Source organism: Argiope bruennichi, chromosome 6, assembly GCF_947563725.1.
Source record: "Argiope bruennichi chromosome 6, qqArgBrue1.1, whole genome shotgun sequence".
Classification (NCBI taxonomy): domain Eukaryota; kingdom Metazoa; phylum Arthropoda; class Arachnida; order Araneae; family Araneidae; genus Argiope; species Argiope bruennichi.
The window spans coordinates 58,966,243-59,110,421 of record NC_079156.1 but is presented as its reverse complement, the minus strand read 5'-3'; the positions used below and the strand labels follow the sequence as shown (position 1 = coordinate 59,110,421).

The 144,179-nt window shown below is 29.5% G+C and overlaps 3 protein-coding genes and 1 non-coding gene across 4 annotated transcripts; 1 reads left to right on the top strand and 3 right to left on the bottom strand.

The window, feature by feature from the left end:
- Positions 1-30,692: 30,692 nt before the first annotated feature.
- Positions 30,693-31,988, bottom strand: LOC129971750 (beclin-1-like protein). Its single transcript, XM_056085726.1, has one exon. It carries the CDS (start codon positions 31,986-31,988, stop codon positions 30,693-30,695), a length of 1,296 nt encoding a protein of 431 aa, XP_055941701.1.
- Positions 31,989-46,982: 14,994 nt separating this feature from the next.
- On the bottom strand, positions 46,983-66,527 carry LOC129971307 (cytochrome P450 2J5-like). The gene is made up of 8 exons (XM_056084936.1): positions 65,871-66,527; positions 60,879-61,000; positions 58,880-58,986; positions 57,622-57,926; positions 54,087-54,208; positions 52,678-52,933; positions 50,637-50,827; positions 46,983-49,196 (listed from the first exon to the last, which is right to left on the bottom strand). Exons 1-8 carry the CDS (start codon positions 66,119-66,121, stop codon positions 49,015-49,017), a joined length of 1,536 nt encoding a protein of 511 aa, XP_055940911.1. The 5' UTR covers positions 66,122-66,527; the 3' UTR covers positions 46,983-49,014.
- A 4,300-nt stretch (positions 66,528-70,827) lies between these two features.
- LOC129971749 (uncharacterized) lies at positions 70,828-112,420 on the bottom strand. The gene is made up of 16 exons (XM_056085725.1): positions 112,088-112,420; positions 101,462-101,583; positions 100,028-100,134; positions 96,398-96,702; positions 94,361-94,482; positions 92,840-93,095; positions 90,425-90,615; positions 87,135-87,310; positions 84,747-85,027; positions 82,262-82,383; positions 79,707-79,813; positions 78,545-78,849; positions 76,967-77,088; positions 75,435-75,690; positions 74,566-74,756; positions 70,828-71,156 (listed from the first exon to the last, which is right to left on the bottom strand). The coding sequence occupies exons 1-16, from the start codon at positions 112,336-112,338 to the stop codon at positions 70,975-70,977; spliced, it is 3,096 nt and encodes a 1,031-aa protein (XP_055941700.1). The 5' UTR covers positions 112,339-112,420; the 3' UTR covers positions 70,828-70,974.
- Positions 106,539-106,610, top strand: Trnaw-cca (transfer RNA tryptophan (anticodon CCA)). The gene has a single exon. It is a non-coding gene; the product is annotated as a tRNA-Trp (tRNA).
- Positions 112,421-144,179: the final 31,759 nt, after the last annotated feature.

Below are 144,179 nucleotides of genomic sequence, written 5' to 3'. Positions count from 1 at the left end.
ATCATAAAAAAGAATGACAAAAGATTATAAATTTAGGAAAAACATCTTTTAAAATCATTAACGTTAAGCTAAGAATATTTTTCTCTCTCTCTTTTCCGTCTTTGATTCATATTTCCTAGTTAGTTAACTTAAAATGCACATTTCCGCCAAGAAAATACTTTTAATTATCAGATTCTAATAGATATCAAGTTCCTTCATTTTAATAAGTTTGCATCTGTTCTGTGTTCTGGGGGAGGGGGGTAACCTCGTAATAGAGGAAGAGAAGCTTCCGGTACGGTAGTTGATTCTCACCACCCCTATGCGTACACGAAAAGGTAGAGATTTGGCTCATCACATCGATGATGGGGCGTACTTCCCTAGGGAAGGGTTGTACCGTGGCCGAGGATGGCCCTTAGGGTTCAACCACAGTTCCCGTCAGCGCTGCTGTTGCGGCTGTCCGGTCATTCAGTTTTTCCGTATGCCTTCGGACTTTTCAGAGTAATAGGTTTGTGATATTATCATTTTGCTTTAAAACCAACCATCTTCTTAGTTTTCATCGAGCTCGTGCTTGCTTATACAGCAATATTCTTTCTCGAATCATAATAACATAACAATAGTAATAATTTAGACATTTAAAATAACAAGTAAAACTAGAGAACTCATCACCCAATCTCAAACATTGGTTCCATTTCTCCAATTTTTATTTCATATAAAATCGGGTCGGAATAATCAATTTGTGATTACATCTGTTCTGCACATTGCGCATATAGACAACTCTAATGAGACAAGTTCTAGGATATCATAGTGTTATTAAAAATGTAACTGTTAGACACTCTCTTCTGGTTTTCACTATATTATAACTTCCCTTTCTTATTCGTCGTTAAAATTAACAGATATCACACAGATTCAATATTCTTAGAATTTCTGGAATGAAAGAAACCACGCTAAAAAATGCTTGAAAGAATTAATAAATCTGTTAATTAATAAAATTTGTTGTTGAAAATAATGCAAAAAAAAATGTTTTAAAGAAATTACCAATATTCAGAAAAAAAATGGCATTGGAATCAATGAAGGAAGTCTTTTATGTGTGTGTGTGTGTGTGTGTGTGTGTGTGTGTGTGTGTGTGTGTGTGTGTGTGTGTGTGTGTGTGTGTGTGTGTGTGTGTGTGTGTGTGTGTGTGTGTGTGTGTGTGTGTGGAATTTCATTTTCTTAAGACTTGAAAACTGTAAATTTAATGGAATCAAGCAATTGTAAATCAGGTAAATTGTAATTTAATTGCGCGGGCAAATTTAAAAGTATCAAACTCCTTAGTAATAGTTTATACTAGAGAATAAAAGTGGAAGTAAAATCCTATTCCGAAGTAAATATGCAAAAAATAACTATTTCCTATCTTAAAATTGACAAAAGCATACAATCAAATAATTTAACAGAGCAATTAAATTAATATGAATTAAAGCATAACAATAAAAACATTGTTAAAAGCTATATAACAAAATAGAAAACAGTTTCTTGAAATTATAGAATATGCTGTATAGATATAAATTTTACATTATTAAAAAAGTGTGGTTTTTTTATTTTAAGATATTGCACATATCTTTTCTTTTCTTTTTTTTTTTTTTTTTTTTTTTCTTTTTTTTGCGAGATAATATTTTCGGAAGATGTAATTGAAGAACCTCAAAATTCGATATTGATTTATATCTTAATCAAAATTTGACAGTGACTTTTCTCTTATTTTGGAAAACATGTGCAGTAAATTTCATCAAGATTGGATTAAAAAAAATTGTAGATTTGTATAAAAGCCATATATAAATCATCTTTATATTAATGGATATAAATTATTAAATAATTAAAGTTCATTAAGGACAAAAATTTATTGTAGGTTTTTTTAACAGTTGTATTTTAACTATCGCAATTATTTTAAATCTTAGTTTTAATCTATATTTTAAAATTGTTTATAAAAATAATATTTTTATAAATTTAAAAATATAACTAAAAAAATGTGATGTCAGCAATTAATTATTCTCTCAGTTTTTATAAATAATAAATCCTACTTTATTGGAACATCTAAATAAAACAAAGAGTTAATGCCTCAGATTTAGAAATATTTGCTTAATGATTCTTTTCATAGTTTAACGCTTAAGAAAAATTATGGGGAACTAATTTTAACGGCTTACTTTCATTACTAAGATAGCAATTAGTTCATTCTGATAACTATTAAGAGTTTTTACTGAAATCCTGCAACTTTCTTTTAATGTCTTGTAACTTGAGAACTTCTAAAAATATTAACTGTAAAAAATGGCAGATCTTATTTTGTTCCAGACATTGTAATTAAGAGGCCATTTGTTCGAATACCTTTGAAATAATACTTCTTTTTTTGAGTGTGTGTTCTTTAAAAGCGTTTATCATTTCGGAACTTGCATTACGTTTTGTTCCATTTCATTAGTTTGTTTTGGCATATTGGTTCTTTCCCAATTAAATAACAAAAAGATATATCTTTTTCTTTCAGAAGCTTGCAATTAATTGAGAATATACGTTGCCCTAAAAAATCGTTTTCCTTTTATCTTTTACTATCTTCTTAAGTTTTGTACTTAAAAAAAAGTTTGTACTTATGATTTCTTAGAAGTATATAATGAATTTGAGCCAATTTACATTTTTTTAAAAAATTGTTTAATACTATGTATATTAGATGTCAAATACTGAGTTATTTCAAAAAAAAATCAAGTTTTTATTTATTTATTGAATGAAAAGTATTGAGGAAATTGTCATTAATATTAGAAAGATAAAGAGAAGCGCTAGCATATTTTATACTATTATCCTTAGATTACAAAAAAAATGACAGAAATTAATTTTATGACTATTGTGAAATTCGCCTGAATCTTCATAATGTATTCTTTATTATATTATGAATCTACATAATATATTCTTTATTATATTATGTGTGACTTTATTATTGAATATATTTTCTCTTTAAATCAGATGTATCACATCCTTTAACCCTCCAAGCGGCAACCCCGGAAAAAGACGGAATCTTTTCTCCCTTCAAAACGGCGGACCCGTCTATAGACGGAAACAAAAACTCCCTTAAATCTGTCACTGCCCGTATTTTTACGGGTTCCAGTTTTTCCCTACCCCCAATCTCAAGCTGTGAGATAATGAGAAGGGAATGTGAGATAAGGAAAAGTGAATCGTTATCAGTGGACGATATGATTGATGTCTTCCTGCTCGCGCCCTTTTAAGCATTTTAAAATCTCGCTTGCGTTCTGAGGCGTTACTATTGAGATTTTGATAATAATTACGTATCCAAAATGAAATTTAAATAACGAGAATAAAATTGAAAGTATGAAAATATATACCTGGAATAAATACATACATAAACGTATTATTATTAATAATTTGAAACATAAGATTTTAAAGCTTTCTAGCATAAGAAAATAGTTAATGTAAAAAATAAATAAAAAATATATAATTAAAATTTGACAAGTTTCTTTTTTATAGCGTGCTTTCATTTAAGGATTTTAGAATTGACATTGCTTATGCAACTTATTTTTGAAAATAAGACACTAAACTTATTTACAGAATTTACTTAACGAACGAAACTTTTTAACTTTTAATGAATTATTTTTTTTAGTGTTCATTAATAAGTGTATTTCAAAACGGGAAGATATATAGAACCAATATATTAAAGTGCGATTTTTCGGAATGATTAGTATTCGTTACATTAAATACTTATTTTTATAACGTAATAAACTATATATGAAAATTGAATATTTGTTTCATTCTTTAAACCTTATAGAATTTCACACTCTTTGACGAATTCGAAAAAAAATGTAAGCATTGTAGAGATATGTTTCATTGTTTTTATATTTTTCCTCTGGTTTTTAATAATATTTTCAAAGTTAATATAAGCGCAGTTTTTAAAGGTTCTATTTTTTGTATCGAAATATTAATCTTGTTTCACTGTACAATCTTATATATACAACGCACGATTCTGTTTACATGAAAGTGGTTTATATTGACATTTTTACTTTTAATGCTGAGTAATTTAATCCACGAATTTTAATCCACTTGAAAGTGAGTGAATGTGTGAGTTAAATGTGAGAATAAATAATTTTAATTTGTTGCCATTATTTTAACTCCTTGATCTAATTTTATCTCATATGTTAGCATTGAAAAAATTTTTAATGCGTACAACTGGCATTTAGACTATTTTCTTCTCCTGTTTGGTCAGTTCGAGTTCACTGGATGTGATTTTTAACAAACAAGACGGGATATGATCTTTGTTTTATTTTATTTTTGATCACGAGAGTAAAAAAAATTCGGAAACTCCCACTTCCATGTAATTTGAAATTCTTTATTCTTAATAACCTTTAGCCTCACATTTTCATTTTTTAAAAACAGAACTAGTTTGAACAAGGGTGTCAGACATGAAGGTCGCTTGCGAATATTTCTATTAAAGTAGCGAATATCTCTAATTATAATGAATATGAATGTTCGTATTGGCGATCTCCAGATCAAACTGTTTGGCTTAGAGCGAACGCACTTCGCCATTAAATAATTAGAAAACTGTTAACGTTCACCTCGAGAGGAAATTTTCAAAATTTTAATTAAAACTTCTGTTAATTAAAAATTATTTAAAATTTTACCATTTATCAGCGATAAAATACGAAATTATTCTAATATAATTTATACAATGTGTCATTTATACATTTGAATGTATCACCAAGAAAAAGCATTCTTTGAGGTAAAATTAAAATCTTGAACTTTTAGTGTCTTATTTATTGAGATGCTAATTATGGAGCATTCTCTTCAGCCACATGGTTTATTTGTATTTCAGTAAAGAAATTTTTACCCCTTTGCTTTTAGCTTAGATCTTTTTAACCTTTTAACTAAATCATCATCAATGGGTAAAAAGCCGGAATGAAATATAAGGATAACAATGAAAACGTTTAGTTTCAATTCAAAAATAAAATATATTTTTAAAATATGCTAAAATATTTTTAATTTAATTAAAAGTGGGGGAAAAAATTTGAATTCACAATTAATGTACAAATTATTTTTCTACCGTGATATTTTCGAATGAACTTTAAAATTTTAATAATTTTTATTAACCCTTTAAAGGGCCTTTTTTTCCTAGTCATGTTGGAGTAAAATGTTTTTAAAATTAAAATTGACCTAAGAAAAGTAATTCATTCAACTTATTAGATCAGTTTAATCTGATTTATTAATTAATTTTTTCCAATTAATAACTAAGAAATAAATCAAGACACTTCATTTTATTTGAGATAAACAATTGAAACCTCTAACCTACAATTGAAACCTTACTGAAAAATTCGTAAGAATTTATGCCAACTTACATAACTTTATTCAAAAATTGTTGAATTTGGTGATGAGCATACTTCCCTTGTCTCTTGAAAGGGTTAATTAAAATTTTAAAGAAATGATTCCCACTGTCCAATGTATGTAGATGCAGATTTTGGTAATTCTATTTCAAATTGTCTGGTCTGAAAAGTACCAATACAACCAGACAAGTAATGACACACACGCACTTGTCCATCTTTATTATTAACTTAGACGAATTTTTGTGCGTGGCGTCTATTAGATCTTCTATATATATATCTTAGTGGAATATGCATCTTAGAAAATAAAAATGTGTAAAATGTTTTTTTTTTCTGAAAATTTTTAAAAATTATGAATTAAAAATAAAATGAGATTTTGAAGTGTATTCCATCATAACTTTCAAAATTATTACAGAATAAGAAGGAATTTTTGGAAATTTTTATTGAATAAGAGATATGAGAAATCATCCGAGTCATTTCAAAAATTAAAAAGAAATATTCAGTATATACATAAAACTTTATTGCTGAATGATTCTATTCCCTGTATTTAGAAATTTAATAAGCCTGATTGGTTTCAACAAAAAAGGTTTTGCATTAATTGAAGTTTATTCACTCCCGTTTTAAATTAAGGAATTACTATCAAGGAGCTGACAGAAAATTAAAAAAAAATCTGCAATACAGAATGGTACAATGAGTCTGCAATAGTATGAATTATATGACTATCAAAATTTGAAATTTCAAGATGTTTTGCTGAAGAAAACATTTAATTAAAAATTTTATATTGGCTAGTAACCTCGACGTAACACATGTGCTGATCACCAAAAGCAATAAATAATGTATAAGTAATAAGTAAAAAAGATCAATGCAACTGTATTTGCAAAGCTTTTAAATTCAGATTTTTCTTTTTAATGATTCGTTTACCCCACGGTTTGTCGTTATCCGATTGCAAAATAGTAAGAGCTTTGATTCTAACCCGAAAAACTTAAAACTGAGATTTTTCAAAAATTGTAATTTATTTTAAAACAGTACTTAATATTCTGTAGGAACTTTATTTGCAGGTATTCAAAAAATTCCAGTTGCAAATGGTTAATTATGAGTCTAAATAATCTGTTTTATTTGAGTCATTTTTCCAGGCCAAATTTGTATCATGAATATTACAAAGAAATATTTTGACAATTATTTTTATTTGTTACAGTCATAAGGCACATCGACCAGTTATTTCAGCATTACTGAATAACTGGCCAATTAAATATTGTACAGTATATTTAATTATAAAATTTTAATCATGCAGATAAATACTGAAAATCGATATATTTGAAAGTGAAACATTGCATGAAATTCCCTAATTACACAATTATTTTTTTTGAATACTGAAGAAACAAAGTTATAACGTAGTGTTACTTATCACAATTAATGTTTTAAACAAGCATTTTAAAATATTAAAATAAATTAACAATGCGCTGAAAGGTTTTTTTTTTTTTTAAATTAAATCACTTGCAGGTAATGTCGAGAAATAATTTCACAGTACTACGGAATAAAATAATTTGCGAAACATATTGCAATGAAAAAAATATTAGACGAGGACTTTCATTTTATAAAAACCAGACTAGTATCAAAATAAACATGATAATAACTTATACCTAGCATAAATTTTATGTATTGTTTTATAAAATAATCGAAAAACCTCTAAAAAAACCAATCACATTTTCGCATTTTCAATCGATGTTATTGTCAATCTCTTCCTAAGCACTGAAAGAAAATTGCTCTTCGAAATCGAAAGACTACGATAAGAAACACCTGCTACTCACAGCATGAAATTTGCTAATCACTTCCCGCCTGCAGCGCTGAACTGACCGCAAAAGGGGAAAGCAATCCTTTTGACCAAACCGCGACAGTTTTAAGGTTGAACCTGTTATTCCGGCGTGCCGCTTTCGGTAAGGATAGCAATCTGAAAGCCGCCGCCAGGAGGGTTAAACTTTTACATTCGAAGATTTCATATGAAGTCTTATAAATAGGTATGATTGATTTATTTCTGCGCAACATTTAAAGTATTGATATTTCGTCTTACAAACGTCTAATGATGATCGGTAGATCAAAATGAACCCGACCTATAAGATTTATTGTCCTTTTTTAAAACTGTGCTTGAATAAAAGAATAAAAAATAACTCTTTGTAATCTAGCACTGCAAGGAGAGTTAAAGACTTATTTCACAAGAGATTCAAGTTAAGAGACATTTACTGTTTCACATTTGAAGAAGTTCAACTGCTATTTGTTATGGCATGAAACAGAAATGAAGTAAGCGTTTAATTTTAACATTATATTGCATGTTGTCATATAGAGTATTTTTACATTACTTAGAATATATTTTTGTTACACCTAATAATTTGGTTAAAAATAAAAGTAATTACTGACATCACAAGTTTTTCAAATTCCTATGTTTATAACCAAGTATATTAAACCTTTTAATGCGGGACCAATTTGAGGAATCGGTTAGGATTTGGGTAGAAGTTCATAAAAAACAAAATAAAATTGTATGCAAAATTTTTAAAAAAAAATTAATGTTTGCAAAATAATGCTGATTGTATTCAATGTTTTTTTAAGATCCCTCGACTACTTAACGATTTATCGTAGATGGTATTTTTCGGAGTTGTTGAGAAGCGATGTATCACCGTTCCGCACTAAAAGGGTTAATTATTATATTTAGTAAAGAGAATTACACAATTAAAGACAAAACGCTTACATTTCCTATAGTAATATTTTAGTATTACGTGCAATTTTGAGAAATTTCAACGAGGAAGAAAAATTAAAATTGAAATATTTACATTATTGTGCGTTATTCTTATTTAAATTTGCAATTTTACTTTCTTATATTTATTTATTTTTCCTACACTAACCTACACTAACATTAATTATAATAAAAATCAAAAGTTTTTAACATTTATTTTATAACACTATTCATGAATATTTGAACATTTAATTACATTTCTTTCATTAAAGACGTAATTTTTTGCAAAAATATCATTTTCAGCTATGGATTTTCTTGTTCCTACTCACGTACAAGATCAAAACATGTCATTTTTATTTGAAATTGTAAACACGGAATAAAAATAAAAATGAAATCGTTTCCATTCTTCCCTTAAACACGAAAACCACACGGAACCTTCAGTTTTCAGACGTCGTGTCGCGTGCTGTCTGAAACCAGTCTGATTAGGTCAATTAAGAGCTTTACATAGCCGGGATCTCCTTTCCGTAAATTGAGTCTAGATCTTCAATTATGCAGACCCGAAAGGTGGATATCGAAGGAGATATCAGTGTATTAATTTCTCATTACCGCTGTCTTTTTAAACTGATGCTCAAAGGTAACCTCATCAGGAAATGCAAGTGTTCTGATTTTACATGAGAATTTTTAAGTGACGAGAATTTTAAACCTAATTTTGAGTTGCAACCTATTGTTAGGGTTAATGGTGTTGGTGTAATTTTAATCAATTACTTAGTTATTAGAAATTATTTCTCCTTTTTAGAAAGGATTCTTTTAAGTCTTAGGTTCAACGCATATATTATTGAATTTACAAAAGGCATTTGCAGATAAAAATATTAATTTTCATTTTGAGGGTATTTTAACATTTTATTTTAATTTTTGGGTTTTTAAACTTAATAGAAGATGTGATATTATTTTAACTCAAATTCTCAATGGACATGCGCGATGTGTACATAATTGTATGTTTTTTCGCAAATTCTAATTCAATTTGAAACAGATGTGGAGATATATTAATTGTACAACACATTTTAAATAGACTTTATAATCTTCAGGAGACATTGGTTGAAATACTTTCACCCACAGTCTAAATTTGTCACTTTTATTGAGAAAAATTCACATTTTAACCTTTTCAAGTACTTAAAGGACATTTGTGTTTTTTATAATTAATCTTTTGTTGCTCTGGTCTTCTTAAATTCTTATCGAAATGACACTGTTTTCTATACATTTTTATTACTGCTGTTACTTAGTTTTAATTATTAGATTTTAATTTCTCACTATCTAATGTGCATTTTTGTTTGTTTATTTGTTTCAAGTGCAACTTATCCTAATCGAATATCTTGCGTCAAAAAATTAAATCGACTTTTTTTTAAGAATAATAAGAATAAGCGGAGAATCTGCTTTTCCATAAAGAAATAATTAAAGTTAACAATAAAGCCTGTATGATTGTGTACACAACCTTTAAATTACTACGTTACATTAGATTATTACTATGATAGAATAATAATATAATATATTTATTACATTATTTCTATATTTTATTATTATGTTTTACTAGCCGCAAACAACGGATCACCCATTATCTATATATTTAAAATAATTTGCAAGATGAAAGAATCATCCTTCCAGTTATAACTAGAATACCAATTTTACCAATTATTATTTTATAATAAATTAATACTTCCAGAGATCATATAAATATCATAAAAAATCAGTGGTTACTTTTTCTCAAAACCAACCATTTCCAAGGAATATTTATAAGTATTGCATCACTTCTACATTCTCTGTGAGAAAAAATGTTTACAGAATTTGCTAGCCACAATTAGTAAATAAATATCTAATATACCGATTTTGCCATTTTTTATTTTATATGAATGCTCACGATTCCTAGATTTGTCATGAAGAGTCGTTTCTCTCTCTCTCTACTTCCATTTTCGAGAGATATTGCAAAATAAAAGGCAGAACCCCCAGTCTCATCAATTGGACCGATATCATCAATTATCTTCCCAAAAATTATGCCACTTTGCAAACATAAATAAACAATTAGAATTCTCGATTACTATTATGCAGTCATAACTTAAAATATTTCTTACTTTTTTTATAATTTTTTTTCCAAAATTCATCAATATAACTTTATTAATGCCATTAAAATGGTGTCTGAAGGCGGTATTAATAAAAATTAGTCATATTATTTAACTTTGATAAACTATATTCTATCATACCAAAAGTACAATAAAATTATGCTTACAAAAATATAAATAAAAATTGTTCAATAGTAATAAAATATTCTGATTGTTTAGTTCCATCTCAAAATGACAAAACCATCAAAACGAATAAAATGTTGAAACTGATATTGGAAAATGCCGAAATCTTTCCAGTTGTTGAGTCTGAGGGCTATATAAAAAAAATGCCGAAATCGTTCCAGTTGTTGAAGCTGAAGACTTTGTCAGTATTTCTAGAAATAGAAAGAAAGAGTTTAGACGGCCTTTAATGTCACGTCGAAGTATTATTAGCATTCATATTAAATGAAACTTTCTGAAATATACCCAGTGATTGGAGATGTGAACTCTATAATGAAATTTCCTCAAAGAGAATATAATATGAAGTGATGTTGCAATTACTGTCAAAATTGGAGAATAAAGAAGGACAGGCGATCTTTGATGGTATATCTGGATACCCTGATATGATAGATATCTTATGGCATATTCAATATATCTAGATATACTGAATACATATATATCTGTAAATTTTCATATGAAACCAAAACTATCGAAATCGGTTTAGTGGTCTTGATTGCGAAACTGTGATTTAAAAAAAAAGAAAAGAAATGGAGATTGTATTATAAAACGGATGTTTTTTTTAATTTATTTATTTTTTTCCTTCAGTTTTTCTTCAGAATGGAAATGGAAGGTGGAGGAAAAAGGGACCTTGATGATTTATCCGGAGGTAATAAGATTTTATATGACACAAAAACTTGCAAAGTGAAACCAGTGCTTGAGGTTGAGCCATTAATTCAATAATTTTACTTATTATTTTAAATGATAAATTATTACTACAATTATATTATGAGGATTTGAGAAATAAAATGGCTTTTTAAGTAAGCACGAGCTCGATAAAATCTGAGAAAATATTAGTTGGTTTAGAGGAAAATGATAATTACCACCACAAACTGACTACTCCAACCCGCTGGAAGGCACAAGAAAAAATCTGAATGACCGGACTATAGCAACACTAGCGGGAACTGTGGTTGAGTCCTAAGGGTCATCACTGGCCACAGCACACCACTGTCACTGGAAGTACATCCCGTCATCTATGGGAGGAGCCAGACCCCCACCTTTTCGTACTCACCAGGATGACGAGAACCAACCACCATGCTGGAAGCTTCTCATTCTCAATTACGAAGTGATCTTTCCCCCCGTGGGGAGCGAAATGATAGTAAATTAAAAAATATTCTTTACTAAAATCTTTTATTAATATGTATTTAAATTTTCTTAGAAGAACATGTTTTGTAAATGTTTCTAATCGCAAAATAAAAAAGAAGGCTTCAAATTTTGTCTTTTATTCTTTTTTCTATGGGAAAGAAAATAAAAAGTTTTTCCACCCCCACAAAAAAAAAAAAAAAAAAAAAAAAAAAAAAAAAAAAACGAAAATCTGAAATGCACTGTTTTTACCCCATTGCCTTCAATCAATACCCAGCGACATCCGGGAAACACACCCAAATCCATTTTCTTATAAATAGATGACACTCCTAAGCAAGCCCCGTCTCAGTTTGTTTTGGTCAGAGACGCCCAAACCGTAGGTCAATATCTGTCACACCTCCTGCCGTGGACATGACAGCAGGCGATGGACACTTTCGAAAGCATCATTTTCTCCCTCATTCCTCTCCTCCCGTCCAAGGGCGATAAAGAGACTGCAGAAATGCACTAAAAAGAATGCAAAAGAAAATGATAATGGAATTCAGAATAGATTTTTTTTGTTTTGTTTCTCTTTTTATGTTTTATAAAAAGAAAACTATATAAAAAAAAACCTAAAAAAAAACAATAGCATGTTCTTGACTTTTACATATACGTTACTTACGTATATAAGTCCCATGTTTTTAAATGAAGATATCTCTCATATAGCACCTGCATTTACAACGTAAATAATACTATTGTTGCATATAATAAGCTAACATTTATGTATCTCAAATAAATAAGTATCTCAATGGAATGTTTTTTTGCAGTCTTATATAACTTCTTCTTATTATTTCAATAAGATTAACTCCCCATTTTAACGAGGAATATTTTTGCACGAACATCTTATTTTCTTTTAATTATTATCAAATGATTAACACGACGTGTGAACAGACACTGCGTGCTCCTCCCATCAGATGTCACACCTAAAATATGAAAGGATGCTAAACTCTTGATAAATATAACAGTTACCTCTTTCGTATACACATCGAATTTTTTGTAAAATCCAGATTTAAACTTACGTATCTCCAGTGCAAAAGGCCATACTTTGACAAGGTTCCTGTTTTGTTGTTCCTTACAATATTGATAATAAATATGGATATTAAATTAATTATAGGTTTCTGCAGTACAAAATGTCATAATTTGGGAAGGTCCCTGATTTATTGTTCCTTACAATATTGATAAAAAAATATGGATATTAAATAAGTTATAGGTTTCTACTGGACTAAAATGCCACTTTGGTAAGATCCCTGATTTGTTGTTCCTTAAAATATTGATAATAAATTTGGATATTTACTTAGTTATAGATTTCTCCACTACAAAATACCATACTTTGGCAAAATACCCGATTTGCTGTTCCTTACAATATTGATAATAAATAGGGATATTAAATTAGTTATAGTTTTCTCCAGTACAAAATGCCATATTTTGGGAAAGTACCTGTTTTGTGATTCCTTACAATATTGATAATAAATTTGGATATTAAATTAGTTACAGTTTTCTCGAGTACAAAATGCCATACTTTGGCAAGGTCCCTGTTTAGTTGTTCCTTACAATATTGATAATAAATAGGAGTATTAAATTAGTTATAGGTTTCTCCAATACAAAATGCCATACTTTGACAAGGTCCCTGTTTTCTTGTTCCATACAATATTGACAATAAATATTTATATTAAATTATTCATAAGTTTCTCCAGTCAAAATGCCATACTTTGGCAAGTTCCCTGTTTTATCGTTTCTTACAATATTGATAATAAATTTGAATATTAAATTAGTTATAGGTTTCTCCAGTACAAAATGCCATACTTTGGCAAGGTCCCTGTTTTGTTGTTCCTTACAATATTGACAATAAATATGGATATTATATTATTCAAAAGTTTCTCCAGTACAAAAGGCCATACATTGGCAAAGTCCCTGTTTTGTTGTTCCCTTCAATATTGATAATAAATATAGATAATAAATTAGTTATATGTTCTGTTAACTTGAAGTAAAAGTTAACTGAAGTTGTAGTTAGTAATCGAAGAAAAACGCAAACGTCCGTTCTTCCACTTTAAGTAGTATATTATGTTTATTCATTTTCTTAAATTTACGATATCTAATAGTTTTTTCCTTATTCTATATTTAAAACTCGGGATATATGAAAAATATTTCCCGGAAACGTGAACCCTTTGCAAACTATCTGTTCAACCAATCTAAAAGAAATTTCAGATATTTTTATTTGACAGTTGGTACTCAGAATTATGATGATCAAAAATAAATATCTATTATTGTAATATAAATGATAGAGCTTTTACAATGAAAAATTTTGAAACTTTCGAATGGCAACACTATTCGTATATCAAGTAAGCTTTTTATGTCCGTTCTGATACTACTACTACACTGCTCTGCTGTAAAACTACTTATTTAAGAAATCTATAGGAAATACTAGCCGCCTTTGGCGACCAGCCGGTTCGCCAATCTTAATGTTCGTTTAAATTTTAATAATTAAATAGGTTTAACCGGAGTTTAACCCCCTTCTTCGCCAAGTTGCGATAACGCACCAAAGCTGGCAATCTTTATTATGCACTATAATTGAACATCTGCTTCTTTGCTTTTGAACATTTCGCAAGGCCGTTGTTTGCGATTTTTAAAAATTTCGCCAAGCAGGGGATAAAACTCCGGTCGTACCATTAAACATTTTACGCAATTCCAACTTTAATAGATTCTTCAGCAAAATATTTTAAAACTTCAAATTTTGATAGTCATATAATTCACTCATAATATTATAAAGGCCTTCAGTTATAGCGTGATATATATCTCTCTAATTTTCTGTTACCCCTCGTAGAAATTATGCTTTAAATTACAGTGTAAATGATTAATCTGCAATTAATATAATATTTTTTACTGAAACAAAGCATTTTTTTTAATAATATGATTACTGATAATAGAGTCACTGAGCGTTTAAACTTTATGGTCACTAAAGAATATCTTTCTTAATTTATGTAATATCTCAAGAATTTGTCAACAAAAATGTCTCAGATTCATCATGAACAGATCGATTCATTAACAATGTTTAATTTTAAATGCATCAAACACTAAGAAAATAAAATGAATCGTTTAAAATAATCGGTCGAAAACAGGTTTAAAAAAATCTACTTAAAAAACGATGTACTTAAAACTATAAGCATATACAAAAAATATATAACTAACATAAATACATTTTACTTACAAAAGCATGCAACTAACCTAAAAATAATTTAAATCGTCCGTTGGTTGTCATGCCAACAATCAGAACAATGCGCATGCGTGGATTTTCTTCGCCAGTTACGTCAACGCAAATGCGTAAATTTTTCTACGCCAGTTGGGGTAACGCTATGCAGATTAGACATTTTTAATTTCCTTTATTCTGTGTTATTTTAATTCAAAAGTACTTCAGAATGAATGTGAAACATGGATTAATTAACAATGTTTAATTTTAAATGCATAAAACATTAAGAAAATAAACAGAATCGTTTGAAATAATCCGTCGAAAAATGTTAACCCTAGCCTAATTACTGTTGGGAGAAAAAAACAACTGATGCCTTACTTATTTGGCGATGGGGAAAATGGAAGATTTTTTTGGCGGAAAAGTTGGCGTTGGGAAAAATGGAAGATTTTTTTGGCGGGAAAGTTAGTTTTTAATTAATAATGGACTACCCCTAACATTTAGGGGGATGAAAAATAGATGTTGGCCGATTCTCATAGATACCGGATAAGCACAAAAAATTTCATCAAAATCGGTCAAGCCGTTTCGGAGGAGTATGGCAACGAAAACTGTGACACGAGAATTTTATATATTAGATTTATGTTTTACTTAATATATTTCCTTTGTTAAGAGAATCATTTATCATATATTTCGCATCCTATCATCGTAAATAACTGTCAGACATTTCAAGAAAAATTCCTGCCCAAGAATTTCTAACTGACAAGGCAAAGGACCAGAAATGATAAATCGCTTTTGTATTTGTCCATAGCGTGTCTACAAGATTGGGATAAAGTAGAAATGTCATTTTCCTTTGTTTCTATTGGATTGTTGATTGACTTATAATCTTAATGTGTCAACATAGTTTGTAAGACGTCCACATGAATGTAAATATTAATAATTTTTCTTTTATCTTTTTTAAGAAAGAGCAAGATTTTATCAAAATCATTCGGATTTTTTATTTTTATATGTTACATTTTACTTCTCTGTAAAGCTAGATTCTTATTACTTCACTCATATTTGTATAACATGAATAAAGTAAGTGGTAGGTTTTATAAATATTTATTTATTTATTTTGCACATTTTTATTTAATTCGATTTGTTTGTAAAGGTAGAATTTCATAATTGATATTTTTTCAATCAGTGTTTGATGTGTAAAAGCTTTGATATTTTGTTCAGTTGCGTATTTTGGATGACAATGCTCGATTCTAATATTTTTAAAATTTAATTATCAGTTAAAACTTTAATTCAATTTTAATTCTGTACACACAGCACCAGTTTGAAATGAATTTGTGAAAAATGGATTTCACGATACCGTAATATTTATAATAATAAATTATATTTAAAATAATAAAAAGTTTGAAATTATTAAAATAAAATAAATCTATTACTTAATACGCTGATAAATGCATATTTAAAAATTGTTTTCATTTTATAGTATCGATCATTTCTCGTTATACTGATAAAACTCGAGAGCGCTACATTTCCAGCTTTGAAATAGTTAAACTTTTTATGAATATTAAAATTAAACATGAATATTCTTTCGTAAATCTATTAAAAATTGAATTTTATGATAAATTTATTGCTTTGAATAGGCATGGTGACCAGGAAGTTGCTATATACTTGATTAGCATAAATAATTTATCAATATTTTGTATAACAATTTTTGTAATAACAATAAAAAATGAGTAGCAATAAAAATTGTGTAAAGTGGTGACAAGAATAACAACAGCCACAAAATTAAGCAAAATAGGGTTTTTTAATTAATATAATTTTTTTTTCATTTTTTCCCATTGCTTCTATTTTTAATATATTGTCATGGAAAAATCTATCTGATGGTTAAATGATGAAAAGACCAGCAGGTTCAGTAACAAATAGCAACGTTTTATTTTACACGAAATACAGACGAAGTGCACATTAAACAGTATTTTCAGAAATAAGCAACATACAAGCAGCATATAGTTATTAAATAACTGCAACAACATAAAGTGATCAGAAAGAACTCGCTAGAAATCAATATTTCAAAGGGAGACTTCGCTGGACTACTTATTTCTGTTGACTCCACTAATTTTCTTCTCTGTACGGGTCCATATGTTCATATACACCATAATGTTATTCAAAATGTGCCTATCATATAGCTTTCATGGAATTATAAATTATCTTTCTTATTCTTCGAATAAACTACCCAGATCTTGAGCATGGTCTTTCTTCTTTAGTTGTCCGTGCACACCGTACAGCGTTGGTGGGAGCTATAGTTGAATCCCGAGAGCCATCACCGACCGCAGTACAACCTTTCCGTCAGGAGGCACTTGCTGTCATCGGTACGGACCAGCCAAGTCAGCATCTTTATTAAGCCCATGAGGATAGGATTCGCATATTTATATCTGAGATGTTCCCCATAGAGATTTATATTCGATTAATTTTTTTTATATCTACACTATAAATTTAACATTTGCTTGTCGCAGTATAACCAAATATGACCTTTGCGCCAGTAAATAATACAAACGAACAAGACAAACATGATTTCTTTTGAGGATAGATAATACTATATAGACAAAAATTTAAAATAATGAATCGTTTTCTGATTACCACAGCTGTCTGATAAAAACATGATTTTTTTTTTTTTCTTTTAACCAATAATTAAGAAATGTGGTGTAAAATCTTGTTACTCTAATTAAAATACCGACAACCTGAAATGTTCTACATATTCCGTGAGCACCACACCACATATTTTTCTTCCCAATTATAATCTATATAAAAAGATTGTTACAATTAGACAAGTTAATGGATATAATCAATCATTCCTATCCCTTAGTAATACCAATATTTTGACATATATCGTCATTTTATCCAACATTATCGTGCCATAGCCGCTAAAAGTAGCTAAACTACCTTCTGTAGATACAGATTTTCAAGAAATATTTTACCTTTTTTTATTTCAATTGCTAAACCCGATTTGATGTTAAAGAAAAGAACACATATTTGAGCTATAAAGAATTATTCTTCGTTTTTGTCATACTATCGTCATATGTTCCAACATATTGTTCTCCAAAAAAGCCATTACAGACCATCAGTTTGTCTTTTTTCATTTCACGCAGATTCTTATGAAAAGACAACATTCTTTTTCGCCGGCGTCCTGGCATAGGGGTAGCGCGTCTTCCCCATGATCTGGGCGTCCCGGGTTTGAGTCCCGGTTTGGGCATGGTTGTTCTTCTGTTGTTCTATCTGTGAGATGTGTGAATGTGCCCTCCTGTAAAAAGGGGTTGTGCAAGTGAATGAGTGATGCGTGAGTGGCAAAGTCGTACTCTTGGCCCTAGTTGGCGCTGCTATAAAAAATAAGAGACGTTCCCCCTCAGGCTTAAATCGCTGTCTTCGTAACAGCGGGCTTATCAGTGGCAAGTGCCGTAAGAAACAAACAAACATTCTTTTTCAATCTCTTAATGTTATAAGGAATTTTATTTTATTGCCTGAAATGTTATCCTTAAGTATTTTTTATTAGTTCCAGCAATAAAAATACCGAACATTTTCAAATGCAATCGAAATACCATTTGTTAAATGATAATTTTCCGAAGGAATTCCAAAAGAACTAAAAACTTTTTTATTGTTCAGGAATTAAGAATGTGCCTTTGACTTCTTCGAGAAACAATGCAGAATCAAATTAAATCATCAGAAATCCACCCGGAAAATTCCGAAAGCGGAAATACCCCATTGTTTTCTTTAAATGAATGTTGTTTTATGAAGCAAACTATTTTATTACAGTCCAGAGTCTGAGTCTTGTTTGTCATTTATCAAGTTTATGGGGAATTGGAAGAAATGAACTTTACTGAAGTTCTCAATCTACAGTTAGGATTTTCACAGTTAGGAATGAAATAACTGCTAGCATTTATAATTCCTTAAAGGCATCAATTTGGATGTACTGAAAGGGGAATATTCTGAGGTATTTGCAGGTTAAAAAGTGAATTTCAATCTCTCTTGTGAGATGGTAATTAATTAAGTTTAACATTTCTCAGACATTACGTAGCGATTTCTTAGTTTTATATTTTAAAACAGAATGACGATTCTGACTGTGTTATTGGTATTTGAAATTTTTATTTAACAATTTTTTAATCAGATAAAATATTTTCCAATAATCCTTTTGGCCTCCATGTGTAATTCTACGGCAGTGCAGAAAAAATACCAACATTCAGGGAAATTTTCTCTTCTTTTACTCAGAAGTTAAAGCATTAGTGTGAGTTGATTAATATCATGTTCAAAATATCAAAAATTGTTGTGAATATTTACGGTTTACAACGTGTGATTTATGAACTATAAATGATCACAAAAAGAATGAATATGATCCATGATCTTAAAATCGCAAAAGAGATTGAAATAAAATTTTAAACAGAATTTGAAACAAGGAGAGCGATTCCTTCATTGCTCATCAGAGAAGGACATTAAAAGAGACTGCAAAATGAATTATACTATTTTGTACTAATAGTATCGAAAAATTAACTGACATCTGACTTAAACTTTTTATTGCTTTTTATTCTTCGCAATTTTAAGGAAATAATCTAGTTTTTATCTGTTATCAATATTGTTAGATTGTTTATCCAAGCCATGGGGAGCTCTATATAGCTTGTCGAATAGGATAGCAGAAAGCAGGAAAAATATTAAGCGAGAAAGTATTCTGTTGTTTTAGAAAGGAATGTAAGGAAACAGAGTTTGAATTCTGTGAGGAAAAATATAATTAGTGCAAATTAGAAGTTATTGTGAAGCTGAAACTCAAGTGATTAAGAAATTAATTTTATGGATGATAATAATGATTGTGTATGTACACGTGCGCATGTGTGTGTGTGTGTATGTAATACAAAACAAAAGTATTATTTCTCATTTGCGTTCATTTTTGACTGATGTCCTACAAATGAAAAAATACTACTTTTCTAAACTCAATTAAAATTGATATTGCTGAGGAAATCGGTCGATGTGTGTATGATGCCTGATATTCTACGGCTTTAATAATGAATGACGACGCTTTATACCACAAGGAAATACAAAAAGCACTTAGCAAAATACAACCAAAACAAACACAAATATAGCACTATCAGAAATCAGCAAAACACACTTCAAGCAGTTATGAAAAGTGTAAATCGCCCTTATACTACTCTGAGTGCAACTAAAAACCTCTCTCTGATTTTTCAGAATTCCGAATAGAGAATTCAATTCTGTTCTCTGTTTTTTGCTTTTATAGCCTCCATGACAGGGTATGACTTTTTTAGAAGGATACTTAGACCTCAGCTCATAATAAAGATATTTTCCCTAATTCTTATATTTCCAAGACCCTTATTTTTGTTAGCAAAGTCAACACTTGGTCAAAATTCGATGTTATTAATCTATCATATTTTCAGGTTCCATTAAAAATTTCATTTTACCTTACAATGTGACTATACCTTTAGAAAAAAAAAAGAATGATATGCCGTCTGTTACAGTTTGAAGCGATATAATTTCATTTATTTGAATAATTTTCAGAAGAAAAAAAATGTGGAAAAATTCTTCTGCATTATACAATGAGTAAAGATAGTAGAACAACTGGCTTTGATTAATGTGTTCAAGTAGCAACATTAACACAGTCTGTAAGGATGCATTATATAAATACTTTACTATTAATTACTAATCATAAACAAATTTCGTTTCTAAGGAAAATTTGAATAACTACAATCATCTATCGTTACACGATCGTAGTATAAAAAATATATTAATTGCTCGCTTAACTTCTAATAATTTTTTTCATTCTGCGCGACATTATTTATTGGAAATTAACTGGGCATTTAAATTCGATTTATTGAAAATTTCAAGTGAAAAAAAGTTATGGCCAAGAATGAATGCAGGAAAGAAACTAAAAATGTCAATAGAAGCATGCTCTTAATATTTGATCATTTTAAAGAACACTATATAATTAATAAATATTCAGCAAATAATTTTAAAAATAAATTTATTAAAATATTTTAAAATTTTAATAAAAAAAGTAAATGTCGACTTACAAGTAAATGTCAAGTGCATACAGCATCAGTTATGCACTTGAAATCTCAATAAAAACAGTACAAATCATATCTGACAAGTTAAAAATATTTTTTTGATAATTATTAAATTTATTATTATAATATTTATAATAATTATATTTATAATAATTATTATATTTATTTCATATTTATTATTTAATAAAAACATTGCACCGAAGTCCAGGATGTAATTAGAAACTTAGAAATATTCTTTTGCAATCACTTAGAAGGCAAGTTGTCGGATCTATTTTAAGTAACAAAAAAAAAAAAAAAAATGACAATTCACAAATCACAATAAACAATTCAAAAATAAAAACAATTTGATGCAGTTTTTATACAATTAAATAAAATCCTTTTTTACATAGGATACTTTAGTATTATATTAATTCCAATTTTAAAGGACCAGAAAAAAGTTCTAATTAATTAGATTCATCAAATTCACTTGTAGAGTAAATTTGATCTGCCATAATTTGACGAAAGTTTTTTTTTTCTCCCTCTCTTTCTTTTGCTTGTTCTGTAAATGGATGAGTTCCATCTAACATCTAGCGAAATAAGAATATTTTGGAGGTTAACCCAAAAGTACATCGGACGAGAAGTAATTTCTGAGGTACAGCTTCTTAGCATTTTCGATCAATTATTCCGGAAACGGGCGCCATCTGTTGTTGAAAAATCAAACTTCAAAAAAGAATTTCATTTGTGCTGCCATCTGGACACAATTTATGTAAAACACCAATGAATTATAAATTATATAGTCAATAATCCTAAAAATTAGCAAATGCTACAATAATGATATAAAGTAATAAAATAAATGTTTAAGCATAATGCTTTTTTTTAAATAAATCACTAATTTGCATATGAATCCATATTATTGCACTTTTTTTAATAGGGTTGGGAATAGATGTGTAGATTTCTTAAATTTGGTCTCTTCGTTGAATTGATAAACTTATGTAGGAAATAAAAAAGTTACATATGCTTTTCTATGAATAATGAAAATAAGATTCAAACTTGTAGTACATTCCATGTGAAAATTACAATTCTTTGCCTTGTTTTTTTCATTCCAAATTTGTATTTTCTTTCCTCTTTTGCTCCTTTCTGCTCTTTCTTTTCCCTTCATGATTACAAAAATCCATAACGAATAAAAAAAAAACATTTATTAAATTTAACAGACAACATTTCTTTTTTAAAAAATAAAGTCGTCTCCTGCCTGAAATAGTCAGTACAAAATGTAAGCATTTGATTTTTCCCCTTTTAATATTTTTTTTTCTTTTGTCTATCATGCAAATTTTTCAGAAGCAAACAGAAAAAAAAATTGCCGCATCCCTGGAATTTAAGTTAAATATAACTTTTATAAAAATGCAGTGCAGTTTTCTAAAAAAAAAATCTGTATTTAAAAAAAAAAAATCTGGGGCATTTATCTAAAAAAATGCTCAGATATTTGCACGTTGTAAATGAGCCAATAACTTTTCATCGTATATTCAACAAACACAAGTCTCTAAATAAGTAAGGTTGTTGGTTTTAACAAACAGATTTCTCTTTCAAAATGCCCAATTAGGTTAAACAATGAAAACAATTTTTTTCTAGTTTCCGTCCTATCCCCCAACTAATTCATTATGTCGATATTATATTTCTCTATCTTTAAATTTATTCCCCCATTTTTTGGATCAAAGACAGACTAACATTAAACGCTCATAATAAAAAAATGATTAGTAGAACTGACAGTAGATGGCACCACGAATGGGTCTGTCATTCAAATAGTATTGATTATAAAAGATGAGTCGAAGTATAAATATACAATAATAAAGAATATAACATTTTTAGATTAAAACTAAAAGTTTTACTGTATCTATCTATCGTGAGAATATATATTTTGATTTTTTTTTCTTTTGCATGTTTAACAATAAAATTTGATGCGAAACTACAGTTGTGGTAATAAGATAATATATCGCAGTTTCAATGATTTACATCATTACATTAAAGAATTGTTACATTTCCGTTCATTCAGAAGTAAATACCAATAGACAGTAAACAATATGACAGATTTTGTTCAAAATTTGAAAAGTATTTATGCTTTAGATGCTAAATATGTGTACTAAATTATATGCGCCTAGCTCATTGCATTTTGTAGTTGTAGAGTCTGATTATAATCAAACAGCCAGACAGACAGATTTCTTTTGTGAATGGAATTCTTTTACAATTTGGTAGAATTCTACAAATTTTAGTCATCTAGCTCAAAATGTTTTTCAAAGCTGACTGATAGACAGACATAATGTCAAAAATATGTTTTTCGTTCTAAAGGAGTTTTAAAACTTGGAAATTTTTCTAAATCTCGAATTCGTTTATATATATATATATATATATATATATATATATATATATATATATATATATATATATATATATATTTAAATGCATTTTGAGAAAAAATGCATTTTTTTTTAATTCACAAGTAAGTTTAATTTTTGTGTAATTTTATACTGGATTTTGGCTTTATTTTAAAAATATTTTCATGAAAATTTTTCAACTATATTTTCTATTCTTGTAAATGGAATTCAGGCCATCTTTTTAATTTTTTTTCTTATATGAGAAAAATGAAAAGAAAAAGTTATAGTAGTCGAAAACATTTGATTTCGATAAATATCTATGTTTCAGGCTTTCTTCAGTTCGAAAAACATATTTTTAAGAATTATATCTGTTTATCAATTAACACGAGATAATCTCGCTTTTAAACTGGATGGATAAATATTAATATGTGGTCTTTGCATCAAATTTATAGACTTCTTTTAAATTTTCAATGAAATCCATGCACAAAAACTTTGCCAGTCGGGTGGAAAATGGAAACGATAACTACAAACCATAAAGAGCTAGAAAAATGAAATTTGTAACAGTTTCAGATTTGATTCAAAATTGAATTTTGAATCAAATTCTTCAATAATTTGAACATCTAGCGACCTATACATTTTCATGATGACGCAATCACGATAGTCCAAAAATGCAACAGTTTAGGTGTGTAATGTTAATACCGCATTTTGTTGCTAAAATTTTGAATCTGCGTAAAATTTTGTTGTCGATCGGTCGACATAAAAAAGTCCAAAATGCGCATCGCATTCTCTACTATACCACAATAACCGAAAGCACTAGCAGAGTAAAGGATATAAAATTCATTAGAATAATTTATGTCTAAAAAAATTATATTAAATATTTGAAGCTCAGGTGAATGTCTAGAGGTGTTTTTTTTTTTTTTTTTAATTTTTGGTTGTTGTTACTTATGGCACTTTTACAAGCCCGCTGACGAACTGTCAGCTATTTAAGCCGAATGTCCAATAACTTCTGAGGGTCACGACCCCTGAGCACCCGAGGGCAGAAATCTGACTTGTAGCTCATGTGAAGATTTAACAAACATTCACTTGCACAATCTCCTTTTAAAGGGGAGGAGGGGCTCTTGCACACATCGCACAGATAGAACGCAAGGAAGAAAACAACCACGCCAGGACGTCCTGGATCTGGGCGTCCAGGATTCGAACCTGGGACTCCCAGATCATAGGGAAAACGCGCTACCCTTAGGCTAGGCCACCGGCTGATTGTCGGTAAATATATGCATTTACAAGTCAAACTCAAACTAATAAAATAGACTGAGATCAATTACCGTATTACTAATAAAATATACTAAATAAACTTTGAGAAAGAAAACTATTAAGTTTTATTTTCTTGTATATCATGTATTCAAAAAGAAAACATTGAAATCATTAAAAAAAAATTCAATTTCTCGATTTTGATGAATTTCTTCTTTTCAGACCTCTACCTGTGAGTAAACCGAATATCTAAAAATACTGTGAATCAAACAGATGAAAAATTATATTAGAGACAAAATTTGTAGACAATACTGACCGAAATTAAATAAATTCACATCAACATTGTCCCTGTCCAAATGATAAGTATAAAATTCGAAGATTTAGATAATTAAAATATCACGTAGAGTTGTAACATCTAAAATGTAAAGTAGCATCGAATTTTGAGTTCAAGAATTAAAGAGCTAATCGTACATACAAATGCATGTACTCAAAATTTATGTTCTTAAAATCTGGTAATTCACTTTTTTACAAAATGGTAATCTTTTAGTTTAAAACACTTCTTTTTTTTTTTATTGTTATTGAATTTTTTACTAGCATTTTGAGACTGACCATGGTAGATAATCAAGGTCACATTTAATGATATTGTATAAAATATTTTTCTCTGAGAGATTTTTTTCCCTACTTTAGCTAGCCATATAGGCAATTAATGCTCAATTTTGAGTACGGTCAGAAACGATGCAATACTCACATATACGTCGAAAAAAAGCAGAACGAAAAAGCATCAAATAGGGCGAAAATCAAGGTCAAAGAATAAAGAAGAACTCAGGAAATGCGCTCATCCTCCCTTACTATCACCCCTTAACTAGTAAAATCTCATCCTTTAACGGGGTAGAATTAACTTAAATTTATTTAACGATATACGATAAGTATAAAACTCGAAGATTTAGATAATTAAAATATCACGTAGAGTTGTAACATTTAAAATGTAAAGTAGCATCGAATTTTGAGTTCAAGAATCAAGGGGCTAATTGTACATACAAATGCAAATCAAACTTGTTACTCAAAACTGCATCAATTTAGATCATCAAATCAACTGCATCAATTTAGAATTTGTTAAGTGATATTTTTATTGAATTTATAGTTCTATGCCATATTTTGGTTTCAATAGTTCGAAAAGACATCCAAAATGTATATTCTATTTTTCTAAAGGCACTACGAATCTCAAAACTATAAATTATAGGATTCAGAAAATAAATTTCTGAACAATCAAGGCTCTCTTGGCCTTAATCAAGATACACAGCGACTTATAGTATTGTAAGAATTGATACACGGTAACTGATAGCATTAAAAAGGAAAAGAATATTGAATTTTAAGTGGCTATAAAACTTATTTTATGCTGTAATATTTGTCAAAATTATCTCTGAAAAACGCTAAAATTTCACTTAATTTTAAAAATGATTAAACTTGTAATTATTTTTTTTTCAAAAATCATTTTCAGGTTACATTTTAAAGTACGTATGTGAAAAATTTGATTGTTGTGAGTGAAACGATTTGGCATGTAGAGCGCAAACACACACATTTATCTTTATTAGTAGTAGAATTTTTTTAATTTTTGATCTATTTTCTTTATAAAATTGTTCGGCGTTTGTTTCTGCGTCTCTTTTTTTGAAAAGTTACATTGATTTCTATATTTACACAATTAACATTTTAATGATATGTTACACCTCCAAAGGGTATTTTCGATCATCTTAAATCTGGTTGATTCGTATTACAACAAACTTTATAAATTAAAAACTAATTCACGTTTTTGTTTAAATTTGGTATAATTATTTTTTACTATAACCCATAATTGTTGATCATTAAAACAATTAATTTGATTAGTTAAAAAAATTTTAATTGTTTAAATATTTCATTTGATATTTAAGATTTTTATTTATCAGTCGAACCTCTGTTATTCAAATATGATGGAAATACATTTTTTTTTTAAGTTCAGTAAATCTATAATATATTTTTTAAGTCATCTGAAAGATTATCAAAATCATGCTGATCTCTTTAAACGTCTTTTTAATTTTATAAAAAAAAAATTCTTGCAACTTTTAAATACTTTTGACATTGAACTTATATATATGCTATTTCATAACTCTTTCTTCAGTCTACTTTATACAAAAATTCAAGAAGATAAGTATATTATATCATTTTGAAGAATATTTATCGCAGTCATATCATATATCATACTTTAAAGTTCCCTCAGCATACTGATGCGCTTTGAAAAGTTTGAAGTCTTTTAATTGAAACTAACTATACAATTCAGTCTTTGTGTATTTTCAAAAACGCTCTTCATTTCTAATTGCTACTAAATATTAATCTAAATTTCTACATGCATGTTAATCTCACAGCTATTTGTATAATTTGTTTGAACATAATGAACAACATACATTTATGGTATGCATAAAGCAAAATTGAGAAACATTGATATCCAGGGTAGTTATAACTAAAGTGACCCTATTCAGATGCCTCTAGAACCCGTTCTCCTTTCGGATTCTGATGAAACTTCGTGTATACGTTATGTAAACCATGAGGAAAAAATTTCTGCAATAATATATATATATATATATATATATATATATATATATATATATATATATATATATATATATATATATATATATATTGTGAATCCTAAAAAAATCTGTTAGAATTATTAAACTTTATTCAGTTACAGAATATGCTAAACGTGTGCTCCATTGACATCGATTATGAGTTGAAAGTACATAATAGCGTGTTCAATGGTATCGCGCTGAAACTCTTCGAGGGATTTCAGCAACATGGCGTGTATTGCCGTTTAGGTAAATTCCTAATTCCTCCTCCATAAACACGGTCTTTTAGGAAATCCCACAACCAGAAATCACAGTGATTTAAGTCGGGTGAACGAAGAGGCTAGGCATCCGAAAGAGCTCTGAAAATACGAATTCTCCGTATATGATTCTTGCCAAAGTTAGCACGAAACAGTTCTTTGACTTGGCATTCAATGTGGGTGTATAAGCCCCATATCCATGTAAAAATGAAGTTACTTTAATTCACTTCAGCAATAACAAAAACTTTAAGATTAAATGAACACTTGACAACTTATAGAGTAAGATTAAATAGGCAATCCATATGGACTTCCTTTACAATTCTTTGGAAACATTATCAAATTAAGCGACTAAACTATTTATAAAATTTTATCAAAAAATAAGGAAAATACGCGTTTGTCTTTTAGTTATTCTACAGGCCAGGACATAAACGTAGACCTATAAAATTTGGTGCAAATATACTTCAGAGGATTAAAAAGCACACTCGGGGCCACTTTTTAAAATTTAATTATAATTATAATCAATTAAAAACGAATCAAAATTTTGTATTTTTTCTTTCCTGTAATTAATTCCGAAAATATTTTCCGAAAAAATTTTTTCACAAAAATGATTCAGGCATCACATTATATATATATATATATATATATATATATATATATATATATATATATATATATTTATAAGGATGACACTCTTTTTGTTCGGGAATTTTATTTATTTGTATAATTTTCAATCAGACATTTTGTTACTACCCTGGTATCCAAATCTCTTCGACAAATATTTGAGGGCATGATATTTTTAAAATCAGAGTAATTTTTTTCAGTAAAAAAGAAAACTAAATTTGAAATCCTCAAAACTTAGAAAACAGTAATATCAGATATTTACGCATTAATAAGTACTATAATACTATGAAATTTGACATCTTCTTATGGTTCATGTACATAAAAAGCAGAACAAGTGCAAGGCTTTTATGTCTATAACAATATGAAGTATCATATTTCTAAATTCATAAGGGAACTTCTATATCTGAGCCATATATATGTTATATAAATATATTAACATATATAACATTTTTGACATAAATATTTCCTATATATATATATATATATATATATATATATATATATATGTCAAAATCTCTTTGGTTTAATTAAATGAAGAGCTTAAAGAAAAATTGAAATTAGGCAATTAATTTGCTAGACGATTGGGTGAAGTTTTATAAAAACGTTGTAAATTTCATTTGATGTATTCATATCAATTATCTAATTTCATTACATAGCATTCCTCCACTAAAATGAAGAATTTACAACACACTGAATTGATTTTTATTATACGAGCATCGGAGATTTATTTTCATAACTTATTTACATATATATATATATATATATACGTAAAATTTTTTAAAGTAAATTATTAAAGGTAGTTATTTAAAAGTGTCATCAATCAGATATATAAATTAGAAACAAGGTATCTGTAAGTGCTTGTTAAATTTTTCAAGCTATTTAAATTGAAATTCTTTTTCATAATCAAATATTATCAGTCGATTAATTTAATATAATGCATTTTATTCAGAAATATTTTGATTAACTTTGATATCAAAATAAACAAAATAAAATAAAATCTAAGAAAATCTTTTTAAGCAAACTTCATAATTAATACGGCATTTTAAGTTCAAGTGTAAACTCGATATTTACGATCATTCCACACCACGTCAATGGAGAACTGGCATTCCAAAAATCTAAGAAAATCTTTTTAAGCAAACTTCATAATTAATACGGCATTTTAAGTTCAAGCGTAAACTCGATATTTACGATCATTCCACACCACGTCAATGGAGAACTGGCATTCCAAAAATCTAAGAAAATCTTTTTAAGCAAACTTCATAATTAATACGGCATTTTAAGTTCAAGCGTAAACTCGATATTTACGATCATTCCACACCACGTCAATGGAGAACTGGCATTCCAAAAATCTAAGAAAATCTTTTTAAGCAAACTTCATAATTAATACGGCATTTTAAGTTCAAGCGTAAACTCGATATTTACGATCATTCCACACCACGTCAATGGAGAACTGGCATTCCAAAAATCTAAGAAAATCTTTTTAAGCAAACTTCATAATTAATACGGCATTTTAAGTTCAAGCGTAAACTCGATATTTACGATCATTCCACACCACGTCAATGGAGAACTGGCATTCCAAAAATCTAAGAAAATCTTTTTAAGCAAACTTCATAATTAATACGGCATTTTAAGTTCAAGCGTAAACTCGATATTTACGATCATTCCACACCACGTCAATGGAGAACTGGCATTCCAAAAATCTAAGAAAATCTTTTTAAGCAAACTTCATAATTAATACGGCATTTTAAGTTCAAGCGTAAACTCGATATTTACGATCATTCCACACCACGTCAATGGAGAACTGGCATTCCAAAAATCTATCGCCATTGGAAAAATAACTAGTAACCATTGGTATGACATAGACTAGAAGACTTGCAAATCCACTTGGTCTTAATATCTCTCCCAATGCATTTTTATTCATCTATTTGGAATCTACACTTAAAGAAATTATTTCATTGAGTAGGCAGAAGGAGACAGTGATTTCTTGTGCATGGAAGGAGCCAGGGTGTTTTACAGTGCATTCTAACAAGACGTTCATTTTGGAGATTTGCATGAAATTGGCGTGTAGTGATTGTCATTGATGAAAAAAGAAAATAGCGTGTTTTGTTCGTCTATGGCTAAAACATAGAATGGATTGATCGTGGATGACAAAAATATGCAAAAGAGTGATCGCGAATGCCAAAAATATGGAATGGAGTAATCGTGAATGAAGAAAACATTGAATAGAATGATCATGAATGACAAAAATATGGAATAGAGTGATCGTGAGTGACAAAAATATGGAATGGATTGATCATGAATTAAGGAAAATTGAAATGGCGTGAATTCATCGTGAACGAAGAAAATATGGAATGCAATGATTGTGAATGACAAAATCATAAAATAGAATGATCATAAATGACAAAAATATGGAATAGAGTGATCGTGAATGACAAAAGCATAAAATAGAATGATCATAAATGACAAAAATATGGAATAGAGTGATCGTGAATGACAAAAAATATGAGATGGAATGGTTGTGAATGGCGATAAATTGGAATAGCTTCAAGTGAATGACAAGAACATGGAATGATCAAAAACATAGAATGGAGTGGTCATGAATACCAAAAATATGGAACTGAATGATCATGAATGACAAAAAAAAAAAGGGAATGGTGCAAAAAAATGGCAAAAATATGGAAGTGAGTGATCGTGAATGACATAAAAAAAAGGATTGGAGTAATTGTGAACGACGATAAATTGCCTGAAGTGATCGTGAATGAAGTAAACGTGGAATGGAATGATCGTGGATAATCAGTTTTTATGTACAACTTAGATTTGTAATGTTGTGACATTTTTAAATGAGGAATAATCTCTTGTATTCAAAATCCATTATTTTGCAACTGTTTTAGTTGTCCATGCAAGAGCCCATCTTAAATTTGTGAGCAGAAATTTCAGAGCGGTTGTCCAGTTTTCGTCAGTATTTAAGAAACTCTTGATACTGTAGGCCGTTTCGGCACGCCCGTCAAGGATTTTGCCTCTTTGGATTGTGTATGGCAGACGAAACGATTCACTCTCTTCAATTGTTTCTTTGAATTTTTGAAGGAAAGTTAAGAACTCTGCCATGGCTTGATCAAATTCCAACTGTTTTGTTTGATCATTTTCATCTTCAGAATAAAACAATGGCAACAATTTTGTTCTATTATCTTGTGTTAACTTTACAAAGGAGCGATTCGACATCGGGATTAACTCAAGGTTTTCAATAGTGAATTTTACTAATTTTGATAATGAGTGTAGCAATAGAACAGTTTGGCCCCATGCAGCACTGATTTCAGACCATTCTACAGGTATTTCGGGCAATCGTCCCAGTCTGTGTCCATTAATTATGCCTATATTGCCATCACACAAAATCTGAAAGCTGAATCTTAGAGCATCTATTTTGTCCAGTTTGTCAAATCTGTATTTCACGTAAGTGATCTGTTTTTCTAGGTGAAGTATATCGTCTTGATATAAATTATAATGTCTTTCGAATATATTTTCTTTTATACACATTTCATTTGCCTCCATTTCAAGAATGTCACAATTCTTTTCTAAATCTTTTACCTGTTCTTTAATTCCATTTTTCTCGAACTCCAATCTAGCTAACTCTTCCTCTAGACTTGTACTTAATTCTTCATATTTTGACAACTCTGCTCTTAACCCATCCACGTCCTCTTCCTGCTGTTCCATTTCAAGTCGGTGTAGAAGTTTCCGATATTCCTCAATCTCATCTTCCTCATCTTTCAATTCTTGATCCATATGATCAAGAATATTGTCTGTGCAGTCCGCGCATATAGGATGGTCTACCTGTGGAGATGATGACATCAAGTCCAAGAGTTCAATATTTAATCTTCCGATGTCATTGTTTCTTGTCAAAAGCGGTCTTATTATATCTCGTCTGGCCATATAATCATCAATATGACCGTAATTGATTCCATTCATTAAATTTCCTGTCAACATCTGGAAATTATCAATGAAAACTATATCGTCGATTTCTTCTGCATTTTGGCAAGAATGAACGCTTTGTTTATTTAAGTCTTTGGGTATTCCAAGAGGCACACTGCATCTTTGACAAACATGGTTAACTGTTAAAATTTGATCTTTAGAAAGGTATTCTTCGAATTCAGATATCACAGAATTGGTAGCCATTTATCTAGAGCTAGAATATAAAAAAAAAATATTTATTTATTTATTATTGACAAACAGTTGCATTTGAAATCAGTAATCTCTTAAAATAATTGAGTATTTGTTAATGTTTAATATTTTATTATCTCCGCTATGAGGACATTGGGTTACATTAGGCTTTTTATTTAAGTAATAAAGGCCGATCTTTACTGAGATCTCAAAATCTAATTATATTTGCTAATCAAAGTAATTGCCTGTTCTCTTAAGAAATTTTATCCGCAAATAACTTTGCGACCGGCAAAAGCATTATAAGCATCAAATTAGTTTTTTGATGGCAAAGGAAGAGGATGAAGGAATGCCAGCTCAGATGTCGTCCTCGTCATCTGATCGCGGTTCAAAACTACGAGGTCGGTCCCAAAATACCCCTAGTGTTACTTTAAAATGGGACGATAACATAACTAAACTAAACTAAACTAAACGGGTTGGCAAAAGATCAATAACAAAACATTCGGTCGAGTCATCAGAGTTACAGCAAGTTTCGAAATATTTTTCGCTGAAATTATGCCCTTTGGCTATCATAAATTTTCGCAGAGATTTGAATTCACAGAAGTTGATTTGTTTTTCTAAACGGTCGTGACTTCAAATAAGTTGATGTAAAATCGACATATAAAATTGTCGGTTGCTGCAAATCATAGAATAATCGAAGTGAAATAATATTAGTTTAAGAAAATAGTTGTTCAAGCACCCATGGGAATAGGAGGAATTTTAGCTTTCTCCATTTGTACTCACAACATGTCTATACGCTTCGGATACTGATGTTAAAATATAAAGAAAATTTAGTACTATGCTTGCTATGAAATACTCTAAGCGGTTCTAAATAATCTGAAATATCAGTATTTCAAAGATATTTAGAAAAAATTCTTTAAAATTTCGGACATTGCAAGGCAGAGAAGATAAAAGTTTTTCCGAGTGATATATTGTTACAGGATTTATAAGATTTGAGATTGTACTGATCGATTCTTAATTTATATATATATATATATACTCAAGGGGGGAGTGGAAATGGTGAGGATCGAAATTTTCATTTTGCTATAACTTCCTTAATACTGAAAATAGAAAAATAAATTAAATTAGCCAAATTAGCACCTCATTAAGACGAACAACTTTTATATGTAAAGTTTTTCGATAACTCCAATATCTTAGAAGTTAGGGCTAAAAAGTTATTTTCTTTTTATTATTTAAATTGATATAAATGGTTTTGTGGAGTACTATGTACACTGAAGTTATTGAGGAAAAATATTCAATATTTTTTATTATTTAATTAAAAATCTTTTTAAATTTTTGAAAAATTCTTGTTTTAGAATGAACTTACAACTTAAGTTGTAATTATATGCCAAATGAAATAATATGCCTTGTGGAGTGTTTTTAATATATTTTCAATCATTCATGTCGCATGATGTAATTTACACATAGTATGTCTATCTATTTGCTTTATCAAGTTAAAATTCTTTGAATGTAATTGCATCTCTAGTCTGGTTGAATTGCGCTTTGCCATGGAAAAAATGCATAACAGCAATTTTATTAATTTTAATTAATAGGTCAGTTATCCAAAATAGGTCTCTAAATTTTTACCTGAATATTATAGGAATTGAAGACGAAACACTGTGTGTGTGCGCGTGCGTGCGCGCGCTTCAAAAATCTATTTATCTGAAGAAAAGAACTTAACTTGGAAAGTTAATAGATACTGAAAAACCCTACATAATAATCCATAGATTATTATGATAACTTTATTATGTCAGGAGAAAACTTTAAAAAAGTACAAATTTGAGAACATAATTTTTTTTAATTTCATCAAAATTTTTGGAATTTTACTTTACTTATTGCTTCACAGAAGGGAAGTACTGTTAACAATTTCAGATATCTTATCTTTATATTATCTTTTGATAAATTCGACTTTGTTTAATAAAAATAGGGTCGTCGAAAAATACCTATAAATATATTTTTATCAGTCTGGATTTGTGGGTCGAAAAATAATCCTATTTTGAAAGTGTTGTTCAACAATTCCAAATGATATTGTAATGAACGAATTTTTTTTAATAAAAATGTGAGGAAAATGAAATCTGAAAAGGAAAAAAAAAAAAGTATTTCATAATGGCTGCCTGTTGGAAAAAGTAAAAAATAGTTAAGTCTTTGCGAACATTGCCACCTTTGAAAAATGAATTCAGATTTAATCATTCAAAGAAGAATTCCCCCCCCCCCTCAGTAATCTAATTCTGATTAATAGAAGGCATTTATGGTCAGTTTTCGACTTTTTTTTTTTTTTTTTTTTTTTTTGCAGAACAATTAAATCTTTCAAAATCTAACCAGATATTTTCTTAACCTAAAATTCTACAAGTTATTCTCTATCATATAAAACGTACCCAAACGAAATTTAAAAAAAAAAATTTTGATAAATAATTAACATTTTCTTCAGAATACACATTTTTTTAAAATTTACTTCTGATCTAATTAACCTATCATAATGTTAGAACTTAACCTATTTTATAAATTAATAACTTTTTATTTGAATGCAAAAACGCGGTGTCTCAATCCCTTACGTGTATTCGAACTACATATATTCGATAGCATATTCGAATATAAGTGGACTGTTTTGGATAGCTAACCCAACAATTTAAATCAATAAAATTGATGTTATGTATTTTTCCTATATTTCGTTAGTTTGCATGAAAATTTGGCAGCGCTCCTTGGAGCCGTAATCCAAATGTTCAGCACCTTTCTTGAGACATCAAACTAAATACAAAATTCAAAGAAACTTTTTTTGTTATGTGAATGTATTATGTATTTCTCTTAATGCAACAAAAATGTATTCATGTTGCTTTTTTTTTAAATTTAAAGTTTATCTTTCTGCACAAAATTTTGTTTTATTTCTTAGAAGAAAGTATCGAAATCATCATTTCAATTTAAAAATTTCTTTTAATGAGTAAATATTTATTTTATTAAATATGAAACATATTCATATATATTATGACTCTTTTAAAATGTTGCTGTTGCTTATGTACTTATCATAGACAAGCCCGCTGACGAAGTCAGAGATTTAAGCAGAGTTTGTGCAGTTGCTTCTGATGGTAAAAGCCCCTGAGTACCCGAGGGCAGAAGTCTGACTTCTTGCTCAAATGGAGATGGCACTCACAAAATCGCTTGCACAGCTACTTTTTAGAAGGGAGGGGAGGGGAGCTTTTTCACACATCGCACAGATAGAACACAGGGGAAAGAGCAACCATACCCTAACCCGGGACGTCCAAATCACGGGGATGACGCGCTACCCCTAGGCCAGGACACCGGCTTTTTCAATGTATTGGTCATTTAAAAAATGCCTAGCCTTTCTTATTATAATTTATTATTATCTTAATCGATATATTATCTAATGTTAAATTTGATTAAACGTATTCCAAAAAAGTAACAATGAAAGCATATTTTAAAAATATAAATAAACATTATTATTTTTTATTTCCGAATCTCCTGCGTTTTGAACCATTTTAGTCAGCACAAGAGTTATACGTCATAAAAAAAAAGGAGTGTTTTTCACGAGTTCTATGTTAGATCTTTTTCCCATATTGATTTTTATTTTGACTCTTTTTTTTAATTGAAAATATGAATTTATTTTTTTTAATTAGGAAGGTTAAATGTCTCAAGAAAATTTCATCGTAAAAAATGAAACATCCCCATCCTCCTCTATTCTTATTCTTATAATGGCGGGGAGGGGGGGGATTAACGGAAACAAAAGCACAAGAGTTTCCCATGTCTAAAAAGTACTAAATGGTTAAATATATATTCATGTTAATATTGCAAAATACATACACCAAGTATTGTTGCAGTCCTTATTTCGATACAAATTGTTACTTATGTAGATGTTGAGAATCATGCAAAGAATGTTAGGGATTAAAAAAACTTCATTTGTTTTTGTTTTTTATTTGTTTATTTAAGGCATGGCAATGAGTTGCATGTTTTTGCTGAAATGCGAGAATATTTCATTTAATTTAATCAAGCCCACTCCAACAACAAGTTGTGTAAGCCCACTCCAACAACAAGTTGCGTAAGCCCACTCCAACAACAAGTTGCGTAAGCCCACTCCAACAACAAGTTGCGTAAGCCCACTCCAACAACAAGTAATTTTCAATTGTTGTTTATAAATTGTATTTGAAAGTATGCTGAAATATGCAACCACTAAATGAATCATTATTTACATGAAGTACAGTAATATAATTAAAACAATTTATACTATCAAAACTTACGAAGCTGTATGTGATGACAGACATTATATTTACCTTCCTGATTCAATTAAATTGTTCACCCACTTGACACATAATTTTATTTAACCTTCTAATTGGATGAAACATCTTCGTTATTTCATTTATTGTTTTGCTTTTTTAAATTTATTTAAGAGCTTAAAGACATTACTTAAGAGCAGATGCAAATCATTTTGCCATTTAGACTATTGTTTGCAAACGTATTCTAAAACCCACCGCGCTTTAGCGCATGCGTTAGGATGGGTTTAATTCAACAAAATAGAGGTGAGAGGAAGGATTAAAGGTGGAGATGTTTACATTTAACAATAAATTGAATTCCCGAAATACGCAATTCCTTCTGCGTCTCACCCCTTATTGAGAGAGAATAGTCGAAAAGTGGTGGTCTCAGGATACTGAAACGAACAGTAACTGCAATTATAGATTAAAACACAAACGATTTTAAAATTTCATGCACGAGAAGCATCTTTTTGAAGGGAAAGAGATAAAATGTATTTACTTGTATATGCAAATCTTAGTTACTTTCTAAAGTAATAATTAAAGGATAACAAGAGGATTTTTAACAGTATAATTATTACTAAATATAATGTTCTATATCCAAATTAGCATAAAATCTCGTATGCGTAAGATGTTTTCAAATATATGATAAACTTATTTATATACTTTTACTGTTCATTCACGGATTCGAAAGCCCTCCGGGTTTAGCGCATTCATCAGGATGTGTTTATTTAGTAAAAATAGGGTGAGAAGGAAGTATGAAAGGAGATGTTTACAATTAAAAATAAGGTGAATTCCGACAATACGCAGTCTTAGGAGGCGTAAAAATGTCAGAAAATCACAATTAAATGTGAATCACAATTCAATACTCCAGGGCAATTTTTATTTACTGTGAGAGATCTAAACATTAAATTACGATGAATAAAGAAAAAAATTCTGTTCTTAACATTTGGTAATTCACTTTTTTACAAAATGGCAATTTTTTTTAGGTTAAAACACTTTTTTTTTTAATTGTTATTGAATTTTTTACTAACATTTTGAGACTGACAATGGTAGGTAATCATGGTCACATTTAATAATATTATATAAAATATTTTTCATCTCTGAGAGATTTTTTTTCCCACTTTAACTAGCCATATGGGCAATTAATGCTCAATTTTGAGTACGATCAAAAACGATACGATACTCACATATACGTCGACAAAAAGCAGAACGAAAAAGTAACAAATTGGACGAAAATCAAGGTCAAAGAATAAATAACTCAGGAAATGGGCTCATCCTCCCTTACTATCACCCCTTAAGTGTAGAATCTCATCTCTTAACAGGGTAGAATTAACTTAAATTTGTTTCTAAAAAAATATAGCACTCAGGTGCAGTTTCTTATTTTGAGATCTCATTTGGAATCGGAAAGTATAATTTAGCCCTTTCTAAACCGTCAGGAACCATCTTACTATCAAATTCGTGAATTTATAAGGACATGAATTCTGATTAAATCAATTATTTATTAAAAATTATCAAAAATCAGAAAACACTTTCAGAACTTTCATCAAACGATGTAGTTCCAAAAAGCAAATTACTATTATTTTTTTATTACTGTTTTGAGATAATAATGTGACATCTAGAACTAAACAAGAAAGTTGACTTAAAATTTAACCAAATTTTTTGAAGAAACAAAATCCTTGATTTTTCCATTTCTTATCTCAAACCATAAAGAAGAATATATCAAATTAATTTTAAGTAGGTGACTACATAAAAGTCGATTTTTTGCGAAATTATGGAAAAAATTTTATTTAATATTCTTAATATTCGAACAGGCTTCGAATATTAAGAATGTTAATAATTAAGAATAATAAGAATAAATAAAACAATACGTATTTTATTTCCAAGATTTTTTTTTTTTTTTTTTTTTTTTTTTTTTTTTGAAATACGCTGATTTTTATATTTGTATTTCCATATCTTTAATACTATTTTGTATTTTCAGATATGATTTTTTTTTAATTCTTATCTTTAGTTGCCTTTTCTTACGAAAAACCTCATAAATCTATCTATGTATATATATATATATATATATATATATATATATATATATATATATATATAGTTTAAATTTGGTATAGTAATTTCTCAAAATGTTTTATAATTCCTGAACTAAGGAATAAATAAACAATTCATTTAGAAATATTTTAGTGTTGTTTTAATGCTTCACAATGTGAAAAAATAGAAAATGTCATATTATTTATTATTCGAAACCCAGTATTTAAAGAATGGATAGAAACACGGCTTATTTTTTATGAGCAATAACTAGACAATACATTTTTTTAAGCTGTCTGCAAATTTTTCCAAAATTTGAAAAAGAAAACCCTCTAAACTAGAATATGTTTGATTTATACATCTTTTTTTATTTTAAAAAAGGCCCTTTTTTCTAATTTAAAAAAAATAAATAAAACCTTTGTTACTTAACTAATATATTTTGGCTTCAAAGATGTTTTTAAATTTTTTTATGCAAAAAATTTCGAAATTAATTATTTTAGAACATTTTGCAAAAATTTAATCCCGAATTTAGTAACATAATCTTAAAATAGAAATTAATTTTATCTAATAAGCTAAATGCAAGCGTTTTTAACTCTCCAAAATTCCAAAAATATTTTAATAAACAATTACCAAAATTAAAAAAAAAGATAGGCATTGAAAAAGAACTAAAGAATCACTTCTTATTCGCAGATTGTAGTGATTAGGGTCAATGGGTATGGATGACAGACGCGGATGTGAGGCCAATTATTGCGCGCAGTCATTCTTTTTGTGCTATTGTCCCATAATAGTCCTACAACGAACAGCTGGAAACTTTAACAACTGACAACTATAAGCCAAACTATAATAACTGACAACTTTAACTGGTTTGATAACTATAAGCCATTGACCGGTCGGAATAGCATGATCTTCCTAACGTATTCATAACCGTCCATGGAGTCGCAATAGTTGACTTCGTGTGAATGCTGCTTTGGGAAAAGCAGTGGTAAATCATTTGCGCGTTTTTGTTACTGCTTACAACTTAATATGCAGTGAGGCTATACTCTAAGTACCATTTACTCTTGCTATGTTAAGTGCCATTTTCCTTTACTAAAGGACTTTGAGGACCAAAAAAAATCGTGCTATGTTCAAATGTCATTTTACTTGTTACATCTACTGCAATCAAGTACTTAACTCTGCTTTTTCGCTTCGTGATCCTAATACTTATTACAGTGAATTCAAAAAATTATTCATTCTCATGTATAGATAGCTACCAGAAACAAAGGAAAAAATAAATGCGGAAGAAACTCGTGGTTTTGATCCATATCTTTTACAAATAACTCTAAAACCCTCACTGAAGAATGTTGAGGGCCAAAAAAGTCATCTTTTGACCAAACGATATTTTCTTTCCTACATCTACTTCATTCTACTACTACTACTTGTTTTGCCGCTTCATCATCCTGATAATATTGCAGTGAATTCGAAAAATTATTCTCATAAATGTAGAGCTACCGAGGAGACCAACCGTCATTTTATTTGCTACATCTACTTCATAGAAGCATTTTCGCTTTCTTTATCGCTTCTTCATTCTATTTCATATAAAAATGAATTCGAAAAATTATTCTCATAAACGAATAGTTACCGAAAAAGTAGAAAGAAAAAAAAAATGCGGAAGAATCACGTGATTTTGACCCACATTTTTTCCAAGAAACAGGTAACTCCATTCAGGGCGACAGGTGCATAGTTTCTAACCCCCCAGCGGAATCCTTACAGTCCTTGAAAGGGAACAAAGGGAAGTGGAGAGGGAGCGTCAAAGGGGAAAGAAATGGGGTCCGAGAAGAAAGAACATCTTGAATTCATACGAAAATAAGTGAAGGTCATTTGCAACTAGTGCTGGGACTCAACTCGGATTTTCAACTTTGTCTAGGGTCGCTAAACTGAGAGAGGACCGCTTATAAGACAATTAAAAAAACTTCATTTTCTAAATGTAAAATAAGTAAGTTTGTAAAAATTACAAATTCTATGAATGATAAATATTGGAATAATATTAACATTTTATTAAGCTTATTTGGTCAGATTTCTATTTGTTTAAATATGTTGATTTAATTTGAATATTTATAACACCGAACCTCTCTTCAATATAAGCGAGAATGTTAAATAATCTGGATTCATAATAGATAAATAAAAAAAACGTGCCTACTTTCATGAAATTAATAAATAAAAGGAAGTTAATCTAAACATTTTTTAAATGCATTGGAATGGAAAGCTAATTGATTATCGTATTAAAAAAGAGCTTCATAATATGCAGGGCCTAATCCTACCCAAATCAATAACTACTCAGACTGTATCTCTTAATATATTTTGAGATATGGTTCAATGTCAACTTTAAACTGCACTAACTAATTCTAGTGTTTACAATTGAAAATTAAACATTAAAAATTCAAATTTTACTACTGCAAGACAAACCTGAATAAATTATATATTTAAAAATTAAATGAAATATTTTAGTTAAGAAAATACTATCCATTTTCTCTACCATTGATATAAGAACAAAAAGGGCAACCTGTATGGCCTTTTATGCTTAGTAAATTAATATTATAACATATCAATCTTTTCACAAAATAAGTATATATGCTTCCATAAAAAATATAAAACATAAAATACTGGGGGAAGGCACTAAATTGCATAACAATGTAGCGGCTTCATCACAAGAAAATTTATTTTTTCCACTTAGAATTAGTTTACATATTGATTTCGTAATTTTTTCTTAATCTTACAATATTACAAAAATAATAATTTGTATAATTTTATCTCATTTCTAAAAATAGAAATTTTAAGCCTATTCTCATTTACTGAAATTTTAAATTTTGCATTTAAAGGTCAAATCACTTTCTACAAACAGATTTGGGTGAATTAAAATGGCAAAGTAGATAACAGCTTTCAAGTAATCTAATCTATTGTTTTCCTTTGGTTTTCAAGGGACGTGTAAAATCTAAATAATAATCAGATGTCCTTTTAAATTTCAGAGCATTATTCATAGAATTGTGTGTGTGTGTGTGTGTGTGTGTGTGTGTGTGTGTGTGTGTGTGTGTGTGTGTGTGTGTGTGTGTGTGTGTGTGTGTGCGTGTGTGTGTGTGTGTGCGCGCGCGCGCGCACGTGCCATTTCAAAACTACTTGCAAAACCTATATTTTTACAATTTCAGTTTTAATTGTCTATCTCATCATTGGTTCATTGACCCATCAGTTATTAGCCTTGCCAAACTTTGAATTTGCTTATATAAAAGGCTCTGAAAAGCTTTGAATTCTTTTCAACTTTATTTAAAATTATTCTCAAATTTTAAATGCCAGTCTTTAATGATGCGTCAAAATGTAGCCAAATCTCCTGAATTTGATCCACAATTAAATGTTTTACTATTTCAATTTGTGTAGTGATGATTACTTAACCACATATTAATGTTCAATATTATTCAAAAATTTGGAGAAGGTGCGAATGAAATCTTAAAATGAAATGATATTTGCTGGTAAGCAATCGCACATTTCTTACATTCTTATAAAGAGACATAATTTTAATACTTTAGTTTGCAGTTGGCTAAGATTCTGACCCATATGGGATAGCGAGATATAAATTTTTCTGCTGCAATAGCTTTACAAACGAAAACTTTTATCCAATTGTTACAAACTTTTATATAATTTCACTTGTTTCATGCGTATAAGGATAGAATTTGGTAATCAACCGTTCATTCATTTCCTCAGTTAATAGCTTTTTGAAATAAATTCTGCACTATTATATTCTTGATAACAATACACTATTTTATTATTTTCCAAACTAATTCATAATCGATCTGCCAATCAATAAAATTTTCTGATTGAATTTCTATTCTAAATAAAATAAAAATTATTCATTTAAAACTTATCAGAAAATATTTATTTAAAATTTTGCAATATTTATGTGTAATAATAAATTACAAATTAAATACTACAACACACACAAAAATCTTCATTTTATATTATAAAAACGAGATTTTATTATATTATATACTTGCCATTTATCTTAATAAGCAGTTCAAAAATAGTGTAAGACATTTAATTCAGATTTAACCAACTAGTACTTCAGTTGTTGCTTTTTATTATTATTAATGTTATTATTTATTTAGCTTGAAGTAATTTCTCTGAAGTATTTTGTTTTCCTATATCCAATCACTAATACTACAAATCGTAATAACAATTTTCAAATAACAAAATAAAGTCGTGATGCTTTTTAATCTCGAAATTGGTCTTTAGAATGAAAAATTAAGAAACCCTGTAATAGATTCCGTTTTTTGTTCCTCATTTTGCCAATACCTTTTAAATGCAATGATACATTCTGTATTTAAGGAATATTGCTTTTACAATGTAGAGAGAGCTTAAACCAAAAGAAAGCAGCATTAGTAGCATATTTCAAATCTAACCTGAAGACATTCCACGAGTTAATAGGAAAGGTCAGGGACAGATGAATAAATATGTAAAGCAGATCCCCATCAACGAAACAGGACGCTTTTAGAGCTTTTGTCCTCCGTATTTTAAAGAAATTTAATTAACAAGAGTTGAGCATTCAAATTTTTTCAAATAAAAAAGCAATTTCCCTATTTCAAATAAAATCAAATTTTGGAATATTATTTTAACAACATTTCAAAATAATTACCTTTTAAAAGTTTATATCATATAGTTTCATAATTCTGACAAGATAATGTTTCCTTACAATCTAAAACGAATTTCCAATCTAATAACATTTAGATTTAGATTTGTTAAAAAAATTTGTATTTTTTATTATTTTGTTCGAAATTGCTTTTTAATTTAAACCTTGAATTCCTTCCATAAATACGATATTGAAACTGCCATTCCTAATTAAAATGGTTTATTATTTCGTCTTATCAAAAGTGTATACTTAAAATTGTTTATATGGTTATTATTGTTTATATAAAATTTTTATCAATTAATAAAAATAAAATGTCTCATTGAAAATGGTTGACAAAGGAAGCCTCCGAGATTTGCATTACCAATGGCCCCCTAAAGGTCTTAATTAAACCTTAGGAAGAAGTAATTTAAATCCTGTGATAATAGTAAGTATAACCAATGACCACAAATGACAGGTTGATAATCGCCCCCTTAAACGGTAGTCAGTGGATATATTGATGATTATATAGTAGTTAAGAAGGGGCACAAGAATTTTCCAATACCTCACGGAGACAATGATTATTGTCTAGTTGAGGGAAAAAGATTTTGAATACAGCAATACATGAGTTCTTGTACAATGAGACAGAAACAGAAGGAAGAAAAAAATTCCTTTCGGCAAGCTAGAAGGCAAAGGAAGATAGATTCCTTTGCATCCAAGTTACTGTCTGGCAGCATAAATTATTTATGTTAGAAACAGTCAAAATTAGGCCGTGGAAATCACTTTTCGGCGCCTAATTTCTAAGATATTGGAGTTATCGAAAAACTTTAAAAGCAAAAGTTGCACGTCTTAATGAGGCGCTACTTTCATTAATTAGATTTATTGTTCTATCTTCAATATTAAGAAAGTTATAGGGAAGTGAACATTTCCACCTCCTTTCAGCTAGATGGGTTATTTACGAACTCGCCCGAGCCACCCAAACAAAATTATAAATGCTCAAGTTATCCCGTTCGCGCGATAACATGGACAAAAGTAGAAAATGTTAGAAATCAAAACTGCTGATTTAGATATTTACGTATTATTTCTTTCAATTAGTGACGCTACTAAATTATTAACTAAATGAAGAAAAAAAGGATGAAAGAAACCCTCGGTTTTTCAAGCTATTTTTAAATAATTTGTTACCAAATTTCTAATAATTTAACTAGAACTAATTTCATATTCTAACAGTATACCAAAAAGTATTTTTTTTTTTTTAATTCTCCTCTACTTTTTTATTTTTAATTTCAAATTCACCATTATAAATATTTGGTAATCTCAAAATCAAATTCCGGAATTTCATTGCTAGGTGAAATAATTCCTAGGTTAATATTCCATCGATTAATTGATAATTTTGCTTTAAAAATATTGAAATAATGAATTGTCATCACGAATATATATCTGAATAAAATTTCTTAGTCAGTAAATCAAAATGAAAAAAAATCTGTTGAGAAATTAATTAATATAAAATTTAAAAAAATTAAAGATAATTTTAAAAATTTAAGCATTAGTTTTGGAACTTATTTTGTTACCGAAATAAGAGACATGCGAACTTTTTATAGTTATTTTCATTATAAAAAAAATAAGTAATTTATCCTATTTATTATGATACACCTCTTTATATCTTATCAGTTATCCCAACATATATTTCACGAAATTTGCAATGTAAGCAGTAATAATGAGCATGCTTCAATATCAAAACAAATAAATTTATAAAAAATCATAAAAATATCAAAAATTTGCAATATATAAGACAATAATAAATAAAAATTCAACTCGCATTATACAATAATAGTAATATTAGAGATATTAGAGAGACAGAAAAAAGACATGATATTAGAGATTTTATAAAAATAACTTAAGATTCAAACTATGATGCAAAATACAATATAATAATTGCATGATATTAGAGATTTTATAAAAATAACTTAAGATTCAAACTATGATGCAAAATACAATATAATAATTGCATGATATTAGAGATTTTATAAAAATAACTTAAGATTCAAACTATGATGTAAAATACAATATAATAATTGCATAATATTAGAGATTTTATAAAAATAACTTAAGATTCAAACTATAATGTAAAATACAATATAATAATTGCATGATATTAGAGATTTTATAAAAATAACTAAAGATTCAAACTATGATGGAAAATTGCCATCATATTTCCAAGATAAATCGCGCATTTTTTTATTAGAAATTATGACATAAGTATCAAATATATGTATATATATAGAGAGAAAGAGAGACAGAAAAAATTTATAGTTCATATTCCATAACAAATAAATTTAAATTGTGAGAATAAAATGGCTAAAGAAAATGTTATTTTTTTAATTAAGTTTCAGAATAGAATTTCTAATAATAAAAAAGAAAAACACTCAATGCGTAACACCTTTCAATTCTTATTACTGATTCCTTTTATTATACATATTTATAAAAAGTCACTGCTATTTTAAATAAAGAACATATGAATGAAATTCTACTTACTTTTTAACAATTAATTTCTTTATTATAAATAAAAATTATTGTTCTTAAAAACTTTATCTTTTCTAAAAACTATATCGTTTACAATATACAACGACAAAAATTTCTTGTCAAGCAGATAAGTGTAAGAAAACAGAAAGCTCCAAAGGACAAAGAGAAAGACTACCGGCCAGTTTAACCAATGACCACCATAACAACTGCTTCTTTAAATAGGAGTGGACTCTACCCCTTTTGAGCAAAGAAGGGGGAGGGTAGCGTGTCAAGGTCAAGGGTCCAAATACGGACACCGAGGGAGGGCCTGAGCACTTTTCAGTCTAGTAACTTGAAAGGTGAAACTTTCAAACACATTCCCCCTTGAAATCCGCATGTTGGTGGTGCGGAAAAAATAGGATATAATACAGTTTATCCCGTTTAAAATGATCGCAATTGATATTATTATTAGCTTTGTGATATCAAAATGATATGGTTCGCAACAAAACAGATTCAAATGTAGTATAATTATTCGTTTAGTGTGATTACTACAACACTTAATATTATCAGATTGATTGAAGAAAATTGACCGATCCTTCTTTATCAAACAGTGTTAATGATTGAAGTTTTGAATTCCTTATTTCATTTGTAAAGAAATAAATGAAAGTCATTTTCACCACGGTATGAGGTTTATTTTTTATGGACTGGAGCTATCTAGGTTGATTTAAATGGACAGCTACGCTCTCTAGTTTGTTTTTAAATCTGATGAATAGAACAGTTACTTGCGATTGAATTGTAAAAGAAAGATGGACACAAAAAGAAAACTAATTTGAGTGTTAAAGACCAAGCAATAAACGTTGATGATTCCGAAAGGAACAAATATTCTGAAGAAAATGCAACTAACGTCAAAATGAATAAAATATTTAATAATTAAAAATTCGCCATGCAGTATCATTTTAAAATTTTAATTAAACTATAAAAATAAATAAGCAATAAAAGTACGAATAATATATAAGTGAACTACTGAGAAGTAATTTTTGGTAAACAACAAAACAACAATTTTGGAATTTTTTTTTATTATTATTTTATAGATAGCTTTACGATAAGGGTTTTTCCTTAATTTGATTTAATACTTATCAATACTTATTCACAGAATATTATCAAAATGTTTAGGTCCCGAAATGATAATGTTGTGCAGCAACTGCTGTATTGGCATTTTTCGGAGATAATTTGATTAAACACAATCCTACAAATTTGATTCTTACGCAGTTACACAATCCTACAAAAAAAGAAAATCAATGACATTTTCGATCATACAAATTAAATTGTTTAGTATGTAGAAATTGTGTAGATCTTTTATTAATCCTTTCATACTTTAATAAAATATTATTAAACATTCTAAACTTTAATATTTTAAAAAGTTTTAATTGATAATTACTATTAAATTACACGCATTCCATGCATTACTTAGAATTACAAAAAGAATGTTGAAAGATCAACGAATCTGAATGTTTTACAACCTCCCTTATTAGACCAATTTAATTGGTTTGTATTTTTTATTATTATTATTACAATTTTTGATAAAAAAATTTTTGGTAAATTTTATATTAGACTATTCAAACTTTATTGAAAAAATATTTAGCTTTTTTTTAGTATATTGTTTAAAATAATTTTCAAATTTATTTATTTATTGGGCTCAAAAGACTACAATCAACTCTTCAAATGTTTTGTTATTATCATGTGGCAGATTTTTTAATTAGCAACCTATAAAAAAATTTAATATTTAGATATTAAAATATATTAACATATTTAGACTTAAAAGATAGAGAGTCAAGAGGCTCCCCGAAATATAAATTTCCTAAGAGGTACCTACATGATTTAATCTAGCTTTGAATACTCCCATTTCCGTTTCGTCCCCTTCGTTAGGCCACAATCCATCCAAAAATATATATCGATGCTCCATCGATGTCATCAAGTATATATCCTTTAGAGTGGCCTCATTTTAAGAAATTAATGTGAATACATTTGATTGATCTTCTCATGTCTGTTATTATGTTATTAGGCTTGCACTTTATCTGTGCCCATACATTCATATAAATATGCTTGTTAGCGGAGCCATTAGCAAGCCGGTCGTTATTTGTCGGTGACGTCAACGGGGTTTCAAGGTCATATCAACTAGATGATATTGAAAAATTATGTCTTATTATGTCTTACAAAATTATGTCATATTTGGAGGGATTTTTGTTATAATTTAGCATAAAAAAATTTAATACACTATTTTGTGAAGTTATCTTTAAGAGATTTCATGAAAAAATATAATTAAACTAATATGTCGATATCTGTCTTCCAAAAATCTCGATAAAACAGATTTATTTGTATGCATCATTTCAGAAAAGGCAGTTAAGCTTATTAGGTTAAAATTAATGTTGTGCTTTATTTTGAAACATTTTAATGAATAACTTTGCAAAAAGTTCCTGTGACAGAGAAGAAAATTTATTTGAACAGTGAGGATGCGACTATGTTGGGTTATTTCATGAGTTCCGTATCGCTCTGAACATAGCTGCATGGAAAGAATAAGTGAATATAAAATTCTTTCCTGCAGTCAATCCTTTTATCACCACTTCCATTTCTGTGCCACTAACTTACATATGATATTCTATATGCAAAAGAAAACAGATGAAAAATTTGATAATTTGTCGATGAATCATGATAAAATTTTAAATTGCTTTTCAGACCACAATGGGAATAAAGTAATTGCACCATTTTAAATTATTGAAACAAAAGCTTTGGAGGGAGTAAAGATAGAAAACAAATAAGAATCTCAAATTTCTTTTTCTTTGGGAAATTTGGATATCATGATTATCTTTTTTTGAATGTTTAAACATAAATTTTTATGCTATAACGTATAATCAGAAGGAGATTTAAACAAAACACAGAGCAAAAAATATTTAAAATTGACAAGAAAAACTTTTACATGTATTATATATGAAGCATTTCAAAAATAATAATAATAATAAACCGAAAAAGAAATGTGACAAATTTTATTAAAATTTCCCAATAAATGATAATATATTAGATAATATATAATATGTTTCCAATAACTGAAAGCATATTATTCAAGTTTTTTAACAACTATATTATTTTAAATTGAATTATTATCACTTTCGAATAATTAACATTTGAATTTCATTGCATTGCTACAGTCATTTATTAGTACCACGAAATATTAAAAAATAAAATAATAAGACCAATAGATTTTGAATAAAATTAATAATAGGTCTAATAGGTTAAATAATTAAAATAATAGGTCTAATAGGTTAATAAATTAAAATAATAGGTCTAATAGGTTAATAAATTAAAATAATAGGTCTAATAGGCTAATAAATTAAAATAATAGGTCTAATAGGTTAATAAATTAAAATAATAGGTCTAATAGGTTAAGAAGTTAAATAAAAGAATAGATCCAAGAATCCTGCTACAGCTAAAAGGTGGACGGAAAAGATTTTAAAAATTCTAGTTTAAAGTAATAACATGATTATCTTAATATCTATAAATGAAGAAAAATAGAAAATTAAAAAAATAACATATATATTCAAGATTTTCGTTCTTTAAAGCATAGTGCCTGAGGAGCTAAGCGGGAAACAAGTCCATTCACAATTTTGAATTCAGGTTTCACATCGGGAGGAGTTGAAATTTCAAAATTCTTTACAACTTCAGAGAAATAGAAAAGGATTTCCATCCACGCTATGGTTTCTCCTGGACAGTTTCTTCTACCTGAAAGATAATATATTTATACGAAAATAATATAAATTCCCCATTGGTCGTAATAATTAATTTACACATACTACTATGCGGTTGTTGTTTTTTCATGGACCGTTTTTTTTTTTTTTTTTTTTTTTTTTTTTTTTTTGGTAGTCGACAAATTTTATTTGAAACTCTATAAAGGAAAGATTGGATCTTTTTCAGGCGAAATTTCTTTTTTATTGATTATTTTCAAGATGGAGCTAACTTGGTCTAAAAACCGTTATCATAATCACAAATTTAATCATTGCGATTAGTGGGCATTTTAAACTGGAAAAAATAAAGATTTTACATCCTTATCGGTTTAGTTGTATTAACATCCCGTTGTAAAGCAACTCTAAGGCTATTTTGGGACGGACCTCGTCATTTTGAACCGCGGTCAGATGACAAAGACACCTGAGCTGGCACTCACCTCTCCACAACACACCACACCAGGGGGGAGCACGTTTGGTCCTGACGGATTTAACGCGCAGCAGAAACCCTTAAACGACGGTTCTTCGGTGGAATCGGGTCTTGAACCTGAAACCCTCTGGCTCACGAGCCGAGACCTTACCACCATGCCACCAAGGCCATACCCTACTCAGTAAATCAGTTTTTGTTTTGTATTTTTTGATAATAAAATCATAAAATCGTAGAAAGCAAAAATATATACAAAAAAAATAATTCCAAACAATACTGTATAATTCGTTAGAATTCAAATTATTTCGCTTTCCTTGTTATTTAAAATAATTTTAATGTATGCTGGAAGTCAAAAGAATTCTGAATTAAAATTTCATTTGACTGAAGAAATGTTTTCTCTCCCATCGTTTGTTTCTACCATACGAAAAATTTTTAAAAATGTCATTGGTTCAGTCTTATTTCGTTGACACCTTTCATTAGAATTAGATGTGCTAAGAATAAGAACAACGCATTGTCTGAATTACTGAAAATTTCTAGTTAAGTATGATAGAAGACAATAATTAGTTTGAAACTGAACTTTTACTTCAGAGTTTTAATTTCATGCTCCTTGATTCCTCAAATTTCCTAAACCAAACATAAGTTAATTCCCCTCCCCCCATCGAGATGATAAAAGGCTGCAACTGATGATAAGTAATGTTAAAAAACATCAGAATTTATTTTAGTATCTACGCTCCAACAACCTTTCAAGGAAATGGTGTCAAAGTACAGAATAAAGATAAATCTGCACAGCAGAAAGATTAGGTTCAGTTCAGCTATAACCTTGAAATCTAATTTAAATTATTTAAACTGAATTATCAAATTATTTAAACGTCTTCATTTTATGTTATTCTATGGACTCTTTATGAAAAAATGCATAATTTGTAATCTGCAATTTTCAAGCGTGATTTTTTTTTTTTTTTTTCTAAAAATAACTTTTTGGTATAGTGAAATTTAAAAATAATTAAATTTGCATACCAATTGAAAATGGAACATAACTTGGGGGATTCTTGACAATCTTGGTGCCTCCATCTGTCAAGAATCTTTCTGGTCGAAACTCATCTGGTTCATCCCAGTAGGCTGGATCATGGTGCAGTGCCCATAGATTGGCAGTTATTTCGGAGCCCTTTGGAATGATGCATCCGTTGACAGAAATATCTTCAAATGCACTAGAAAATGAAGTAGTTTATAATTTATTAGAAACGATTTAATAAGTCATTCCTAAAATAAAGTGATGATATATTGAAATATGTGAAGCTGTAAAAAGAAGAGAAATATATAAGATGTCCATTTTAATCGCGATCCAAGAGAAAATTTCTAAAAAGTTAGAATTAGACATGCATTTTAAATTGGAAAGATAAGGCTCCAGATGACAAAAAATACATTGTTGAAAGTCTGTTGTAGTCTAAATTAATATCATGTTCCACTGTCTTATCAGCTATTTTCAGTAAAACAATTTTAGCATTAAAATATTTGAAACAAAATAAATTTTCCATTCTTCTACTACAGAAACTGACCGAGTTATGATGTTTTGAATTTTATTATTTAAAGCCAATTAATTGCTTTCGAAGAAAAACCATATTTTAATTGGCGAATATCTCTCGAGATGAACATTGAAATGTTCCCAGGTCGTCCAAAATAGCTTTACACCTCAGTCCTTTAAGTTGCAGAAGCAGGAAACGTGTTTTGTTTAAAATATTAGTGAGTCAAGACAATTTTTAACAAACATCATTAATGAAATCTTAAAATTGTATAAAATTTGAAAAGTGTAAATTTGAGAAGAAAATTTATTTACTTATATTAATTAAATGCATTTAATGACTCAAACGACATAAACATGATAACTCCATGGATTATTTAACCCTTTAAAAGGACATTTTTTCTAATCATGGCATATTAAAATATTTTTAGGATTGAGATTAGTTTAAGAAAAGTGATTCATTTAGTTTATGAGATAAATTTAATTAATTAAATGGGTTAATTAATAATTAAATAATAAATCAGGGAACACTATTTTGTGTGAGAAAAGGAACTGAAGCACCTAAGTTTCAGTTTGATTTTAAAAATTATCAGAACTTATGCAGCCTACATAACATCACACAAATATTGCTAAATTTGGTGGGAAGCATACTTTTCATGGCCTAGAAAGGGTTAATTCAGTATTTCATTTGGATGGGTTTGCCTATCTCTGATGGTTTGGAAATCAGATGGTGGGCCACATTATCCAACACCCTGTATTTAATGCGAACATCTAATAGTGGTAGACCAATAGAAAAATATTTCACTTGAAGGTAAAATAAGATTCTATTTATTTTTTAACTACTTAAAAATCAATGGAAGGAACAAAAAAAAAAATATTTCAATAAATGTATATGTGTTAGAGAAAAATTTTAATGTTTTACAACAAAATATTATTTTAAATAGTATTTTACTGTAATCTAACACATTCACTCCTATGCTGAAACTAATCATTAATTTTTTAATAATAGAATTTTTGATAATACAAATATATTTAAAGGACAAAAATTCATAAAATTAATTGAGGGTGACAAAAATAGTGTTTTTCTACATTTTAAATATTGATGATGGCATTTTTCATTGTCTTTTTCCTCACATTGCTGGTATCATTCATATCTATTTATACCGTTTTTTTTTTTTTTTTTCAAAAAAAAGCAATTTAATAAACCCATACTCTAAATTTTATTTTGAAATCTTTTAATATTTATATTTCATCTCTCTTTTAACACCTTCAGTGCTATCGACGAGATATCTCGTCTTTCAGAAACTCCCAATTACAGGTCTTTACTTTTTTCATTTATTTATTTATTCGTATAAAAAAATGTCAACAGCCTGAAGAAATGATATTTGTCTTTGATAACTGATATCTCATCTGTTGCGTTGAAAGTGTTAAATAAATTGCTTTATTTTAATATTCTTCTAGGAAATTATTAATAGCGTGGAAATCGAACACTTTATTATTGATACAACAAATATGAAACAAAAATAAGCATTTACTAACAGTCTGTTACCACTCAATGGAACAATGGATCCATATCTTTGTGCTTCCATCATCACAGCAAACGTGTAGGGAATTTTATCTCTTTCTTCGTATCTTGCTTGTCCATCTCTACCGAGGACTTCTGTGAGTTCTGAATATACTTTATCCTGAATGTCCTTGTGTTTGCACATGAGTCGAAATAACCAACCCAAGGAACTGAATATGGTGTCGCTGGAGCCCAGAAAGAGTAGGTTTATAGTACCTTCCAACATCGATTCTACCGTGGAAAGAGAAATGCGCATGTCAATAAGATGAGAACAAATTATAAATGGAATATAAAATTTGAATATGTATCAAAGAAATAACAGTGAATAATGATAAATCTGTTACAAAATTGTTAATAGTATGTATCGAGTGATTAAAAAATACTGTAACGATATATGAGACGGTGACTATCATAGCATTCACAAGAATGGAATAAAGTTTTGGTTCAAGATATCATTGCATTCACAAGAATGGAATAAAGTTTAGGTTCAAGGTATTTTTCGGTATTCTTGAGCGAATACCGAAAAATATCTTGAACCAAAACTTTATTCCATTCTTGTGATTGCTATGATAGTCACCGTCTCATATATCGGGATATTTTTTTTTTTAATAATCAAGCAGTATATATTTTAGGTGACAAAGAACTAAAAATGCGATGCCAAATTTATTAAGATTAGATATCTTGTTAAGATATATTAGAAACATATTTTATTACTATAACCAAAAAAATAAAATTTTAAAGCTAAAGACATACAGAGGTTTTTAATAGCATTAGCAAATTTTAGAAAAAGTATATTTACAAATGTATCAGTAATATTTTTCTAGAAAAAGGCAGAAATTTAAAATCCAGGTGGCGCCATATCCAACGAGAACACTCAGATTCCAAAATTTCAAAACTCTAGCACATCAATTAATGAATGGAAAAAATTAATAATAAAATTTCATTTTTACAAACATGAATTACATTATATTTACTATTGCCTTTTCTTTCTTATCTCACAGAGCACATTCGCTTACAAATCTTAGAAAATGTTTCCAATAAATTTAGAATATGAAAATAGGTAAAATTGAATTTGAAAATAGGAAAGGATAAAATTGATGTTGTCTTTTCAATGGGAATTCAAAATTTTACCGAAGAATGGATTCGATGCCTTAATAATTATATGAAGCCCTTTCTTAAAGTAAATCATTCTTTTTATAATACAGATTGAATTAAAAATGTGTGAGACAGCTTCTATTTAATTGTACTGAAAATGTGATGGAAATTATAAATGCAAATAATTAATATTAATTAAATAATTCGCTTAAATAATTTAGTTGAGAAATAATATAAATGAAAGAATTAAAAGAAATGCAGGTTATTCAAATAAAGTTTTATGTTGTACCTGAAAACGCGTGATTCTTTTTACCAGATCTTGACATTTCCGAAATTTTATCCAAATATGAATTTATAAAATCTGGCATATCTTTAGAGTGTGTAGAAGTCTTATGCTGATTTATTTCTTCTCTGAAAAGAAAGAAAAAAACAATAGAATGTGAATAGAATCATTACAAACATTATTTCTGAATTTTTGCTAAATATCTTTCACTAACATTTTTGATTCGTTGTTGTTGTTTCTGATAGCACTTGCCATGGACAAGCCAGGTGATCGTAGTGAGCGATTTTAAGCCGACAGAAAATGTCTCTTGTTTTTTCAATAGCGCCAACAGTACGATTTTGTTACTCACGCATCACATTCGCTTGTACAGCCCCTTTCTACTGGGGGGCACATTCACACATCTCGCAGATAGAACAGATGAAGAACAACCATGCCCGAACCGGAACTCAAACCCAGGACGCCCAGATCCCGGAAAAGACGCGCTAACCCTATACCAGGATGCCGTCTTCAATCGAGTTACATTATAGTATTGAATTTAATTGTGAATTCCTGATTGCCATGTTTAGGATAAATAAGCATTATTCATTATGGCAAAACGATCAGTTTCAGTAGTTATGGCAATTAAGTACCCCTACAAAACCCCCAAATTCCAGCTTCATGGTAGTACATTTACACAAAGACAAATTTAAAAGAAATAAACTGACGGATTTAACAATTTTATATTACGATTTTCTTAGTCATTTTACATTGATAATAATTCAGTTAGTATAAAAAAAAGCACTCATAGAAGATAAATATCCATATATGTGGCTATTAATAATTTGTAATAAACAATGAATAAAAAGGCACTTAATGAATATTTTCATAAATATAAGAAGTCTGTCTTAAATAGTTTTCATTATGACATCTTTAAGTTTCATTGTTTTACGATAATATCTTAGAGACTTAATGTTTATTTTTTAAACGGCTTTGGCCAAGTTCCTGGACATTTGAAACTCATATTCAGAATTCGGTTCTGTTTCCTTTTTTATTTTGTTCATCCATTTGTATTATTATTATTTTAATACTTTGAATTGTCGGAGACTCATCAGAATATTTTAATATGATTAATCATAATAAATTAATTAATTACTGATTCATTGAGAAGTGGAAAAATTTTCGGTAGTAATTTTTCAAAGAATGAAGACAAATATCAAACATATATTGTTTAAAATATACTGCCTCAATAAAACTCGTGATCATGGGAAAAGTATGAGATTATCAAACCATTGTATATAATAATGTAAAATGTTTACTACAGAATAATCACATCCTTATTCATTTTTTAGTCCGACAGATAAAGCAACTAATGTAGAAATAGTGATTCTATGTTCAATTGTTATCAAAATGGCGTCAACGAAGAAAGAAGTTCAATGTGTTTTTTGATTCCATAAATTCAAAATGGTCATTACTGTTCATTAGAGGGGGGGGGGGTATATAAAGGATAAAGCCTTTGAAAGTCAATCGAAGATATTGGTACACTCAAAATTAAGATTACAGAGATGTTATATCTAATGTGACAGCCTAAATCCTGACCAATATTGAACGATAATTGGATACATAATAATAATTATATCTTTGAGCAACCAAGGATTTCACATTGAAATTTAATAACATAAGTGATTTTATTAAAAATGTTATAAATATTTTTAAAATATATCAAAACAATCATATGTTAAATAACAATAATTGTTTACGATTATTTTTTTGTAATAAAGAAAAGATTTTCTGACCAACCTACATTATCTGAAAGAACATTTTTTTTTAAAAAGTATTTTCGGAAGAGTAATTATATACTCTTAAGCACTTTTATAATTTTTCATGAAATCCAGTTCATAAGAGAAAATAAAGTAATAATCTTATATAATCATTGAAATTGATTATACTTTACAGGGTGCGGCAAAAAAGCCCGGACAAAGTTATTACATCATAGAACAGATGTTATTTCATTTCTTTTTGATTTTTGTTCATTTCTTTTTGTCTATCGTTTCAATTATAACATATTTTATAACGTATCTTTTAGTTACGTATTGATTTTTTGATTCTTTTACAATGCCAAGCAAAAGATATGCTATTTTAGATTTGGAAAACGAACAGTATGACGTCGTTCGTTTGCTTAATGTGCCTCGGCAAACAGTGTTTGATGCAATCTATCGTTTCAGAGAGTTTGGCAATGATGGTCCAGGAAGAGAACGAAAACGTATGGTAACACTTTCAATAGCTGTAAGGGTATCAAAAAGCGAGTTGAATGAAATTCGAGTGTTTCCATGAGTAAGATCACTCGTGAAATGAGAATAAGGGATCGATTAGTGCAACGAAAGGCAAAAACATTGCTTGAACTGAAGTTCCAAAAAGTTCAGCTTATCACTGAAGAAAACAAACTCGTGCTGCTCTAAAGACACCAAAAACTTTTAAAATGGGCCGCAAGTCAGCTCTGAATGAGATTCCTTTTCACTAATGAGAAGCTCTTAACCGTCCAAAAGCTCATAACTCTTAGAATTATAGGATATATTCTATAGACGTTCCAAGTACTTCATCAAGAGCTGAACATCACATAAATCCAATGTCTGTCATGGTGGGACGGAATTTGCGCTAGCAGCAAAACATCTCTGGTTTTTGTGGATAAGGAATTTAAAATAAGTCAAAAAGTCTATCAGAGAGACATTCTAGAAGTTGTTTAATTTTTGTGTGCCAAAACGAATTTTGGCAATGTAAAGTGGGAGTTTCAACAAGACTCGCACCATCTCACAAGGCTAAAAAGACAGAAGAATGGTGCAAAGTGCATGTGATATCCTCTGGAGAATGACCACTAACCAGATATCAATTACAGGGATTACAGTGTAGGATCCATTTTCGAGTCTAGGGCTTGCACTAAACAATGTAGAAATTTGGACTCTCTAAAGCAATGGCTTCAGCGAGAATGGAATAGATTAAAGGTAGAAGACTTGCGGCCCATTGCTGAAAATTTCAATAAGTGTTTGCACCTCTGCATCATTGCAAAAGGCCACCACTTTGAAATAAATTAAATTATTAATTATTTCAATAATAATAAAGTCTACTCTTATTATTATTTTCTATATTTTGTAAATTTATTTATTTTTAATAAAATTATATTAAAAATTGGTTGTCCGAGTTTTCCTGCCGCACCCTGCACACACATAATATTTTATTCAGCAGATAAAGATGATATATTTCAAGTAATTATAAAAAATTTGTACGTAAGAAATTAGTGTTGCCATATTCTTAAAATAGGGATTATAAAATAGATTAAAATGATAATCAACATGATTATATTAGACGAATATGTTTTTGATTGTTGTGACACTCTGTAATAAATAATTCGGCCAATACATTTTAATCTTTTTTTTTAATTGGATTAATTTTAATTAAAAAAAACTAAACAAACATAAACATATATGTTTCGATAAACCTGAAAATATTAAAATCGCTTTACAAAGTTTTCATGATTAGAATTAATAGGAATCTACATAATATATCATACCTAATGAAAGAGGAAAAGTGCCGGATAATTTTCATCGCTTTGTCATAACCCGCTATTTTGCAAACCTCGCACAATTTTCTCAGTGCCGGCACGATTGTTGTTGGATTCGTTGGACTTATATACATGAGTGCAATATCAGAAAAGTTGACACATAATTGAAGTTTGTCAGCTTCGTCTTCTGACAGACGGCGACCAATCAAAAGAGAAATGATGTTAGATGTGAGAGAAATCGCCAGTTCGTGAGATATATCGGCAGGTTTCCCATGCAATTGGCGAAGTTTCTTCAAAAAGTTGTCTGTCTCTATCTAAAAAAGAGAAAAAAGAAGAAAATTTATTTTTTAATGCATAGTACCATGATATTGTTTTATGCTTGTTTCGTTTATTTTTACACTGTGTTAGAAAAATTCTTATTCATAACAATAGTAACATGCGCACAAAATCTATTACAATATGCATGAATATAAAAGCAATAATTTAAATAATAATAAAGATAAGGTAATCATAAAATCACTTTTCCTGTTTGGCAACATCAGGAAAAGAAATAGGGACATAAATTTAGAGATGAATTTTGTAGAAAAAAATTGTAGATATTAGAAATATAATACTATCTGAAAGAAAAACATTATAATATGGGAAGATGTAATTCGATAATTATAAGAATAGCAACAACAAAAAAATAGAATATGCAAAATTTCATTATTTCTCTTGTGATAAAAGTTGCATATACAGAAATCAATGAAATAAAGTATGATTTTTTGATGAATTTTGATTGTATGAAATTTAATGATTTAATTATTCGTTGAAAAAGGCAGCCATCCTTATTAATTTTCCCTATTTATTTTAAATGTTAGTACTCGTCCAAAAGGTTTAAATGCTTTTCTAACATTTGGTTTTTTAAGTATATAATTGAATTATGCGACAAAATATATACTGTATTCTTCGGCCAATTTGTTACAATAGAGTTCATATAAATACATTTTGAAATCTACAATCCAAGAATTTTTTTCCCGCTTGCTTATAAGACATGTAGATATGTGAAATCGGTTGATTCTTTTAGAAACTCTCTATACTGAAACTTTTTTTTAAATTAAATTTAAAGAAATATCGATATTAAGAATTTTAAACTTCTATAAACTAAATAGATATAGTTCAGTAATTAAGTAGAATTATTTAGATAAATCAGTGGAATTTTTTTTAGATTTATCAAGCTGCAAGTAATTGAAATTATTAAATATTTAAAATTTAACTGTATCAATACCTTTATCAGATCTTGCCAGTGGCCTCTGCCCAAACCTAGATCTCGGGCTACTGACATACTGTATCTTCGTTGTTCAACCCACTTTTCCCCATTTTCTGAAATAAATCCTGCAATATGAAAAATATTTTTGTTAGATTTCTTGCAAATAGCTTATTTAAAACATTTACAATTGATTAAGTACCAAAACATTGATTATTCCAGATTTTTTCGTTACTTATGTAAGAAACATATATTCGTAAAGTTTTGCAGATATGTACTCATTTGAAATCGAATTCTAAAGTTATTTGGGCTAAAAAAATTTAAATACAATGACACTAAAAGAAAAAATTAATGAATAATTATACGACATTTATCTGCATAACATAGTGTTAGATAAAGGTTTTTGAACTGTAGATTTTTGAAAGATATTGCAATTGTCGATAAAAGGTCATTTCTCTCCAAAGAGAAACTGCCCATAGACAGATTCGTGCAAAGATAATACTTTTTTCTAATATACAGGTGGTTATCAAAATAATGGAAACACCTTAGATTTACAATGAATCCCTTATTAGTGTGGAATGTAGGACCGCCTTGGGCATGAAATACGACTTGGCTTCGCCTAGATATCGATTCATAGCAGTAATGAATAGTGTTATTGTACCATTCTTCCTGGAGATATTGTAAAAGTCTACGAGAGATGCTGGAAGAAGATATCGATTCCGTATTGAATGCTCTAAAATAGACCATAGCGGTTCAATTACATTGAGGCCGGGTGGCTGTGCGGACCAAGACAGATGTTTAACTTCATCCTCGTGTTCATTAAACCATGATTGGACAAGTCTCACTGCATGGATAGGTGTATTGTCATCCTGGAAAATTGCATCTTTTGCAAAAAACAAAATTTGAACCATAGGAAGGACCTGGTCAGCTAAAATTTCTCTATACTTCTCCCCAATTATTCTTCCTTTCAGGATTACGATTGGTCCAGCAGAAAACCACCAAATGGCTGCCCATATCATGACAGATCCATCTCCATGCTTGATAGTTAGAAAGAGACAATCAGGATCATACGCTTGTGCAGCTGTTATCTAAACGTGCGATCGACCAGGTTTTCTGAGTGTGACACCACTGTAGACTACTTTTATCATTAACATCTGTGACATGTAGCTTGGAAATTGCTGCTCTCCCATAAATGTTCTGTTCATGATGGTGCCCTCTAACTGTAATCACTGACACTGGAGAAACCAGATATGTATTGAGCTCTGCGGTCACGTTTGTTGCAGTTGTTCGCTTTTTAGACATTACAATTCGCTTCAATACCCGTCGATCTCTGTTACTGAGCTTCTCTTTCCGCCCACTATTTTGCTTTGCCGAGCTTGTCTTGCCGGGCTGTGTGTATGCTGTTACGACTTTAGACACCTTAGCTCTAGAAACTCCTTAAAGTTGGGATGTTTAGGTCCCACTTGCTCCAGCTGGACGGGCTCATACAACTTGACCTCTTTGAAAACCTAAAAGGTCCGACACTTTTCGCTTTTTAAAAAAAAATCCAAGAATTATAGAACTTTAATGAAGCTAACACATACTACCAGAATATACACATTGCTATTTGTAAAAAAAAAACTAGAGACTATTATTCTATTTTAATGCTTACCAAGTGCATTCAAAAATGTCACTTTTATTCGCAGGTGTTTGCATTATTTTGATAATCATCTATATGTTCACAAGTGTTCGGAAAAAATCTTTCTGTTCTTGAAAAAAAAAACTCGATAGGAAGAATTTTTTATTAATATTTAATTCAAAAAAGTTTTTTCAAATTTTGATAATCTCTTTCTTTTCGAACATCTACTATTCAACTGTGTGTAAAGTGATGTTGGTCTAGCTTCGATGAACGATTTTTACTGGATACATCAAAAATTTACAAATTATGCACCAACTATAAATATTATATAACTAGATACTATTTTCTAACTCATAATTCTAATCGCGATTTAATATATCTACGAAATACTTTCATACTTACCACTATGACCTAAGTGTCTGAAGAGATCAGGTGCTCTGTTAAGAGCAGCCGGGTGGCATAAAACCTCTTTCATTACTTTGTATTCATTCAGAACTACAAGGAATTTATGGCCGACATTAACGCTAGAATTTAAAGAAATTACAAGCAAACGTATAAGTAAACGGCGAGGAATTTCAATAAAAAATACTGTTCTAACCATATGAATTTATTAAACTGTTATTTATATTATTTTCCAGATACCTGACTAATATTTTTTAATATGTACTCGAGAACATTGTACTAGATTTTACTTCTGTTTTACCCTACAGTATCATTGCACAAAACAGCAATCGAACACAACAAATCCTATCGATAAGGCTTCGTTTAGTAAACAACCAACAACCAACCACCTTCGTTTAGTGATAGCGGCGTGGTCGGCTGTACGCAAGAAGAGAAAGAACTATCATTACATTGTATTTTAGATATATAATTCACCTTCTAATATTTTATCTCCGAATAATTTAATTAGAAAACTTTCTGCGTGATAAATAATATATACGATATGCGACAATTTCATTTAAAATTTTAAAACATCAATAAGAAATGCATGTTCTATATTGAAAAGATCAATTTTTTTTTGCCAAAATGTGATTTTCTTTTCTTTTATATTCTTAATATCTAAAAAGTTTTCTCCATAAAGCCGTTTGAATTTTAATTGCATTTCAATCTAAATTTTGTTTTTAATGAAAACCATGTACCAAATTTCATTCGTCAGTCTTTTAGCTTCTGATGCACCATATTCACAAATTAAAAGATCGACATTGAAATTACACTTAATATTACCAACATTGAGGTAAAAAATAAAGCAAGGTTCTAAGATTATATTTTTACTAAATTCGTGTTAATCTAAAACTTCCTCAACAGAAATTCATCAAATTCTCGCAGCCGAATGTTTTTCGATAATTGCAATATTTTGCCAACGTTCTATTTGGTATTCAAAAAAAGTTAAAAGAAAGTCAGCATATTCATAGCGAAAATTCATCAAATTCTCACAGCCGAATGTTTTTCGATAATTGCAATATTTTGCCAACGTTCTATTTGGTATTCAAAAAAAGTTAAAAGAAAGTCAGCATATTCATTGCGAAAATTCATAAAATTCTCAAAATTAGATTTTTTTTTCCTAGATATTAATATTTTATCAGTGTTTGCTTCGTATACGAGAAATAAAACTAAGAAACACGGCCTTTAGTAAAGTAAGGTATTGATTCAAATGAAGCTTCTATTTCAAATATTGTTTACACGAAACAATAAAAAAAACAAAGGAAAAAGCAATAAAATATTATTGTATACTTTTTAAATCATTGCACTACTTTTTTTTCGAAGCACAATTGTCATTTTGTTTTTTACTCTTTCGTAATAAATGTAGAGGCGGTTATCAAAATAATGAAAACACCTGTGAATAAAAGTGACATTTTTAAATGCGCTTCGTAAGCCTTAAAATATAAAAATAGCCACCTGTTTTTTTATAAATAGCAATGTATACATTATGGCATTATGTGTTAGCTTTATTAAACTTCTGTAATTCTTGGATTTTTTTCAAAAGCATAAAATGTGGGACCACTCAGATTTTCAAAGAGGCCAGATTGTAGGAGCCCGTCTAGCTAGAGCAAGTATGACTGAAAATATCCTAACTTTTAGGTATTTCTGGAGATATGGTTTCTAAAGCCATGACAGAGTGCACACAGCGCGGCAAGACCAGCTCGATGGCTATTCAAGCCGACGGGTATTGAAGCAGATTGTAATATCTAAAAAGCGATCAACTGCAACACAAGTGACCGCAGAGCTCAATACCCTTCTGGATTATCCATTATCAGTGATTACAGTTAGAAGCCACCGTCATAAACCGAACATTTATGGCAGAGCATCAATTCCCAAGCCACTTGTGACAGATGTCAATAGTAAACGCCGTCTACAGTGGTGTCACACTCACAAAACCTGGTAGATTGATAAGGAGAAGAAAATTATGTGGTCTGACGAATCGTGTTCCACACTTTTCCCTACAACATGAGGGGTACACGTTTGGAAAACACCTGCACAAGCGTGTGATCGTTAATGTCTTCTTCCAACTACCAAGCATGAAGGTAGATATGTCATGATAGGGACAACCATGACGCGGTTTTCTGCTGGACCAATCGTAACCCTTAAAGGAAAGATCACTGGAGAGAGATATAAAGAAATTTTAGCTGACCAGGTTCATCCTATGATGCAAACTTTGTTTCCTGTAGGAGATGGATTTTTCTGGGATGATAATGCACCAATCCATGCAGCGAGATTTGTCCAATCATAGTAGGAGGAAATTAAACATCTTGTTTGGCCCGCACAGTCACCCGACCTTAATGTAATTAAACCTTTATGGTCTATTTTAGAGCGTTCAATACGGAATCAATATCTTTCACCGGCATCTCTCCAAGAACGTTCACAATATGTCCAGGAAGAATGGGACAATATTCCTGGAAATACTATTCAACACTTGTATGAATCGATTCCTAGGTGAATCCAAGCTGTATTGCATACAAAAGGCAGTCCTATACCATATTAATAAAGAATTCATTATAAATCTAAGGTTTCCATTATATTGATAGCCATTTCTATGTGTTACTGGGCTTTACTTCCTCAAATACCTTTCTAATTTTTTAAATTATGTTTTAAAAGAATGAAGCATTTTTCGCTGCATTCTAATTAGAAAAAAAAATCACTTCTATGAAAATTTGTAAAATTTGATTTTAGAAATGTATAATTCAAGGAAATGTTAACTGAAGCATTTTCATTTAGCCAATTTCACAAATTTCATAGAAAAAGATTAATACTAAAATCCTTTTTGTTAAGTCATCCATGTCGTCGAAATGATAAATATTAACCCATATTGTAATAGATTAACTTTAAATGTTTCTAAAAAATATTTGATCTATAGTAAATAAAGTTTTATGGGAAAAAAATATGTTTCTTTTTCAAAAAATATTAGAAGTATTTTTTGTAATTTGTATGTAAATTATTTTAAACTATTTTCAGAAAATTAAACAGGAATCACTAATTTGTTGTTAAAAGTTTAGTAAGGTCAAAACAAATTAACTAGATAAATTTTTAAGAGAATCTTATTTTAATCTCCCATATACAAATTTTACAAAGAGACATTATATAATCGTCAAAAAACTGAAATTTTGCCCATCTTAAGGATAAGATAACTAATAAGTAATAAAATTATATCCATAAGATAACTCAAAAACGCTTTGAGCTAAATGGGTGAAATTTGGTATATGGACTTAAAATCTAATTTGCAGATTTCTAGCAATTTTTGGACAAAACTCCATTAAAAGAGACGTAAAAAGAGAGAGAGAGAGAGAGAGATGTATAAAATTTGGTACTAGATATAATTTTTAAAGTACTAACAAGTGACAGATTTAAAACTAAATCCATTAAGAGGTTTACAATTAGCTAATCTATACTTCTGCAAGCATATAAAGACGGTCATTCAAAAACATAATAATTTAGGCTTATGAAATTTTTTCCATAATTTTAATATATAAAATGCAGATCTTTATCAAATTTTGAATCATATTTTTCGGAGGGTTTGCTGTCTGTCGGTCTGTACTTCCACAATCACGTAAACGCATTATCTTAAATATATAATTTTTTAACTGCAATTGTAGTTCTGTCTCAATTTTTTTTTATTAATGTATCGTAAAAGAGAAGTCAAAATACATTCAATTTCCTGGCACTTCTGTATTAACCATCCGAGCGATTAATCGCCAAAGATCGCTGACTAATAATATCTTTCATAACTACTATTCGACAATGGCATGCAGTTAATAATACGAAAGTACATTTTTTAGAGAGAATTAGAGAGAGAGCATTGGGTGACCACTTCCACTGGCTTTTATCTCATAAAACACTGTATCAAAAATATGAAACCCATTTTTTCTCATAAACAAAACATCATAAATAAAAATAATAAAGGGTGTGCCAACATTTTTTACCATCCAGCCACATTTATGCAAAATTGTTAGGAAATTTCGGCATTAAGGTTCTAAATTCCAAATTATTTTGTTTCCCGTACTTTATTGAAAAATGATGCAATGCATTTTGAACCTGCTATTGTGCGTCATCAGTATGAGTAAATCACTTCACGTGACATTAAACATTTAACTATTTAATCGGTATCGTATCTGACATTTATTTAACCTGGCAACTGTAGTTAATATACAAATTTTTAGAATTAAGACATGATATAAATGCGTGTCATTATGTTTGTAAGAGGGTTCAGTTCGGTACTGGTCTCAGGTCCTGTAATGACCGTTTATGTATTAATAAGTTTTCCCGTCATATCTGTAAATATTTCATCATGTGTTCAATTTTATTTCCTCTTAATAAATTGTGTTTAAATTAAACCTTTCCTTTTATCGGACCGAATCTTTTGAGACTTTTTATTTGTCATCATTTCCACTGCAATATTCTAATATCAAACGGCTGAATTCCCAGCCGTTTTATATCACTGTATCAAAAATGAACATGGAAAATTTTGATAAAAGATTGCGTAAGGGCCAACAATGCCGTGGAGGCCATTTGTCCTATGGGCAGGATAAGACTATTCCATACATAACCTTATCCTATGTATTTTACAATTCAATAAAAAAAAATAACAATTTAAAGAAAAAAAAACTTTATTTTTTATTTTATTCAAATCATGCGTTAATTTTGATGCTCTATCATGTAAAGCTCCCTTTTTACTAACCCTAAACCAACAGCTGTCAAATGTTTTTTAATGGGTTGCCAGCACTTTACTGCACGAATGGGACAAATGCAAATCTTGCCTTTATTTTAGAACACCCTTTATTTTTACATGTACATTAAATTGGCCATAAATGAATAAACAATATTTTTCCATCAATGAATAAACAATAATTTTCCATAAATGAATAAACAATAATTTTCCATAAATGAATAAATAATTCTTACCCGATCACATCTCCATACTTGCCTCTCATCTTCCAAAATTTCTTGTGCGGCTCGTTGCTCAAAAATGGCAAATACCCAACAAATGGAAGTCCGGTAGGTCCAGGAGGTCTCTTTCTACTGAAATCGTACCACTGCAATATTTTCTGAAGGAATTTCCAGAATACAAAACTACCAATAATAAACAATAAACTACTAGATGTTAGACTATAATGTTTTCTATTAAAATAATCATGAACTATTTCCAAAACCATGATTTGTTTCTTGAATTTAAATGAATCTAATAATTGTCTTGTGTAGCCTCCAGTTTGTTGCGTTAGATAAATTGTGATATAATTAAACGAGCAATTTTCTTTAAAATAAATACGTCACAGCTTATCAATTTTTTATCACCCTAAAATTTTGATGATCCAGTATTTTTCTGATATCACCCCACTTTCACGCAAGTTCGGCGAAATATCGCAATATCCCAACATGCGAGGCATTATGGTAAATTTCTATGTATTGTCGAGACCTATTTAAAAGTATTAATGCTCTAATTAAAAAATGCATTAGATCCATTTACATATGCACTTATCGGTAAAAATTGCAATAATTTTTTTTTCTTAACACTTTTTTTTTTTATGATTAAAATATTTTAAAACTTCCTTCATCTTTTTGTTTTGCCATTTGCAATTGTGCAAGCCTTGCTTAACTGTGGAAGGTGTGAACAAAAGATTGTCTTGAAATTTATCTTTGAAAGTCAGTTATCAGTCTGATCCAAAATTAACTTCTCCTGATAAAAAAAAATCGCCATTTAAATTGGGGAGAAAATAATGGCGTAGCATATCACAAATATTATCGGATTATGCCCTTTTCATGTTTTGAAATCTTTATTATCATATGCGTAAATAGAAACCAAAAATGATAACAAATTATTTTTATTTAGGGAATTATTTCAGTATTTACACTATAAAGAATTTATGAATGTATCTTTACACAACGAATGGAAGATATAGCAAAGAAAAGTAGCGGCATTGCAGTAATGTCGTCGAATGACCGAAAAGCCAAGTACTATTATATGATACTAATCGCAAATGAACATAGTAAGGAGACTTACAAGTTCACGATTTTGTCTTAAAAATGACTATTAGCAAGAACGATACCAAAAGCAGAACATTTTTGATTTAATATGAAATGAGTCTCTATATACACTATGAGCTTCATTAGAAAACAATCAAATCTAAATTTGATAATAATCGTTTCTATAAAGGATTCATTCAGAGAAACCTCGCTGGTGGAACGAGAATGTTAAATGCTTTCTTAGATATTTTCTTGGTGTTATCCAAATGCGTATGGGATTCCTGGAAGTAAAACAATCGTAATTGGTGAAATAATATGAAAAAGCGAAAGAGCTCTTCCATTTTTCCATATTTTCTCTACTAATAACTATGACTGGATATCAAGATGCCAAACTGATTTTGAGAAGATATTTTTTTTTACCAAAGATATGTTTATCATGTATACCCAAGCTTATAATACAGACTGCTTGTGAAAAATAGCTGAGGTGCTGTGATCATCAGGACAGCCATATTGGGATTTTTTGTGAGCTCCATGATAACTGCTAAACATCATTATTGCCTAGGATTATGTAAGCACTTTGGCTGATCTAGTCCATCCTATGGTACAATCATTTTTCTCAAAAGGTGATGGCATTTTCCAAGACGACAATGCATCTGTTCACGCAGCTTGCACTGCCGAGGACTGGTTTTTTTAGTACATTGATGATTGCCCTTGACCACCACAGTCACCTGACCTCAAACCCGCACCAGTTTGGTCAACATTGCAGAGGAAAGTACGTTATCGGTATCCACCACCATCATCGTTACCTGAACTTGCTACCGTTTTGCAGGAAGAATGGTGCAAGATTCCTTTGACAACAATACGGAAACTGAATTTATCCATTCCGAGAAGATTACAAGCTGTTTTGAATGTCAGTGGTGTATAGGTAGTGTACTTAAAATAATTTCTGTGGGCTTCATACTATAGGTCATTTAGCTATATGTCTGTTATCTTCTGAAATTATTAAAATTCTGTATAATTCATTTTCCATTCTTTCGTTGTAATTTTTTTATCTTTCCCGGTTCCAGCGTTGTCAATACTCGTTTTAATATGTCTCTTATCATCTATTCTATTTACAAAGCGTTTCTGAGAAACTGGTCTCCACGCATTTTTCGAAATGAATATATGGAATATAGTTTTATTCCTTTCATTAATATGAGTTTCAGATGCCTCCAAAAAGGGAATAACATTCTTTTAAAATTATGTTTGGGTCATAATATATTTGAATATCCACAGCTGAGTCTATTGTAAAGTATGCTCCCGTCTTTCCTGCATACTCTACAACCCTCACAAACGATTTAATGCTTAAATCGTATTTCTGTTTTTCAATTCTTTCCTTTGATTTTCATTTCCTCTCCTTCGACCGCAGTTTTTTCTGTAAATTTTGTTAGAGAGCCAGTAGAAGAATGACTAAAATCAGCTATTATGGCTGTTGTTCGGAAAGAAAATACACTCGTCTTTCGCTGTTTCAATCGATCAAAAAGTGGTCTAGGTTCTTATTTATCTGCTACGAATCAAACAAATGGATAAACTTCTAAGGCTCACTTAAAGGCATGTTCATGAAATTGACCTTGAGCATACATTCTCGATATTAAGGTAAGTCCACGCCCAGAATCGGCAAGTGAGTCTTAGTTTTAACAACTTTTCTTATTGGGTTCCAATGGTCGATTGCAACTTTAATTTCAAATTTCAGGAGAGTACGGTTGTCAAACGGACGTTTCATTTTTTTTTTATCGTGAAACGTTTTGCAAAAAAAAAAAAAAAAAAAAAAAAAGAATTAAATTTCTGTTACTAATTTAATTTTTCTCTTAACGAATAATCAATAACCATCTCTATTTAAGAGTGAAAATATTTTTAACTTTTCATTATATTTTGAGTTATTTACATTTTTTTTTTATTTTGGTTTATGCTATTTAATTTTCGTAGTTGCCTTTGGAAATTAAACTGATTAAATTGCAATCTTAAAAATGATATCTTAATGCCGATAAGGATAAAACGCCAAAAAAAAATGACCTTCTAGGCTTATCATAACCAATAATAGCGTATTTGTGTTAAATTTCTATCTCTCAGTGATATTGCGGATTACAAAATATGTTCTTAATTAAAGTAAACATTTATTATTTTCCTAATTTGAATAAATTTGGCAAAAACAATTAATAACAAATATCATTGTCTCATAAAATCTTTGCAGCTATTAAAGCTTAATTATTCTGATAAATAATGTGATGGTGCTTCGTATTTTACAATGTCTATTTCACTTTTACATGATATTTTATAATGATAATGACTTAATCAATTTTCATACTTATAGATATTCTGTAACAAATTATGTTTGTTTAATAGTAAAAATCATATGAATTTATAAGAGCACAAATCTGTAAAATAACTTTTCAGCATTGCAAAGCCTTTCTGCTATGAAAATCCACCATGATTTAAAAATTTACTTGAATTTTCAATATTCAAAACAGATACGAGTTACTTGGATGTGGTATGTTTAGTTCAGTTACATTATCATCCCTTTTAAAGTAACGTTGGGGCTATTTTGTGACGGGTTTCGTAATTTTGAGTCGCAGTCAGGTGACGAAGATGGCACCTGGCTTGGCACCCTCTTCTCCAAGCTTTCGCACCGCTCCAGTGGGAGGACGTTTAGCCTCGAGTCTCGAATCGGGTCTTAAACCTGACGCCGAGACCTTACCATTATTCCCCCACGGGCCCTTTGATGTAGTATGATAATCATTCCATAGAGATGTGAGGATGAAGAACTGCGCTTTTAACAAGTGGAATGCCTCGACGTTACTATCATAGCACGAGAGTTTAATTCGATGGAATTCTAATAAAATTATTATTTTGGCGATGAGGTAGTATAAAATTATTTTCTTCCGATTGACAAATTTGCCGAGTCTACCCCTGATGAATTTATTTTGTTAAGAAATATGAAAGATAAGTTTATAGCTCAATAACAAATATGATAAATTGCTTCCTTTAAATAAGTATATCACCGAAGAAGAATACGTCCCAACGTCATTTGATACCTTGAACCAACGTCATTTAAACCCTTGTATTACCAACATGCAATCCGAGAAGATTTTAGCGTAGAACCTTGAGCATTTAATAAGCATTCGTCGTTGATAAGAGTTTACATTTGGGTTTGATAATTTGAGTTATGAAGTTTCGATGCAATATTTGTGCAATTATTAAAAGTGAAGACAATTTTTCGAGCATCATTTATTATAATACATAGTTCGTAAGATATCTGAAGTCTGAAATAAATGATTTTATATTTTATTTCAAGGGTAATAAATTTCTTGTGCTAAAGATTTTTAAAGAACAATGAGTTTTCTGTGCTAGAGATATTTCAAGAACAATGTGTTTCCTGTGCTAAAGATATTTCAAGAACAATGAGTTTCCTGTGCTAAATAAATTTCAAGAACAATGAGTTTCCTGTGCTAAATAAATTTCAAGAACAATAAGTATCATATGTTAGAGATATTTCAGAAGAATGAGTTTCCTGTACTAAATATACTCCATGAACAATGATTTTCCTAAGATTTTTTTTGTTTGTTTAACGATAGATTTGGAATATTATTATTTTGTACATAAATTATTAAAAGTTTTTTTTTTTTTCATTTTCTTATGAAATTCAGTGTCAACTGGTTTATTTATTTGGCTTTAGAACAAGCTTTAAAGTTCAATCATGTTCATTCAATTTATGTTCAATCTTTAATTATTTCATTGATTGGAATTTGTGAATTTCTTAAATCTTCTATCATGTATAAAAAGTAGTGAATTTCTGAAAGAGTAAATTTTAAGAGTTTCCTCATAAAAAATGCAGCAGTTGTCAATCGAGCGTTCTTACAAATATTCAGCATTTGACAATTTTATTTTTTTGTTGTTTCAGTTTTACAAGTAAAACTTTTATTATCATGAACAAACTTGGAAGAGAAAAAAACTTTCCTTGATAAATAATGCTCGTTAATAAAATAACAAAATTATACAACGCCTCTATTTAAACATTTCGCTCTTTAAAACACATTGGCTGAGGAACTAATCGAGTCACGAGTCCAGAAATAACTTCAAATTTTGGCTCGACTGCTGGAGGTGTTGATATCTCGAACCTCTTCAAAATCTCTGCAAAATAATATAAAATTTCCATCCATGCTATTGTTTCGCCAGGACAATTTCTTCTTCCTGAAATTGAAAAGATGGTAGATTATCAAAAAATTGTATAATTATTTTGGATTAAATTAAAGGATTTTTTTTTTTTGCTGTTAAACACTGAACGATTAATACTGTGAATTCAGGTGTTTGAATGGTTTTTAAATGGGCCAATTATTTTGAAAAAAGTGTACGTTCTTTTTTTTATGTTTCGAGACACTTAAAGGTTAGAATATTAGTCACATCAAAACTATAGATTAATTATCTCAAGTCTGATAATGCTCCTAATAATCTATTGGTATGTGGTTTGATTATATTTCTCTTAGACGAATTAAATTAAAATAATATATATGTAAAGACCTGAAATAAGATTATACCATTTTCATAATTAATCATTTGTGAAAATCATTTATTTTAATTATGAAAAATTAAAAATCACTTAAAATATATTTTGTATTAATCCAATTTTGTTTTGAATAATAATAAAAAATAAAATAGGAGGTAGTATTTTCTGTTTCGAAATGTCCTTATATATTGTCAAACTCAAAATACGATATCGCTATTATTTTGGGTTTCAACTATAGTTGTTTATTATTTTTTCTTACCTATTTTGTATCTCATGTTAATAAACAATTATCCATTTTTGGAAAAAAAATAAAATAAATAAGGATTATGACGCTACGATGATGAAAATATTGATAAGGATGAAAGGATTGATAAGGATGACGGCACGACCTACGTGTATGGAAAATAGACTCGCACCACTGTCATGGTCAATTTCTACACAACTTTTTTATTGGTCAGTTTTCAAATTTGAAAAAAGCATTGCCATCTTTTTAAGGTATTAAATATTAACTAGTCATAAATACAAAAAAATGCACACAAAACTTATCCCAAATTATGAAATATCTCATTAAAAAAAACTTACACAATTTTTTAATTAACCGTTCAAATATTACGGCACCTATTATTACCAAACGAACCAAAGTCAAATTATTCACAAAATATTACACTTATTACTACTGTGCAGAAAGAAAAAAAAAGGGAAAGTGGCATTCTTCATCGGCTGTGGATGGATTTTTCCTGTTTTGAAAGTGAGATTGAAATTAAGACTAAAAAACTGCATGCGATGTAATTTAAGGCAATTGAAATTATAGCAATTAAATATTAAAGTGTATGAGAAAATAAGTATGTTCAACTCAGAAACTAAATTAATAAAGCTTTTGAATTTGAATTTTAGTGTCAGAAAGTCGTATTTAATATGTTGTTGTTGTTTCTTATGGCAATTGCCATGGACAATGCCGCTTTTCGAAGACAGCCGATTTAAGCCTGAGGGGGAGCGCCTCTGGTTTCTATAGTAGCGCCATCTAGGGCCAAGAGAACGACTTAGCTACACACACGTCACAACCCTTTTTACTGGGCGGACTTCATTCACGCATTTCATTCACAGATCGTAATTTAGACATTAAACAGAGAACGATCACCCTGATCCAGTACCCCCAGTGGTATTACTCTCGAAATGGAGGACTTTGTGACCACGACAGATTTATACGCGCGTCAGCCATCAAGCACGCGGGGTTCGAACTCGCAGCCAAATGGACGCGAGTCCACCGCTCTACCGACCAGGCTATCCCGGCCCATTTAATATGCATGTTCACAAATTGTGACACAGTAGCTCATTTCTAATCCGCAAGAAATAGGCCTATACTTCTATTCGGAAAGAATACTTTAAATGATATAAAGATTTTTTTTTTATGTTGTTTAAATGAATAAATACTTTTTTAAAAAAATTACAATTCTAAATTCATATACAGTTATTATTGTCTAAATTCTAATTATTTATATTCGGCAAAATATTTCTAAAACACTAATACTTTATACAAGGAAAGCTTCACTCTTCTGTAAGTAAAATTGACTGAATTATGAAACACTGAATACCGGATTGGATAACTGTATAAAAATTGGAAGACAGGAAATTTTACTTAAGTACATTTATTAATTCAAACAACAAACATCTTATTCCATAAACCATTTAAATCACTTTTTGTATCAGTATACATCTGATTCACTATTAGATCATGATAAGAGTGAATGTATATGTATTAAATTAGAGGAAGTTGTCTCCCCAAAACTTTCTCGGACATTCTCTTATAAAGGTGTTAGCCCCGAGAATGCCTTGCATAGCATTGGCGTACAATATTTATGAATACTAACTTTTGATGTGAATTTAGCAATCTTATTGACTATATTGCGTCGTACTTGGCGAGGTTTTGATTATTAATCCCTAGCACATAATTAATGGTGTCCGAAAATCAAATTTTTATTTAGATATGTTTTTTCCATCCAGTTGAAACTCAAATTCGAAACAAAACTATTCTTGTAGTCACAAAATTTCATACCACATTTTATATATTTAAGTGATTGTGTTTTTGAATTATCGCGCTTACATGTTTCTAAAAGTACAGACCAACAAACGCTCAACCCCACGTTGAATTTGGCTCAGAATTTGATAGGTTTCTACAATACAGATGTTAAATATGTGTAGCAATGTTTATCTATGTAGCTCTATTCGTTTTGTAATTATTGTGTTAATTGATATTCTAACAGCGGGACAGACTGACTTTCTCTAACGAATTTTGCTCAAAATTTGATAGTAATCAACAAATTTGGTATAAAGACTCTACCTCTTCCATCCATCTTGCTCAAAGTGATTTTGAATTATCTTTGTCACAAACAGGCGAACATTTTCCAAAAATGCGTTTTTGAGCTCAGAGAGGTTTTGAAACAGAGAGATTCATGAAATCTTGAGTTCGAATAAGACGTTTACTATACTTTATCTATACTGCGTATACGAGAAAGTAAAAGGGTTAAAACAAAAATTAATTTCACTCCATGTGACTTTACTTTGCAACGTATACAAAAACTTGGTGATAAACTATGTTTTGTTGTTCTTTTTAATCGCACCTGTCATATACAAGCCCGATGACTTTAGAAGTCAGTGAATTTAAGCCAAGAGTGCGTCTCTTGTTTTTTTCAGTAGCGATATCTAGGGCCAAGAGTACGTCTTACTACTACGTACATCTTACTACTCACATGTCACAACCCTTTTTACGGGGCGGACTTCATTCATGCATTTCATTCACAGATCGTAATTTAGACCTGAAACAGAGAACGATCACCCCTGATCCAGCACACCCAGTGGTATTACTCTGGACATGTAGGACTTTGTGACTACAACAGATTTATACAAGCGCCAGCCACCACACACACACACACACACGGAAAGTCTTCGGCCGGAGGTGTTCGAACTCGCAACTCTAACGAACGCGAATCCAACACCCTACCAACCAGGCTATCCCGGCCTTTAAAAAAATATGTGTAGTGGTAGCATATAAATTTTGCTCTTTGTCAGCTTTGATTGTCACAGATTACAAACACTTACCAATAGAAAATGGTGCATAACTTGGAGGATTCTTGATTAGTTTGGTGCCTCCATCTATCAAAAAGCGCTCTGGACGAAATTCATTTGGTTCATCCCAGTAGTCTGGATCATGGTGCAGTGCCCACAGGTTTGTTGTTATTTCGGAGCCCTTTGGAATGATGTATCCATTGACAGGAATATCTTGATTTGCTCTGCATTAAAAAAAACTGAAATTATATATATATATATATATATAATTATATATATATATATATAATTATATATATATATATATATAATTATTATCAATATTATATATATATATATATATATATATATATATATATATATATATATATATATATATATATATATATATATATATATATATATATATATATATATATATATATATAATATTGTTGAAACACACATCAATATAAATATAGTAACTAAAACAATAAAAAAAAAATCTGAAGAAGGGAAAAGTATCGCAGCTGGTCTCGAAAGGTGGCTAGAACTAAATAAAAATGAAACTTTCTTTTAGCACCATAATTACTTACAAAAGGTAAAAACATATAAAGAATAATCAACATATTAGCAAATATCACTAACAAAGGCACCAACACTATCCGTGCTTAAAACAATATTTTTAACTTGGTCTAAATAAAATAACTATCAGGCCTCGAAGATGTAGGACCCCAGAGTTCAGGTGCATCGTCTAAAACATTTATCTCTGGCGATCAGAATCCACAAATTAGTACCATTTTATTTTATTGAAATAAGATATGTATATTCAAAAGCCATTAATCATATACAGTTAGAAATCATTTTCAATATATTTGATTTGAAAAGCCCCTAATAATATTTTTTAAAATTGATATACTTACTTTCTTGTCGTACTTAATGGTACATTGCTTGCATATCTTTGTCCTTCCATGAGCACTGCAAATGTGTAAGGAATCTTGTCCCTTTCTTCGTACCTTGCACGCCCGTCTTTTCCAAGAACTTCCATGAGCTCCGTATGCACCTTCTCTTGAATGTCCTTATGTTTGCACATGATTCGGAACAACCAGCCTAAAGAACTAAACACGGTGTCACTAGCTCCAAGAAAAAGAAGTGCTAAATTGCCCTCCAACATTGTTTCTATAATGAGAAGAAAAATGTTAGCAATAACAAGTATCATTATAAGAGTTAATCAAAATAATGTCAATAAGAGAAATTGCAGATCAAGTATATAGAAAATAACAAAAAATTTGCCAACATCTTCTGGAGTATATCTTAAAGCAATACGCATTATAGACATAATGCATAAAGCCAAAAAATTATTTACATTTTATTTTTAATCAAAGTTTCATTTAAGAAAGTGATATTAAATGAAGAGATAAAATTTTTTCCAGAAACATTGTTAAGCAAGCACAATGAATCAGATAATAAACTCTTAGAACTTTTCTACCGAATTTCAGATCCATCCTGTACCAATCATCTAGTCAAATCGATGCAACCGAAACAGAAGTTTTATACAATTATTTTTATCTATTGTCAAATTATTATCCCTGTCTTTAACCCTTTCGTCGTCCTCACCCGTCCACAAAAATTTCTGTTTTTTTTTTTTTTTTTTAGAATAAACAAAAAAAAAAAAAATCAAATAAGTAAACATTTACAAAGGGTTTTAAACATTTAAATGTTTTAAAAAGTAGAAGATCGCATGAAGCGCGTTACGGCCGCCCTGCAGAAGTTTCATTTGAACCCGCTAGACGCGTTACAAACGACGAAGTGGTGAAAAAAAAATGACAAAAATATTTAATGGATGCAATATTAAGTGACCTTGAGACTAAATATAAGATTATATATGTGGCTGTATATCTTTGACCAGGAACTTCATTGTGAATTGTCAATATATACGCTTCATATAACTGCGAACAATCTTTTTCCTAATAAAAGATCACGATTAAATAATGTATTGAAGCAATAACACTTTTTTTGAATTTCACTAGAGCATTACATTATAAAACATTATCACAAATTTTATACTAAATGAAGTTATTAATATTAGAAACGAAATTGTTCAGAAATTAAATTGGTATCAGAGTAAGAAGTGTGTTTGTGCTTGTGTGCACGCGCTAGGTAATAACCACCGGCAATGTATTGTTTTAAAAGTAATCAAAAAATCAATCATCAGTAAACAAAAAAATAAGAAAAACAAAATATTATACCAATCACTTATTCTGATATTTTAGAATAAACAGTAAATAAATATATAAGATATTAAAAGTTGAGACTTAAATTAAAAAAAAAAACATAAAATGCTACCTGACTCCAATCAACCATCCAAGGATATGAGCATCAAAATTACAATAACATTTTATGTCTATTAGAAAATGATTTTTTAAGTTTTGAATTAAAACACTTTAAAGACTACCTGAAAAAGCATGGTCTTTGCTCTTAATTTTTGTCATTTCTGAAAGCTTTTGCAAGTAGGAGTTTATGAAATCTGGAATATCTCGAAATAGTTCAGAAGTTTTATGCCTTTTGATCTCTCCTCTGGAAAAGATCAAACTTCATGAAGAAACCATAAATAGCACACTCATGTTGCTTTAAAAACAGAAAATCTCCTTTAATTAATAAAATTTTAATAAATAAATATATACAAGAGATTAAATGATTAATCTGAATAGATAAAGAAGGATTTAAACAATAAAATTATTTTCTGGGCTTTATATCGTATTCAATTGTCTTATTTTAATTATTTACTTCGCATATTATTTAACCTCGTGCGGTTATTTATCATTTACTTCACATTAATTATCGTATTTTTTGTTGTTGTTGTTGTTTTATTAGAAATTATAAATAGCATGCAAAAAAAATTAAATTCCTGCTTTACACCAGTAATGTTAATTTTTTTATTCTAAAATTTAATGTACTGTAATAATATTATGCTTAACAAACTATCAAAGTATCTTATCTGATCTATATAGTATCGGATCAAAACTATCTAATTCCTCTTTAAAGCAAAGGATTTTAAGATTTGAATCTGCCTTTTGTGATCATATAATAGAATTGAAACCACCCTCTCGGAAGAATCAAGTTTTCTTCTTAGAATAATATAGGAAAACAATTCTTACTTAATGAATAATGAAAATTTTCGAATGGTAAAGTAGAGCTCAAATATCTAAATGTGAAGACGATCCCTTAACAGAAAACTAAAATATCTACCGATATTATAATCGTATAATAACCTTTTTTCCCTCCTAATGGGGATAATTTTTCCATCAATAATCATTCCATCAAAAGAAGGTGTTGCGGTAAGAAATTTTAAAGCTAGCGAAATTTTAAATGTGCAGATAGTCCCTTATATTCTCTTTTAGGAATTTGATCATAGCATCAAAAAAAAGTGTTCATGGTATCAAAAAAAGTTTAAAATTTTAAAGCTGGCGCAATTTTAAATATGTAGACAATTCCTTATAAACATTTTAAGCACAAAAATCATATATTAGATAGTATATTTAAAATTTGAATTCTTAGACAATCCATTATAAACATTTTAAGCACAAAAATCATATATTAGATAGTATATTTAAAATTTGAATTATTAGACAATCCTTTATAAACATTTTAAGAACAAAAATCATATATTAGATAGTATATTTAAAATTTGAATTATTAGACAATCCATTATAAACATTTTAAGAACAAAAATCATATATTAGATAGTATATTTAAAATTTGAATTCTTAGACAATCCTTTATAAACATTTTAAGCACAAAAAATCATATATTAGATAGTATATTTAAAATTTGAATTCTTAGACAATCCTTTATAAACATTTTAAGCACAAGCCCATTTACTAGTTATTATTACATTTAAAATGGTACTTTTATCGCCCATACACGATGACTGATACAAAAAGACCCCAAAGGTGGATCGATTATTGGGGGTGGGGGTGGAGAAGGGTTCAGTATTGAATTTCTAAGTATGAAATAGAAAAACAATGTTTACTTCATAAATGAAGAAAATTGGTGAATAATCTTCCTTGATTTGTCATAATCAGCTATTTTAAAGATTTCGCAGACTTTCCGCAACCCAGGCACAAGTGATGCAGGATTTGATGGCCCCATTTTGGTTATTGCAGCGTCAGCATAATCTGCACAGAGGTGAATTTTATCAATCTCATCTTTGCCTAAACGGCGACCGATCACAAGAGAAAGTATGCTGGTATTGAGAGAAAAAGTTAAATCTTCAGATATATCGAATGGTTTTCCCTTCAGTTCGTGAAGCTTTTCAATGAGACTAGATACCTCTTCCTGAAAACCACAAGAACTGAAGGTTAAAATGGAAATTCAGAAGAGAAAAAATATACTACTTAAAAGCAGTTCGGGTTAATATGATTGTCAATAAATTACTAATGGAAAATGTTCTTATAAAATTAAATAAAATTTTCATCTCTTTCATAAGCTAGATGATAGTTTGAATGAATTTCTTATATATTTAGCAAACGCTGATGAAAAGTTTTAAAATTTGAGAGCATATCATTTAGAATGTAATTACACTAACTGCCTTTAAAATTCTTTTAAATTAAATGTACTCAAATAACTTTTTAAAGAAATTTCTATATTAAAAATATTCATACAATTTTAAGAGACTATTAATTTTTTTAAATGTATTATTGATATTAAAATATTTGAATGAATTCGAAATTTAAAACTACTAAGGGAATTTATTTTAGAATGAATTTATAATATATATACTTCATTCAATTTCCTCAAAAAAAAATATTTAAAAAACACGTAAAACTGAAAAAAAAGACTCTAATTTAATAAAATATGTTATCAAAGTGAACTACTTTTTATTTTTTAACTTTATATATCAGCATATTTTTATTTCATTTTATTTATATGTAACTTTATATTTTGAGGATAAAATGCTATTTGAAAATTAAATATTATATCTTTTAATTATTTACCGATTTAAAAATCTACTAACATTTTGCCTAAATAGCTAAGTTTAAATCAAAACCTTAACTGTTGTAAACAGCTATCATTCTTTTCCGAAATTTGTACAAAGTGAACATGTCGTTAATTTGAACATTTTCTAAATAAGTAACATTTATAGGTAATTTTTAGGTCTTCTAGAATTTCTAGAACATTTTCTAGGTAATTACCATGATTAGAATTTCCCAATAATCTTTTCCAAGTCCTAAGTCTTTAGCTGTTGACATTGTGAATCTTCGCTGTTCAAGCCATCTTTCTCCATTTTCTGCAACGAACCCTGAAAGAATAAAAATCGTTTTCTTTAGGGCATGCAAATTTTGAATTTCAAGCCTAAATAAAAATACATGATTCTTTGTGTAAAAAAAATATTTTTTTCCCTATAATGTAATAACATGTAGAAAAGATTTAAAAATAAAAATAACTCTATCACTGATTTATAGAAAACTTTCTATGCTTGGTCCCCAATATCTACTCTAAAATAAATAATGTTACAAATCAGGATTATTGCTTCCCAGCATGGTGAGTTCAATAACTGAAAAGACCGTTTTACGATCGGTGTTCCATCAGTGATTTCAGAGCTTGGCGACCATTTGGTGGGGTGGCGACTATTTGGCGACGAATTTGGTGCCAAAATAGATATTACTGGAAACTTCGATAATTTTAGTGATCCAGCCAATAGGAACTGAGATACGCTCAGAACCTTCTCTGCCCACCTCCCGGAAAATATAAAAGACTAGCACTCTCAAGCTGCAATGAACCAGAATTGAAATTGGATTCGTGAAACGAGTCGTTGAGAGGATAGTCCGACGAAGAAGCAGCGGTGTGGGGAGCCCAAGCTATTGTTGAACTGAACTGTGTGTCGAACCTTGGTGTTTATTGAGGAAGCAGCATCGAGTCCTGTGAGGAGTAACCAGTCGAGTAGTAGTGTGTCGATAGCTGGATACAGCTAAAGCGAGGAGACTATGAAGAATTATAGCCGTTTGGAGAGACCGTAGAGTGAAACTATGAATTCTGTCTGGCCGCTTTGTGTGCTGTAGCTGTTATTACTACAGATTACGACTTGTGGGCTACTGTTGGTTATAGTGTACTTCTGTGTGCTGCCATGTCTTCATCCCGGCTATATATATTTGTCATCTGTGTACTCGTGTCCGTTCTGTTAATAAACGTCGCCGCTGTTTTCTACTAAAGGATTGTTTATTTCTGCATGGACCATCAAATCAAAAAGAACCCAGACGGAAGAAGTAGAAAATCCGTAACAATATGGTCCACAATATCTACTCTATTCCCAATATCTACTCTAAAATAAATATGGTCCCTAATATCTACTCTAAAGGCAAAAACCATTAAGAAGATTTTATGTTAGATGAATTTCAAGAAAACATTATCAATTTCTTTAAACCTCACGAAATGGCAATAAACAGCAGCATATTATTCGAAAATATTTATCGAATTAATCTCTAATAATGAAATAATCGTTTGAAAACATCAACAATTTGAAATGTTTTTATTGAGAATCTCCGATACCCCACAGAAACTAATTCTAATTCTAATTAAAACTTCAAAAATCACTTCGAGGTTCATATTCACATCCTCCAAAGTATATATTTGCTAAATTTGATAGCCGTAAGTCAAACAATGATCTAGTCTGCTGAATCCCACACACACATAATCATTTTTATTATTAGTTAAAATTGCATCATATTAGAAATTCGCAAATAATTTTGCAAACATATTAAAATTATAATATTTGTTCTCAATAATTTTTGCAGAATTCAAAAATAATTTATTGTGCATCATTTAAAGCGAACTTATTTAAATACGAGATTAGATCAAGAAAAATAAGATATTTTTATAAGCATTAGAATATAAACTGCAACATTTTAATATTTAAAATTTTATTAAACAAGTTATACTAACCTGTTGTTTTGAAGAAGTGTAAGGACAATTTCCTTACGAGTTTTGTAATTTTGAATCACGGATAGATTTTGAGGAATGACATCTGAATCCCTCTGTTCATCTAGAAGGAAGTGAAACTTGTCTTCTAGTCACAATCCTAACTTTTTCTGGCATTATCTTTACGTCACTTCTCATCAATCCGGTGTAGGTCGTTCTCATAAATATTTTCTATAGAACAACCCATGTTAACTATCTGCTGCAAATTGTTCGCGAATTGTCATTACAAATTAACCAGTCTTTACACATCAATGAATTATTATGGTTGTTGTTTCTAATGGGACTTCTCACAGACTTTAGAAGTCAGTGATTTTAAGCCAAAGCTACATCTCTTATTTTTCAATAGCGCCATCTGGGGCCAAGAGTACGACTTAGCTACATACACGTCACAACCCTTTTTACGAGGCTGACTTCATTCATTCATTTCATTCACAGATCGTATTTTAGACCTGAATCAGAGAACGATCACCCCTCATCCAGTAACCCATGTGGTATTACTCTCGATATGGAGGACTTTGTGACCACGACAGATTTATACTCGCGCCAGCCACCACACACACCAGGCGTCATCGACAGGCGGGGTTCGAACCAACCCAAGAGACGCGAACCCAACTCCCTACCAACCAGGTTATCCCGGCCTTATTATTATAGTAGATTCGTTAAATTTGATACATTATAAGAATGCGTTTTACATAAGAGAATACTTAGAAACTTTTCGAATGCCTCAGATTGTAAGAAGTGAATAATTCTTTGAAGCTATTTGTTTACTCACCAATATCCCCCAAATGGCTGAAGAGATCAGGCGCTCTGTCCAGAGATCCCGGATGACTCAAAACCTCTTTAGCTACCTTGTACTCATTCAGAACTACAGTGTACTTAGGGCCAAGATAAACACTATAAGACAATAATTGAATAATTTGAATATATTTACTGAAAGTTTCGAGCACATGGTTGGTTCAAAAATCTATACATTAACAATCAGGAGGAATAAACCACATAAAATTGATTGCAGTCATGTAGATTCAGGAAGATACTTTAATATAAAGGATTAAAACAGGTAAGAAAAAATAATAAAATAATTAGATTATAAAAGTCATTTTCAAAAAATTGTTAGAAATTCCGGTCATTATGTTTCCCGCTGGTGTGGTGTGGTGTGGAGAGGGGGGTGCCAGTTCAGGTGTCGTCCTCGTCATCTGACCACGGTTCAAAATTATGAGGTCCGTCCCTAAATAGCCCTAGTGTTGCTTTACAACGGGACGTTAATATAACTAAACTAAACCGGTCATTATGTAGTTACACATCTACTAGAACTGCGACAAGCTACAGGATAAGCCTTACTTCTCTCAACTTACTGACTATCCGATTGATTGCGTTATTCCTATTACCTGGCTACCTTTAATGTTAACCGATTAGATCAGTAAACTAATCGGTAGCAGTTTTGCGAAAATAAATAACGTCCGGGAATAAGAATTAACATCCCTGTTGTAAATAATGCCTCCTGAAATGTTAATAACTCCAGGAGTATGAATGTATGGTATTTTTCGGTTAGCCAAGAGCAAGCTCAAAGTCGCCATATAATTTAGAAATGTGCCAAAAACATCACCAAGATCAACGCCAACTTCCGTACAAGCCTAAATCTACAATTTTTTGACGACTTGTTTTGATTAAGGTCTAAATTATTTGGCGACTTTTCTATGCGTCTGCCAACCAAAAAGTGTCAAAGTAGAGAAAAAAAAAGTTTTTTTTCCCTCTACTTTATCTCATTTGGCTTTAAAAAAGGATATATTGTTTCATTTCCATTGTTTCTACTTTGATAGCATTCAGGATTCTATATCCCATAGGAAACCCATCACTATACTACTACCAACCAGTTTATATGCAGTTACCAACTCCTGTTTATCAATTAGAACTGTGTTTAAATGCGATTTTTTTTTTTTACTAACTGTTAACACTATAATGTTATAAAAGAAATTAAAGTGGGTTTAAAAACATTGATCATAGTTGAATAGTCCAACTTTGGGGGGGGGGGGAAGTTCAGCAAACTTTTCGCCAGTTATTATCCAGCTGTTTCCCATGTATTTAACGCAGCTAATTGCAACTCCGACATTTCATCGCTAACCACTTGCCCATTATATTTCTAATATCTGTATCGAGATTTAAATTAAACTGTTAAATTGGTTGATAATACTATTTCGATAATCATCTTCTAATAATTGAAAGCCTATTAGGCAATTAGTCGGCTAGCTAGATAAAAATAGAGAAGTGATGTTCTATATCATCTTCAACTTCCATTCATGTATCTGTAAGGAATTTTATAACCTAAAGACAGGATAATTTTAGATATAATATGATTTAAATTAATCATCTTTTTTAAATAGCAAATTTAGAAACATTGTAATTTTAGCATCTAAAATCAAGCACCTTCAAAATATCGAAATTAAATTTTTCCAAACGTAATTTATTTGTTTAATAAAATGAAATATCATTTCAAAGCCTTTTTTTTTCCAATCTTAAAATATATCTATTAAAAATAGCGAATGTTTTCTCCCCTAGATCCTCTCCCAATCTTACACACATGCAAGAAAACATTTTCAGATGAAGCGGAAAAAATACCAAAATATTAATTGGTAATAATTTTATTTCTTTTGTCAAAATAAAAGATTTAAAAAAACCCATGACTCCCATGACAAAAAACTCTTGTGTGTGTGTGTGTGTGTGTGTGTGTGTGTGTGTGTGTGTGTGTGTGTGTGTGTGTGTGTGTGTGTGTGTGTGTGTGTGTGTGTGTGTGTGTGTGTGTGTGTGTGTGTGTGTGTGTGTGTGTGTGTGTGTGTGTGTGAGAGAGAGAGAGAGAGAGAGAGGGAGGGAGAGAGAATTTGGCTTTCGTTCAGAGGCCAGATGTCCCATCTTGATCTTCCAAATTCAGCTCAGATATGCTTAGGAAGGCTGTAATGTGCACTTCAGAGTGCTTTTTATTTAATTTTAATTGATTAAAAATAATCTGGATTTTGATGCTTTTTCGTAAAACGAAAATCTTTCTTTTATCTATGGTTATTCAATAACATGCATCTTTAATTGATCGAAATAATTCATATTCATAACAATGCACATTAAGAGATCTGCATCAGTGTTGAATACTAAAAAGTGACAAACTTCATGATTGAATTTTAGATATTTACCAGAATTTCGAGATTGAATTTTTTTGATAATAATAATGATATACTTCCAATATGAAGACGGAAAAATCATCTTTGACTTACCTGATAATATTTCCATATTTATTTCTCAAATTCCATAACGTCTTGTGAGGTTCGTTTCCTAAAAATGGCAAATATCCCACGAATGGCAATCCAACAGGACCAGGAGGCCTCTTTTGCCATAATTTATACCATCGTAAAATACTCCGGAGTAGTGTGAAAAAAGCATATATGCTAATAATAAGCGTAAAGCTGCTTATTATAAGAGTCGCATTGTTAAAATTAAAATAGGCATTATTTTTCTCTAACTCCATAATTTTTATCGTTGTTGCATACAGGAGAATTTAACAGCTGCTATTCATCATAGATTCTATAGAGAATAGACTTTCTACACTATAAAGGAGTTATCACAAAAAGAATTATAAAGAACTGATTAAAAGCTTAGAATGGTTATCAGTGATTCTATTTTTATTGATGCTTTAGTGTTATCTTTGGTTGATCAAGATTTTATCCTAATTGTTTAAAAATCCATTTAATTGTCTTATCTGGTATTTGATACACGTTTTAGTGACCATGGATTATGGAGTATGATGATACAGATTTCATTTTTCGATGAAATTTTACAGAAGAAAAGCAAGATATATTCCAACAGCCAGTTCAAAATGCATTTATTGTGTTTTTAATAATAAGAGATTTTTTTTTTTAATTTTTTTCCCAGTTGAAGGGCTTTTTAAGACAACAATTGATTTAGATTTTTATTTGTTGGGACATAATAAATCATTTTATTATATTATATCTAATATATAATTATACCTAATATATAATTATTATCAAAAAATTCAATATCGAAATTATGCTAAATATCTACATCTCAATCCTCAACTTGGTTATTTTATGATATCTTCACTTCTTCTTGCGTACAGCCGACCACCCCGCCACCACTGAACGTAGCCGTATGATATCTTCACTGTGGGTTATATGAAGGTGAGTTACTTCAAAGATGAACAAACTAAATTGATTAAAAAATGATTTTTAAAATCATCAACTTTATAATTTATATTCTTAATTTTAGATTTCATGATTTTATTTCTGCTAATTAATATTAAATAAACCTTTGTAATAACCCATGAATTCTATAAACAGATAAATTTGGTTCAAACAGTAGCATATATATATATATATATATATATATATATATATATATGCTTTAGAATATGTGTATGAAATTATTTTCTGCGTAGTTGTTATTCATTTTGTAAACATTCAAACAGACATATACATGGGAGAGAATGCTTGTCATAAACTTAGACATTTGAACAGCTCTTCTAGTTTACTATTCTTTATTTAGATGTTTAATATATGAACTGAACATAGCAAAATAATATAGTAATTTCATAAAAAATTTTATAAAATGATAAATAAAATAATATGAATCTAATAATTTCAGTTTCTTTAAAAAAATTTCTTGAAATTTAAAAAAACTATGAAATAAATGTGAAAGCAAAATTTCTTTTCCAACATCCATGGTTACATGTTTATGAAGTATAAGATATATACACAAATAAATACTTCATTACAAAATAATACAGAAATTTTATTTTAAAAAATATGCAAATTTGTGTAATTATAACGTATTTATCTCTTTTTAATTAAATTTACAAAAATTTTATTGATTACAGAAAAAAAGACAGATTTGCAATTTCAAAATAATACAATAAATATTAAATTTGTGCCTACATTTTCAGATATTCACTAAAACACTTATCCTAGTTTCAGATCATATATTATTTCAGCAAATAATACAAATATAAAATAATACAGATATATTAGATTCATGCTGTGAATTTACTAATAAATCAAAGGCAAATTGTTGAATAAAGAAATAAACGACAATTAGGTCAATAAATGAGGCTCTGCAAATTTATTTATAGAGCCTTATTTAAAGATTATTTATTGTTTCTTCTTTTTAATCAAATAAAAAAATATAAAATATTATTATTATTTTTTTTTACTTAAATTTGTAAATGGAAAAGACAAAAGAAAGGATATAAAAGCGATAAATAAAAGGGACTAGTGATAATTCATAAGTGATAATTAAAATTATTCTTTATGTTTGTATCAGCTTTATTGATTTCTAAAATGCTGAGCTTGCAAGTCAAAAGAAAGCGATCAAAAAGAGAATAAATCATTGGATATCCATAAAGAAATATAAAAAATAAATGAAGCACTTCCATTAATAAGTAATGGCTTAAATGACTCAAAAAATTTTGGTTTAGATTTATTGGTCTATAAATGAGAGAGAGTTTGAACAAGACAAAGATAAGAATCCATTAACATATGTCGTTATTATTTTTAAACGAACTCTTAGATATTAAAAAATATATATAAAACTAAATATAAATTCTGTCCATAGGAACTGGTTGAAATAATTTTTAAAAAATTGACTCAGATTTTTCTCTTTTTAAAACATAATTCTTGTGGAGCTAAACGAGCTACGAGTCCATTTATAATGTTAAATTCAGGCTTGACTCTAGGTGGAGTAGAGATTTCGAAGTTCTTTAATGTTTCTGAAAAATAGAACAATATTTCCATCCATGCTATAGTCTCTCCAGGACAATTTCTTCTTCCTGAAATAAAAATTTGTAAAAAAAAAAAAAAAAAAAAAAAAAAAAAACTATAGCACAATTTTTATAATAAAAATTTTATTTCAAAAACGATTTTGGAAATTTACTTTCTTTAAAACGTTTTTAGAAATTTACTTTCTTTCTTAGAAAAGGATAAAAAGGCTTTAGAATTTTAAAAAAAATTTACAGAAACTATAAAAGCTTGAGGCGTTGACATAAATACTTAAAGTAAACCAAGAATTTAAATGTGTTTAATCTTTTATTAATGTTTAAATCCTCTATTACTTTTAATATTTTTTGTGATTTAATTTCCGTACAATATTGTTCTCAACTCCTCATTTTTTTTTTTTTTTTTGAACTCTTCGTTATTTTTGCTTCGATCTTTAGAATTTCAATTTTAATAAAATCATATTTTATTATACTAATAAAATTCTGCCTGATTAAAAAATTTAAAATATTTTTATGATTATCCGCTTTTTAGCTTTAAATGTGTAAGTCCTTATATTTGAGCCCAATAGTTAATTTCTAAATTTTTCAGAAATCGGAAAATATTTTTTTTAAGAAAAAGCTTAAGTTACATGAATAATTAGATTTTTTTATGATTCAAATTACTAAATATACAGTTATTTTATGGAAATCAGAAATTTCAATCAGTTTTCTTTATATTAAAATCTTATTAAATCCTTGAAAAATCTTTCCAATACTATTATCTACAACCAAAAAAATAAATAAGTGCCAAAATGGTATCTCTATATCCAATTATCTAATCTGCAAATTATTTTGAACGATGTTTCGCATCATGCAATCTATTGAAAAATAGAAGGTTTTGTAGGTAAATTTCGAATGTTTTAAGAATTTTTTTTTATTCGTAAATGTCTATAACTTATGTCTATGTGTATGTCTTAGATCTTTGGAATTTTTATTTTAAAAATGCTCATTTTAATACATAATAAAATTTTGCTTGATTAAATAATTTATAATATTTCTATGATTTTTCGCTTTTTAACCTTATTCTTGGTACTTTAGCCCGATAGACAATTTTTAAATTTTCAGAAATTGGATTGTATTAAAATAAAGGCTTAAGTGACTTGAATAATAAGATTTATCTTATTATTCGAATTACTAAATGTACAGTTGCTTGATAAGAAAGGTGAAATTCCAATAAATTTTTAATTAAAACCTTGTTGAAACCTTGAAAAATTCTCCCAAAGTTATTATCTACTACAAAATAAATAAATAAGTGCCAAAATATTATCTCTATATCCAATTGTCTAATCTGTAGATTGTTTTGAACGATGTTTTGTGATACGATAAATTAAAAATAGAAATTTTTTTTTTTTTAATGATAAGGGAATTTCAAATGTTTTAAGAATTTTTTTATTCGTAAACAGCTGCAATTTTTGCTTCGATCTTTGGAATATCAATTTAAAAAATACACATTTTATTATACTATTAAAATTCTGTTAAAAATACTATTAAAATTTTTTTAAAATTATAATATTTCTATGATTTTTCGATTTTTAGCCTTATTCTTTATAATATAGCCAATAGTCAATTTCTAAACCTTCAAAAATTGGAATATATTTTTTAAAAAAAATTCAGTGACATAGATGATTTGATTTTTTTTTATTATTTGATTCATTAAATATACAGTTTGATTAAAAAAAAAGACCGAAATTTAATCAATTTTCAAATAAAATCTTATTCTCCCAAAGTTATTATTTACTGCCAAATCTATACTTTTATAAAGTTCAATGTGTGTGTGTGCGTTGGCGCTCTACAGGCCAGACCGTTTGAACTACAGCTACCAAATTTGGTACATGTATACCTTGGAGGTCGGGAATGTGCCCCTGGGGTCCCTTTCTTTTGAATTTTTAATTAGAATTTAAATTATTAATTAAAAATTAATTTTCCCGCCAAAAAATATTTTTATTTTTCCCACCGCCAAATGAGTAAGGCTTCAGATTTTTTTTCCCAACAGTAATGAGGCTAGGCTTAAGATTTTTCGGTCGATTATTTCAAACGATTCTGTTTATTTTCTTAATGTTTGATGCATTTAAAATTAAACGTTGTTAATTAATCGATCTTTCAGATTTATTCTGAAGTAGTTTTGAATTAAAATAAAACAGAATAAAGGAAATTAAAAATTTCTAATCTGCATAGCGTTACCCCAACTGGCGTAGAAAAACTCACGCATTTGCATTACCGTAACTAGCGTTGAAAATTCACGCATGCGTATTGTGTTCTGATTGTTGCCATGACAACCATTATCAATGATTTAAATTATTTTTAGTTAGTTGCATGCTTTTGTAATTAAATTGTATTTATGTTAATTATATATTTTTTGTAAACGATATAGTTTTAAGTACATCGTTTTTTAAGTAGTTTTTTTTTAACCTGTTTTCAACAGATTATTTTAAACGACGATTAAACTTAGTGTTTGATGCATTTAAAATTAAACATTGTTAACTGATTGATCTGGTCATGATGAATCTGACAACATTTTGTTGACCAATTCTTGAGATATTGCATAAATTAAGAAAGATATTCTTTAGTGCCCTTAAAGTTTTCAGTGATTGTTTTCAGTAATCATATTACAAAAAAATACTTTGTTTCAGTAAAAAATATTATTATATTAATTGCAGATTAATCCTTTCCACTTTAATTTAAAGTATAAATTCTACGGGAGCTAACAGAAAATTAGAGAGATACATATTACGTTATGACTGAAGACGTTTATAATATTATAAGTGAATTATATGACTATCAAAATTTGAAGTTTTAAAATATTTTGATGAAGAAACTATTAAAGTAGGAATTGCGTAAAATATTTAATTATTAAAATTTTAACGAACATTAAGATTGGTGAACCGGCTGGTCGCCAAAGGCGGCTAGTAAATAAATAAGTGCCAAAAGGGTACCTCTATATCGAATTACCTAATCTATGTTCAACGATGTTTCGAATCACGCAGTCAATTAAAAAATAGAAAGTTTTGTAATGATAGGGAAATTTCGAATTTTTTCAGAATTTTTTTATTTATAAATGGCTGTAAAATATATTATAAAAATAAATGCAATGCAACTGATTTTTTTTTCACTTTAAACAGATATACTTACCGATTGAAAATGGAGCATAACTTGGTGAATTTTTAGCGAGCTTGGTGCCCCCATCCGTTAAAAAGCGTTCTGGTCGAAATTGTTCTGGTTCATCCCAATAAGCTGGGTCGTGGTGCAATGCCCATAGGTTAGCAATTATTTCCGATCCTTTGGGTATTACATATCCATCGATATGGATATCTTGATTTGTTCTGAACAGGAAAGAAATAAAAATCTGATTATTTATCTTTTAATTTTTTAATTTCTGGAACACATAGATAAAGTATTATAAAAATTGAAGAAAAAAATAGTCCATCAAATGTCATTAATTAATTCCCGCTACCAAATCCATCTGATAGCTTCTCCTATGCAATGGAATCCTTCTCATCTAATATCCAAACTTTTTCTTCAGACAAAGAGCGCTCTCTCCTACTACGAAAAAAGTCTCGTTATATTAGAAGGTATATTAAAATGCACGACCTAAATCTGAAGAGGTTGTTTTACAGGTAAGCAGAAATAAAGTACAAATGGTGCAAAATGAAATTCTCTGTGTCCTGGCAAATACACGAGGTAAAGAAGAAATAAGAATAAAGAAGAAAATGTCATTAATAATGACCTGAAAATACGAAATATGTCAGAATAAATGCCATTAATAAAATACGAAAATACTTCCAGAAACCTGCAGGGATAAAGAATAATTCTTTTTCACCTAATCAGCCGTCATGCTTTCTTTAACCACAAAGGAAAACATACATACCGATATGAGAATACAAAATGGCATTTAAAACAGCCTAATTTGGAATAGTCTGAACAAAAGTTTCCTAAGGGGATTACACACAGATTCAGCATTAAAAAAAAACTTATTTAACCTAAAAATTTTCAGAACAATTTCTATATTTTTACAAGGTGCCATTTTTAACACTCTGGTTGAGGTAAAGTGCATTGATATTAGCTCTTACACAGATATCTAAGTTACTGGTAACTATTATTAATGGAATGAGAATTTTCAGTGGTGTCAATTGACCTTAAATTTTGTTTAATTTTCCAGACTTTTATAAAATTCTTTTTTTCAACACGTCGGTGAGAAATAATATGTTTATACTGGAATTCATGTGAATACGTAAGTCAAATACATATGTCAATAAGTGAATACATAAGTAACTGCTATTAATCGAATATGTTATGCGATTATTTCGTCTTAATGATTTGATATTAGCTATGCAAGAACTGCATAATTTACTCGGCAGCTGTATAAAAAAATGTTTTAGCTTATTTGAGTGTGTCTCTATATCGCCTTATTTTTTCAATTATATAAGCATTACCATATAAAAATTAAAACTCAAAAAGTAACGCATTTCTCTAGTTAATAGCTTGTAGTTTAAGTTCGGTTATCAAAGCAAATGTCTTTTTATAATCACATGCAATATTTACAAAAAAAAAAAAAAAAAAAGGAAATACTAACATAATCAACCTTAATGTTCAAAATTCGTTTCTAGACTAATTCACCAATTTAATATTCCAATAGACATCTTCATAAATTTCAACCAACTTATGAACTAGCAAACTTATTTTTCGTTAATATATTCATTAGAATATTCTGTTTATTCAGGATTGCTGAATAAGAATTTTGTATATTTATGAAAATGTTGTTGTTGTTTCTTATGGCACTTGCCATGGACAAGCCCACTGTTTGAAGACAGCCGATTTAAGCCTAAGGGGGTCCAAGACTACGCCTTGACTACTCACGCATCACTCTTTTTCTTGCACAACCCCTTTTTACAGGGGGGCCCATTCACACACCTCACAGACAGAACACAGAAGTAGGAGAACAAGCATGCCCAAACCGGGACTCGAACCCGGGACGCCCAGATCACGGGGTAGACGCGCTACCCCTATGCCAGGACGCCGGCCTTTTTTGAAATTAATTCTGATTTAGTAAACTTATGGCATGCTAATGAAAAATTATAAAAATTCTCAAGTACTTCGACCAAATCAAGTACTTGAAAAAACGTGATACCGAGTTATTATCGTCAACACATTTGATTTGCTACTGGTGACACCTAATCGAATAAATTCCTTGCTAATGAAATTTTCATCATTACCAAGAACACAAATGGGTCAAATATTTATGTCTCTTTTTCTTAATAATGGTGAAAATTTTGAGATACTTACTGACTCAAATATAGAATATAACAAAGTTTCGTAATTATCAAAATTTTGATTTCGATTATTTGGTGAATCTTTTCTTCTAGATCTTATTCAAAAAGAAACATTCATTTTCAGTAACATTACTTTTATATTAGAGGTTACTTGTATGTCAGAGTTATGTTATAGAGACAGAAGGCTGTAATCTTCTTCAAATTTGTACATTTATATTAGTAACAGATAACACAATTAAAATGTTACAAACTATTTTTAATAAATGGATTGACATACTTCCTCGTTGTACTGAGGGGCACATTGCTGGCATATCTTTGTGCTTCCATTAACACTGCGAATGTGTAGGGTACCTTGTGTCTTTCATCATATCTTGTTCTTCCATCTTTACCAATGGTTTCCATGAGCTCTGCGTGCACCTTCTCTTGGATGTCTTTGTGTTCGCACATGAGTCTAAATAGCCAGCCCAAGGAGCTGAAGATGGTGTCACTGGCGCCAAGAAATAAAATAGCCAAGTTGCCCTTCAGCATTCTTTCTAAGATGAAAATATAAATATAAAGATATGTATCAACACACAGATGAAACATAAAGAAAACATGAACTAAATTGGGGAACAAAATAGGAATTTGAAAGATATAGATATCACACGTATCAAATATACGAAAAGATGCAACAATATATAAAAAAATAATAACTTAACATTATAAACACAACCTTCTTTATATTTGGCCATCTTCAAAAGCAGCTTTTAGAAAATAGCAGAAATAGTAAATCGGACAATTCTAAGATAATAAAGTATTAACAAAGAAAACTTTACTTCCTGCTTTTTATATCAAAGCTTATCCAATTAATTAGGTTTTTATTATTCTCTGTGCTACCACAAATTGTTTTGCTTTTTATACCACATCTATTTGTATCTGTTGCATTTTTTAGTAGTATAGCGATCAAGAGGGGAGATATAGGCGTACAGGCTCCTGGGGGCAATCTTAGGGGGCACCATGATTTCTCATAAAAGAGCGAAAAACGAATGTTATGCTCTGGTTTTGATAAATCACTGATGGTAATTAGAAGGTGAAATATTATGTCCTGGCCAGGTTGTCACTTATACTGGCTATGCCACATCCATTTGTGCCAATCCCACCGGTGAGAATCACCTGTACATGGATGTCTGGCTGGCTTGTAAGCAAATATAATCTTGCTCCTCTGGCAGGTATGAAGTCGAAATCCCTGTTAAGTCAAAAATTACCTCACTTTTTTGGGAACTGAGAAGCATCGGTCATTAAACAAATTCTTTAACCTAGAAAAAAGACATATGGACTAAAATCAAGAAATTAATCTATTTATGGAAGTGTAGTATTCGATGTTATAACAGGTAATTTGATACCGAGAGAGATCTAAAACAACGTCTTATGGCAATAGGATTTTAAATGTCAATAATGATGAGCTGCGAGTTTGAGATAATGTGCTCTTCTCTTGCTGCATAGGATCATTTGTTTTTGGTAGATTTTTATTTGGTTCCAGAACTTTTTGATTATAAAAATAATTGGATGAATAAACAAATTTTACACTCTATAACCATATTCAAAGTTTCATATAGACCTCAAATTTGAAGTACCACCATAATTTCTTTACATTTTACAATGCTCTATTTTATTCGAACAAATACTTTTACTATTTAACTAGTACAATTACCAATATTTATCTAAAAAGTTTTTCACAATGTTAATATTCCATTTCGTACATTTTAATATAAAATATTTTTATCTTTACTTTTGAAAACTGGATGATGCTAAATCATACCTGAAAAATAATGATTTTTACTCTTAGTTTCTGCCAACTCAGAAAGCTTATCCAAATAAGAATTGATGAAATCTCTAGCATCTTTTAGCACTGGAGACGTTTTATGACGATTGATTTCTTCCCTGAAAACAAAATTTTCTAAATATGTACTGTTATTTGAAAAAAAATTAATTGATTATTAATAATTATTATTTTTTTAATAATAATGCTAGGAAGACAAAACATAACAAAAAGAAAGTGTGAACGTATTATTTTGGTTCCTATTAATTATTCTATGCTGCATTCTTTTATCATACGAGCAATATTTACGATACAAATCATTTCACTATCATATGAAGCATTCTCAATATGTACTTCAATTTATTAACTGTTTCTGACAAATAATGGGTTAATATAGAGATTAAGATGCATCTTACCGAAATGAAAACACAAGAAATAATATCAGACGATTTGGGCACCCATACATAGCATGTGCAACAATGACTGCAAATATGCTGCACAGCGTCTTTTGTAAAATTGGCCACTAAATGCATGTTGCCATTGTGACAAGGGAAACCATACAAAATTATTATTAATAAAATTTTAAGCGAATTTTAGTATTTGCTAACTCATAGTTCTATGCAATTTCCCTTGGTCATTTGAGAAACATGGTATAGAAGTAGTTCTCTTTTAAACTAAATACAGAACAATATTTCGCAGTTTCCGATGGCCCTTGTTATTATTTGTATGCAATTATCCAAATCCTCTAAGATTACTCTCGTGTTTTCATTCCATCAAGATATTTCTTAACTCTTTCTTAATATGTCATTTGTTTGCAATAGTGAACTGAAGCTAATTATAAAGAATTGTTCACTCAGTAGTAAGATGGAGTACAGTATGGATGCTATTCATGTGGCAGATGGCACACGGGGCATATTATACTATAAAAACATATCCAAAGCAAACTTCAACCCTCCTTCTATATTCAGTTCAAAATTTGCCTTCCTATTGTTATCATTACAACCATTTGCCATTGTAGGAACTATTTTGGACTATACATGTATGTGATACCATTAATGCTCGAAAGCCATTAATGTGTAGATTACCTAGCTAATCTACAGATTCAATGATTTGCCCTTTTAAAGTGCGGGATCAAAAGCTTTCCACAATTTAACTAGCTAATATGCACATTAGCGGCTCCAGTATCATTAAAGTTCAAAAGTTATTTTCTCTCATGTATCACAAATAGGTGTGCTTATCGCAAAAACCAATTGCTATACATTTCAAAGTGACATCAATTTTTGCATTGTACGAATAATCAAGCATAATTTTATCACATGTTTCTCAAATTCATTTCCTTAACTGTAATAATATGTTAAACCATTTATTCTTTGTATTATAGTTTTTCAATTGATTGATTCTATCAACTAATGTGTTTATTTTTATGCTTTATTAACTAGAATTTTTAAGTATCAAAAAATAAATAAGCAACATTTTATTTAAGCGTGCAAAAACGTTGCTGTTGCTCCATCAAAGATCTTATTTTCACTTTAATAAGTGACTAGTAAGTAGTGTTCATATAATCTAGGTAATTCGTAGATTACCTATGCGATTTGAGAAGTGAAACAATTTTCTGCACTTTAACAGATTATCTAGGTAATTCGTAGATTATCTATGTAATTTGAGAATTGAAACAATTTTCTTCGCTTTAACAGATTATCTAGGTAATTCGTAGAATACCTATGTAATTTGAGAATTGAAACAATTTTCTGCGCTTTAACAGATTATCTAGGTAATTCGTAGATTACCTATGTAATTTGAGAATTGAAACAATTTTCTGCGCTTTAACAGATTACCTTAGTTAATGTGCAGATTATCCAGCTAATCTGCAAATTAACTGATTTCTGCATTTTATCAGTCATTTATATTGTGTATACATGTATAATCCAAAATACAATCCTATTTGGATTATCCATATCCAATATATAATCCTGTTTCGATTATGCATGTTTGTATTTGGATTATACATGTATAATCGAAAATGAAAGCACAGATTACCTAATGAATGATGAAAACTGCCTGATAACCTTCATAGCTTTGTCGTATCCAGCAATTTTGAAAACCTCGCAAACGTTTCTCAATCCTGGCACTACAGATGTCGGGTTGGATGGGCCCATATAGGTGAATGCGACGTCAGAATAATCAATCGAGAGCTGGACTATATCTACCTCGTCTTTGGTCAGACGCCGGCCAATCAAGAGAGAGATGATGTTCGAAGTAACAGAAGAAGCGAGAATATGAGATATGTCAGCAGGTTTCCCTTTTAAATCTTGAATGTTCTTAATAAAATTGGTTGTTTCCTCCTGGAATAAAAATGAGAATAACACCATAATTGATTAAATTGAGTTTTCCTTATTCATGAAGAACAAAATCTATCTGATTTTTTAAAAATAATAACGTTGAGACCTAATATTTATGATAGTAGTCTTTTTTTCAGAATCAAATTAAAAGAAAGGCTATTTTAAAACGCTAATTAAATACATCAATTTTTTTAAAAATTTTTTTAAACAACCTTAATAAAATTGGTTGATCTTTCCAAAATAATTAGGAATATTATTCGTGTACAAATGGAAAAATATGACGATTCTTTAACAGCAATTAGGGATCCAAACTTTTGGTAAAATGAACTACTTGTTAAAAAGTTTAAGATTATAAATCATTATTTAAGGACCAAAAAAAATTGGAAAATATACTTTAATTAGTGTACCAAAATAAAGAAAATAATACTGTAATATCCCCCTTGAGTTTAAATGAACTTCTAACGCCACCTGGTTCGACGTAGACGTTAAGAAAGAATTCCCTTCTCTAGATATTGTGCGTGTAAAGATGTTTTTTTTTTTTTTTTTTTTTTTTTTTTGTATTTCTAATAAATATTTCTCTGATGTAATGTATCCAATGCTGTGAATCCCAAAATAAAAAGGTTTTAATTAACCTAGATGAGATTATCTTCATCCAAATGCTCAAAATGCATTTCATTCAACCATGCCACGTTACAATATTTTTATCAAAACTGTAAAAGTCTGATGAGCTGATAGAAAGACGGTGATTTATTAGAAATCTTTAGTCAAAATTACAATATTCAATAGTTTCTATTGAACAGATTTCCATTTAATAAAGCTTTTTATTTAACGAAATTTTTACCGAACTTTATGTCTTTTACATGTTATTCACTCTTCATACTACGAATTATAATTTCTATTTAATGAAAAAAAATTATCATTTTTTCCAATTTTTCAGAGTTATTATAACTTTTCTGTAGATTAAAAAAAAATTATTGAATTTATTGCAGTGATCTTTCTCACTCTTTCTCTACTATAGAAAGTTTAGAACTGTTTAATTTTCTCTACTTTAATGAAAGCCCTGTGCTTGTTGAGTATCCTACAAATTGTGTATCTATTGAAAAGTGCTACGAAAAGTAATGAAGACAATCCTGTGAATAATATAGCTGATAATGAAGAGATTATTGAAAAATTCTCAAGAAAAGAAATGCTAATCTCATTTGAGGTAATATGAATGCAGTTATTTTTTTAAAAAATGTTGCCGTTAATGTTTTATAATCTATATAAATTTGCGAAAATTTTTATTATAAAAATGTGTTTCTAATTATAAACTTATAAAAACAAATCTTTTGCGTACTTTATATTATATGTTAAACTCAAAAAAATAGATAAGTGAATGTTATTTTTGATTCTTTCACTTTTTTATTATTTATTTTATAGATTCCAAGTTAGCAATTTTTTTCTTAATGAAATTTTTAAGTCGAATACTCAGACTTCATTAAATAGAGATAGGACTGCATTTTTATTTTTAATAAGTATGTAAAAGCTTTACATATATAGTGTGGCTTTATCTCCTCATAATAATCCTTTTCATCATTTCATGCTATTACGATTTTTATTTTAACCTCCAGAGTTTGGATTCAAAACTGTTTTCTGTTTTAATTGTATTAATCAAAGTACAATTTTAAATAAATTTAATTTCAAGAAGTTTTTAAACTGCTGCTTTCTATTCATTACACTATAATTTTAATTATTTTCAGTCTTGAAACTTGAAATTAATCCTTTTCTCAAACTCTCAATTAGATGGCGCCACTAGTGCAAAATTTAATACAGAATTTCCTGGTATTTCATCAGGAGGCGAAAACAAAATTTTCTATTGGGGGGAAATTCCATTTTTATAAGCTCGAACATATATATGAGAATTATGAAATGCAATTCTAAAATGCACATATATATATATATATATATATATATATATATATATATATATATATATATATATATATATATATATATATATATATATATATATATATATATATATATATATATATATATATATATATATATATATATATATATATATATATATAATATATTCTAAAATGTGTGTCAGTGGGATAACTGCATGTAATTGAAAAAAAAATATTTAAAAAAATTTGTAACTTATTTTATTTTGTAATTAAAAAGTTAAAATATGACAAATGGTTACATTATGAATTAAATAATATCCCAGTGACCCAAATGGCATTATAGCAATTTTGGATTAATCATGTGAAGCTTATAAATGGAAATAAAAATGTTTATCCAAATGGTTGCAAGATTAATTATAGAGTTAAATTAAGTAACAAAAATAATTTTTATCATTGTGCTAAAAAGTAGAATTCTTTTCACTTCATTTTTCCCCCTTTATTCTGAAATTCATCATAATGAATATTGCAAAATTTATGAATCAATTATTACTTCGTGTCATAAGAATAAAATTTAAATTTAAACACATCTGTAAATAATCAATGATTCTGGAAGTAATAAATTAGTGTTTTATCACACGTGAAGAATTAAGAAATGAATTTAAATTTAATTAAAAAATAAATGTTACATTTAAAATAATGCATTTAGAAAACATTGTAGTTAACTTATATATTATACAAAAATATCTATAATTCTTTTATTATAATAAAAGGCTTATAAAGGGTGCCCCAAAATTATCGCAAGATTTGAATTTGACGCCATTTGTGCATTAAAGTGTTGGAAACCGTATTAATTTTTTAAAAAAACATTCGATAGTTGAGAGTTTAGGGTTATTAAAAATGGAACGTTACACGATGGAACAATGTATTTTCACTGTTGAACGCTATATCAAAAATAATGAAAGTTTGAGAATTTCCCCCTTAGATCATGTGATTTAACACCATTGAATTTCTTTTTATGGGATTATTTGAAATCAAAAGTCTGTGCCATTTATGCATCAATGAAATTCAGCCACATATATGCAAAATGGTCATGGGAAATTTCGACATAAGAGTGCGTATGTGCCAACAAAACCTTGGAAGTTATTGGCCTTATGTTTATTCCATACATAATCTGGCCTGTGTACTTTATGATTCAATAAAAATATAACAATTTAAAGGAAAAAAACTGTGTTTTTTATTTAATTCAAATCTTACGAAACAGGTTGTTCTATCGTGTAACGCTCCATTTTTACTAAACCATCAGCTGTCAAATGCTTTTTTTTTAATAGGGTTGCCAAAACTTTACTACACAAATGGTGGCAAATTCAAATCTTTCATTAATTTTGGGACATCCCTCAGATTCATTTTGGAAGTGAACTATGTTCAAGAAATCTTACCATTATAAGTTCTTCCCAATGATCTCTTCCTAAGCCTAAATCTCTGGAAATTGACAGACAATACCTCCTTTGCTCGATCCATTTTTCACCATTCTCTGATATAAATCCTGAAAGAATAAAAAAATATATTATTTCGAAACGATATTAACTAAATTTTAGCCTTTTATTGAAAAATCAAAGAATTACCGTTTCAATCCATAAATTAATTTTTGTAGTTTTCTGCTAGAAGATTTTTGCTTTCTTTTGATAAAATTATTACCAATTAAATGTCGCTGCATATTTAATATGAATTCAATCATATATAATTAGTTTATGTACCCCAAATTTCCGTACATTTTATTATTTTAAAGTAGATCTATCCATGCCTGAATTTAGGTTCAACAATTAGAAGGTGTCCTGAAATAGAATGACAATTTTTAAAAAATGAGTAACAAGAAAGCGGTTAAGATTTTTAAAAAATAATTCTTGCAGCAAATTCATACGACAACGCATAAGTTTTCCCTTCCACAGTTTTTGATTTTAGTTCAAAAAGTTGTCAATAGATGACGCTGTAGACATTATACATGTAAATAAAGAAATAATTGAAAATCGCATCACAATTTTTCGACATCTTTTAATAAAAGGAAATTGCAGTATAATAGTTTCGAAAGGTCTACCATCAGTCGTAATCACATGTCGTAATCGGAGGACGAAATCGGTATTCATTTTCTGGGAAGTGGCCAATGGGAATATCTCCACGTGCGTTACTGTTCAGAGTTATACGTCACCGCATCCTTCAAGTGTCCCCAAAGAAAGAAGTCGAAACAGTACTCCTTCTAAGGCTGCGCATTTTGATGATTTGCTTGCGAGAAGAACGACGAAAGAGACTTACAGCGCCATCTATGGTCAATTTTTGGACTGAAACCAAAAACTGTGGAAGGAAATATTTGTGCCCTCTCACATGAATTAGCTGCCAGATTTTTTTTTTTTTAACCTTAACCGTTTTCTGTTATGCATATTTGGAAATTGTCAGTCTGTTTCAGGACACCCTGTATACAGAAATTGAAAAATTGCGAATAAAATCGATGAAAAATTAAGCAAACTTATAAAGTGTTATAAGGAAAAGATTATACTTTATAAACAATCTTATAAAGCATTATAAAGGAAAGCTTATACTTTATAAACAAGCTTATAAAATATAAATATACTTATAATGTAATTTAATTAATTAGTTTAATAATATATAAACTAATATAACATAGTTCCCATAAATTAATTTTTCCCGTTTTCCTGTTAAAAGTATTATGGATTTCTTTTGTCAACACTAGGAAGACAAATTATAAAAAATAAAAAATGAATTTTTTAGTATCAAAAATATAATATTTGAAACTTTAGCATAAAACATTAAGTTTTATGTATTCAAACTGAGAGGGGAAAAAACAAAGAACTACTAACCAATATCACCTAGATGGCTGAAAAGATCAGGAGCTCTGTCCAAAGCAGCAGGATTGCACAAAATTTCCTTCACCGAATTGTAGTCATTCAGGATAACAGTATATTTTGGCCCCATGTAAACACTACAAAAATAATAACATATTTTCAATAAGTGATTAAAAAATAAAAATTTAGAAAGTCCTAAAAAATAAACAATTTCACACACACATACATACGCGCGCCTGTTTGTCTGTTAGGTAATAACTATTGGCAATGTATTGCATTAAAAAAATAAAAAAATCATTCATGAGTAAATAAAAAAATATTCCAATCATTATTTTATCAAATATTTGACTTTGAGATTTTCTCTTATTGTTTAAAATTGAAAAAGATTCGGTACATTTTCTGCGGGGTTTGCATGAGGAATAAAAAGTGAATTGATAGTACCGCTTAAGTACTATAAATCACTTTCTAATTACGAAATTAGGTTTTCAATTTCGTTATGATGTCATGGGGCTGAGCACTACGAAAAAGGTTTATATACACAATAAAAACAGGTGTAAGATTAAAATGGCTTAAATGACTATCATAATTTGAGGCTCCAAAATACTACGGTGAGGTATTCATAGATGAAGTCTTGTATAACTGATTTCATTGAAATGAAATGCAACCAACATTCCAACGCTATAGAGGCTAGTTAATTATAATCAATATTTTTATTTATGTATAACTGCTCACCTTGAAAAATGCTTTAAACTAGACGGCTGAAATTCAGTCTAAAGAATTACGATCAAATTTGTAAACATATATCAAATTTGAATGAAATTCAATCACTGAAAATCAGGTTGTTTAGCTGTTCGAGTACAAGGAAACTCGATAACTACAAAATGCTTTAGCTGTTTGAGTACAAGAGAACCGATAACTACAAAATGCTTTAGCTGTTTGAGTACAAGAGAACTCGATAACTACAAAATGCTTTAGCTGTTTGAGTACAAGAGAACCGATAACTACAAAATGCTTTAGCTGTTTGAGTACAAGAGAACTCGATAACTACAAAATGCTTTAGCTGTTTGAGTACAAGAGAACCGATAACTACAAAATGCTTTAGCTGTTTGAGTACAAGAGAACTCGATAACTACAAAATGCTTTAGCTGTTTGAGTACAAGAGAACTCGATAACTACAAAATGCTTTAGCTGTTTGAGTACAAGAGAACCGATAACTACAAAATGCTTTAGCTGTTTGAGTACAAGAGAACTCGATAACTACAAAATGCAAAGAGCAAGGTAAATAAAATTTGATACACAGCTTTAACATCTAAAATAGGCTATATATCAAATTTTGTATAAAATCTGTTTGACAGTTGAGAGTCAGTCGATTTATACTTTTGCATACAAGTAAATGCAAAACTCAAAAGTTCAATGATTTAAATCTATGAAATGTAGTATATCTAACTTCTATAATTGTAGTTTCCTGTCAATTTATTGTCCGGCAATAGCGAGCCAAAAAAATTTCGCTATAGATGCAGTAAAACGGTTAGATTTTCGATCTATATTTCTTACTTATCATTCATTAATGCCGTATAAGATGTTCGAGGCCTTCTCCAAAGTCCTTAGTTACATACGGAAGAAAAAGGATAAGACCTTTATTGGAAAGTATGTAAGAAAGTTTTCTGAGATCATTCTCGCTGATTTTGAACCAATTTGTACATAAAAAGCAAGCGCACACCCTTTCTTTTATATATGTGCTGGCATTTTGCAGGCCAGACTGTTCCACCAAGAGCTTCCAAATTCGATCCAGATATGTTGTTGCTTCGTATGGCACTTGCCATGGACAAGCCCGCTGTTACGAAGACAGCGATTTAAACCGGTGGGGGAGCGTCTATTGTTTTTATAGTAGCGCCAACTAGGGCCAAGAGTACGACTTTGCTACTCTCGCATCACTCATTCGCTTGCACAACCCCTTTTTACAGGAGGGTACATTCACACATCTTACAGATAGAACAACAACCATGCCCAAACTGGAACTCGAACTCAGGACTGCCTGCTCACAGGGAAGACGTTCTACCCCTATGCCAGGATGCCGGCGATCCAGATAGACTTTGAAGAGTTGGAATGTGCACCTCAGAGAGTTTTATTTTAATCTTAATTAATTAAACATAATCTAGATTTAGATGGGGTTTTTTTTGTAATAACTTCCGAAAACATTTCTCCAGAAAACTGATTTTTACACCGTTTTAAAGTCCAAAAAAATTTAATTAGGTTAGCTTAGTTGCTGTAAAACTCTTTAGTATAGATTTAATTAACTTTTTGGCATTTTGAATAAACGCTGCTTTTCCACAATTAAATTTTTTATTATTTTTTTTATTTGAAACGATTTTGTTTTGTAACTATTTTTGTAGCTTTTGTGATTTAATTAAATTCATTTGTAAATGTATATAATGTCTTTTTAATTTAAATTTTGTCTTTTGCAGAATTTTCAACGAGCCGGTTACCTATTGTTACAATTATTCATAAAAATTGTTATTAAAAATCTGTTTAAAATAATTCATTACTAGTTCTTATATTCGAGAACATTATGTCATTTTATGGATAGATTTAACAGAGAGGGGAATAGCGTTTACAAATGAAATAGTCTTCAAATTTTCAAAGACACCATTTAATTTTTTCTACATAATTTAAAGGAAGAGATTATACATAATAAAAACGAGGCTGTGATTATTTAAATTTAGAAAATGACAATTTTAATGCCAGTACGTGACCTTATTTTGATACAAGTAATAATTGCATTCAACAAGAAATTGCAGCGAAAAGTAAAGTAATGGATTTTCTTACTTAAATAATATCGAACTTGTTGGGATGCTTTCAGGAGACTTACTAAAGCTCATTCAATGTCAATCAATTCTGCTTATAGAAACGCGCATCCATTAAAAGAGCGTACTTCGTAATGATTATACTATTATGCGTTTGTAATATTGCGTCTTAGTCAGTATCATGGTAAGGAAGAGAATTTTCAGAATGTCTCCATCACATTCAGGAAAGATGCCGAGTCAATGATCCACGGCCTTAGAGATGAATTTGATAACAAAAATGGACACAGAATATTCGAGAATCTTGGCAATATCTTCATTGACACTCGAGTTGCAGCATTTGTTCTAGAAGCGTTTGCTCTGTCATATTAGCTATAAAAAGCTGAGAGACAAAGCTGAAAGTCAATAATTACCTTTAAATTAATTATCTTTATATAGATACAAATACGTGCATCTTTTGCCTCAACTTCAATGTAATCAACAATTTGAGTTAACGCAATAATTATGTTACCTCACAATAATGAAAAACTACTTTATTCGCATTAATTAACCTCGAATCTATTATATTCACTTGCTAAAATCTTTTTTATCTTAAGATGGTGCAAATGTCCCTCTATATAAAGCCTTTTCTTAAAATCAATCAGATTCTTAACTACTGTGAGCAAATTTATTCTGGAATGTGGAAAATATCTATACAAATTATACACAGTTAGAAGCATTACAAAATCTTGTGAAATCTTTTTTTTTTTTTTTCCGATAAATAAGAAAAATTGAACATGGTGGCCATTGGTTGCGTGTTAACATTCTCTCCGTTACTTTTATTCCAAAAATTATTTTTTTATTCATATGCCATTAGCTAAAATTATCAGACACATTATTTCCAATAGTTTTTATTATTAGTTATAATGGCTTATTGCTACATTAATTATAAAGGTTTTTGAACATGTTTGAGATGTTTTATTAATTAGTTATAATTTATTATATAATTTATAATATAATGACTTAGATAGTTGAGTCGATTTATTTGCATTAATTGAGAGTGATTGGCGCAGCAAGATGCTTTAAATTTTATATCTAAATAGAAACAAAAAATAAATGAAATTACATTTATTAAAAATTCCAATTTATTGTTTCATCAATCTATTCCTACTGTTAAAAAATTATTTTTAATTAAGAAAAAAAACTTTAAATTAACTTTTTTAACTAAGAAAAAGAGCTTGTATTTATACATTATTAATTTTCAAGCAAAGATAGCATTTAAAATTTCAAAATAAAACTTGGAAAACAACTGGATTCGTAGAAAGGCATTTCCAGAACCAACCAGAATCTTATCTTATCTCTAGTTTGTGCAACAATAGAAAATTTGCTTTAAAATGTTCTTGCCAAGAACATGGAATTAAAAATTGCTATGACAACAAGCGCATGATTTTTTATCAACTGATGCATTTCATCGCATTTAAAAATTTCATCAAATTACCAAAATAAAATATAAATGCGCGATTTGAAGTCATGCTTCTCTAAATTTAAAAATTTAAAAAGAATCTTTACATTCCCTTGTATTTCATAAAAATTATGAATTATGCTCTTTCTGCCTGAATGCACACTAATTGCTATAGAAAGAAACTGAAATTAAAAGACAAAATTATACATTAATTCCTATTATGCCGTTGCACATTGTTTCAATATAAAAATATAGCATATCGAAATCACCGTCATATAAAGTCTTGTATGCAAAAATAAACATTTGGAAATCTTAGAATGAAATTTTAAAAAAATGAGACTATGGGAAAGAAATAAAACAGAATATTTCTTGTCATGAAAGGAAATATCTGTTACTGATATTCAAAAAAAATTATCTGCTTAACTATCAGTGAATTAACATTAAAAAATAGTTCTTTCCATTCCGGAAACACTTCCATAAGTAATTGAAAATTCCGGAATGAAACAATTCTATGAAATCAGAGTAATATATATATATATATTTAGAATTGAAGTGAAGATGATTTTTTTTTAAGTTTTAAGTAAGAAATTTAGAATGTGTTTTAGAATAGAAAGAATTTTTAAATTAGTATTTAGCGTATAAAAATTTTTTCAAAACATTTCTTTGATTTATTGTGCATTTTTTTTTTTTTTTTTTTTTTTTGTATTTATGTATGATCTTTCTACATCAAAAAAGTTTTAATTTTAAAAAATCATGCATTGAAGATTTAAGCAAATTTTTCTATTCAATAATAATAATGCATTTCTACATTATAAGCTCACTTGTGTATCTATTAGAACTCTGTTTAAGTGGCTCGGTGGCGCAACGGTAGCGCGTCTGACTCCAGATCAGAAGGTTGCGTGTTCAAATCACGTCCGGGTCATGAGTGCCTTTTTTTGCATCTTAAATTGAATTCAATCGAACTAATTATCATAACACATAAAATTTATAAATTCTGTTCATCTATTTAAGTTAGAATGAGTCGCTCCTAGATAAATTTTGTGTCTCTCTCTTTCGATGCTAAAGGTCTTATAGCTTCAAATTACTGAATGCAAATTGGTGCTTTTAATAATGATTACACATTCAGTTATTCCGACTTTATATGCTATTTCGTATAGGAAATCGCTAGTTGTATTTTATAGTGCAACCGCAGCTTGTCTGCTTCCTAATTAGAAAACTTATGTTCGAATCTTGTCGGAATCTGCTTTTTCCCTTTATTTCAGTTTTAGTTTCAATTGATTGTGCTGTCCTATGGTTCGTATAATTTCCAACAGTATCATGAAAATATAAATCACAGGAACAAATATAAATACATATATTATATTATTTATATATTACATAAATAATATAAATTAAATATAATTAATATAAATTTATCAGAACTTAGAATATACTTCAGGCTTAAAAATATATAAAACAATTTGGAAAATTTAACTATAAAAATGCGTAACTCAGTAATTGACAGATTCTAGAGAAATAATGCAATTATAAAGCTATATACAACACCAAAATAACAATTTCTATATTAAAAATTGAAGCCAAATTTTTATCATGGAAAGTTCAATCAATTTTTATATATATATATATATATATATATATATATATATATATGATATTCAAAAGTGAAAAGATAAATAGAAAAATAAAGTAATAAACCTAAAACCATAATTATAAAATTAAAATATGATAAAAATATTTAAAAAAAACATGCTAAATGCATAATTAATGCCTTTTAGAATACTTTTCTTTTCAAAGGCCGATTTTGATTGATAGAAAAATATTTCTAGGTATTTTTCGATTACCTTTTTTTTCTCAAAAATAATGCAAATTTCGATCAGAATTTTTAATCTACTAAACCCTTCTATTTAATACGTGCTTAAGCAGAATTCCGAAAATTCCACATATTTTTTTAAAAGAATAAAAAATCTATATATTTTTTAATTTTGCACTTAAAAAAATATTTGTAGTCTAATTCAACTATCATAATACTTGATAACTCATTTTATAGGTATTCGCAATAATTACAACTTTTTGAGTTAGATTTGAGTTAATATTTATATCAGATTTATAGATGTTTTTTGTTGTTGTTTGTTTGTTTTTCAACTAAACGCCAGTTTTTCAACTTCCACACCTCCCTCTTATCAAAAACATATCCGAATGCAAACATAGAGGCATATTTTGGATAGATAACTTACAACTTAAACCATCAAAAATTGATGTTTATGCGTCTAGTCTACGTTAAGATACAATTCGACTGGACAATGTTCTTAAATGTGCAGAAAAAATTTCAGTATATCCAAAACCAGCATTCTTGGGCTGTATTTTTCCATCTTATGTTATAGTAGTTTTATATTTCAAATATCACTGTAATCATTCGGAACGATTTCTTTTATTTTTATTCTGTACATGGCACGTCTGTATATGCTACGTCCGACGTCTTCTTGTCAATTCTGCAGTCACAATTTGATAACTTTCCAGAATAATAGTACCAATAAAGTAGAAAACATCAAATGAAATTGTGAATTTTGATTATTGGAATAGTCGAATAAACTGCCATTTTTATATATTTAATTTTTTAAGTTTTAAGTTGTTATGATTTAGGAGTTTTCATGTGAAAAACTATATTATATCTCTGTGTTTCTGTTTTTGGCTTGAGTAAACGCGTACTTAACAAATATTATTCCAATACAGATTTTGACCTAATATATTTTTATAGTATGTAACAAGTCTGTTTGCATACTTTTGCATTTTATTACGTTGGGATGGTAAAAATCTGCCAGAAGACTCCAATATTCTATGTATAAAAATAAGTTCAATGAAAAGAATTCATATATCTCTTAAATGCTTTTTTCTCACAACAATGAATCCCATCCTAGTTTTATAGGTTAGTTGCTCATGACGTTTACGCTGAGTATTTTACTATGCGATATATATAATGCTGAAACTTTATCTACAACAGATAAATTACAGTATATAATCAACCTTAATAAATTTTTTTCATGTTGATATTCGATAGTCATTCAACATGTTAAAAACAATGCAAAAAAAAAAAAAAAAAAAAAAAAAGGCTCGAGCTATGCGATGATTTTGCCAAATGTACTATGAAAAAAATTCGAAACAATTAGGAAAGACAATTGAAAAAAAAAAAACTGTCTAAAAAATCATGACATATTGTAAGGTCTGTGTTGTTTCAACCTTTCTTTGTTTGCAGTGTTTCAATATAAAATGTTGTAATATATGCGAACAATAGGCCTATATTTTATGTGTTTCATATCACATTAATTTCTTCATAACATTGTAGCAACTATGGTAATAATGACAAATTTATAAGTATTGATGTCTGTTCAAATTATGCATTTCTAGAAATCTTGTAGCATCTTTCAACGGTGGTTCCACGGCGCTACAGCCAAATCGAGTGCCGGGCACCAATGACCCCCTCCCCCTGACTTTCAACATGTTGATACCGGATTTATCATTGAATCATATAGTTTCTTCCTTTAATATTTCATAGTTTTTACCAAAATATAGAACTACACATCCAAATATGAAATTATATGCTATTATAGAAATAATTTCTATCGTTGTTGTTGTTTCTTATGGCACTTGCCACGGGCAAGCCCGCTGTTCGAAGACAGCCGGTTTAAATCTGAAGGGGAGTCTCTTGTTCCTATAGTAGCGGCAACGGTATCGGAACATTTGCGCTCGGTAAATCATTCCCTACCCCTGTTGCTGTCATAGGTTTACTGGGATTTGGACCTTTGGCAAGAAAACTTGGCGCGGGTGAAGGTTTTTAGTTTTCCATAGCTACAAACCCCTCTCGTGATGTACAAAGACAGTGACCTCTTCAGAGAGTAAGGGAAAGTTTTATTGGTTAATCGTTTTATTGGGGGTGGTTGATGGGTCAGTTGACCGCACAGTTTGGCGTACATTGTAAAATCGCCAAATCTTACATGCAAAGATAAAGTTTATAATGTGGTAGTCTTTCTTGACACTTGAGCGGAAAGGGGGAAATTTATCGAGCGCAAGTGACATAGAAGCGGGTACATTCACACATCTCATAGATAGAACAATGGAAGAACAACCATGTCCAAGCCCGGACTCGAGCCCAGGGCGCGCAGATCATGGGGAAGACGAGCTACATCCATGCCAGGACGCCCCCAGTTTTATTGTTCCATCCGATAGAGTCATACAAGTACAAGAAACGCAAGTAGAAGTATAAGATAATATAAGAAATTGAGATATTAAATAGGATGTCTGCATTTTTGGAAATCGAGTAATTCATTATAAATTATTTTTCTATCATCTGTTTTAACTAAAGTTCTTCTAATGAAATTATTATATTACTTTACTCCTTCTTTAATATTGAAAACATTTGTTGCAATCGGCTAATATTTAAGCTCCATCAGTAGAAATTGACTTGTATGCCTTTCTAATATTTAAAAAATCAAACTTTGGCTTTCAAAAGGTTTTTTTTAAACTTTCACATGAGGTTTTTTTTAAACTTTTGAAAGTATCCATAAACTTAACCTCACCGTCATGTAACATGATAGTTTCAGATAAATTCATGATAGATTCTATAAATTACCTTTATTTAAAGTTTCACACCACACGTCGCTGTTGAATATCAGATTCATTTTTCTCGCAAATTCAAAATTTTTCCATATTCAATACTTAATTAAAAATATGTACTACTCATAAATAAACTTAAGTCAAAGTTAATTCAAAATAATCAAGTCAAAAACAAAACAAAAATAATAATGTCATATAACAAAATAAATTATGCCTAGATCAAAAAAAAATCTGTATCTAAATAATATTTAAGTGTTTAAATATTGCATTAAAATAGTCTTTAAATTTAATAAATACGGCTAACGAAATATATAAATATACATTTATAAAGCGGAAATACTTTTTAATGCCAATTCTAAAATGTTACTTTCAGCAATAGCAAGATATCGTATTTATCTCATCTTAAAAAATTATCTTCAACCACAAATTTCAAAAGAGAAAAAGATAATCAAACTGGTTTCGAAAATAAAATTTCGAAAGAAAAGAAAAAGAGCTGAAATATCATCAACAATGAAATTTTGAAAGAGATAAAAAGAAGAAATGAATTTTGTAAATTTGGGAGAAACGCAGAGATAAACATGGAGACAATGTCTCTCAAATTATTTGCGGAAATTTGAGCATGCGGATAATATGCGCATGATAAATTAATTTTTTCCATCAATTGGTAAAGTTTATGAATTTCATGACAGGATTTCAGATGATTTAATGATTAATGAAACAAACATTTTATGAAAATTTTTGGGACTTATTATACAATAGTAAAATATACGAAAATATTGTTGCGAAAAGCTTTGAAATTTATTATACAATGACAAAATATTCATAAACATCGTTTCTAAAGTTCGTTTCAATACGTGCAATGGTTTGACGTAAGTATCTGCTACAAAATTTGGATTGAATATATATAAATTTGTTTACAATTTTGTTCACAAGGTACATAATTCTTTTCTCATTTGAATTAACAAGCGGAAGTGGTCTTCCCATAACTTTCTCGCCTACTTTCTAATTAACTTGTCATACCAAAGAACGCCTTACATGGCATTGGTGTACAAAATTTACGAAATATTAACTTTTGGCGTGAATTGGTCATTTTTATTGAATCTATCATGTCATCCCTGGCGAGTTATTTGGCGATTAATCCCTGGCATGCGTTAATAATATCTACAAATAGAATTCGTGTTTAAGACACGTTTTTCTCAACCGATTGAAGCAAAATTTTAACACAAAAGTTGTCACAAATTTCCGTACCAAATTTGATATATTTAAGTCATTGCATTTATGAATTATCATTTTCTTGGATTTGTCTCAAAATGCTTACACTATAGAAGCCAAATGTGTGCACCAAATTTTATCCATCTAGCTCTCTTCGTTTTGTAATTATCGCGTTAACTTATATTCGAACAACCGGACAGACGGACTTCCTCTGAACAGATTTTACTCAAAATTTGATAGGAATCTGCAAATTTGATGTAAAGACCGTATACCAAATTTCAACCGTCTAGCTTAAAGCGTTTTTGAGTTGTCTTTTTCCCAGACAGACGGAAATTTTCTTTAAAAAATTTGAACTCGGAGAAGTTTTAAACGTGAAGATTCGTCAAAATCCTGATAAATTGTTGGCAATTACTATACTTTCTCTATACTACGTATACGAGGAAGTAAAAATATCTGAGATCTTAAAGTAAAGCTAAATACTCATACAAAATATCTGAAAGAGAAGAAAAGCATCTGCAATTTTAACATGAATGTGTACCACCTTTTTTGAAAAACGTCAAGAAATCCTACTTTTCTTACCTGATAACATCTCCGTACTTTTTTCTCAAGTTCCAGAAAGTTTTGTGGGGCTCTTTACCCATGAAAGGTAAGTAACCAACAATAGGCAGTCCGGCTGGTCCTGGAGGTGAGTTTTTGTGCAAACCATACCATTTTGCAATTCCATGAATCAGCATGAAAAGGGAGCAGCAAACAATTGCGAGCAATAAGCCACCAGTCGTAAAACTTATATCCCCAGGAATCAAAAATTTATAAATTGCTTCCAGATCCATTCTTTCTTCCGTTCCAGGGCTAGTAACCTTAAACTATTGCCGTTCGTTTCAGAACCCGTGTAAATCGAAATTGCGTTTTAGTTTTGTAAGGAGTAATCCTTAATCTAACTGAAGATATAACTAATCACACTGATATCAACTTCCGATAGCAGATGGCCATATATAGAACAACTCGTCATACCACAAACTTTATCGCTACGCTACACATTCAAACATAGGACCTGCTTCCAATTGGACATGAAATCCTACTTAATTGTATATTATGCATTGTATTACATGCTTTGAAGGAACAGTCGTGGAGTTCTTTAAAGATTTTTATTCTTCATAATTTCTAGGAAACTATCCAAGAGAACGTGGGAAAGTATTCTGAGCATATATAGTTCAGAAAGAAATTTGAATTTTCGTTCCATGGGGAAAATAGTACTCCACGCAACACACAAATAAATTTTATTGGATGCCTGAGTTTGCTTGATTAGAAACATTATTGAGTAAAGTGATTATTTGAAATTAATTGTTAGAGAGTGTGTGTGCATGCATGTGCTTGTGCGTATGTGTGTGTGCGTACGTGTTTGTGTGTGTGCACGCGCTCATTACTAAAAAACTATTTTATTATTCAATCTAGTGTTAAATCCTTTACTCTGAAACTATCGAAATAATATAATTTCGATTTATTTTTAATCAAAATTTTTAAAAAAAATCTTTAATAAATAAATTCCTACTTATCTTTAATTTTCCTACTATCGATATCTATAGAACCAGCTGTCGGTTCCTTAGAATATTTGATTCATGCGCGATTTTTTGCTTCAATCAAATAGTGTATTATATAATGTAGTTCACAAATAATTTTCAACCTGTAATCAGCATCGTTTGAATAAGTAAAAAAGCAGTCCTAATTAATTATTACTTGCCAAAAGGTTGGATATAAAAATAGTTAATTTTCAATTGACCTTTAAATAGATTATTCATTAGCCAATCTTCTTTTATATGGAGTCGCATTAGTTTTCGTACGTGGACAGAACGTGATTTTTTTTTCTAGCAGAAAAGAGAAGAGAAGAGAAAAAAATGAAAAGATAAGATAACCATTACAATCACATATTTTGTGGGAATAATCTCTTGGGAACTTTCTCGCATACTTTCTAATATTAGAGTTACCCCCCCCCCTCCCTCTTCTTCTTTTCGACAAGTGCTTAACGTCGTAAGTGTTCACATTTCTTTCTTTCTTTTTTTTTTTTTTCCAAAATATTTTCTATCTTGCTGTAAGAAATCTAGTAAAGAAAAATTAATTTGGATGTCTTATTATCAACCAAAATTTGATGCAAAACATAGTTTTAGCAACAGAATCGCATATGAAATTTTGTTTAAGCAAGTCATATTCACATGTAGAGAAAGGCTGTTAACTAGTAAATGGATTTGGCTCACAAATTGATACGGATCTTTATTTCAAATGCTAAAACTATGTTGCAAAATTTGAATCATTTACGTTTCTATGATTTCTAGTTATTGAGATTGCTTAAATTACTCTAGTTATTCAGATTGATATAAATCTAAGAATTTGGCACAAATATCACGTAGTTGCTAAAGCTATGTCTCATTTTTCGTATATTTAAGTAGTTCCGTTTTTGAATTATCGCATTTGTATGCTTTCGAAAGTTCGGGCTGCTAGACGTTCAGCTCCGTGAAGGATTTTCTCCAAATGTGATACAAATCTATACTTTAGATACTTAATCTATTTACTAAGTTTAACTATCTAGCATTTTACTTTTTTTCTTTTTGAAGTATAAAGGAAGCATTATAATCTTCAAAACATTCGAACTCGAGATTTTCGCGTATGTCCACTTTTCAGACCTCCCGAGTTCGAAAAACACATTTTTGTCTTTATATTTGTTTGTATATTTACGAAAACGATAACTACAAAACGCAAAGAGCTGGGCAGATAGAATTTTTGTACACAAGTTTAGAATATAAAATATAGATTTTTTTTATCAAATTTTTAACCAAATCTATGAAAATCTTAAAAATTTACCTTTCTGTATATTTGTATGCATTTAAATGCAATAACTCATAAACAGGATGATTTAAATCAATGAAATTCAGTATGTCATCTTGCAGCTGCAACTGTAGCTCCGTGTAAAATTTTGGTTTTATTCAATCAACAAAATGATGTTCAAAATACGTATTCGCACGATAGATTCAATAAAAATGTTAGATTCGTGCCAAAGATCTATATTTTGCAGCTATTGTTCACTAATGCCACAACAGGCTTTTGCAACTTTATCCTAAGTCCGTAATTTTATGCGAGAAAAGGGGGGTGGGGTGGAAGGACAAAATTTAATTGAATTTTACCCTCGAGAAAATCTCGAGGGGAAAACACCCGCTGGTCGCCTGCACTTGGGTGGCTGGACAGACTACTTGTAAACATATTTTCTTTTTTTTTTTTTTTTTTAGAAATTTGCAAATTTAGAGGAAAGATCGCATGGCAAAATTTATCGCCTAATTATTCGTTTTTAAACAATCATGTTAACAGACTACCCTCAGAAGCTACTGCACCCCCTTTCCGTGGTAGCACGGACACGACATCATCATCATGTTAACAGACGGACAGACATAATTCTAAAAATGTGTTTTTCGGGTTCAGAGAGATCTAAAAATATAAAGATCAATCGAAATTCAGGAATCAAATTTTTTTGTGCTTGCTTTCTATTTTATATTTTCTTCATATAACCGAAAATAAAAAAAAAATATCATCTACAAACTCTATGCCTTCCCAAGTTTGAGTTAAAAGCTCTACCCTGTGTTTAGAAATATTAATGAAATAATAGTTCTCAAGTTTGAGTTAAGACCTCTACTCTGTGTTTAGAAATATTAATGAAATAATAATTCTAAAGTCTGAATTAAGAACTCTAATCTGAGTTTGGAAATAATAATTATCAAGTTTGAGTTAAGAGCTCTACTCTGTGTTTGAAAATAAAAATGAAATAACAATTATCTAGTTTCAGTTAAGAGCTCTACTCTGTGTTTGGAAATAATAATGAAATAATAATTATCAAGTTTGAGTTAAGAGCTCTACTCTGTATTTTGAAATAATAATTATCAAGTTTCAGTTCTCTACTCTATGTTTAGAAATATTAATGAAATAATAATTCTAAAGTCTGAGTTAAGAACTCTACTCTGTGTTTGAAAATAAAAATGAAATAATAATTATCTAGTTTCAGTTAAGAGCTCTACTCTGTGTTTGGAAATAATAATTAAATAATAATTCTCAAGTTTGAGTTAAGAGCTCTACTCTGTATTTTGAAATAATAATGAAGTAATAATTATCAAGTTTGAGTTAAGAGCTCTACTCAGTGTTAAGAAATAATAATGAATTAGCCTTACCCAATTATGTTTCCATATTTTTCTTTCATTCTCCAGAAAGTCTTATGAGGCTCTTTTCCTAAAAATGGCAAATATCCTATAAACGGAAGTCCAGAAGGTCCTGGATGTCTTTTTCGAAGATCATCGTACCACCTAAATGCTATTTGCATGAACTTGAAAAGAAAATAAGTACTGATCACACTAGCCAACAAAAACGTCAGTAAATTCAGTTCCCCATTGGAATAAAATTCTGCTTTCATTTTTGGTAAAATAGTTTATTGATAGTATCTGTTATATTTTTAATATTCACTGAAAAAAGTTATAATTTCTTCTGACTGTATGTGACCTTTTAGCAAAGCAACATCGTCAATATATAAAAGAGGAAATAGTTTTTGTTTCGCCGTATCTATTACGGAACTCTATATGAAACAAAATTACGTTATTATCTCACACATTTATCACATAATGTATCTTATCTTTGGTAGGTTATTTACCTGTTTTAGGGTCATTCATCTTATTATTTATATCAAAAACTAAATATAATGTAGAAAGAAAATAATGATATGAAGCTTTTAGAAAATTTAAGAAAATAATAAACTCTACTCCTACATGTTGTAGAATGATTATGTTCTAGGTTTCATTTTTCCATTTTCATTTTATTTTTAAAAATAACGTGTGCAATAAGATGTTAATTCACAAAAAATGTATTGAACATCAACGCAATGCACGTATAAATATATTTATTAAAACAATAAAAACTATTGTTATAAAATGCATTCAATTTTTTAAAAATTATTTCAAATTAGGGAATAAAATTCTACAAAGATGAAATTAATATCGGTTAAAAGTTATTTTAAAAAACAATTTAATATTTAAAACTATCGATTAAAGGGTGTTGTTAAAATGATATAACAATAGTTCTTATAATCCAAAGTTATTGTGGGAAAACTATTTGTTTTGATTGAAAATCTGAACTTTTGCTTGATTGAACATACGAAAAACAATACCTTCACGTTATCACACCAACAAACTAACAAGTAACCATGTGTCCAATTCCTTAGTTGTAGGTTTAACAATTTGTCCTATAAAGCTTTTAAACGCGTGTGTCATTGATGTAATTTGTAAATAGAGTACCAGCCAATAAATATTGTCATATTAATATAGCCAATATTATTGTCGTATTATATAGCCCATCCAATAAACATTGCCGAATGGCGAGGTTTATCAATTTATAACTCTTGATTTTAATTTTTTAAAATCATTCATAAATGTTCAACATTTTTAATGAAAAGATGGCTGAGTTTCTTAAAAAAATGGCCTCAAAAGGTTTCGAAACCAGGTCAGTGAAGCTATATACAATCATATAACACTTAGGTATTATGTATCAAACAAATTATTCATATTGCAACAAAAGAGAACATCTTATCTTATCTCGGACGCTATCAATATAACTGTCAGACGAAAATTAATTATTTAAAAAGATAAAAAACTAAGGGAAAAATATTAATTTGAAATATCAGTTTTTATTACTACTCTTGTAAAATACTTCTTAAATGAAAAGCTGTTTAAAAAAAGTATTTCATTTCGCCTTTTTCTTTATTTCTGCATTGTTAATATTTTTGACTGGCGATTAATGTCACAATTGCAACCTTTTGTTCAATTCAATAGTTTTCACTGATATTTGCGCCGATAATATGCTAAAATTTCATTTAAGCAATGGGAGGTTCGACGATGTGTTGACTTAAAATTATCAAGAAAATGTATGACGTACGGTAAATGGTATCTTAGAAAAAACATGACGTACCAAGGAAATAAGAAATAAGAACTTTAACGTAAGGTAATCACGGATCTTTGATCCTGGATATCTGGCCAATGGTATCTTAGAAAAAACATGACGTACCAAGGAAATAAGAAATAAGAACTTTAACGTAAGGTAATCGCGGATCTTTGATCCTGGATATCTGGCCAATGGTATCTTAGAAAAAACATGACGTACCAAGGAAATAAGAAATAAGAACTTTAACGTAAGGTAATCGCGGATCTTTGATCCTGGATATCTGGCCAATGGTATCTTAGAAAAAACATGACGTACCAAGGAAATAAGAAATAAGAACTTTAACGTAAGGTAATCGCGGATCTTTGATCCTGGATATCTGGCCAATGGTATCTTAGAAAAAACATGACGTACCAAGGAAATAAGAAATAAGAACTTTAACGTAAGGTAATCGCGGATCTTTGATCCTGGATATCTGGCCAATGGTATCTTAGAAAAAACATGACGTACCAAGGAAATAAGAAATAAGAACTTTAACGTAAGGTAATCGCGGATCTTTGATCCTGGATATCTGGCCAATGGTATCTTAGAAAAAACATGACGTACCAAGGAAATAAGAAATAAGAACTTTAACGTAAGGTAATCGCGGATCTTTGATCCTGGATATCTGGCCAATGGTATCTTAGAAAAAACATGACGTACCAAGGAAATAAGAAATAAGAACTTTAACGTAAGGTAATCGCGGATCTTTGATCCTGGATATCTGGCCAATGGTATCTTAGAAAAAACATGACGTACCAAGGAAATAAGAAATAAGAACTTTAACGTAAGGTAATCGCGGATCTTTGATCCTGGATATCTGGCCAATGGTATCTTAGAAAAAACATGACGTACCAAGGAAATAAGAAATAAGAACTTTAACGTAAGGTAATCGCGGATCTTTGATCCTGGATATCTGGCCAATGGTATCTTAGAAAAAACATGACGTACCAAGGAAATAAGAAATAAGAACTTTAACGTAAGGTAATCGCGGATCTTTGATCCTGGATATCTGGCCAATGGTATCTTAGAAAAAACATGACGTACCAAGGAAATAAGAAATAAGAACTTTAACGTAAGGTAATCGCGGATCTTTGATCCTGGATATCTGGCCAATGGTATCTTAGAAAAAACATGACGTACCAAGGAAATAAGAAATAAGAACTTTAACGTAAGGTAATCGCGGATCTTTGATCCTGGATATCTGGCCAATGGTATCTTAGAAAAAACATGACATACCAAAGAAATAAGAAATAAGAACTTTAACGTAAGGTAATCGCGGATCTTTGATCCTGGATATCTGGCCAATGGTATCTTAGAAAAAACATGACGTACCAAGGAAATAAGAAATAAGAACTTTAACGTAAGGTAATCGCGGATCTTTGATCCTGGATATCTGGCCAATGGTATCTTAGAAAAAACATGACATACCAAAGAAATAAGAAATAAGAACTTTAACGTAAGGTAATCGCGGATCTTTGATCCTGGATATCTGGCCAATCACCCCTACTTTTGGAATTAGGCCATGTATATGACTGACATTAGAATTTTACAATTCATGATTTTTCATGAATTGATGAAAATGTTAACTTTATGAATATTTCCAAAAGTTGATTAAACCTAACTTCATATTAGGTTCAATCAGTTCAAATCCGTCAGTAGAATTCAGAATTCGAAATTTTTAACAATTATCGACTTGTTTTAAGATATCCTGTTGCGTAAAACTTAAAGGATTTAAGTGGGGAAGTGACTGAAGGTATATTTTAAGAATAGAAACTTCAAGGGTAATTGATTTTAAATATCAATTTCCTTAAAAAACAAAAAGAAAAACAAACAAAAGAACATGAAAAACAGAAAGAGAAAATAGATTATTTTCTAATAAAAAAAAAAATTCATATATTTTTTTTTTCCAAAAAAGAAAAAAATTTTTTAAATTTTCAAAAAGTTTTTTTTGTTTTTTTCATTTTTCATTAATTTATGAAGAATATTGAGTTGGATATATTGACTCCGAAGTTTAGCTGAAACACTTCCAGAGCTTCCAAATTTCCAGAATTTAAATATTCTGGGTAACGGAAAAAAAGTTACAATTTCAGAATTTCAATCTGTAGTAAAGAACTATGTGTTTTGCAACTAAAGACATCAAAATCTGAGTCTCTGATAATTGGATTTCTTAATCAATGCAATAGAAAAATTATGTGATTCACTATCGAAATTTAAAGTTTTATGTTCAATTTTGTATATATGTATTGTGTATTATGTTCAATTGTAAGTGGGTATAATTTTAAAATTCAACTGGAGTATCATGCTTCTGTGTAAAGAAAATTACTTCTATTGAACTAAGCAGAGTAATTATTCTCGTATTTTCTATTTATTCGAAGCTATAATAAATAATTTGCCCTATAATTTCATTTTAAAAAGTGTATGGTAATAGGAATGATATATTCTTTACCAACATTGATTAATTTTTCATTTCAATATTATACAAATATAAGGATATTTAAAGTGCACAATTAATTTAAAAAGTGTTTTATGTACATATTGAATTCATCAAATTACTAATTACCCTGCAAAAAATATTCGTGTCGTCCATGAATAATAAATTTAGAAAAATTAGAATGAATTAAATAATAGAATAGTAAGGGAATTTCCAATTTTCAAAACAAAAACGCATTATGGGAAAATTCTGTAAAATGAAGAAACAACCAGAAAAAGGAGAATATAAATCTTTTACAATAAATAAAATATTTTAAGAAAATTTCAAGAAGTGTCCGTTTATAATACAGGGAACGCGTGATGTTTTTAAATCCATCAATAGCAATGTTCAAGTTTCACTCTCTAATTTCTAAGATCAATTGAATTCAGGCACCTCAAATGACTAGAAAGTCCGATTTCAAAGAAAAATTCTCCATTCCCGCAAAAGTATTAATGACAGCTTGTATTTTCTTATACAAAAAAGAACTCCACTAAGTTAATGGAAACCAAGCAAATATAGAAAGTGCAATTTCTCCTTCTACGATAAGAAGAATTCTCTATTCCCTCAAAAGTATTAATGGCAGCTTTTATCTTTAAAAAGAGAACTCTACTGAGTTAATGGAAACTAAGAGAATGTAGAAAGTCCAATTTCTCCTTCTACGATAAGAAGAATTCTCTATTCCATCAAAAGTATATTAATGACAGCTTTTATCTTCTTATACAAAAGAGAACTCCACTAAGTTAATGGAAACTAAGCAAATGTATACTCGTTCATCTTTTGAAAGTTCTCAAAAAAATATCCTCCCCAAAAATATCTTCCCCAAACTCATCAGAGCTGCACTCAATTACAGTACACTCCCGAGAATCTAGTTCGCTACTATCAGTCTTCCGTACTTTACGGTCTAGTTTTCCTTTGTCGTAATTAAATGCGGAAGGCAAGGCGTTGCATTGGCAATATTGTCAAGGTATTGGAAGAGGCGTCTGCTACGATCCTCCTAGGTGCCGTGTGCAAAATACAAGTTGTGACAGGAAAAGAGAAGCATTCTGTCGTTGTTCATTGTTTCGTCAGTGTGTAACGGACCTCTATCGTTGCCGCTGTTCCTTATTATAACTGCACTGTTCCTAAATTGTTCTTGGGGTATGCTAAATGTTTTTTAAGTATATTACAGTAAGGATTTCAAAATGGGTAATAACCGAAAAAAAATTGCAGTGACTCTGGAGGAGAAATTACGCTCTATACAGCTTCTAGACTCTGGTGTAATAGCAAAATCGTCAACTGCTTCTATGATTCACCGGGCCGCGTTCCCACTTTGCTTGACTTGAGATAAATGGAGGACTTAGTACTCAATCAGAATCGTGAAAGTCAACCCTTCTACCACATTAGGCCGGATATAGGAGTGTACAGTAATTTAATATTGAGACGCTATCAATATTTATTTAATCGTACATAAGGAAAAGAGAAGGAAATTTTGCAATGATACATAGGTGTCAAGGGCGACAGCCGTAGTTTCTTTGAATGGATATTTGCAGTCTTTTAGTACTGATAGATTTAATGAACGTTTAGTGATTAATTTTAATTTTAAAATTAAATAAATTTCTAACAGACCGTGTGAAAATTTTTGATGCTAGAAACCAAAATAAACAAAAGTTTCAGAAGGCATGTATGTGTGGGTATCGAAAAATTCTTAAAATATGAAATTATCCAAAAAGGTAAATAATCATTATACATAAAACAAACTGTTATAGTAAATAAGAATATAAGTATATTCATAGGACTTATTTTTGTTCATACTGTTACGAATCTGTGATGCGGCTTCCCAGCATAGCTGGTTCCATAGCAGGTCCCGGAGCTTGGCGACAAACTTGGCGACCATTTGGCGATTTTGGCGCCAAAATAGATTATACCCGAAACATTGAGAATTTTCCCGATCCGTCCAGTAGGAACCGAGTTACGCCTCGAACGTTCCTGATTGGTTGAGAGGCTTCTAGCCCCACCTCCTGAGACCTATAAAAGGAAGCAGTCCTGACGCTTCCGAGTGTGGTGAATTGAGTCGTCATGGACCAGTGGAGTCGAAGAGTAGTCGGAATCGACGGTAAAGAAGAGTGGCCTTCCAGAGATAAGCGGAGCAGCGACGGAGTCAAGCTAGTGCTGAACCATGCTGTGTGCGCTACTGATTGCAGTAGAGTCTGGTGTATGCTGCACGTCTCGGCTGAAGATAATCGTCTTTTGTGCTGTATATAGTTGTCGTCTTTGTGCTGTCCTGTGTGTCTTCGTGTAAATAAACGTCGTTGTTCCATTTTCTACTGCCGCCTGCTGATTGAGCGTTCTCCACACCATATAACTCCCACTATCCAAACGAACCCGGAAATTTCGCAACAATACGATTAAAATTTGATAGGAGACACGATTCAATAAAAACACTCATTTGTTTTAAGCTTCAAAAATGTATTGAATCCTTAAAGGCAGGAATACTAAACTTTACAAAAATATGAGAAAATGTTTAAAAGATTGAAAAATATGTAAAAATATATTGATGAGAATGCGTGCAAGTTATGAGATAATACCAGTAAGAATGCCCTAGTTAGCAGGGGCCAAAGACTCTAGTTCTTCATTGTTGAAACTGTTATAGCTTATTTATTTATCATAATTTTTGCTAGTAAGTGACCTACATTTTGCAGAAAAGAATTTTGTTATTTTTTAAGACATTAATTAATACTAAATGTTATAACCTACGAAATGATGATGTTCAATATTTACTTATGAAATTCTTACGTAAAATCAGATTTCTGTTGTCTTATTATATCATGGTGCTGATGCTTAGTGAATCAGAATTTGAATGCTTAGTGAATCAGAAATTTTAAGGAATGATAGAATTCATTACAAAAAACAATTTTTGTGTAAGAATTTATAGAGAGAAGTGAAATCAGAAAAAGATATTCCCTCCCTACTCATACACCATGATATAATGCTTTGCAACATAGTTTTCACCGGTTATTAAACTTGGTTTGCTGATCAATTTTTTAAAAGAAATTGACGTTTTGAAAAAAATGCTGATAATAAGGAATGCTCCTCGTAATTTTAATTCAGTGTTAGATTATGGATTCCGGATTTTGTTGCGAAATCATTCAGATTTCCACACCACAACAATAAATTCTTCTCCGATTTAAACTCTTTGCTGCAATTTTTAGATATATTTGGATTTCATTCAGCCAGAAAACCTTTAGTGAAATCCAGTGAAAGGATTAATACCACGATCAGAAAACTAATTATTAAAATAACTTTAACTTCGACTTAATTCTTTAATAACAATCTTCTTTCACCACCCTGGAATTGAAAACATTTAATCGTCCAGAACCGCCCAAAATCGTCATTGCAAGCTCAAAATAATCACTTACTGACTACTCCGACCCACCTGTAGGCACATGGATAAAACTGAATGACCGGACCACTGCGACAACAACATTGGCGGAAAGTGTGATTGAATCCTAAGAGCCATCACCGGTCACGGCTCAACACTTCCCTAGGTAATTACGTCCCGTCATCGATGGGAGATAGCCAACCTCCGCCTCTTTCTGTACCCTCCAAGGAGGCAAGAACCAACCACCATACCGGAAGCTTCTCATCCTCATTTTTTAAGTGCCCACTAGTGGAAGGCAAGCTTAAAATATATAACATGAAAGATATATGCCTCTGAAGGTGACGAACTGGACTATTTTACTATTTTACCGCGACATTCAATTTATATTTTAGTTGTGATGTGAAAATTGCATTTAAATTGGCCTTTTTAGCAATAAGTAATGAAATGTTTAATGTATACTTATATCCAGTTCTATTTATTTTCGAGAAAAATTTATCACAAATCGGTGATTCCCTGAATACAGGGCAAAATTAAAATAGATAAGCTTTTTGTCTCTCTTCCCCCTTTATCAAAGTTGCTCTCTAAAATTTTAAAAAGTGTTTAAAGATTTGAGCGCTCTTTATCATTTTCCTGATAATACTTATCTTCTTATCCTTCGTCACCTTTTGAAGGATATTATAATGCCGTATTAGAAAAATGCGTGTTACTCGTGTAATTGTTGACGCAAATGTATCTCATTGGCATTTTTATGCTGAAATATCTTTTGTATTTGCATTATCAATTTTATTTATTGATTCGATTTCTTCATCGGAATGGCATTTGTACTCTGAGCTGTCCTTTGTCTTAGGATAAGAAAAGAGCTATTTTGCATATTTTATTGGGAAATTTAATGATAAAAATCTATTAAACTTCGTCAGTTACATTTTAATATGTGTTGGCATTGTCATTCTAAATATAAAATGTCAAGATATTTTTTTCCTTGCCCTCTGAATTGACTGGCTAGATATGCATTCAAAAAAAAAAATTTGGTGTCTCATCACGAATACTTGAGATAGTCAGTTGCCTGAATATAATTTTAAACAATATATATTTGTTTTTATCTCTTCTGCCTCGCTTAATTTAGCTTCGTTATATTAACATTTCGCTTTGAAAAAATCTAAAGTGTATTTTGTAGTGCTTGAAGTATTAAATGATGATCAAATAACGAAGGCAACTTCTGAACTGGCACAGTGAAAAATATTACGTATTTGTAATATTGCTTCCCCTGCGCAGTTACTTCTGTGTCAGAGAGACAATTTTACAGGTAACTCTAACGGAACCTGACTGAATGCTGGGTTTCTTCGGCTTTGGTGCCAAGCTTGGCGCATATTTGGCGACTTTGGGGACAAAAGCCAAAATTCAAGTAACTGTTAGAAGTTTGGTGATATGTTGATGAGGAATGAAGATGCAATATCTTTCTAAAAGCTTTCTTGTCCTGTCACATAATCTACAAAGTTCAGAGACAGAGATGAACGGAGCCAATTGAAAGTAGTAATCGAGTCGAGCGACATGAGCAGTGTAGCTAAATATACCTCCTGAGAGATCTTCTTGGGCGTGTTTTGCTGTTATAGTTGTTTATTACCGATTTGCTGATTGTGTGCCATTATTTGCTGCAAGTACACTGTAATGTACGCTTCGTCTATATTTTGTTTTCTGTTTCTCGTGTTTTCGTGCAGAATGGGGTCAATTCATGTGATGTAAAAGTCGCATGTCATGAGCTATCCACGCATGGCATTTAAGTTTCATCCGCACCGCTTTCGTCGATTAGTCTGCCATTAACGTTCTCCGCCGAGTATGAAGCGGATTTCTTTTGTTTACATTTGAAGTTATAATTTTTGAGGCATTTTCTTTCCTCTTATTATGTGTTAAATGAGGAAATACTGGTGTGCTGATGGATGCTTTAATGCGAAACACAAGAGTGACTATCATGATAAAATGTTTTCTTATCTTTCTTTCAACAATCCTGCCTAGGGTTGGTACCTTTGGTTTAGATTTTTTCAAGCCTTCGAAGTCGGTGATATACTTCGATCATTTTGAAGAATTCATTCAGTGTGTGTTCATTTATTAAATCGTAAATGGAATTCCAGTAATCGCAAATGTTTCAGTAATTTTTTAGAAAGATTCTTCGAAAAAAAGAATTTGGTAAGCGATTTGCCAACAAAAACAATCAAACAAAATCGTGAGAGCATTTCTAATTCACTTTATTCACATTTGATGAAATTTCTGATAATTTCGAATATGCTTAGAAGGTTTTAAAATGTTTACATGAATATTACATTGCATTTTCTAAAAAAATCTTATCTAAATTTAATTAATGTAAGTATACAAACTCCTGCTGCAAAAATAACAACTGCTATAATGCTAAACTTAGGTGGAAGTGAATAAATTTCTTAAAGATTTATTTAATAAGTGAAATCTTTACTAACTACTGAAAATTGAATTTTCTTATTGACTGATATAATATATATATATATATATATATATATATATATATATATATATATATATATATATATATATATATATATATATATATATATATATATATATATATATATATATATCAATAGATTTAACTTACATTTTTGTTATCTTATTTGAAAATGTCATTTACCGCTTGAAAGGTTTTTTTTTTTTTTTTCGTATTGCCAATTGGCTGAAAAATTATGTACTATAAATTTTGATTTCCCATTTGGATCATTTGAGAGAGCCAGTTATTAAAGAAGAATTTAGAATATTTGATATTTATTTTTTACTAAGAGCTTTATTCTAGTTTATTTATGTTGACATTCTGATTAACAGGAAAGGAGGGGGAGGGGTGGATCTCTTATCTTTAAAAAGGATCGAACGATGGGAATGACATAGCAATCGTCAACGAATGAATTAACATTGAAATTGAATACATGAATTTAACAAACACACAAAAACAAATTGCGATCGCAACATTTTTTATATCGAAAAAAAAAAAATTCTACGTATCGAAAACAATCTATTCATAATATCAACCATGCCGAAAATAGGTTGAAAAAAAAGTTAACTTTATGCTATGATCACATTCTTCTTTTTAAATTTTTGGAAACTGAGACACAACAAAATTGAAAATATACCATACAGATTAATTGTTTCAGAAAGATAATTAACATATGCTTTTAACAACCAATCCGAACTTTTCCAAGTTCCTACATAAAAAAGAAAAGAACATGGGGGAATTCAGTTTTTTATTTTCTTTACTTTTCTCCCATCGCCTTTTCCGTGGTCATTTGTTAGATATCGCAAAATTTTAATAATGATTCTCTATGATAATTACTTGAGTAAAATTCTTCCCAAATTTAACATTGTATATCATTATCTTCTTCGTCTTATATCTTATATATTATCTTATATAATAGAATGAAATTTTTTTGATAAAGAAAAAAAAATCAAAGGTTCATGCTGCCATCTGTCGGTAGCATGGGAAACTTATTTAATGGTTCATAAAATACATCCCGAGACCTTAAGTAAAGCAGCTAGTAGTCTTTAAACACTGAAGTAGGAATGAAGTTTGTAATTTATTTTGCTCAAAATACATCTTTTTTTTTTCTTCTTTACACTAATTTGCAACTTAAAATGTCATCTTTTAAACTACTAAATTCTTGTAAAATATCCGAGATGAAAATTAGTCATTTTATATCATTTCAATCAATACAAGGAAGCTATATTCTGTTTGAAAGGCATTCTTTGATTTCAAATTTTTCCTATAGATAAGAAATCTTTTGGGATGGGGGGGGGATGAATACTTGATGCCGGATATTTAACACTTATTTTTTGAAGAAATAATAATGTAGCCCATTGAAAGATGGCAGCACGAATTTTGGATTAGCTATAGTTGGTTTATATTTTTCCCGCTAGATGGCAGCACAATGTCTACCCGAAACCCTTCGAAATTCTATCGAATCTCAAAAATGATCATGCATTTACTAAAAAATACTAAGTTTTATTGATATATTTTTATAGAAACAAAATTTTAATAAATAGCAGACGCTTTAAATATTTTTTGCTACGTTAAAAAAAATACCAAAAAAATTCTGATAAGTCATTTTTAATGACATGAACTTTAATTTTAAGGCTACATAATACAGCAATTGTTGTAAATTTATGGAGATTTATTTGGGTGAGTATTTAAATCTGCAGAGAATACAGAAAGCTTACTCTTCTAAAAAGCTTGTCTTAAACTTTTCTCTGTACATATTTTGCTCTTTTAGTACCTATTTGTCCTTGCATTGAATTTCACATTGCATTACGTTATTATTATCATGTGAGAACATGATGTTGTTTTGGTTAGGAGGTTTTGAAGCTCGAAATCACGTAGGTAATGAATATTGAAGCTCGAAATTACGTAGACAATGAATAAAGCATAAATGGCAATTTTCATCATCATCTTTTAATTGCATATATTTTTTTACCTACTTTTTCCAGTATTACATTATTATTATGTATGCTTCTTTGACAGCAGATGCGTTTTTAATAGGTTGACGTAGGACTATGACATCAGAGCTATTATTTTCATGGAATGTAATCTCTTTCGGAGGAAATTAAATAATTTAATTTTTATATTAAGTTAAAAAAAACTTCACTCGCTTTTAATAACAGTTTTGATAAAAGTATTTTCTCTTTCCCCCAATGGGGAAATATCACTTCATTCATTCTTAAGTGGGAAACATTGAAGGATTTGACTTCTGTTCTAAGATTAATCCATTATGAAACTGTTTTGTGATCTCAGAAATTAAAAAATTGCAGTTTGTGTTTACAAAAAGATTGTTTTCATAAAAATTCTACATAAATTAATATGTTTAAAAATGTATTGGTAAATGCTTCATCATTTGGAAATCGCATTGCGACGGAAACACTCGTTATTCAGCTTCCAAACGTGGCATTCCTTTTTGTGAGAACATGATCTTGTTTTGGTTAGGGGGTTTTGAAGCTCGAAATCGCGTAGGCAATGAATAAAGCATAAATGGCTTTTTTTTTTCTTTTTTTTTTTTGCTGGCAAAAAAAGTTTTGAATCTCTCTTTGGAGCTCTCGTAAATCGAGTTAAATTAGATAATGACTTACATTAATTATGACAAATAATGACTTAAAAAATAATAATCTTCTCACATGACAACTTGAAATTTGCGACCGAAGATTTCATTTTTTAATTTATTATAGATTTTTTTCATTTTGTCTGCTCTCATTTCACGACCGTTTATCGTGTAGACACAGTCTTTTAATTATTCGAAAGTCACATAATGCTATTCACTTTTTGCTGTCTTTACTAGTTTGATTGTATAACGACTAAATTTCTTATATTCCTTAAAAAAATTAGAAATACCGCCTTAAGCTAAATTTTTGCTTATTTTTTTACTGGTTACATAATAATTAACGCCTTGTTCATGCAATAATAGAAATTTACATCGGTTTTTTTTTGTGTGTGAGACAACTCTTTGTGCCACTTTTTTTCTTTTTCTTTTTTTTCTCCCCCCCCCCTTTCTTCACTTTTTAAAAAGTTACAAACTGGAAAAATATGCAAAAAGTAATTACCTTCATAACAGTCACAAACCATGCAAGAAAATGATCCCCTTTCAGATCCAAAATATGGCATCAGTTCATGAATTCTGCTAAAATCAAAATACTATCTTATTATCTGTCTAAAAATCCTACTTATTGGCTACATTTAAATGAAGAAATGCTGAATCTTTGCTTTATTTTTCTGGTTATTTCGCTATAACTTAAAAAAATAATTCTAAGCTTACATAATTTAATTACTTACATTCTTAACTAAATTATCTTTAAAATGGTATATAACTTTATTCTATTACAGAAAACTCTATTTCCATAATAAGGCATTAAATTTCCATAATGTACTTAAAAAAAAAATTTTTTTTCAATTTTGGCTTCAACGGTGTATTAATTTCGGCAGCTTGAATCTAAAAATAACTTCAAATATGATTTGTCAAATAGATTTTTTTTTGAAATCCAAGTGTATCTAATAAATAACGTGATTAAAAATGTATAATATCTTCTATCAAACATAATGTGATTTTATTCAAGCATAATTAAATTATCTAAGCTTGTTATTCTTCGGTTATTTTATTATTAAATATTTAGATATTATTGGGCAGGACATTCTTTTGGGACTAAATTTACTACTGGGAACTAATTACCAATGAAATAGATTAGAGGATTATTATTCAAAGCTCTTAAGGTGTGCAGTTGTCAGAAATCAGAGAAAACTGCATACCTTTGCACAGCAGATTATTAATAATGTAATAATTAAAGCAACAAAAATGCAGCATTAGATTTTTTTCTGCAGTTTTGTTGTTCGAAAAGTGCTACAGCTCTAAATGCTGTGTTGGATTTGGTTCTGAATTGAGTAATTTTATCCAACCGTTGCTAGATTTGCAGGAGGAAAATTAACAACTTTGCAATCTCACCCAATTGTACTTCGTGCATCGAATTATTGTAATTATAAGCTAAAGGTCTCTATCAGAACATTTATAAATATTACAATTCATTATAAAATTTGCGTATTATTTATAAACATCTGAAGAATTCTTTGGCTAAGTCATGGACTGGTAACAGAGTTTGTGTTAGGATTTGAGAATGTAGCAACTTCTGAGGCAATTACTTTAATCAATACTGCTAAGACAAAGTTTAAATTTTGATTATATCATTACCGGAACTTTTGTTAAAAGTAAGAAAGAAAATATGATTTAGAAAAAATACAATTTTTATAAAAGATGATCGTTTTATTTAGAAGAGCTTATTATTTGTTGGCGACTTTTACTATGAAAATAGTTTCTACCCTTCCAAAAAAAATTGTCAATCGTTTGCTTGGAAGTAAAGAAACAAAATATTGAAAATTTATAGCTAATTCAATACTATGATATCAATAGTAATAAAAACTGTCAACAATAAAGGAGCATAGTGCAGTTATGTTTATTCTTTTATTGTGCCTTAGTTTCACAAGAGAATGTATTATTTTATAGTTAAAATATCCTGAACTACTTAGAGTAAAGCATGAATGTCGGTTACACTAATTACTTTCCAAAAAGCAAAAAGAAATCGCTCTAGTTTTGATTCTATCTCTCATTGACCGAGATAGAAAACTAGTTACTGTACTTTCCAAGAATTTTTTAATTTATTTATTAAATTTCCTTCCCTGAGGAATGTATTTTACCTGTATTTTAGATAGTTTTTATTGAAATTGTAGCTGCATGCATAATTTTGATAATTACAAATTGAAACTCCTATGACTAAAGTTTTCTTGCGGGAAAAAAATCTTTCATCAAAGTTTTTGATTTAAACTAATAGTCATGGAAGCTACTTTATTTATTAAAATAGTGTTCCTAATTCAGAATTATCAACGTAATCTTTGACCTTTCGTTTATAAGAGCATTATGATGTAACATCCCTTTATAACGGATTATTCATTTTTAGTGTAATTACTTTCTTGTGCTGAATTGATGTTTAGTACTGATCGAAAAAATATGCTATAGTTTATTTTGTCAAACATGTATTTTCTCCGATTATAATTGGTCCAGTTTTATTTATCAAATATTAATAAAATACATCTTTATCAAATATCAATGGAATAAATAAATTTATCAAAATCCTATATAGTATAAGAGCTTCAGAAAAAAAATTAATTTAAGATCTATCATGGCTAATTTCTGTTTTCATTTATGTTATGTTATGTTATGTTATAAATGTATGAACTAGTCGGCTGCATGAATTATTTAAAATGGCATTTAGATTTATAAATAATTCATCTTTTAAATTTACCTTAAGTTCAAATAGTTTTTAACTGTATTGAGTTATTTATTATCGGAGAGAGAGAATAGTTCCAATGATGATGTTATGTGAAAGAATAATAATATATTCCTATTATAAGGCAAAATTAATAAATGCTTTTCTCAATCGAAGAAATAGCAACTTTCCATATCAATAACCAATGACTAGTTGTTCCTTCTTTGTTAAAAGTGGATTTTGTTTAAAATCAGATTTAAAGATAAGTGTATAAAATATTTTTAATAATAATCATACAAATGGAAGAATAGAATTAATTTCTTCGTTTTATTCAAAAGTTGAATAAAGAAACAATCGAATGCATCTATATATTAAAAATAACAATTTCAAAAATTTATCATCGGCAACAATGTATCATAGGGAAATAAGAGAACAAAACACAAATTTTTGAATATGCTCTTTGAACTTTCAGTATTAATTGCCAAAATTAACAAATTATCTTTATTTAAAATTCTTAAATAAAAAGCATTTATCATGCAGTTTTCTTAAATATAATCATATAAATTAAATGTATCGATAATCACAATTATTGAGTTAATTCTTTTCCACAGTTTCATGTATTTCTCTCTCATGTAACCTCTTCCTAGGCAAAATAATAATAATAATAATCCTGAATTTAAATCAAGTATGTTTAATACACAATAATTCAGAATAAGAATTCTTATTTCCTGGTATATATAAACCAAATTCTAATTCAAAATAGACTCTGTGATAAATATCTAAAAATCTAATCCCTTATAATAATCTGAATCTGTTTAAAAAAATCGGGAAAAAAGAGAGCTCATATCAAGGTGCTTTGGAGTGGAAGATCCCAGGATGAGGCACGATTTACGATTTTAGTCTTATTTAATAAATGCATATTACATCATCTGATATTCATTACTATAGTACTTTTTTCAAACCATCTTGTTTTTTTTTCAACATAGGTCGCATGTCAAGCGAAAACATTTTTAGCATGCATTACTATTCCAATTCAAAGTGGCATCATATCTTCTTTTTTTATTTTCTTTTGCGTAAATTCGGTACATTGGAACGAAAGGCAAATGCATTTTTCGCCCATTCCTTACTATTTCCTTTATAAAGATAACCAACTTTAAAAAAGAAACAAAATAAAAACCTTCATGCTTTGAACTATAACACATGTACTTTTTTTTATTTGACAAAAAAAAATTATTCATTCTGTTTCAAATCTCTGGCTTAAAAGTCTTTTGAAATAAATAAAAAAAAATTCTTTCAGACTGTTCCTCTTTTATTCCAAGTGTTCTCTCATCCCAAATATTCTAATTCACCATTCATCCTTTTCTTCATGAAACCACAAAAGCCTCTTTTGTGCAACATTTGACTTTTTTTTCTATATCAAACAACCAACTTATGTTGTTCTGTCGCTCAAGCTTCAACTCTTCGTTCCTTATAGTTACAGCTTTAACTTTTCTTTTCTCTCATGTTTGCTGTCAAACAGTATGTTTCACTCTCTTTCAGCAAATAATACATGCCAACCTCTAATCCTTTTCACATCGCCTGCGTAGAATTAAATTAACAGGGCAACAATCCGCTTAACATGAAAGGATAAATTTACCACCCGCCGTATACATGTGACAAGCTTCATCTGCATGCATTCTTTTAACAAAGTGAGACATTCTTGGGGTGGTCTTCTATTTGTATACAGCGATTAAAATGTGACCCATCATATATGCTTCAAGAGTTAAATTATGCTCCTCACAATGTTCTTTGACTTCTAGCATTTGACTTCTCTTTCTATGCCAAACAGTGAATATTTTCCTTCTACTGCATAACTTTTCTTACATTCTCACGTTTATCTTCAAACAGTTTGTTTAACAATCTTTCCAGCAAACAATGCATGCCAGCATCTAATCTTCGAGATTTAAACATGCAACCAGATTAACACAGCATCGATGCACTTAACTTGAATGTGACTATTTACTACCCGTCGTAATCTTAAGTTGGACACCGTATGCGTTCACTTCCATAACAAAGCGTGACATTCTTGGGGTGGATCATTCTATTGTATACCATGATTAAAATGAGATCCATCCTGTTGCCTTCAAGGAGTGGATTTATTCTTTACAGTGTTCTTAAAAGAACCCCATGGGGGTATTCTATTTAAAAGACAGTAGGATTCTTCTTTCGTTGGCATGACAAGACAGCTGCACATTCCAGAAAGTGGACATGCCAACGTTTAGCTATTGAATGGACAGTTAGAAAAGGTGGGAAAGGGCGGGTCAGGTAACCCACTCAAAATCTCACACCTGCGTTTCTGGGTAGAAAGGGTTAAGACACCCTTTTCATCTGAGAACGCAGGAGATAAATGGATTTAGTAATTATAGCAACGGCCACGCGTCCAGTTAAGCGGAAACTCAACAAAAGATATTCAGATTCCTGAGGGGTGAGGGGGATGTGGGATTGTGGCGCGTGCTATCGGTTAGGAAGGAAAGGAAGCAACTGATCTTGACAGAAGGGTTTGAAATTAACTGGAAACTTCCAAGAAAAAAATGGAGAGTTCTCGCCTCTTCCTTAGCTATGTTCGAGAGGATGGAATATGCATTTTAGGATATAATAGAGAGAATGGATGAATGATAAATCCATTTATATAGTGCATCTGTTTTCAAAAATGGCTTTTTGAAGCTTGAAATCTATTCATTAAAACTTGTACTCTAATGAAAAAAAAAATCTTTTATATTATAGTCATTTCTTTATAAATTATTGTAATGTATTTGAATAAAAATACTACTGCTGAAAAATGTTGAATTTAAATTTATAAATTAATTATATTTAATAACAAATTTTTCTTGTCACATAAAGAATAGCGAAAGAGTCTGATTAATTTGAGATATTTATTAATTTAATTTTAATTCTTTAGTGAAGTAAAATTCACCTGTAAAGACATCTCCGACTATTCAAATTGAAAAGTAGATTTTTTTTTCATTAATTTTCTTTAAAATTGTTAAAATCTTTCTACAGTTTTGTTATGACAGAAGGCTTAATTATATAATAAAACAGAAGAGTCCCAATATTTTCTAACGCTTATTATTGTGTAAAGTATAACTCTAACGAAACCTACATCAAATTACAAAGTAACACCCAATATTATTTCCAACGTCATTTTTATGAGAGTAACAATGAGATCAAATTAATTAGATAGATTAAATTAGAATAGAAGATAGATAGATTAAATTAGAATAGAAGATAGATAGATTAAATTAGAATAATAAGAAATTAAGTGAAAAAAGTAGACTTGAGATTACACCTGAAATAAAGCAATTTTTAAAAAAAAAAATTAGAATTTTAAAATCTTTTTAAAGTAATACGTATAATTTCAAAAAGAAGTGAATTAATTAAATTGGAATTTCTTGCGTACTGTATTAAATCAAATATTTTAATGAAATATACAAGACAGCTTATTAGATTTGTATACAAGAAATATTTGTTTGTGTATTCCTTTATACAAATCAACATCAACAATTTTTGTTCGGTATTTATGAAATTTATCAAAAATAATCTTCAAAATAAGTGAAAGGTCACAACAACTTTTATAAAATTAAAAAAAAAGATTTAAAAAAGTGAGGAAGTTCGTTGTGTTTTGCAGCTATATATTCTAGAAAACATTATCTGACAAATATGAAGGGCCGCGGTGGCCTGGTGGTAAGGTCTCGGGTTGTGAGCCGTAGGGTTTCAGGTTCGAGAATCGATTCCACCGAAGTACCGTCGTGTAAGGGAGTCTGTTGAACGTTAAATCCGTCTTGCTAAACTTCCTCCCATTGGTGTGGTGTGGCGTGGAGTGGGGGTGCCAGCTCAGATGTCGTCCTAGTCATCTGACCGCGGTTCAAAATCACGAGGACCGCCCCAAAACAGCTCTAGTGTTGCTTTTCAACGGAATGTTAATATGACTAATCACACAAATATGATCTTTGCAATATTTAAAACTTAAAATTATAATTTTTAATGTTGATGATAGATTCGCTTCCGTGCAATTTTTTTTTCTCTGAGTATATTGTTACATTTTATTTGATACATAAACTATAACAATGCCTTTATTTCTATGATGAAATTCAAATTAAATTCATTGTTCCAGCAACCATTCAATTGCATATGTTCGTTTTTTGCCCTTAAAATTAAAATAAAGAAATCGTTTTCTTTGAACATTAATTCCAACGTACTTCCACTTTTATTTCGTATTATAAACAGGATTTTATTTACACTCGCATTGATTTCATCAAATTTATATTTTTTCTATAGCATTTTAAATAAATATATCCTATTTTAATAGTTTAATAGTTGGGAAAACCAGCATTTTGAGCGAAAAAGTTGGTAGCTTAAAATGTCTAGTTGTTACAAATACAATTGTAGTTGTTACATAATCTTCTATCTTTTCTTTTGATTCAAGAGATGTTGTTGCCTAGGGCTGCGGTGGCCCCAGGAATGGGAAAGGTTTCAGGTTCGTGGTCCGATTCCACCGAAGAACCGTCATGTAAATGGGTCTGGTGCACGCTAAATCCGTCAGGGTCAAACGTCCTCCAGCCGATGTGGTACGGAGAGGGGGGTGCCAGCTCATGTGTCGTCCTCGTCATCTGACCGTGGTTTAAAATTACGAGGTAAGTCCCAAAATGGCCCCAGTATTGCTTTAAAACGGGACGTTAATATAACTAAACTAAACTGAATGACGTTACCTCATTAACATTAAATTTCCCATGATCCTTTTTGGGGGTCATTATTAGATAGTTTTCTAATGAGTGTATTTTCGTGTTCGTGTTTGTTTTGTTTTGTAAAATGTGGAACTTAGAAAATAATTAAATAACTGTTCCTGAAACTCGTCTATTATTTTAATGAAGTTATAAAGAGTCTCGTGCCTCTACGATATATTTATTTTTCATTTAACGTGTCGCTAAAAAATTGCTCTAACAACAATGGAATCGCAAAAGTTTTAATCATTAAAAAATGAATCTTTTTCTTCAGCATAATTATTGCAAACTGCATAAATTTAAAGCGTATAATAATAAAAGACACGGTTAAAAAATTTGAATATATAAAATTTGAATAAACTCATTATTTTTCTCTTCTAAAAAAGAAGGCCAAATGATTGATTTGGCGACCAGTCTTTGAAAACGACCTCGACATGAATATTTAGTACACGAATTATTAATAAAGCCTTGCTCAGTGAACTGAATATTTTATGATTAATCGAAGAAGAATTTATGATGAAATGTGGGAAGAAAAAATAGTTTAGCGAAGACAACTAATCAAAGAAACTTTGCTTCCTGTTTGGCGGAACTTTTAATGGATAGTATAGCATGTCTGTAAAAAAAAGAAGAAAAAAAATTAATATTAAAATTATAAAATCTTGAAATATGCCAAACGATTCTTTTTTTTTTTTTCAAAATAATAAAAATTGTAAAATTAATATTTTAACCGACAAATTTAAAAAAACAAAACAATGTTTTTCACTTTTTATTTTTCTTACTTGATCTCGTTAAATTATTTGCATAGATTAGACATTTCATCGCCGAATTGTATAATTCTCTTCAAAAATTTAAAGATTTGCACCTCTATTCTGAAACCTCAAAACATGATAATGTTTTAGATAGAAGATCTTTATCTTCATTTGTTTTTAATATTTAATATTAATCATATAGGAGATAACGTGAATACAAAGCATAGATTTATTTTCATCATAATTTTCGGCTATCAATGCAATAGCAGAAAAAAATAAAAAGCATTGTTGTAAAATTTATTTAAAAATATTCTTAATAATTTGTTGAAATTAAAAAAAAAAACATTGTGCAGAAAAAAAATTTCAAAAAAAAAATGGTGCACAAATTTAATTAAAATTTTACGTTTTTACGTTTAAAACAAAAAACGGTTTTACGAAAAAAACCTTTTTTTTATAAGTAAATGTTACTTAATAGATAAATTGTATCATTCAATGTATAACATTTAATATTTGGTAGTAGTTGAAAGGAGTTTTTTCCCCTTCGCCTATGAAATATAAAAAAAATATAGCAACCGGTAAAAAAATGCGAACTGGAGGTTTTGACAAATCTACACGTTTCAGACTTCTAGAAATCAGAAATGAGGGTTGTGACATGTGTGTAGCTAAGTCGTACTCTTGGCCCCAGATGGCGTTACTATAAAAACAAAGAGACGCTCCTGATCCGGCTTAAAATCGCTGTCTTCGTAACAGCGGGCTTTTCCATGGCAAGGGCCATAAGAAACAACAACAACAAATCAGAAAATACACTTATAGTATTATGTTTATCTGTCTGTGTACAAGACAACTTAAAAATACTTTGACCTAGGTGGATGAAATTTAGATATATTCTTAAGAGCAAATTTGAAGTTTTCTATCAAATTTTCAAAGAAATATATTAAGATAAAATCTGCCAAGCAATCGAATACAAGTAAGCTTTATAAGTACAAACCATAAAGAGCGGTAGCCTAAAGAGAAATTTGGTGCAGTAAAAAAAGTATTGTAATTGCCAAAAAATTCGATCTTTCGAAATTTTCAGTTTCCTAGTAGAAAAAAAAGTGAAATTCAAGTTTCAGACCTCCCTCGATTTGTAAAAACTCATTTTTGGTATTATTTCTAACTGTCTGTGTCTATACCAATAGATGAATACAATCAGCTAGACTACTCTTAATATATGGTCTTTACGTCTCATTTATATTTTCTATCAAATTTTGAATTTAGTTCATTCAAAAAAAGCCTGGTTGTCAGCGTGCAAATGATCGTAATAATTAAAAAACATAAAGAGTCAGATAGATTAAATTTGATTTGGTTTGATTTCAGCGTATAAATCTTGATACACATCAAATCTCGAATGGAATTCGACAGGAATTTGACCATCTGTCGATCTGTACATTGGCATGCATGAAAATGAGGTAATTCAAAACCACAATGACTTAAATCTGTGGAATTAGGTACGAGTTATCACCTAATAAAATTATTATAATCGAAATGAAGACGGTTTATTTATTCCCATTTCGAATCGAATTCGATAAGGAAATGACCGTCTGTCGGTCTGTATATTGTCATGCATGTAAATAAGATAATTCAAAATTACAATGACTTAAATATGTGGAATTAGGTACGTATTAACATCAAATTAAATTATTATAATCGAAATGGAGACTATTTATTCCCATTTCGAATCGAATTCGGTAAGGAAATGATTATCTGTCGGTCTCTATATTGTCATGCATGTAAATAAGATAATTCAAAACTACAATGACATAAATCTGTGGAATTCGGTACGAATTATCACCAAATCGAAATAGAGGTAAATAATTTAATTATTCCCATTTTGGCATCTTTCTTTGAACGACTTTTTATACAGGTAAAAGCAAAATATAACAGAATACTCCCTCGCAGAATCATACAAACAGGTAAACAGAGATAAAAATGGCGAGATAAATCACGGCATTTGTAAGAAAAGAAACCAGCCATTTATCTTGGGTTACTATTTGGATGACAAGCACAAGTTTCTAATTCTTTTCAGTTTCGACTTGTAATGCTGTCTCTCTGTATTATTATCACCATGGGTAGCAACAGCCTTATAGATAGTTTTTGACTGTCCCTTTCAATTGTGGGCAATCGATCTTGCATTTTGCTTTCTGTCAGCGCGTTTCCGAAAGTAACTAATGGAAACATTTGTAACGTGAGCAGAGAAGGACATAAAAAGAATCTGTCTCTGCGTGAGGGAGTAACAATCCTACACATGGTCCATTACTTCGAACTTCCCCTTTCAATTGAAGTTGATCGATCTGTAGAGTCTATCTATTATTCTGTTAGCGAATGTTAACTATTGGGAGTATCAATATCGTAAATAATCGCAGTATTAGCAAATTACCAAGTTATATAAATGCCCCAAATAATGAGAGAGGCGAATGTGTGTGTGTCTCTACAGACCAGGTACTTGATCTAGAGATTTCTGATTAGGAACACATTTACTTTTAAAAGTAAAAAGGTATATTTTAAATTTTTTTTTTTTTTTTTTTTTTTTTTTTTTGGAAAAAAGAGGAATTTTATAAATTATAATTAAACAGAATTTTATTTATGCGCGTTTGTTCTGGATAAATTTCACAACTGTTATTGCACAAATTGAATTCCTAGAGTTCAAAATAATATATTTTTAATAATAATAATTAATTGATGTCCGATTTAAAAAAAAGACGTTTTTTTCAATTATTTATGACTATAGTTTTTCTTGCTGCAATGAATTTTTGTTATATATATATATGCCGATTAGAAGAAACTTTTGAAAATTTTAAACTTCGATTTATTTCATCACGGCAGGCATATTATGTACAAGAAAGAAGCGATGAGATACATCAGTCTAGATCGCGATAAAAGAGCAGAACCCCCCCCCCCAAAAAAAAAGACCTAAACTTTTCCCTCCGGTGGTTTTACTATGAGATTTTCATAGGAATTTCTTTGATTTAGGCAAGGGAATTTTAGATATCTTTAAAAGAATGTGGTAAACAATAGGAATTTATTTCACTTTGCTCAAAACGTAAGAACTTACTAAATTTATCAAATTTCCAGAGCGAGTGTTAAAAGTAATTAAATAAAAATTGGAATTGGATCAGGAAATAAGAGACCATTATAATATGGATGAGGACCCTGGACTTTCCAGAAAAATGCATCATTAATAGCACTATTACATCATAGGACTTGACTCCATTAGAAATGTTCAGCTACACAATAAAGAGAATAGATGTAAGGCTATTAAAATATCATGTTGTAGTCTCTGGCTTATTTATAGATATTTTCTTGGCTTATTTATAGATACATCAAACTACACAAAATAAATTTAATTGGAATTAAACAATATTCCCAATGAATTAAATGGTCATCAAAGGCCGGTTACTTCTGAATCTTTCTGTAATCAGTTTTTTTTTTTTTTTTTTTTTTTTTTTTTTTTTTTTTTTCCCCTTGCTTCATGATATGTTGGAATTTTACAATTTTATACCTTTCTATATGTTCGATAAAAAGACACTATCTTCATATTTTCAGAAATTAATTGCAGACTAATCTATTATATAAAACTTTAGTATAATAATAAATGAAGTGTAACAGAATTTTAATTCCGTACTTGTTCCACCACCTGACTCTAAAGTTGGGAAAAAATTGATTATATAATATTTATAACAATGAATTACGGATTAAAGACTAAAAAGTGGAGGATATTTAAAATAATAAATATGCTTTTTAGTACCTTAATAAAAGTCTTTATTATTATTATTATTCATAACATTTAGTTTAAACACAATTTCATTACTCATGTGAAGGGAATCATTTCACTGAGTTTGATAATTTATAATTATAGCAATAGCATGGAATTTGATAATTAAAAATTACAGCAATAGCACCGCATTTAAAAATTAACAATTACAGCACTAACACAGCACTTGAAAATTAACATTTATAACAATAACATAGAATTTGATAATTAACAATTATAGCAATAACATCGCACTCGATAATTAACAATTATAACAATAAAACAGAATTTGATAACTATCAAATTTGATAATTAACTATTATAGCAATAGCACAACATTTGATAATTAACAATTAGAACAATAACACAACATTTGATAATTAACAATTACAGAAATAACACAGCATTTGTTAATTAACAATTGCAACAATAACATAGTATTTGATAATTAACAATTATAACAATTTTTTTCCTGAACAGCTTTTATAGCGAGTCACGATTGTATCCTGATCAAAGATCAGCATAAGAATCCAAGATTTCACTTCAAATAAACACCGTTACAAGAATATTGTTTTGTCTTCAAGATTAGGAATTCCCATTTTCTTCCTCGAATAATTTGCTAGGGGATGTAGAATCGCCCTTTGCACGAATGGCTTCTAAATGGCCTTGGCTGAATTTGAGGCTAAGAATTTTACCCCATTTTAAAATAGCATTAAATTTGATTTTTGTTTCACTTGACCCTCAAATACGATTATATGGATTTAATATCTATGAAAGTTTTGTAAATATCCCTATATTCTTTTACGAATCACCTCTTTTACGAAATCACCTGAATTATTCAACAAGAAGATCGCTTTTATAACAGTATATTAAAAATTAAAATTGAATTTAAATATTTTAATTTTTATATTATTGTAGAAAATTATTTAAAAATTGGGATCAGATAGAGAAGCAAGAGGAGACTTCTTTTAGCCAAATAAAATTAAAAGATTATGAATAGAAATGGTTCTTCTTGAAGACTTTAATCAGAAGAATGTTAGATTTAAGAAAGGAAACCAAAAACAATTTTGTATTTTAAGGGAAAAAAATTAATTATATCTTGGACGAATAATCGAAAAAAATTTTATACCTAAGAAAAAGGGGGGGGGGGTAAATTTACATGTGAAATCGAAAAAATTTTATATTGGAGAAAAAAAACGAAGAAATATTTTAAATTAGAAAAAAAAAAAAAAAATCACAAATTTTATACTTAAAGGGGAAAAAATCAAAAAGAATTTTATATTTTGGAAGTCGAATCAAAAAGAAATTATAAGATAAAAAAAATGATAAAATTGATTATATTTCTGAGAAATCAGTAGCATAACAATGGATATTGCAGAAAAAAGTTAAGAATATTTTATACAATTTTATTCAGTTTGTTAAGTAATTAAAAAGAGGAAATTTTCTAATAGAATTTTATTTCACTTCTTAAGAAGCCAGAGCCCTGGAATTGATTATACATCATAATTTCTCAATGACATTAAACAATTTTAATATTTTCAGAACTTAATTATCAGAGATTAGTGTAATTTAATTATATTATAGATGTATGACAGTATGGTGTCATGTAGAAGTGAATATAAAATAGATTAATTTCAAAATTTCATAACATTTATAGTCTTGATTTCCAAATTAAAAACTAAAGAAAGTAATTTTAAAAAATTATACATTTTAGTATTTTTTTTTATAATAGAGAACCTTTAATCAATTTATTTTTGTCTAGAAATTTTTATAAATCTTTAAAATTATGATTTCTTTTCGAAACAATTTTCATAAACCAATTTAAAATTCCGAAATAGATATAAAGCATAAATTCTTTTGGATCTCAGTACCGATTTTTGTGTGAAATAAAAGAACCATATAGATTCCTACACAACATTTTTTTCTTTTAATTCTTATAAATTCAAATTTGAAATGCATACGATTTTGCTTCCTAAGATACGAATAAAATTGAGAAAAGTATGTTGTGAGGTAGACATGTGTGAAATAGAATAGCCAATTATATTCCCTGCAAAATTAGACATATTTTAAGTTAAGGATTTTAAAAATTTCTGCATATCAGTTAAAACATCATGTAATAAGCAGAGAATTGTCGACAATCACAGTGCGAATTATTAATGTCTAGCAATGTGAAGCCCTAACAATATCCGTAAGATAACTTGAGGAACAATCCTCAAGATAACTTGAGGTAAAACTTGAGGAATGTAAAAATGTATTAAGCTAATTTTTTTTTTTTTTTTTAGTTTGCACCGCTTCACTTGTTCAGAGCTCCCATACAACACTGGAAAAAACTTGTCTAATAAAGATGTAATCTAGATGACGTTGATCCAAATATAACTTCTGAGCTTTCAAATATAGCTATACAAATAAAAGGGGGGGGGGGTCATAATTTTTTTTTTTTTTTTTTTAGTCAGAAAAACAATCTAAGCAGTTCTTCTTGTATAAAATTAAGCAAGCTCTCGGAATGAGACATTTTCTTAAAATCCAACTTCGAATAACCGAACACACGGAAATCCTGAAGAATCCGTTTTGTGACGTTAGGAGCATGGTGAAAGGGGGTTAAAGAGATGATAAAAAAAAAAAGAAACTAGAAAAAAATCCATCTTACGGGTAGTGGTAATAGTCATAATAAAGATTTCTACTTTACTTTTTAAAAAAATAAACTATCTATTTTTCCTCTCTCTTTGATGCTTGCTGTAAAACAAACATTCAGCTATGAATGAAAACTTTTTTCTTTTTTCATTCCACGAACCGTACAAATGTAACTGAAATTGTGCTTAACGTACACATGACTGAGATTTCAACTTCAAACCCTTTTTGCCGCGATGCGGTAGCATCAAAAAGACAGACGACAGCCCAGAAAAAAAATAATAAAAAAAGACCGAAAGAAGCGAAGCCTCTCGTCACAGGTAAAAATGAAAATATGATAAGAAACAGAAAAAAAAAATTAAGCCTGCCTTTGGCGACGTGTTGTCGCAGATAGGCGTGGTCGCGGTTTGGCTCTTTTTTCATTTGTTCACGCCGCCGACCACGCCTCCTCAGCGATAAAATGACATCATCAATCGCTGCCCGACGTCGTCAAACAACCTTGCTGCCCGCCATTGTCTCACGCGAAAGCGCACATCTTCTGAGATATTCGTAAATCTTGTTGATTACGAGCGAAACGATTCTTCCTTTTTTAAATTGCTTATATCATTAAATTCTCTAGCTTTTATTAATTATTGTATTTAATAATCAAGAAATATCTTTTTTTTTTTTTTTTTTTTTTTTTTTTTTTTTTTTGCAAAGGGTAATTGTTTTTTAATGCACTGTGGGCAAGTGGCTACTGTAAAACAAGCTAAATCCAGTTTGTTAACAGATTTTTTTAACTTTTTACTAATAGATTAAAAAATTGTTTAGAATATACATTAAATGAAAAAACAATGCAATTTGATTGTTTTGATTTTAAGAAGAATCTGATTTGATTCATTCAAATTTAGTCATTAAAAATGTTTAGTTTATTAAAAAAAATAAAAACAAAGATTTTTATTCATTTTTTCTCCTTCTTTATAAACATACAGCATAATTACAAATATATTTATGGATAAAGAATCCCTTTAAAAACATGTTCAATGCGTAAAACTTGAAGCACAAGTTTAATGAATTAAAAATTCCATTCCATATAGTTTTCAATTGAAATATTTTTAATATAAACTGTTTATT

Coding starts and splice junctions, on each gene's coding strand:
- LOC129971750 (XM_056085726.1), bottom strand. CDS start 31,988: ATGGCTACCAATTCTGTGATATCTGAATTCGAAGAATACCTTTCTAAA.
- LOC129971307 (XM_056084936.1), bottom strand. CDS start 66,121: ATGGTTTTGGAAATAGTTCATGATTATTTTAATAGAAAACATTATAGT. Junction 57,927..58,879: donor ACTGGCAAGATCTGATAAAG/GTATTGATACAG, acceptor TCTCTTTTTTAG/ATAGAGACAGACAACTTTTT. Junction 49,197..50,636: donor TTATGTTCCATTTTCAATTG/GTATGCAAATTT, acceptor ATTATCTTTCAG/GTAGAAGAAACTGTCCAGGA.
- LOC129971749 (XM_056085725.1), bottom strand. CDS start 112,338: ATGGATCTGGAAGCAATTTATAAATTTTTGATTCCTGGGGATATAAGT. Junction 93,096..94,360: donor TAAAAATCATTATTTTTCAG/GTATGATTTAGC, acceptor TTTTCATCTTAG/AAAGAATGCTGAAGGGCAAC. Junction 74,757..75,434: donor CCATTAAGTACGACAAGAAA/GTAAGTATATCA, acceptor TTTTTAATGCAG/AGCAAATCAAGATATTCCTG.